This window comes from Nymphaea colorata, chromosome 5 (assembly GCF_008831285.2).
Source record: "Nymphaea colorata isolate Beijing-Zhang1983 chromosome 5, ASM883128v2, whole genome shotgun sequence".
NCBI classification, from domain to species: domain Eukaryota; kingdom Viridiplantae; phylum Streptophyta; class Magnoliopsida; order Nymphaeales; family Nymphaeaceae; genus Nymphaea; species Nymphaea colorata.
Genome location: NC_045142.1, coordinates 12,410,751 through 12,522,857, shown reverse-complemented (window position 1 = coordinate 12,522,857; position 112,107 = coordinate 12,410,751). Strand labels below are relative to the sequence as shown.

General features: G+C 38.2%; 6 protein-coding genes and 2 long non-coding RNA genes across 13 annotated transcripts in view; 1 reads left to right on the top strand and 7 right to left on the bottom strand.

The window, feature by feature from the left end:
- Positions 1-8,646: 8,646 nt before the first annotated feature.
- LOC116255198 (uncharacterized) lies at positions 8,647-9,735 on the bottom strand. The gene is made up of 3 exons (XM_050078086.1): positions 9,671-9,735; positions 9,521-9,589; positions 8,647-9,397 (listed from the first exon to the last, which is right to left on the bottom strand). Exons 1-3 carry the CDS (start codon positions 9,733-9,735, stop codon positions 9,037-9,039), a joined length of 495 nt encoding a protein of 164 aa, XP_049934043.1. The 3' UTR covers positions 8,647-9,036.
- Positions 9,735-12,181, bottom strand: LOC126410054 (uncharacterized). 2 transcript variants are annotated; one of them, XR_007573320.1, is made up of 4 exons: positions 11,928-12,181; positions 11,067-11,604; positions 10,886-10,969; positions 9,735-10,557 (listed from the first exon to the last, which is right to left on the bottom strand). It is a non-coding gene; the product is annotated as an uncharacterized LOC126410054 (long non-coding RNA). The 2 variants fall into 2 exon arrangements; XR_007573319.1 differs by having other exon boundaries at positions 9,735-10,969; positions 11,067-11,599.
- An 8,285-nt stretch (positions 12,182-20,466) lies between these two features.
- Positions 20,467-21,036, bottom strand: LOC116255197 (non-classical arabinogalactan protein 30). The gene has a single exon (XM_031630983.2). The coding sequence runs from the start codon at positions 21,034-21,036 to the stop codon at positions 20,509-20,511; it is 528 nt and encodes a 175-aa protein (XP_031486843.1). The 3' UTR covers positions 20,467-20,508.
- Positions 21,037-24,654: 3,618 nt separating this feature from the next.
- Positions 24,655-48,941, top strand: LOC116254242 (probable methyltransferase PMT23). Of its 2 annotated transcripts, none has more exons than XM_031629483.2 (8): positions 24,655-25,487; positions 28,126-28,275; positions 34,733-35,003; positions 35,120-35,230; positions 45,885-46,059; positions 46,142-46,396; positions 48,267-48,461; positions 48,546-48,941. In XM_031629483.2, the coding sequence occupies exons 1-8, from the start codon at positions 24,921-24,923 to the stop codon at positions 48,745-48,747; spliced, it is 1,926 nt and encodes a 641-aa protein (XP_031485343.1). In that variant the 5' UTR covers positions 24,655-24,920; the 3' UTR covers positions 48,748-48,941. The 2 variants fall into 2 exon arrangements, with proteins under 2 accessions (XP_031485343.1, XP_031485344.1); XM_031629484.2 differs by having other exon boundaries at positions 25,324-25,504.
- A 7,615-nt stretch (positions 48,942-56,556) lies between these two features.
- LOC116254773 (cinnamoyl-CoA reductase 1-like) lies at positions 56,557-67,037 on the bottom strand. Of its 2 annotated transcripts, XR_004172751.2 has the most exons (7): positions 66,801-67,021; positions 66,541-66,713; positions 66,261-66,446; positions 65,993-66,155; positions 59,290-59,476; positions 58,947-59,187; positions 56,557-58,803 (listed from the first exon to the last, which is right to left on the bottom strand). XR_004172751.2 is itself a non-coding variant. In XM_031630343.2 (6 exons), the coding sequence occupies exons 1-6, from the start codon at positions 66,943-66,945 to the stop codon at positions 59,043-59,045; spliced, it is 999 nt and encodes a 332-aa protein (XP_031486203.1). In that variant the 5' UTR covers positions 66,946-67,037; the 3' UTR covers positions 58,918-59,042. The 2 variants fall into 2 exon arrangements, 1 of the variants encoding a protein (XP_031486203.1); XM_031630343.2 differs by lacking the exon at positions 56,557-58,803 and having other exon boundaries at positions 58,918-59,187; positions 66,801-67,037.
- Positions 67,038-68,512: 1,475 nt separating this feature from the next.
- LOC116254774 (uncharacterized) lies at positions 68,513-79,249 on the bottom strand. Its single transcript, XR_004172756.2, has 3 exons — positions 78,894-79,249; positions 70,294-78,377; positions 68,513-68,881 (listed from the first exon to the last, which is right to left on the bottom strand). It is a non-coding gene; the product is annotated as an uncharacterized LOC116254774 (long non-coding RNA).
- Positions 79,250-82,333: 3,084 nt separating this feature from the next.
- On the bottom strand, positions 82,334-91,525 carry LOC116255331 (cinnamoyl-CoA reductase 1). Its single transcript, XM_031631146.2, has 6 exons — positions 91,300-91,525; positions 90,961-91,133; positions 90,671-90,856; positions 90,401-90,563; positions 82,708-82,894; positions 82,334-82,605 (listed from the first exon to the last, which is right to left on the bottom strand). The coding sequence occupies exons 1-6, from the start codon at positions 91,424-91,426 to the stop codon at positions 82,461-82,463; spliced, it is 981 nt and encodes a 326-aa protein (XP_031487006.1). The 5' UTR covers positions 91,427-91,525; the 3' UTR covers positions 82,334-82,460.
- Positions 91,526-110,110: 18,585 nt separating this feature from the next.
- Positions 110,111-112,107, bottom strand: part of LOC116255172 (DEAD-box ATP-dependent RNA helicase 16-like) — a 10,899-nt gene continuing 8,902 nt past the window's right edge. For all 3 annotated transcript variants that reach the window (XM_031630949.2, XM_031630948.2, XM_031630950.2), the window contains 5 exons: positions 112,089-112,107; positions 111,415-111,497; positions 111,003-111,040; positions 110,696-110,913; positions 110,111-110,335 (listed from right to left, as the gene is read on the bottom strand). The exon at positions 112,089-112,107 is cut by the window's right edge and continues 122 nt beyond it. In XM_031630949.2, the coding sequence (XP_031486809.1) occupies positions 110,237-110,335; positions 110,696-110,913; positions 111,003-111,040; positions 111,415-111,497; positions 112,089-112,107 (457 nt within the window). In that variant the 3' untranslated portion in view covers positions 110,111-110,236. The remainder of the gene's footprint in view (positions 110,336-110,695; positions 110,914-111,002; positions 111,041-111,414; positions 111,498-112,088) is intronic.

Sequence of the window (112,107 nt, the reverse complement as noted above, 5' to 3'; positions counted from 1 at the left end):
TCGGGTCCAGGACTGACCAGGTTGGGCTGGGCTTGGGCCTGACCTGGGGCACGGCATGGTTAAATTTTGACAGAAAAATATTATATATAAATAAAGTATATCAATATTTATTTAAAGTCAATAAAACAAATTTATTGGGTCCAGTCCGGTTCAATCCAGCCCCAAGCAAGCTTGAAGCTGTTTTTTTTTCACAGACCCGGAAAGTCCGATGGGCCCGGTGCCTACTTTTACCTCATACCCACTGTGGAGAGAGAGAGAGAGAGAAATAGATCATCCATAGTCACCAACATGTCGCTCTTGGCTTCTCCTTCCATTCCTTCTTACTTTTTCAAACTTCTACTCAAGTTCATTAAATTTATTCAGTTAGTAAAATAGACTTAACTATTTGAAACTTATAAATTAATGCAATAAATTGTAAGTTTCTCAGTCAAGGCCACGGTATTTTGCCTTGGTAGTGAAGCGAGACACTGGTTTCTGTATGGAAGATCTCCAAGATATTACAGTAGGACCAAGAATGTCGTTGGTTCATTTTAGTCACACCGGCTATGGTTGTCTACCAGAGGCGAAGTTCAGCACTAGACTTTAAAAACGTTGATTATAATGGCGGCTTTTTCTTTCACATTTTGACAAGGCTTTTATGAGTTTGGTCCGTCCATAATCATCTCATATGACCAGGGGCAGAGCTAGTAATTTTTCATGAAAGAGGCCAAATTAAGATTTCTAAATTTAAATTTTGACACGAGTCAAAATATCATTTTCCAAAATTTTTATAAATTTTTATATAGGACAAAACAAATTTTCTAAAATTTACGTATAAATTTTTTAAAACAATTTTTTTGAGGTAGGGTCAGGGCCCATGCGGGCCCCTCCCTTCCCTCCGCACGTAATTTGTTTGCTAAAATGCCTATAAGAGGTTGAAACCAACTAAGCTAGATACTCATGGCCCCTGCTTTAGACTTTATGCCAACACTGGTCTATTAGAATGTAAGTGATGAATTTGTAGTCTCAGGCGATCAATCGGTGGGATTTCTTCTCCTAATTCATGTTAAAGGTGGAATGACAGTAAGAGCTTCTGATTTAATTTGAAATTTCCAGAACAGTAAGATTGACTTCTTCTTTTTTTCAGGTATTCATGGCTTAGGGACTAGTAATAAGCTATGTTCGGCAAATGGCTTTGTGATTCTTCTTTTGATTTTCAGTTGGAGGAGCGCGACAGTGAGTTCAAGTTTAGTTCTGGAGGGAGTGAAAACTTTGGGGTTGTATATTTTAAGTTGCTTGTATTTGTAAAGATGAAAAGTGCAAGAGAGAGAGAGTACATTTGTTAGCTTAGATGTTTTTTGACAAATTTCATTATATGATGATTTTAAGTCTCTCGTGTAGAGAGGGAAAAAGATAGAGAGTGAATATTTTTATTTGTTTATATTGTTAATATGTTTTCATTTTTTTTTTGCCATATGTGAATTTTTTATTGAGAGAAAGAAAGAGTATTTTTATTAGTTCATATATTTTTCATTTATTTTATCATGTATTTGAGAGAGAGAGAGAGATAAAAAAAATACAAGACACATGTTAAACTTGGCCATCTAGCCGTTTAAACAAGCAGTACAGAAGATAAGTTGAAAATTTTGTGTTTATAAACAAACACTGTACATAGTTACAACTTGGTCATATGGACAAGGCCTCTTTGTTCTTAAGGCATTTGTATTAAAGACAAGTGTTTTAAGAACAGTTGTTATTCAACCAAACGGTATCTTAAGGTACTGCAAGATGCGCTCCATAGCACTCTAGTGCTCAAAAGTGAGTGCGTGTATAAACTAGCAAATCAATTGACATTGAACGAGATGTCTAGTGGCATCATATTCAAATGCTATAGTGCACCAACAACACTGTAAAAGAGAGTTGGGGTTCCCAAAATCGGCAGTGTCACCACTTTGAAGCTTAGTTGATACAACGATGGTAGTTGCGATAGATTTAGCTTCATGCTTATTGATTTGTTTCAATTAGTTGATACAACGATGGTAGTTGCGATAGATTTAGCTTTATGCTTATTGATTTGTTTCAATAAGTTAGGCTTATGTGATGCAACAGCCCATGCTTGTAGAAATCAATTAACTTCACCAAGATTTTTTTAGAGCAAATCACTTTCCCAAAAAATCAATAAGTGAGAACATAAATTTGTCATGATTTTTTTGTAATACTCAAGATATATCCATGTAAGTGAAAGTAACTTAACTCTGGTTGCTGGTAACAAATAGAGAAGAATATTCTTTAACAACAAAACCAAACTCACGCAAAGTGTCTATCTTTTGGTACTAGGCTCAAGGCGCCTGCTTAAGCTTGTATAGCGCTTTGTGTAGCTTGCATACAAGCATCAACATGTTAGGATCCTCAAACCTAGGTAATTTCTCCATATAAACATCTTCTTCTAAGGTTCACTAACAGAGCCAGAAATTTTGATTGGTGGGGGCACTAATTCAATAACTTTCACGTTTTTAGGGGTGCCTATATATATAAACAATCAAATATATGAAACTATGAACATAAAAATAAATAAACCTTGTGAGGCTCATGTGGGCAACCGCCTACACTAGCCACCATGTGGCTTTGCCACTACTAAGGTCTCATTCAAAAAAGCATTTGTTCACATCTAGCTGTCACATTCTCCACCCCTTACTAATGGCAAAGAGGAAAACCAATCTGACTATAACTGGTTTAACCACGGGGCTGAATGTTTTGAAGAAATCTACTCCATCATTTTAATGAAACCCTTTGGCAACCAATCATACTTCAATATGCACATAATGGTTATCTATATTCTCATTCAAGATGAATTTCCATTTAACAGCAAAGAAGCTAAATCCAATGTTGGGTCAGGAAGAGAACATCAAAGGTGTTGGATTTTTTTACATGTGAGGCTAGATGTACAAAACATGTGCCATTTGGTAAAGAGCAACTATATAAGCATGTTTGAAAAGTTGCAAACACTTATTATGGAAAAGATGGTCAAACTATGGTAAATTACTTTAAGAAGAAAAAAGATGAAAATCCAGAATTTTGTTATGCCATTCAAGTTGATTAAAATGGACAAGTAGGAAATTGCTTTGGGGTAGATGCCATCACATGCTAAGATTAGTATTATTTTGGAAAAGTGGTGTTGTTCAATACAATATATAAAAGAAATAAATATGATATGCCATTTGCTCCCTTCACAGGTGTGAATCATCATACCCAAAGTATCATTTTTGGTTGTGCACTGCTTATTGATGAGAAAACAAAAACTTTTTAGTGCTTCTTTCCAACAATGGCTGCATGCAATGGGGAGTAGAGCTCCAATGACATTTCTAATTGATCTAGATCTTGCAATGAAGGTAGTGGTGAATGAAATCTTCCTGAATACAGTGCATAGGTGTTGTAATTGACACATATTTACAAAAGTGCCAACTTATGTTGAGGATTTGTATAAACAAAATGTTTACTTTAAATAATTGTGGAATGTATGGTTTTTTAAGTCAGAGACACTTGAAGAATTTGACAAAGATGGAATGAAATGATCTGTTTGTATCCAAAGTTAAAAGAGATTGAATGGGCTATTAACTTATGAAAGGAAAGGAGTACATGGGCCAAACTATATTATAGTAATACTTTCATGGAGGAAATTTCTACGACCCAGTGAAGTGAAAGCATGAATAATTATTTTAAAAATTGGATTAATGTACATACAAGCTTGAGCGAATTTGTTGTAAAATATGAAGACAATTAGGAGACAACGTTGCTATGAAAAAATTTAAATTTCAAAATGAACAATGAGAAGGAACATACCACAACATGGCGTCCTATATAGACTCACTCGCAAAATACTTTTACTTTTGAGATGTTTAGAAAGCACTCTCAAGGAGAATTTTGAAAACAACGACTTGCATTGTTGTGCTCAACCAACCTGTTTCTGAGTTGGGATCATATACTGTTAAGCAACTGATGAAAGATAGCATTGTTACACTTGGAGCACTCCAAATGTAATAAAGCAGTATATGATCTCATATGACAAAAGAAGTGAATCTTTGGCAAGCTATAAATGTGAATTATGGGAATCTTTTGGTATTGTTTGTTGTCACATGCTTATAGTATTTAATGTTGAACAAATATTCAAATTACCAGAAGCTTATATACTTAAAAGATGGACCAGACTCTCGAAAGTAGGTGTGGCACAACATTCTTTAACACCCCAAATAGTGGCAGATGCAACAGCTTCATTGTTGATGAAAAAATATTCTTTATTTGAAAGCTTGGATGTGCATTAATCAAGCATTGACAGCTGATGAATGTTATGGGGATGCAATATGTGGGCTTGATAACTTGGTTGAGCATTTAAAAAAATGTGAAAAGTAGGACAAAAATTGTCTATAATGACAATTGTAATGCAAGTGCACAGGTCAAAGTGTTGCGCAATAAAGATGAAAATTAACACGACGATGTGATTTTAACATATCACGAACCAGTTTATGTTAAAGGAAGCAAAGTGAATAATTTGAGGCATCCATCAAACTAAATTGATGAGATATAGTGCTACATGTGGTTGACATGGACAAGATTCATGTACATGTCTTTTTTAGTATAAAATCTAAGTAAAGTTGCTTGTTTAACTGATTTCAGTTTACCCATTCCATATTATTTATAATCATTGAACAATTATGCATGAACACTTTGATTGATGGTGAGGTTACAAAATAAGGAGAATGTCATGCATGTAGAGGGACATGACATGATAAGAGAAATTGTCCAAAGTTGAAACATGTAGGCAATAACAATTATTATAAATGTGCTAAATTTTGAAACGATATATGACAATTTTTATTGTCGAATTTTAACAAGCTGCTCTTCTATAATTGGTCAGCAGTTGTCGTAGTTTTGCTTTTTTGTGGAACAAAAAAAATTGTTGCTATGAAGATAATAGGTAATAATAGTTGAAAAATTATTGTGAGCCAAAAAAATTTCAACAATATGCTATCATTTATTGTACTTATTTCATTTTGATAGGATGCGCTCTATAGTCAATCAATAGTACATGCACTTTTGCTTTTTATGGAACAAGAATCTTGTTACTCTATAGACAAGTGGTAACAGTTGATGTAATTATTTGGAAACAAGAATTTTTTTGCTCTATAGACAAAGGTGTTAGTGGAGATGACTACAAAAATATTGCATAGTAATGCTGATTGGCCTTTTTTATTGTTCATTTTTGTTGACACATATAGTGATTCACTAACACATGCACATGTCTCATGCTGTCATGCATTCCCCCTTTGTAGTGTAATGGACAATTACAATATTTTCTTGTTCTATGTTTTCTTGACTCCAACTAACCTCTCTCTCACACACACTTTTTTTTTCCTGACATAGGACTTTCTTGTGATAACTGCACAAGTTACTTCAATTGTGAAGGTTAATAGTTTTGTATGTAATCCAAAGGGCAAATGAGCTAGGTGGACATCTAGTAAGTTTGAATTCCCAGTTCTATGAGTTTTATTTAAAGTGTTTTAATTATCTTGAGATTATGGGGTGATTTCATGAGACATGTTGCAAATCATTGTAAGGTTTCCTTTTTAAATATGACAACAGTTTTTTACTATGAGAGCTTTAAAGAACTATCTTGATAGACATGCATATGTGAAGCGGATCTCAATTCCACATGTAGTTGTTTCTTGCTAGGTGGATTGATGCAAAGTCAAATGTCCATATATTGGCTAATCGTATTTTGGAACAAATGTCTATAGCCAAAGGCACCAAATCTTGATTAAGCCATTGGCCGGTTTGGCAATTTTGTTGCTCTATAGATGACGAGTGGCAATAGTTGATGAACTATTGAGAAACAAAAATTCTTTTGCTCTATAGACAAAGGTGTTAATAGAGATGACTACAAAAGTATTGCATAGTAATGCCCGATTGGCCTTTTTAGTTGTTCATTTTTGTTGACACGTAGTGATTCACTAACACATGCACAGGTCTCATGCATTCTCCATTTGTATAGTAATGGATAATTACAATATTTTCTTGTTCTATTTTTTCTTGAGTGAGTCCTAGTTATGTTAGTTCTGTTATGTAGGCAACTGAAGATCATTTTCATAGCATGTTATCATATAATGTGCTTATGCATAACTATATCTTCACTTATGTTTTGGGTCCAACTGACCTATTTCTCTCTCATTTTTTTCTAAAATAGGTCTTTTTTGTGATAAATCCATTGATTACTTCAACTATGAAGGTTAATAGTTTTGTACATAACCCAAATGACAAATGATCTAGGTGAACATCTAGTAAGTTTGACTTTTTACTTCTATTAGTTTCCTTTAAAGAGTTTTAATTTGTTGAGCTTATGAGGTGATTTCATGAGATATGTTGCTAATCATTGTAAGGTCTCTTTTGAAAACAAGACCATTTTTACCATGAAAGCTTTGAAGAACGATCTTCAGACTCGCATATGTGAAGCAGATCTCAATTTTTCACATGTGGTTGTTTCTTGCTAGGTGGATTGATGCGAAATCAAATGTCCATATGTTGGATAAATGTATTTAGGAGCAAATGTTTGTAGCAAAAGCACCAAATCCTTATTAAGTCATTGGCCAGTTTGGTGGGAATTGAAAAGTTGTATAGATGTGTTCTCATGTGTGCACGTGAGCTAGACATGTGTATGGTAAGCTTTTAATAGTCAATGTATCATTTTAATGAAAAAGCTCCATACTATGCTTTGTTACCATTGCCTCAAGCTATTCTTTGCAAATTCTTTGCAAACGAAAGACTCTGCCAAACAAATATTTTTTGACATATTGTTGAAAAAATATAATGGTTAAAGTGAATAGACCTTTTTTTTTTTGCAAGCCTATGCTTTAGTACTTTTGGAAGCCACTCACACGGGTACCCCCATATGATAGCCATGGCCTGCCTCCTAAGCCGAAGCTATTTCCATTAGTTCGGTGGCATTCACACGATAAAAATGGCCTAATCGTATTTTCTTTAAAATCAATGTAAGAGAAAACAACATTTTGCTTTTCTAAGATACCATTACATTCTCTAGAAAAAATTCAAATGCCCATCGGGCTTCAAACAAGTAGAAGAGTAAATAACACTACAAATGTCATTTTTAAACTTCAATTCGCTGAGCTTAGTGTTATACATATAAACCTTCAATTATCAACATGTGTTTCTGATTTTAAATCACCAATGAAACTGTTGCATAGAAAATGATAAACATCCATGACGTTACACCGGCAGCTACAACAAATGCTTTCAATAGTTTCCCAATTAGATGAGCCTATTCACTACTTTCATTGTACAGAATGCAAGCTGACTATGTTCTTCTACAAATTCAAGGCCTGTATGGATGACAGAATAGAATAGATTTGGGGATCACCACTGTTGAAGCTCATTAATGCCCGGTTGCAACTGCAGTGTTCTGCATAAAACAAAAAACAAACAAATGATAGTAAATATATGTATATGATAGCCATGAGAACGGTCGACCAGCCGTTCCTTCAACCTCAAATCTCGTCCTGGTAGGGGAATGAAGTAGAGAAGGGTTCATTCCCCACAATGTTCAGATAACCCCAAGTTATTGACTATAACAAGATCAATGTAAAGAATAAGCTTCCCACCTCTTGGGGATGCCTGATAAGCTGTACAATCATGCTTAACCTGCTTCTTGCTCCCATACGGCGACAGAGCCCTGTCATTCCAGTAACAGGATCTTGAAATGCATGAAACACACTTGTGTTTAATTATCTTTAACCCATGCAAGAAAAATGTTGGACCATTTTTAAAATGAAACCATTGAATAACATAAGGCAAGAAGCAAGAGATGCACAATAAACACCTAGACTTTAGGCTCTAAATTTTTACACAAAAAAAAAAAAAATTATTGAGATTTCAGAACGGGTTTGCGGGGACAAGGTGGCAAAAGTTCAACCACCAATTAGTTCAAAAACTCATTTACTTCATCATCAGTCATTATGTTTTTTCAACCTCTGTAGGGACAATCTGCAACCATGAGATCATGAGCAAGAGAGATCATATGAGCCCGTTTGATGGATTGAAAACCTGGAATTGGAAAAATATTTTTAAAAATATGTTTCCTTGAATAAAAAAATGGGAAAAATTTTTCCGATTCTTATTTTGATGTGTGTGATGAATGAGAAATAAAAATTTATTTCTCAGTTTGATGAAAAAGAAACATATTTTCAGATTTCCAAAAAAATTATTTCTTAGTTTAATAATAAATAAACATATTTTCAAATTTTCTAGAAAAGAAAGATTGATCTAGCACATAAACAACAGTAAGTAGAAACAGACAAGCAAAAGCGTAGACACCATTTCCATAACTCAGCAGTAATATGATGCCTTTCAGAAACCAGAAGCATACAACCAAATGATCGGTCATCTGTCGCATCTGCTATTCACGAACAAATCATGGCATATTTGGCATCAAAAAGATTTTAGTGGTCGTCATGTTTCTGCATGACACGGATAAATAATAAACCATCTACCAAATTTGATAAATGATAATACGCAGTTTACATTTCTTGATCTCTAGTTTCAAAATTAAATATGAAACAAACCACAACCAGCGATACAATGAACGTGAAGATCAACTACCAGTTATTTAACAACTGTAATCTTAATAAATAATATAACATCAATTGCCAAAATAACATTTCTTAATAAAAAATTAACCATCACACATACACTTTAATACTACTAGCACAGAGCAAGGCAGAAGCCTGGAGCAAGCCAATTACAAGAACAGGCTCCACTTTCACACCATCTTCGTGCGTCTGATCAAAGAGCTGCATAAGCTTATGATGACAGACATGACCACCGACATTAGCCAAGTCAGGAAACTGAAGCAAGAGGACACCACCTTTTCTTCCTGAGACTGTTTCCTTCTTGAATCCTTGATTGGATCAGAGAGCTTCGCCTGACAATAATTCCCCTTTGTGCATTCACATAGTATATTCTCCTTCGGAAAACTTTTCATGTATGTTCTTGCTAATTTAGCATATAATCTAAATTTGATGAGAGGCCATAAAATTCAGCCAAGTAAGCAAGACCTTCATGGTTATCACTACAAATCTTCCACATTGATGCAAGGTCTCCTCTGGAGGGGGCACCATAATGTTCACAGTCATCAAGGAAGTCCAAAAACCTCGAGTGGAAAGAATCATAATTCATCAAAAGAAAAGGAACCGGAAATTTAGACCCTATCCTCTTTAGCTGAATCAATGCCAATATCTCAAATATCTCATCTAGAGTGCCCATTCCACCAGGGAAAGCAACTATAGCTGTTCTGTCAGAATCACAGTTCCTAACAGCAGCATCCACAAGGCCATGCTTCCGTGCAGAGAAAAATCTGCGTTATTGGTTTGAAATCAGGCTTTCGTTTTGCATCATGAGCAAGAATAGTTATCATACACGTGAGACAACCCAAGAGATGATAAAAGGAAAAAATATAGCACTCTGTCTGGAAGCTTACCTGCAAGTTAAATATGTTTGAGGAGGAAGGCAAGGATGGATAGTTGAGGCAATCCATTCAGTGGCCTCCCTTCCTATTTAGAGCAAGCCAAATTATATCTTTTTAAGAAAGAGGACTCTCTCAGCAGGTAAGAAAGCTTGTAGAAAGAACTTTTCAGTTATCCTACAAGCAGATACCAGCTCTACATATGCTAGCTGAGCAATTATAACATACATAACTGGGAACAAACAAATAATGCTTGACAAAGAAAAATCTTGGCTTACTGACATATTGGTTAATTAGACAGAACTGGAAGTTAACTATAATACAGAACAGTAACATACACCACATGAATTGTTTCGTTGTGTGACACTTGAGAGAATAAACACAGATTTCACCAATGTAAATCCCCATTGTCCTTGCTCGTCAGGAAAGCCTCACCAATGTGTTAGCCTTGCAACAAAGAAGACGTGAGCCGGGCGTTGACTCTTGATTCAGGAAAGCTTCACAAATGTGTTAGCCTTGCAACAAAGAAGACGTGAGCTGGGCGTTGACTCTTGATTTCCTTTAACTTGAAGGCCTTTAGTTTATTCATCTTTCGAAGTGCACAAAGCACATGTGGTCATCAGAATGACCCATATCATGTAGAGGTTTATTCATGATGATGTGGCAAATGAAATTTCTACAGGTAGAATATAAAAAAAGTAACGGAATGAAAGATGATGCTTTATTGTCCATTTTTCTTATGTCTCTTTCGAGTAGAAATTAGCTTCAAATTTCAGGTTTTGAAATTTTCAATTACTGAAATTTTCAAAACCTGAGAATGAGAAAAATATTGTATGAACCTCGGATATGCTTAACTTACCTCTTTTCCTAACTCAAACGCCTGGATGTAATGTGGATGGCATGGATCTATCCTTGAAGAACCAAGATAAACAACCCCTCTTCCGAGCCTGTTTATGAGTTCATAGCATTTCTGAATCTCCTTACCAACCTGTATGCAGCACACGCCAGAGTGAAGGTCCAATAGTTCATAGCCTGTTCTTTGGTTTTCAACCCTGAAGAAATGAAGAGTTAAGCCTGGTAACAGAAAATCAAGAACATGGCTACGGCTGGGCACAACTACAACTATAATAGGGAGGCAATGGAGCGAGAGAGAAGGAAGGGATCGCGCTGAGTTGTAGACTCAATGCTTGAAATAGCTGCTACCAAAGGCAGGGAACAGACTAAAGCAGTGAATGTGCAGTGAAAAACAGAAATCATAAATCAAAGTGCCAATCCAATCACAAAATTAGGCAAAATGGCTCTCGAAGAAGATTCATGAGGAAGGGAAAAAAAAAATAGACAAGAAGACATAAGAGGAGGAGGAGAACGTGAAAACCCTACCCGTTTGATTTGCAGCTCTTGCAAGGAGTTGATGATGTTTTCTGAGGCAACTTTTTCAGATCCACTGAAAATCGAACAACAAGTCTGTGTTTTGACGATTGCGAGAGGAACGCAAGAGAGAGGAACGCATAGTCAGTGGATCACCAGGAACAGAGAGAGAGAGAGAGAAAGGAATACTTACACAGCAGGAGAGTGAGAGCGCGAGAGGGACGACGGATGCGTTTGAGGCAACAGTAGCAGGAGCAGCGTTCCTCTCTCTAGCGGGTGGGGTTAAGCAGCTGAGGACGAGAGGTCGATGGTGCGTGCCCTAACGGGCAAAAACAATATTTTCGGAATCATCTTTCCACGGCAATATTTCCACGGCAAGAGGTAGAGAAATGTTTCGTGGAGAAATGCTTCCGGATTTATTTTTTTGCCCGTTAGCGCACGCACCATCGACCTCTCGTCCTCACGGTTGTCCAATTTCCGTCTTGTAGCAGGCAAGGAAGAGAAACCACAACATAAGTGAATGTTGATCCAATCCCATTACATTTAAACGCAGTGGCGTCCCCTGTTCGAATGCCACAAAGGATCCCCTCGTAGCACTCTAAATCCAACACCAGCAAAGGATGCTCTTCAATGGCGCCTGACTCAGCCTCAGCCATTGAATATCATAAATCTTGTAGTGACTGCCTCCATACGCTGTCCTAATGCACAGAAGGGGTGCTCCATACGCTGTCCTATTGCACAGAGCATCCCCTTTTAGGGAGAGAGAGATACAGAGATACAGAGATTTTGAAATGAAAAACAGTAAAGGAAAGAGAACAGAAGATCGAAAGGGGCTTGGCCCCTTTTTTCGTGTGCAAAGAGAGGGGCTGCAGTGCAGCCCCCTTTCCTCGTGCGCTGCCCTGACACACATGAAGGGTTTGAAAAAAAACCTGTTTTTCATCATGTGTTGGGGCCGGAAGAGAAGGGATGGGTTGATGAAAATAAGGGCCTGCGACGATGAGAGAGAGAGAGGGAGAGCAGGTATAAGAGTGAGAGAGATAATATGAAACGATACCTCATAAGATTCAGTGCCGATGATATTGGTGGGCAATGGTGGAAGGCAGCTCTGGTTCAATGGGATCGATGATGCTGGACAGCGATGGCGCGCAGCAACGCGAGGGCAGATATGGTTCAATGGTGGGCAGAGATGACGTGCGGCGAGGGGACCCAGTCTTCCGCTGCCAGAGGCAGGAAGGATGGAGAAGCAGGGAGGGGGAGTTGAGTTCTAGCGTGGCAGGGAAGGAAGCAGAGGGAAACCTCTCGCGCGTGGAGGAGGGTGGGGTGGGCGGGAAAGAGAGAGGGGCAGTCAGGGCGGGATTTTTGTTGATGCGTAAGCGTGTGCGTGAGCTCGTCCATCCGACCTAAGAAGATCAGACGGACGAGAGAGGCTGGCTGAGATCAATTATTTTTTTATTTTTTCTCTCTCTCTCTCATATATATATATATAATATGTTATTTATATATATACATATTGTATATATTTTATGATATAATGGTAAAAGGATTATATGTATAAAAAGAAGGGAAGTTGAGGTATTTTAGAGATTATTTTTTCTTTTAATTTTATAACTATTTTCTTTTTAAGAGTATTCTGGTCGTTACACCCTACAACAAAAGAGCCGGAGAGTCCACGGCCTGCACGTCTGCAATTTCCCCGCCATGGGTATTACATCCAACATAGGGACAACGAGAACATGCAGATCAATAGCGGTGGACCAAGTGATGAATAACAAAGCAGATACAGCTGAAAATTGTAATGGACTGATAAAGAGAAGGATCGTGCTCAAGAAGAGAGGATTTGAAGCTAAGTTTAAGAAGTAAGTTTCGGATCTAGGTCCCTTGATGTATGACATTGTTGAATCTCTATACTTTATATTTATGATCAGGGGTGAAGCTAGGACTTTTTTTTTAAGAGCGAGCCAAACGGTTCAACAAACTTATTTGAATAACAATAAGACCAAACTTTTCAGTTATCGTGGATAATCAAATGCAACTCAATTGTAGCTACCAGTCATGTGCATACCCATTTGAGCAATCTACTTTTTTTGATAATTTTATAAAACATATTTTATGTACTTTTTTTCTGAAGCTTAACTGAGTTCAACCGAGTCGAGACTCGAACTCGAACTCGAACTAGTTAAACAGCCCTACTTAGTTGTCAGCAACAATAGGCAGGGAAAAAGTTTGTCAATCACTTAATAAGTGAACCCATTTTCCACGAAATTATCTCCAAACCCATTTTTGGTTTTTTCCCTTGGTCTTAGGAACGGAGCAAGGAGAAAGGATTCCATCTTTAGGGTGGGTCCAATGATTTTGTGACCACCAAATAACATTTTTCAAAGTTTTTAATAAGGTCAACCTCTATTTTACGAAATATTGACATGGGGCGGAACTAATTTTTTTTAAAAATTAACAAATAAATTTGAAATTTCGAAACTTACTGCATGGCTATGAAGAGAGAGGAGAGCACGTTGGCCTTAATGTTGGTCACGTAGGCGACTACTACCATTTCTTTCTCTCTCTCTAGAAATTATCCATCTTCTATTTATATTTAAGGTGCACTTTGCAAGGGAACTTGAGAACAGAGAGAGAGAGAGGGAGGGACATAGAGAGAGAGAGAATGGGCAGTGTAGCAGGTGCATTAGTGCTAGGCCTGGTGCTGTTGGCAGCGAGCACGGTTGAGGTTGGGGCGTGGGGGAAGGAGGAGAGATCGGTGAGCGTAGGTGGTAAGGTGGTATGCCAAGATTGCACCAAAGGGTGGAACGAATGGGTCAAGGGCTCCCACCCACTTAAAGGTACCAACGCACCTACTTCCTCATCTCATCTCATCTCATCCTCCTTGACTACTGACTTTCTTTTTTGCTTAGTTTCCCAGAGCTTCTAGCAACACACAATTTTGTTTCCAACACACAAGGATTAACTTTCTTTAAGAAAGTTGATTAACCTTGAGGTTCAGCTTTGAATGGAATTATGTTGTTAGGAAGGGATGTCAACTCATAGCTTTGAATGGAATTATGTTGTTAGGAAGGGATGTCAACTCATTGGATTCAGATATTGTTAACCTTATCCGTGTTTCATATATTCAAATATTTGGATTGGAATTCAAACAAAGAAAAGTCATATCCGAATCTACTTTTTATATTCATATCTTAATCCAAATCTGTATTTTGAACCAAATTTGATGACTCATTTTCAAATGTAAGAGCATTGGATAGAGGATATTTATTTTAAACTGATTTTTTCCACGACTGATTTTTTTTTTAGAATAGTTCGATCTAATATCCAATCTAAATGAATATATTAACATTCCCAAGTTAGGACTATTGATACGTCAAAGATCTATGCTGCCCGGGTACCCAAACATTCGTATAAATTAATCAATTATATATATATATATGAACGCATCTTTTTTATTTCTTTTGCCTCATCGCCGGATTTTGGAAAGGTGTCAAGGTCGGGGTGATGTGCACGGACGAGAGGAAGAAGGTGGTATACTACAACAGTGGCAGCACAGACGACGGAGGGCGGTTTGAGATCCCCATAAGAGCGGACGGGAGGAAGAATGTGGACGAGAAGCGGTGCACGGTGAGGATACTGTCGTCGCCGGACCCCATCTGCAACGTCCCCACCGACTTCGGCCGCGGCAAATCCGGCGCCAAGCTCACCAGGCCTTCCTTTGTTTTCAGAAACACCATCAAGTACGTGGTTGGCCCCTTCTACTTCACCACCCTCATCTGTGAACGTGCCACATGAGAGAGTACTGCAGAAGACTGTGATGCCCACCGTCGTCCTTGTTCTGTATAAATCCTGTTTCCCCTCTCCTGTCACCTAAGTTAAACCGAGAGTCCTTTCTACTTGTTTTTGATGGAACTCCAGTGTTCTCTTTTGATTAGGTGGTGGTGTTTTTCACCTGCCAAAGTTTGATGTTTACCATGTGATGTCATATATTGCAGTTATGTGTGGAATTAGCGCCTTGTTTTTACCGCTCTTACATCTATATACGAAGCATGTCAAGTTTCTCCCAAAACCTTCCTCGCCAATGCATCGATTGACGGATGTGCAAAATTAAATTTTGCAGCGTGACAAAACTCTCGCAAAAGGTGAATTTCGTGAGTAGAAATGTAAGAAAAATAAGATCAGAGGTAAAAGAAATGTAGACAACGCACTTAACGTGGTTCGGCTTCTTGCTTACACGAAGAGAAAAAAAAAATTTGTAACCATGTCTTTCTTTTGCCAAAAATGTCTGCAATCTGATTCTTGGTGGAGATATGACGAATTTGAAATTGACGTCTAACAAGTTTTTCATGAACAAAGAAACGATCAATTTCCAAATGCTTGGTTCTTGAGTGAAAAGATGGATGAGATGCTAGACACGTCGCGCCAACGTTGTTGCACCAAATAGTGGGGATATGAATGAGTTGCATGCCAAGTTCTTTTAGCAAGTATTTCATCCAAAGAGTTTTAGCAGAAGAAATTTGCAAGTGTTTGATGTCTGGCTTCTGTACTTGAACGGGAAGCCACAGTCTTTTTAGGAGAACTCCCTGGACTCTCTCCAAGATATGCGGCATAGCCTCCTGTAGACCTGCGATCATTTGGGCATCTGATTAATTTTTTATGGTTGGGGCCAAACTATAGTTTCAAAGTTTTAATAAGGTTCCAAATAGAAAATCTTTAATATATATATATATATATATATATATGTGGATTTTCACTTGGGTTTTGCATAAATTGGAAAACTCAATTAACTGCAAAACTAATATATGGTTGTGTCAATGTTAAGTATTGTAGTGCGCTTACAGTACTTTGTTAAAGTGTAGGATTCATCAGAGTAGACCCATATTCAAATAAAGCAGTTGATGCCATTGGTTTTGACACAAGTGAAGCTCTAGCCATTTGAACTTTAAGAAGAAGATCCATGATATATTTCTGTTGACTCAGAATGATTCCATTTGAAACCTCTTTAGCTTGAATACCAAGAAAAAAAATGAAGCTTTCCAAGATCTTTGATAGTAAACTCCATTCCAATCTTTGAAATAAGAGTGAACATGGCATCTTCTTCATTCCCTGTCGACATAGACCAAAATAAATATTTTATAAATATTCTTTTAAAACACAAAGAGAGAGGAATTGGTTTTGGCTACCCTAAATCCCAGTTTTTGAAGATAGATGAGTATCAAGCTCTTAGGGCTCAACTTGTAGAGAGATTTATGTAAAAGACATAGTTGGGTTGCTGCTCATCTTCAAATGCATGTGGTTGATGATGCATATAGACAATTTTTTCAAGGTTTCTATGTAAAAATGCAACCATTTCCTGCATATAACAACAGTGATAACTGTCCTAATAGTTGTAGCTTTAACTACAAGATGAAATGTTTCAAAATAACCTATTCTTTCTCTCTAATTATAGCCATTGGCTACAAGTCGATCCTTGTATCCCTCCAAAGATCCATCAGCTTTCATTTTTATTTAAAAAATCCATTTACACCGAACAATACTTCTTGCTTGACTTGATGGTACCAGTGTCATGTTTTATTTCTTTGTACTACATCAAACTCTGCCTGCATGGCTTCTCGCCACTTGATGTTTTGAAATGCTTCCTTAACAATGGCCGGTTCTCTTTCGTCTTTCAACTGAGATATGAGTGCTGTAGGAGGTGGATATTTACTAACCAAGTAAGCCTTCGGTTTGAATTATAGTCACAGAAAACATGTTTTTTTTTAGGGAAACGTGAAAAAACGCAATAAAGTAACTAGCCATTTAAAACGTTAAAAAACGTGTTTTTTTCAGTTTTTTTCATTTTTTTAGTTTTTTAAATGTCAAACAGTTTTTTTTTATATTTTTTATTTGTTGCAAATATACTTATCTTTTGATGTTTGTGTTATTAGTTTCTCACTTGTTTTATTTTTTTTTTCTTATGTTTAGTTTTTAAATTTTTTTAAAAAATTACCATATTTTTTCTATTTTTTTCATTTTTTTCAAACTCGCCGTATTATACCTGAGAAAAACTTTACCTCTGAGACGTTATTTATGTATATGGTTTGAATATACCAAGTTGAGAATATGTGACCATTGGATGGGTGCATTCTTGGGTTTGTGTTGTGCCATTATGGAGCAGTTCTTTCTTGGCTCATGAGAAGGGTGAGTTTGTTCTCCTTGGACCTCATTTTGTCTTTGATCATGCTGCAGATTTTTGTAAATTCACGTCACTTTGAATAGTAAATGGATCAATGGACCTTGGAAGCACAAAGGATGGAATTTTAATAACAGTCCCACTCTGCCTCGCCTTTCCTCTGGTTAAATGGCAGGCTGGTGGCCCTTTTATCTATTAAGAATCATGTTTAGTTATCAAAGGAACAATTCTTTTTATTTCAAAGAATCATGTCTCTCTCAGATTATACAAATAAAAAGTCAATCAATTTTCAAGTTTAAATGTGCTTTTTTTATTCATTAAAAAAAAAGCTGTCATAATACCCAAATCTTAATAGTAAAAAAATCAATATTTTTCATAAAAACGACTTGAACTAAGGCAAGTTTGTTCATGTACCTCTAAATTAAAACCAGATTGAGAAAACCTTTATGGAAGCAAGTTTCTTGAAAGTTCCTCTTTTCTTTAAGAAAATTAATGAATTTTTGCCTGTTATGGTCATGGTTTGGTGCCAACTGGCCAGGCTTATTAACCACTTTCCTACGGATCGCACTGGTCAAAGGGCTATTTGATTCTTCTTTTTATAGATTATACATCAATATGTTGTTCTTTTTATCCAGGGAATCGGAAAGAGGATCAAGCGCCACCTCTATCTCCATACATACTAGCAACATCTACTATCTTCGATGAGCTCATATGAGAGTTCAACATCTTGATGAAGTTGGAATACAGTTACTTGAGCAGCAAGTTCACTGTTTTGGATGAAAACTTATGCATCTGTCTCACCATTTCACTGTTTTGGATTAGCTCATTCTATCAACAATTAAGGAAGCAAGTTCAAGATCAAGATATGGAGCTTGATGCAGCTATGCCACATTTTTTTTGTGCTTCTGGTTTTTTTTTTTTTGTTTAGGCATTGAGATGATGTATCCAAAAGGGACTTTCCCCGTGGGTTGTATTGAAAAAACGGATGAATAAAAAATAATATAAGAATTAGTAACGCACTACGTTGCGTTACTAAAGATTATATGCAATGCAAACCCTGCATTAGAAGAGACATTTACTAACGGAAATAGTGCGTTAGTAAATGTCATTGCCCTTGTATTTGACTAAGCATGATTTCTTTCTACTAATGTTAAATTTTGGTTAAACATTTTGGTTTTGCTGGTTTTGTTGTTAATTTAAATTGCCTAATTTGCTGCTTGATGAATTTATGGAATAGTTTTTTATGTTAAAGCATGTTTAGTTTGAAATATTCTTGGCTGCTGATTAGGATTAGGGTTTCTTTCAAAAAACTTCTTTAAATTCCAAATTTTGTTCTCTGTTCATGACCTTTTTTGTAGATAGTTTATAAGTAACACAACATAACATGCATTCAAGCTTTAAATCCATGCTTTTATACATTTCATCCATGTTTATAATGTTGTGGATATCAAAAGACTTGGACTTGAACTGCATCACTACTAGAGTTAAATTGAGTCAGAGAGATTGCTGTGCACTAGAGCAATTCAATAGAGAAATCCATATCTCAATCCATCACAAATGAGTTTAGAAATTAACTAAAGATCAGATTAGGCCAAATCCAAGCATGCAATCCGGAATCTATCATTCTAAATGAGAAAGAATTTCAGAAGTACCTTAGGGTGGCAGCAATAATTCACATGCAATTTCAGATAGTTATTGAGGGTTTAAGAAATAGCTTAGTCCGTAGCTATGTTATAGGAATTTATTGAATTTTAAGCATGCAAATATTCAATTTCCATTGGAGTTCAGATTCTCCACCATTTAGTGGGGGGATATCCAGTATATGTGTTGCCCTTCTCAGTCTACCGAGCCACGGTTCCCTCAACCCTAGCCACCTCTCTGTTTGGCTATCAAATCTTTTTCAATCTTCCCCCTTTATTGCCGGCACCTATCCATGCCCCAATTGTTGGGCATGTATTTTCTCCATTGTTGCTGATCTGGGAAGACATTTCTACTGTTGGTGACAGGTTCTAAGGCTTAATTGGCATGGAAGACATTTTGGGTGATTCCTAACATTTGGCTTCTCATTCACTCTATTTTAATTTAAGATTCAAAGTAACATTTTTAAACTTGATTTCATGTTGAGTATAACATTTTAGAGTTGGAATTTATTTAGTAGCACTAGTTTGAAGGATTAGGATCGGCTCCTCCATGGAGAAAAACCCTAGGAGTTGGGGATGCAAAGCTTGAACCTCTATGCATTGCATGAATTTTGCTTGTCCAAAATGGGATTTATTTTAGATTTAATATGAATGATCTTCCAGCATGAAATTAGCAGCATGTAATGGTGATTTTCGGTTTGTTAGGTATCTAGTTGGATCAGTTCCTCTAGGGAACCAAATTATGCTTTGTAGTTCATAAGTATAGGAGAACCATCCGATAGTATGAAAAATTGATAATTATGTAGGACAGTTGTTTGTTGATAGTAATAGAGAATACATTCCATGGGCTAGATGGATATGCTTGAATTGTAGATCAAATCTATTTAAAATGGATTGAAACATATAATAATTCAATGATTGCATAATCAATAAATCTAACATAGTTTGCACATATAAATTTAGGCTCGCATGTCCCAAGAATGGAATTAAATATGAAGGTGTATTGAATGCTATAGATGGGCTTGAACTCATGAAGTATTGCTTGACAGGCCAGCTTAGATGTCAAGCTGCGTTACTCTTGGTGATCTGATTCAAGATAAGTTGTTTTCTCACTACTGTATGTATGACAGGAGCGTGATCTATTTGTGTCACTAAAGGCTTGTTTATGAATTTATCCTTTTTTTTTTGTAAAATTCATAAACTACTTTTTAAGGTACGTATTTCATGGATTTGCTCCAATTTTGGAGCTGTATTTATGTAACAGTTTGCTTTGTAAAACAGACCTTAAAAGGCTGTTGGACATTAGTAACATATTGTTACGATCTCATGAGTCTACTCCAAAAAATAGAGCGGACACTGTCCAATAAATCTAGCTAATTTTTGAGTTAAGCACATCGGACATTAATAGATCAAGATTATAAGACTTCCTTGGACAGAACTCCTGGGACAAGTTTTTCTCCTCCACAATAAGATGTAAGACATTTTCCTCCCTTGTAAGTTTGCATAACAAATAAGTAGTAGAAAAGATATAAAAAGGTAAGAAACTCAAAAAATAAGAATAGCAGAAGCAAAGTATAGGACATTCATATATATATATTCATGTGGAGTGCACACGTTAGTTCGCCCTTAACGTCACGCATAAGGGCCTTATTAAAGATGGCATTTGCTAAATACACCCACCATTTCATAGGCTCCTAAATGCTAAAAGGACGCGAACCATCTCAAAGGAAATGACAAACGGAAGAAACAAGAAACAAAGAAAAGCAAGGAAAAGGTCGGGAGAACAGGAAAACCAGTACAGGACCCAGTTGCAATTGCAACAAAAATCAATGGAATTGAGGGCCACAATTTGCAGGCCTGAAAGCCAGCGGCCCAAAATCATAGAGGTCAGCTTTGTGGCCCTTGTAGGAGATGGTCTTGGAATACTGAAGATGGCAGCCGTCCATTCCGCTGTTCACCATATTGGAGACCACGGCGCAGTCGGGTTTCGGCGAGTAGATGAGGCGGGCGGTGCAGGAGGCGCCGGGCTTCATGTTGTGGTGAGCAATCTTTTGGAAGAAGGGACCCTTGAGTTCGCCAATGGCGTAGCCGCCTTTGTCTGCAGTGAGGACCATGTAGAAGCCAACCCTGCCCTTGTGATCCCTGCACTGGATGCTGACCTTGGCACCAGGGAGGGGAATGGCGGACGCCAGAGAGCGGGTGCCTCTGCACTTGCAGCTTTGGCAATAGATCATGCCTTGCACCACTATGCTCTCTGCTGCGTCTTGTTCTTCATTGCAGGATGCGAGCTGCAGCAATGCGGCTGATAGTGACACCAGAGCAAGCAACAGGGACAGCTTCTTGGTGGCGGCCATTGTTTGCCCTGTAAGGACGGGAATATCGTTGCTTTGCTGCAACTTTACTTTCTCTCCTTATATTCTGATCTTTATAACGCCGTCGTGCAGCAGGAAGAGCAGCTGTTTAATATTAGTTGTTTGGGATAGCTTTGAATTCAGCCAAGCTTGACGACTATTAATATTCGTCGAACGTGCATGCCATTAGGGCTTGGTTTGGCTTTCATGCATGTCATGATGTGGGGCTCTTAGCTTACTGGTCGACACGTTTCAATCTGAGAGAGATGGCACTGTATTTGTTATCAATTTTCGATAAATTTTTCATATAATATATGAAAATTTTTTCATGATATACGAGAGGAATTAACATGTAATTTTTTGATTTTTTTTCTTTTCAAAAATTTAATTTAGTCGATGCCATCTGAGGAATCGACTTGATTTTGTGTCTTCATCGACTTCTCCTTCTTTTTGGTCGGCAGTATGGGCAACGGGAGGGCAATTACCCATGTAGACCCCACAAAAAGTATTTATTTGTATATTGACACCTTATGATAAATCTTTTTATTTACATATTGATACCTCTTAAAAATTTTAAAATATATTACTAGTGCTCACTAGCCAAAATTTTCTAGCAAATACTCCTGGTCACTGCCCTTGTTTTTCTTGGGTTTTCTTGGTATTCATCTCCATTTACCAGCAGTTTCTTATTCTTCTTTTTACTCTTCCATTATTCCTTAACATGGTGTCGTTGAGGTACAACCACATGCAAATTTTAAAAAATTACATGCAAATTTTAAAAAATTGTATTTATCTTATATAAAAATTTTGAAAATTTATATTTTAGTCTCAATTCAAATTTTTAAACTATAATGCGGCTGTCCTCACAAAAAAAACGTTTAGCTCTGTCTGCCCCCTGCTTGTTGACACTAACCCATGACAAGAACTCAACATGCAACTGAATCACTTAGTTCTTGTCGTCGGTTCTGAATCACTTCAAAGTGTTGTGTTGTTTTGTTTTGTTAGGTTGGTTGTTGCTTCTCCCATTTGTTTTTCATTTGTAAGACTGTCTTGAGAGCCGTTTTTGGTTTTGAATGCTAATTGAGCATAAGGTTATCTAACGAGCTGTTTGGTAATATTAACATGATTTTACTGTTTTATGTATTTGCCCAAAAAATTGAGGTAGATTCATAAAACACTTTTTAAAATGTTTCATGATAACTAGAAAAGTAGCATCTTGTTACTATTTCCAATGTTAGATTTTGTTAATTTTGTGGTTTTTGAAATAGTTTTCCACTAGCATTAGAAGTCAATGTTCATGGGAATTAGGCCTAATGATTGATATGTCTCTATTGTGTATGAACTTTAATTAATATTTCTCCTTTCTCTTATTTTTTAGTCCATTGGTTACCCTTTTTTTGAATTCTTCTCTTGCCTAACTTCATGCCACTTTGTAAGTGAAGACAGTCTTTTCAACCAGCATGCACCTCAGTTTTACCTCACTAGCTGGGTCATTGTCTCAAATGCGAATGCAAAATACATAACCACGAATTACAAATGTCTAAAAAAACTCTATTGCTATTTCTCGAGGTAATCCACATTGATGCATGAAAGAAAAGGGTCTACCACAATGACGGAATGACCCAAGTAATCGACCCGTTTACCAAGTAGAGTCTCGCGAAATCTTCCTAACCGTATTTCATCAATCGAGCCACAGGTATCTGAAATGATGGGTTTTAGAGAGAGAAAGAAAGAGATGGCAATTCACTTAGACCCACGATGGCAGAGTCATCAAAGAGAGTGAGGGAGGGAGGAAGAGGAGAAAGAAGATCATTCAATTCATCAAATTCAAGGTGCAGATCTCCCTCTTGGATCTAAGATCATTCAATGTCAAATCCAGGGATCCAAAATGCCAGAGGGAAACAAAAAGGGCCCAAGTATTTGGAAGAAAAAAGGAGACCGAAGGTACTTGGATTTGAAAAGCACAAAGACTGCCTTAAGATTGAAGCAACAAATTCTTTCCTTTCTTAAATCGTGGCCTCGACTAACTAAATCTCCAGAATGGCATGATCATCTCCATGTTCCATTAAAACAACGTTGATAGCAAACAAAAAAACTTAGTAATAGGGCTCACTATTGAAGCGGTGAACGATGTGAGCCTGATTGAAAAAAAAAAAAAAAGACTATTAAGAAAAAGTGGGGGTGTTACATTTTATTATTAATGTTTAAGCCATTTTATTATTAATGTTTGGGTGATGTGAAAAATGGTTTTTCTAAAAATGTTAATTTTGCCGGCTTTAGTTTTTCCTTTGTCACTCAAATACATATATCAATTGTTTAAAAATTATCTTTGAAAAAGTAAGTAAGAGGAGTGTATCCTACTAGTCAAATTCACTAAAATGCATAAACTAATTTTTCAAAAATTACTAATGGGTGAGCTGGGAGTATTTAATCTTAGTGACCAAAAGAAAGTAAACTTCAGAATCGAACTCAAGCCTGAGCTTGGGTCCAATGCTCAAAACCTGGGCCCAATTACAATAATTTTTTTAAATATAAAATATATTTTAAATATAAAATATATTTTTAATAATAAAATATACATTATTAATAATAAAAATTATTATTTGAAAGTTATTAGGATCACCAGGCCGAATCGGGCTTGGACCTAGGCCTGTGTCAGGCCAGGTACCAGGTACCTACCGACGGCCCGACCCACCCAAGTTTTAAAAAAAATTGAAACTCTCATCCTCTTTCTACAAAATATAGAGCTTCGTTTTAGTGTCCCATAATATCGTCTTTACCACGCTTTAACTTGTATATCTATAGTGCTCTTTTTATAATATAAAGAATTGATGTTTGAACCCATGTTTTTGCCTGGACCATCACATCAACCCCCTCAAAAACTTTCAAAAAATTGCTTAAAAAGCTTATTTTTTCAAAAACTACTTAAAAAAACTTTATTCTTTTGGCTTTCACAATGACTTATTTTTGACGGTACGATCCAAAAGCTTAGGTTTTGAGATCCATGAGTCCAAGGTTTACCTTTTTGATAAAAATAAATGATGATTTTTAAGTGTAAATTTTAAGATTGAAAGAAAATACTTAATTTGATGAACCCTGAAGTGTGATGATTCTAAATGCAAAATAATAAAAAAGCCGTCGAAAGAAGGTTCATAAATGAGCGAAGCCGGTAATTTACTGTATGGAATTTCATGCCTTATTTTAATAATAAAAAAATATCATTATCTTATAAATATTTTATTATATACATTTTTTGTTACATACATCTATTATCTATTATCTCGTTGTTATAAATAATTTGTTTTCTTGCACAAATATCATAATTATTTGTTAGTTCATATTTATTAGTATATTTGAGCATAAAAGTACTCAGTAAACAAAATCCACACACGTTTCTGCTCGATAGAAGAAAATAAAACCAAAAACTTGGAAAAAGAGAAAGGAACAGCGGACGTAGAGCAGGTCGATGTAACGCTACCCTGCCAACTGTAGCACGTTTTTGAGTCAGGTCAACACGAATAGTAAATGACAGAAACGCCACACTTGCTTGATGCTTCGTCTTTTAATTCTTTTATAAAGTGTTCTATCACTTACGTGCAGTCACAAATAAAATAATTGAGCTACGTAATAGTTAATGGCGGATTGGGGTTTCGTGCCAGAGCTGAGTCAGATCCAATCGTGCGTTGAATCCTCGAGGCACGCGGGTTACTCCTCCCCTCCTCCATCCGGATCCCTTCCTGAGCTCCTGTTCTGGATCCCTTCCTGCGCTCCTGTGCAAAGGGAAAAAGTGGTAGAAGTTTCCCCACCTCCTCTGACAATGCTCTGAAATCACACCTGCTTTCCTCGCTTCCGGGAAGGGAAGAAAGCAGGGAAGAGAAGAGAGAAGAATGGCTCTGCCTTTTTCTCATCGTGCCAAGGAATGGAGATTCCCTTTCATCTTTGTAGCCGTCACCACTCTTGTCACCGTGGCTGCGGTCGCTGCTTTCTTCCTCCTGACCACCAACGGCAACATCTACGTGGATCAGACCATGATAGTGGTGCGTGATTCTCAGGCCACAGGATCTCCGCCGGATCACCCCGTTGCAGTACCATCACCGGGAAAAGCGTCTGAGAGGACTTCCTCGAGTAGACCTGTGATTGCGCCCAAGAGTACTCCTAGAAGCACGCCCAGGAATACGTCGGAGAAGGCGACATCTATGGAGGCGGCAAGGGAGGAAGAAGTGGCACCGGCTGAAGACGATGGTGGTCTGCAAATGGACTGGAGAGTTTGTGGTGGGAAAGTAGCTGCGGATTACATTCCCTGCCTTGATAACTACAGAGCCATCAAGAGACTGAAGTCGAGGCGGCATATGGAGCACAGGGAACGGCATTGCCCGAATCCGAGTTTGAGGTGCTTGGTTCGTTTGCCGAAGGGTTACCGGGTACCCGTCCCATGGCCTCGAAGCCGAGATATGGTGAGATTGGTTTTTTGGTAAGGAGATCTCTTGTGGTTCCCCGTAATTTGTAATGGTGGTATTGGTGTAGATCTTTTGGCAAACGGATTTAATGTGAAACAGCAAAAACAACCTGTTCTTTCTAGTTATTTGGTTGAAACCAATCGTACTTCCTGAATGTGAAACGGATGAAAAGATCATTGTAACAGGGTCGAGGCTCGAGGCCCTTTGAAGCCAATGAAGCCAAAAGCTTCTTGAGAATCTTAATCGAGCCACCTGCTGATATAAAAGCGCCTGCAATAGCATTTGTTTAGTATATTTCTTGAGCGAGGTTACTTCTCCTCATAGTTTAGAACTCTAAATGGATAACCGTTTTTCTTGCTAACATCATGTCACCAACTTTTAGTTGAAACCTGGCCTTAGTTTCTCCTTTCACACTCCCATTTGCTTTAGTTTACAAGACAATCTTAAAATTTTGAGCTCTGGTCTTCGTTTTGCCTCAAAATCTGTTGCTGTATAGCCTAGCAGAAGGTGCAGTTTTGTTTAGTATTTCATTGTGAGAAAATGCGCGTCTTTAATAACTTTAATTTGTAACATTTCATGATGCTGTGCATGGGAGCAAATTTTTTTTACCAGCCATAGTTCACTGCCCACAATCTATTTTCACGGTTTCTCTGCAATCAGTGTCCTTTGAACTGTCAATGGTGCAAGCCCCAAAATTCGCTTTTTCATTTGTGACCGCCCTGGATGTAGATATTGGATTAGTTTCAGTTCATCATCAGAAGAGTTTTTCCACACACAAAGGGTTTCACGTGGTCTGACTGAGTAAGAGTGTGCCCCTAGAACAAAGACGACTATCTCTCTCCCTCAATGACTTGCAGAGAGACAAGTGGTTCTTGAACGAGAGAAAGATTACAAATTTATTTATATTTATTTCTCTCTCTCTCTCTCTCTCTCTCTCTCTTTCCCTCCTTCAATGACTTGCAGAGAGAGAGGTGGTTCCAGTGAATAGAAGGAAAGATACAAATTTATTTATATTTATTTTCTACAGTGAGGGAACTACAACTACTTCCTTAATTTTAGTCATTGCCTTAGGATTCAGATCTGCCTGTACGTGCTCCTTCATCAAGAACGTGCTCCCTCGTCAGGATTATCTTGTTTAGTTCCTGCCCTATCTGTGGACTTGAGCTGATTGTGCCAGAATTCTCTCTCTGACCATGCTTCTGCACTAGAATCTGGACCAATAGCTTTCATATGGTTGTGCCAAGTGTTTTAGGCATGCATATCCAATTTCCATCTTTTTCAGAATTGTTCGCTTCCTCAAATGATGTGCCCATTTACAGCACAGTCAAGACTTGACAACCCATCCCATATGATGCGGATGAAATTTTTAAGATGCTCCTGCTTTTAAAAGAAATTATGTACGTATAGCCTTGTCCCTGCCTGCCAGCTAAGATATTATTCTTATTTATGAAATAATTGGTTTAAGAACATTTTTAGTAGGTTATCCTTAACATATATCCACGTCGATTTCTTTTAGTTCTTTTAAGCTCTACTTAGAGATGCTTTCCATGGCTTTGCAACAATAATTATTTTTCCCTTTGTGTCATGGTGGGACCAAGCCACTCATGCTGGTTCTTATCACTATAAAGCTGTGCTCCTTCATTACATTTGTGTTAACACGTCATTGAGGCTGCAGTTTATTTTCTTGTTTAGACATATCATCAGAAGAATGTTAGGTGCAAAAAAAAAAAAAAGAAGAAGAAAAAGCGAAGGAGATCTTATGAACTTGATAATTTTGTTCATGTACAATCTGCCAAAGAAGCCCCAGTCTGTGCTACCAAGAAAAATGATAAAATAAGGGGGGAAAAGGGCAAAGTAGCTTGTTGATAGAGTTTGGTGACAGCAATTTCTATGATATATACAATGAAAAAATTCATAAAAGTGAGAAAAGCAGTTTATTTATGCCAGTGTGTATGATGGTAAATGTTGCTCACATAGGCAGATAAAAATGAAAAAATCTTGGAAAAAAATTGCTAGATGAGTCACAAGTTAGCCGTGTTTAGGCAGTCAAGCAATGAAGGCAAGCAATAGAGTGTCTAACCTTTTTTCTATTATGTTTCTATAGGCACAGGATCATATAAGTACAAAACTGTGACAATTAGAGTCCTAAACATCTAACCGTAGTTAACCTTCCAAAAAACTAGCCATTTGCCAGGACAAAGCACTTACAGGCTACTTATTTTTTTATTGTTGTTTTTGTTTCACCATTAACCACATCCATTTTTATGTTAAACATCAACTTTGGTGCACGAAAACTAATGGTTAGTATACCAGTTCAATCATGTAGATATGCTAATGTTTGGAGAAAACAATACCAGGTTTCAGCTTAAAGCACCATTGTTTAATTTACTTTATCTATTACTGCTATGTTATATATGTCTAGTGCATCTTTGTCTACATACTAACCAACACTCTTATTAGGTTGATATATGGTAGTATTTTTTTCCGATGCATTTGGTAGTCTCTCATGTCACAATTTTTTCTTCAGCAACTATTTATTTGATAAGCTTGTCACCTCGTTTTTGACTTGCTGGTTTTCTCATGGTCCTTCACATTGAGGTGAAAGCTAAAAAGTCATTGCTGATATGCATTGTAGATTTGGTATGATAATGTGCCTCACTCAAAGCTTGTTGATTATAAGAAGGACCAGAACTGGGTGAAACTCTCTGGTCAGTTCCTCGTCTTCCCTGGAGGTGGAACTCAGTTTAAAGATGGAGTTGCACACTATGTTCAGTTTCTAGAAAAGGTATGCCATTAGCAATCTAAATAACCTTCACCAACCTCTCTCTCTTCTTCCAAATTGATTTTCAAAATTATTATGGATCATGAATAGCTTTGTATAAGCTGTTCAAGTTTCTGTCAGTTGTTTCATGGATCAACCATTGACATGCATATACCTTGTGTATTAGGCTTACATGCATGAGTATGCTGTACCTTTAGTTCAGGATGACTAAAAATGGGACTTGCTTCCAATGAAATTCAAGCAGTCTTCAGCTAATTGTTGCCAATAAGAATGGAACAAGTGCCTTTCATCTTAGGTTTACATGAGCAAAGAATTGCAGTTATATCAACTCTACCTGATCAAAAGTAAAACTCAAGCTCTTGATAATTATATTCAGCACATGGTTTCAACTAGTAGCACTTGTGTCTTTCATTTGTCCCTATACTTGTTAAAAGTTCAACATCTCTACAAGAATATATCTTATCAGTTATCTGTTCTCAGTATGGTTATATGATAGGTCTGTTTCAATAGTACTGGGCACTGGTTTATATTTTTGTCTCCTTTTACTTTTCTTAACTCCACTTTAAAATTTTTTGTTCTCAAAAGGTGACTGGCAAAGCTAGAATGTCATGTTATGTGAAATTTCTTCTGAAAGAGTGGTGCATGCTGTGTTCTTACTGGTTTTATTGTTGCACATTTCTGATAACCTTTTCACCCTTATTTGCAAACACAAGCGGTATCATACTCTGATCACTTTAGTGTAATCCAAATATTTGGCTTGCATTGTTAGTTGCATAGACCTTGTAACTTTTTCTTTCCTTTTCTGAAATTTTTCTCAGTCATTCTTGTATTTGAGGCATTATCCATACAAATGATTATTCAAAGCTTGCCAAATTCTCCCACTTCCGGTGGCTGTTTACTCAGATGCTGTTGCTAACATGTCTATTTCCAATTTCATTTAATTAATGTTCTTAAATTATTCGATGACTATATGGATTTGTTTCCAATGGATTTGCCTTGGAATTGGCTGGTATTCACCTTTTGAGGACAACTTTCAAAACTAAGTGATTCATAAATATGTTAAAAATATCCATTTGTATTTGTGCTCTCTAATTTCTTTTGTTCCCTTTTCTTCGTTCTAACAACAGAGTTTATTTGAGCAGCAACTAAAAAGATAATATAATAGGAAGGTAATTGGTCTCCATCTAAGAACTGTTGAGTGTTGAGGAATATCTAACGTAGCATACTCAAATAATCTGTCTGCAGGTATATGATGATGGACTCAGTGTGGATTTTTGTTAGAAATCATGTTTTTGACATAAAATCATGGTTCTTTCACCCATAAAATTTTGATGCTTGGGTTATTTTTCATGCTCTTGACCATCCTCCTTACATGAAACAATGTGTTTATAAGGTTCTTATTTGTTAAAATACAGTATGTAGATATAATCCAACAAATTAGTTTGACAGTTTGATTACTTAATCGGATTATTTGCAGTAAGGAGCATGTGGGTGCAAAAAGCTTGGGGAGCACCATTTGATCATTATATATACATACATACATACATACATACATACATACATACATACATACATATATATATATATATATATATATATATATATATATATATGTATATGTATATATATATATAGCCCCTACCTCATCCTCTTTTCTTTGATTTCTTCTTCTCCTTTTTTCTTCCCTCTTCCTCTTCCATGCAGTAACAGGCTAAATCTTTCTTTCTCCTCTTTCCTTTTTTCTTCTTTTCTCTCTTTGAGTTGGGTATCTCTTGCAAAATAATAAAGGGCAAGAAAGATCCCCTCTTGCCCCTAAATACACTATAATTTCCCACTTTTGTCCTTACAAAATTTTATACAAACAATTGTAACCCTAAGTTTTTTCTTCTCTTTCCATTCTTCTTTCATTTAAAAGCATGTTTTTAGAACTTCAAAAATTCCAAACATGTTTTTTTTTTCAGTTTTTTCTAATGATATATATATATATATATATATAGAGAGAGAGAGAGAGAGAGAGAGAGAGAGAAATAATGACAACCAAGATATGATTACTGGACTTTGTGGAACTTTTATGTCTTTTCCCAAAGCTAATGGTGAGGATGTCTTCATCATTGTACATTTGCTAAGAAGAGAAATCAGAAACTTGCCCTTTTGCCAAGGATAACTGAAAATTCTGGGACCTTCCACCTGATTATTTTTTTGGACAGATTTTTGATGAAAGTTCTAGCTATTGATTTACTCTAAAAGCTTTTGCAAATTGAATAAACCATCTGTCAACTCTTATAGGTCACATGCCTATAGAATTTTATAAAAAATTGCATAGGTCACATCCCCACATTTTCTTATCTTTCAATACTCATAGTGTGTGTGTATATATAATACTCCGGCCATGTGAATGCTCCGGCTTGTCTCACACGCAGCCAAATGAACCATCCCGATGGTGTGTGTGTGTGGATATATATATATATATATATATATATATATATATATATATATATATATATAACGAGAGAGAAAGAGATAGGAAAAGTCAATGCTGCTGTTTACTGGATAGCTCCCGGATGGTTTACATTTCTAATTCATTGCTGAAAAGACCATGGATCGTTACTAAAGCCACCATAAACTGTCACCTTACCTCACTATAAACATGACATTTGCCAATTTAGTGACTGTTCTTTAGCAATTTTTTTTTTAATTTTAACCATCCAACAACATCTGGCACTTGGCAGCATTGAAGTCCTATATATATTTATACATGTTGTAAGGTCTGGAAATCACAAACATATATGACATACACAGGGAGTTGGAAGAAAAAAAAAAGCTGAAAAGGGAATAAAGATCATGTTTTTATCAACTTTTATGTGCCAAAGAAGTCAAAGTTATGGATTTTTAAATTCTTACCAAGCTTGATGCACCTATTGGAAATCCACAAGTTTTTGAAATCCCATATGTCTGGATATCTAGAATTTATCTATATAACTGTATTTATAAGAAAAAGTCAGTGTGCTGGTGAGTGTATGTGTGTGTGTGTATATAATATATATTTCGTGTCTCAAAAATATTGAGAATGTCCAAATATTATAATTAGTGTAGCGAAAAAACGATATGACTTGGTAATATCCAAAATTATCATCATATTGGGACAATATTTGTAAGTTCCTTGAAACAATCACCTTTATGTTACATATATGTATATATTTTTTACTTTAAGAAATTATATTCTGAAGGAAAATGATGAGAACTATCATTTTTTTTCTTTGTTTAATATTTAAAACTTTAGAGAGATTTTCTGAGAAATACCACATGAAGAAGCTCCTAGGAAAACCTTGTCTCGAATGATACATGATGTTTTTGTGTGTGCGTATATATGTATGTGTATATATATATATATATACCGACCCTATCTTGGGACTGGTCTGACTGGCCTGGTATTTTTAATGATGTTTTGGGTAAAAAACAAATTATGCAGATGTGATCTGAATATTCAAAATATATAATTTTTGGATATTTTAATTTGACTTTTGAAGTCCATAGATTCAGGTCATTAATTTTAAAATCTTACATGTTTGAAAATATTTCATTTACAGGTTTACAATGTTGAATTGATCATGTGTGTTATATATATATATATATATATAATATATATATATATAATATATATATATATATATATATAATATATATATATATATATGTATGTATGTATAGGAAAACAGGTAATTATCAGACCCTCATATACTAGACTTTGATGGGAATCATTTCCAAGGAGATCAGACCGTGAGATTAAGTTGTAAATATAAAAGTAAAGCTGTTTTTTCAAGAGTCTAAAATATCCCTATTGGGAGGCAATGAGTTTTGTTTAAGGAAACTCATTTGTGTTCTCTCTCTTTCTCTCCCTCCTTTGAAGGGTCTGGTGGATTAATGGAAAACAGCTTGCTTCGATATTTGTAATTTAATGATTTAATCTCCACCATTTGATCTCATTGAAATGGACAGCCTACATGATTCCCATCAAGTCTGGTATATAAAGGTCGGGTAGCTGCCTGTATATATATATAGCAAAAGAGAGAGAGAGAGAGAGAGAGAGAGAGACTGAAATCTGCAGGCTACCTCTAGCTGCCAGATGAATTTTTATTTATTTTCTCACCTAAACCATCACAAATAGTGCATTAGCGATGGTTTTGTTTGACCACGGTTTTTCATGGCATTTAACAATGTTTTTTGGTGTTTTAGCAATGGAAAAAAAATCCATTTGGCAAAAGAGGTAACCAACAAATTTCAATATATATATCATAGGAAAAAATAACGTTTCAGAGTTTTAAACGGCGAGGTTTTTCTCAGGTATAATAGGCCGAGCTTGAAGAAACCTAAAAAATATGGTAAATTTTTAAAAATTTTAAAAAATAAAAACGGAGAAAAAATAAAATAAGTGAAAACTAATAACACAAACATCAAAAGATAAGTAGATTTCCAACAAATAAAAATAGAAAATGAAAAAAAATTGTTTGGCATTAAAAAAATAAAAAATGAAAAATTGAAAAAAACGCGTTGAAAACACCTTTTTTCCCTTTTTTCAAAAAATGTTTTTTTTTAAGTTTTAAACAGTAATTTAATTTATCTTTTTTTTTTGCGCTTTTCAAAAAAATGCGTATTTTTGTGGCACTGTTATATATATATATATATAATTTTCTCTGTCTCTGTTTGAATGGAGAAATAGTCCGGCCTCTCACAAACAGATTGCATCCTAAGTCACACAAGTGCACCAAATATTCCGGCCGTGATTGGATGGAGCTCTAGGTGGCCGGAGCATTTCAGCTCCTCTATATATTTGTACTTTAGAGAGGATAAAGTCGTAAATCCTAAGTCACATGGGTGCACCAAATATGGTGGTGCACCCGCATTGACTCGGTTGCAGGTGCGGCCCAACATGGCACCCGATTCGGTCAAACCGAATCGGGTGCTGCTGACCGCACCCATTATTCTTTTCTCTTGTTTTTTTTTCATTTTTTTTCATTCTCCTATCTTTCCCTCTTCTTTCTCTCTCTCCTATTTTATTTAATAAAAATTTGAATCTTCTATGAGATTAAGGTAGCCTTGATAAAAAATAAAAAGTAAAAATATAGACAAATAAAATTACTTATATAACAGATCATATATATATATATATATATATATATATATATATATATATATATATGTATGTATGTATGTATGTATGTATGTATGTATGTATGCTCTCGCTGCACCTACACCCAACTTTTTTTTTTTTTTAACTTGCCGCATCCCGCACTAGCAACCGCACCCGGTACCCATGTGGCATATGATAAATCATATTTTCTTGTTTTTATTTTTATCTTTTTTTGTTTCATTTTTTTTCCATTTGGGGCTGTTTTGATCATTCTCAATATAATTGGGGACTATCATTGTGGTTAGACCAATGGCTAGTCTCTTTTCCAGCTTTGCCCTTCGATGTATATGTAAGGACTCTCCCTTAAGCAATAAAATGTATGTTTTTTTTCTAAATGTATATTTGTGTTTGTGGCCTTGTGATCTTGTGCGATATAGCATATTTGCTGTTAAAGGGGCTCGCTGATGTGCATGAGGCTCATTTAAACCTATTTTGCATTCACTTGAGTTTATGTATCTCTTGTTTGTAATTACTTTTTCAAGTGGTATCTCTTGGGCAATATATGTGGCATATTTAGAGTCTAGATACCTCCGAAAAACATAAGCACAAGTGAGTGCTTAATGCAACCTTGTAGACATGATCTCGATAATTTGTTAGCAGAAATATATATTAAGTTGGTATTTCTCATGTTGGATACTATTTTGAACATTAAAAAAATATTCATATAATGGCAAAAATCTCTTTTATTTCTTTTAAAAAAATATTTTTCACTTTTATATAATAAATGCAGTAAAAATATGGTTTTTATATTCTTCATTAAAAAAAAATCAAACATGTTCTTTAGGTGTTTAGATCTGGTTTTGTGGAAATGTTCTCAGAGATGGCCGGCTACTGTTTGTGTATTCATAAGTACATCTTTGGTCAGAAGACAACTTGGGTTGACAGATAGATTCTACAGAGGGATATAGAACTTTAGGGAATAATAGCTTGGGAAACACGAGGGATGTCTCTGCTAGTGGGCAACTATTCAAATTCAAATTCCTTTGTTTTTTGTGTACTTGAGCTTGCTTAATTCAATGCTGGAAACCTTACTTAACCTGTCCAACCATCCGTTTCATCACCAAATTCTTGCCTACTTTAGAAAGTGCTTGATTGGCAACTCCAATTGAGCTGCATATTATTTTTTCCAAATGCATATCTTAGTGATCTTGTTGTCTCCATAGTGTTGTGCAAAAAACACAATGTTTCACTACATGATCAGACCGAATGTGACAGACCGGTTTATAGTTTGTTAAAAATGAAAAACTGACTTGCTATCCTGGTTTTTACCAGATTTTAATATCAATCAAATTTGGGCTGCATACAAGGGTCGTTATGGATGTTGGTTGCGGCGTTGCTAGTTTTGGTGGGTACCTCCTGGACAGGGACGTTCTCACAATGTCATTTGCACCAAAAGATGAACATGAAGCTCAGATACAAATGGCCCTTGAGCGAGGAATACCTGCTTTTCTATCGGTAATCGGGACTCAGAGGCTTACTTTTCCAAGTAATGTATATGATATGGTGCATTGTGCCAGATGTAGGGTTCACTGGTATGGAGATGGTACACTTCAAATCTTTAGTAGCCTTTTGTGGTTTTGCTGGTTTCTGTCTGTCCTGATAATTTCTACAAATTTGATAAGTTCTACATGTAGTATGGTTTATTCTAATGACTTTCAGGTGGAAAGCCCTTGCTGGAGATCAATAGGGTTCTCAGGCCTGGAGGTTACTTTGTCTGGTCTGCAGCACCAGTTTATCGCAATGATCCTAGACATACAAATCTTTGGAATGGTTTGTTAAATATCTTGTTTTTAAAGTTTTGAAGAGCCTTAAAAGATTGCCCTTTCTTAGGATCCTTTGTTCATTGACATACTTTAAGTTTGTGTATCATATGTAATTTTCGTTGCTGGCAAGAGGTTCTCTAGTTGAATTGGAATTGCTCTTTACAATGGTGACTATATCCATTGTTGGCTTTTCTTGGCACCAATATTTTGAGGATCTGGCATTCTTTCACACGAACCATTTAAAAGCACACTTGTATAGCATATCTTCGCTTGAAAATGCCTTGGTCATTACGAAGCATGTTCTGATGTTCTATTATTCATTTTATTCTGTTGGATGGCCTACAAAATCTAGAATAATCCAGGGCAAAATGTATGGCTGTGAATAATCTTGTATCTAGGAGTTTGAAATATATTGAAGCTTACACACGTAGTCCCACCTTAGACAGTCTCTTAAGGAGTTAAAATTGGCTACTAGGTCATTTTTTATTCAAGTAGTTGTGGTTCGTATTAGATCCATATCCATATTCGCTTCTGTAGAAGGATATCTCTCCTGTACATGTCCTTACAAGCATGTTAGGTTTTTAGTGTAGACATATTCACCATATTCTCCCATTTTTATGTTAAAAGGTGGAGAAATTCAGAACCCTAAAGGTCTCATTTTTTTACCATGGTAAACTTATCCATGGTGTAGTGCAACCTAAAATGACTTCACTCATCATCATTCATGCCCTCAAAAGCGGTTGTAACATTCCAATTATTGGAATGGCTGGGACTACTCCTGTATCCAGAAGTTTGGGTATCATGTAATGTATACGTTGGTCTGTATATTGCTCGATGTTACTGTTGACACCCTTTCTGGATTGGATAATCCCGTATCTAGAAGTTTGAGTCTTTGAGATACAACAGGTCATGCCTGCCTTAGTTCCATATTTCTAGTATTCTAGATGGAATGGAACTGGGAAGTGTAAGAATCTTCACAAAGTACTCGTCTCTCCGTATGCAAAACAGATATGTTGAGAAGAGAGGATGAAAGAAGACGATGGAGGAAAGGGAGCAGCCGGCTTAACACAGCCCTGCGTTCCTTAATCTTTAATTAAAGAATAACCCTAATAGGTTACAACAGATTTGTACATAAAAAGATAAAAAATTACAAGAGAGCCACCGCCTAGTAACTTTAGGCGTGTGGATATAAGGAGAATGGATCGGGTCTGAACAGACCCGATCCCCATACGCTAACAGCTCCCCTCAAGTTGTGCATGAGATTTGATCATGCACAACTTGTTCTTCAAATCCCAAAAATGTTGCCCTGTGAGACCTTTGGTAAAAAGATCAGCTATCTGTTCATTGGTAGATATATAAGTAGGCAAGATCTCGGCTTCTTCAACCTTCTGTCGAATGAAATGTTGATCAATCTCTATATGTTTGGTGCGATTATGCAAAATGGGATTGAAAGCAATTTTTATCGCACTTTGATTGTCACATAGTAATGATGACCGAACAATAGGAAGATTGAGCTCCCCAAGTAAATGACATAACCATGACGCTTCAGCCGTCCCTGCAGCCATTGCTCTATATTCTGCCTCAGTGCTAGATCGTGCAACAGCACGCTGCTTCTTACTGCTCCAACAAATGAGGTTAGAATCAAAAAAGAGACAGAAACCTGAAACTGATCGTCGGTCATCGGGATCGCCTGCCCAGTCGGCATCAGTATATGTATATATGCTATGTCCAAGAGAAACATTGGAACATTTGGTGTAGACTAGTCCATCTCCAAGAGTAGCTTTGAGATACCGTAGGATCCGCTTAGCAGCATCCATATGTCCTTCAGTGGGTGTATGCATGAACTGAGAAATCTGATTTACAGCATATACTATGTCTGGGCGAGTAAAGGTAAGGTATTGTAACATACCAACAATGCTGCGATAGAATGTGGGATTGGAATATGCAGCAGTTCCATCAGATGCAGTCAATTTAGTATTCAGAACACTGGGGGTAGTGATGGGTTTGCAATTAGTCATACCTGCCCTATCCAAAACATCAAGGGTATACTTGTGCTGTGTAAGAGTCAAACTATCATTTGTCCTGTCAAGTTCAACACCCAAAAAATATCGTAATTCTCCCAGATCCTTCATCTTGAACTCTTGCTTCAAGATACCTTTAACATAAGATATATGTGAAGAAGAATTCCCAGTTATAACAATATCATCAACATAGATAAGTAACCAGGTGGTAGCTTCTCCAGTGCGATAGATAAACAAAGAGTGATCGAGAGAGCTTCGGAGAAAACCAATTTGTTGTATGTGATGAGAAAAACGATCAAACCATGACCTAGAAGCTTGCTTCAACCCATATAGAGACTTGTGTAATTTGCAAACCCATTTTTGAGAATCATGAGTAGTGTAGCCGGGAGGTTGCTCCATGTATACCTCTTCCTTAAGAATTCCATGAAGAAATGCATTTTTGACATCTAACTGATAGAGAGGCCATCCATACGAGACTGCAAGAGAAATAATGACACGGATTGTTCCCATCTTGATGACTGGACTGAATGTTTCATCATAATCTTCCCCATATTGCTGAGTGAAACCGCGCGCCACAAGTCGTGCTTTATACCGATCAATGCTACCATCTGGTTTATATTTCAGTTTATAAACCCATTTGGATCCCACAACATTCTTATCAGCTGGACGAGGGACAATCTGCCAAGTCTGACATTCATGCAAGGCTGCCATTTCCTCATTCATAGCTTCAACCCAACATTTTTCCTTACTCGCATTGTGATAAGATGTTGGTTCCACCTTTTTGCTGACTTCTGTCATAAACAGCTGAAAATCCAAAGAAAAACTGTTATAGCTCACCCATCTATCAATAGGATGTCGCACGAGTTGTGATTGGCGTGGAACTGCAGTAGGAACTGATCGCCTAGAATACACCAGGCCTGAGAACCGATTATGCGTAGGTGGCTCACTGGGCTGAGAAGATGAAGGCATGCTGTCCAAGGAAGTAGTGCTGCTCAAGGAACTACTTACAGATGTCTCGGGCTCATTAACAACTTGCTCATTTTGCTCAGTCAACATTGCTGCCCCTTGTCTTAAGATTTCAGCATGAAGCCAAGTATCATAAACTTCATTTTTGTCCTTGAGTGTCACAGAAGTAGCCTTGGGATCCTGTAACCTGTTCTCATCAAATACAACATGCCGTGAAATATGTACACGCCCAGTTTTAGGATTGTAACACCTATAACCCTTGTAATTTTCTGCATACCCTATAAATCTACATAAAACAACACGATCTTGAAATTTGTTTCGCAAGGAAACATCAACATGCACATAGCACACACATCCAAAAACATTAGATCCAGATGATGATGAAGCTGACCCTGCTGCTGCCTTGTTCTCACGTCTAATCTGATTATTTTTGTTCTGCGGGTTGTGCCAACATTCTGACTTTACATGCCCCCTCTTGTTGCAATAGAAACAAGTCGGAACCCTTCTAGATGTGGCAGATGTAGTATTCATGCCCTGTGGTGTTGGGAGAATCCCTCTTCCCATTCCTGCCTGAGGAATCCAAGTACGAGTGCGATTCCCTTGCAATGCATGTGTCCCTGTGATCAGTACATTGTGACTGTTGGAAGGAATCAAATTCTGTCGCTGAACACGACTAGCTTCGTGTTGGAATAACTTAGCCTTGAGATCTTCGAAAGATGGAAGAATAGGTAGGACTTCCAAGGCTGTGCAAAAAATATCAAAATCTGTTCCCAGTCCACTCAAGGCTTGTTGCACTTTGTCCTTGTCGCTGACGGGATGTCCAATGGCAGCAAGTTGATCACTTACACTTTTAATTTCATTTAAATATTCCAAAACAGTACGCGTCCCACGCTTGATGTCCTGAAATTGCCTTCTTAACTGCAGAAAACGTGCTTCGGATACTTGAGAATACGTGGTGGCAAGGGTAGACCACAACTCTAGGGCTGTTAAATCATCATCAATACCTCCTAATACTTCCTCTGACAAAGTAGAAGTAATATAGGCAACAAGAGACTGGTCGTGAGCCAGCCAAGCTTCATACTCAGGATTATTTTCAGTAATGGTTTCATATTCAAATCTGATTTCACTCATAGCCGCAGCCCCAGCAGCTTGATCTCCCACTACGGTTTTCTTCACTTCACGGTCAATATACATAGGAGGTGCTGGAGTGGTCCCATCGATATGCCCGTAGAGTCTATGACTTTTGATAAAAGGGACTATTTGACGTTTCCAAGTCAAATAGTTACTATGATTCAGCTTTTGTGAAATAAGTTGGGAGAGAAAGCTGGAAGATAGAAGAGAGGGGGTCGGCTGATCCATAATTGATTTAGGGCAACGACAAAAATTAGGGCAAAACGATGAGAAGATTAGGGCACAACGATTAGGGCAAATCAATTAGGGCAAATCACGCAAGATTTAGGGCAGAAACTGGAAAGAGGGATGATCACGCCAGAAAAGAAAGAATTTAGGGCAGATTAGGGCTAATCACATCAAACTGAAATCACTCACCGGAGGACGATGCAACCTGGCTCTGATACCATGTAAGAATCTTCACAAAGTACTCGTCTCTCCGTATGCAAAACAGATATGTTGAGAAGAGAGGATGAAAGAAGACGATGGAGGAAAGGGAGCAGCCGGCTTAACACAGCCCTGCGTTCCTTAATCTTTAATTAAAGAATAACCCTAATAGGTTACAACAGATTTGTACATAAAAAGATAAAAAATTACAAGAGAGCCACCGCCTAGTAACTTTAGGCGTGTGGATATAAGGAGAATGGATCGGGTCTGAACAGACCCGATCCCCATACGCTAACAGGAAGTTGGATCGGGTTCTCTCTTTTTCTGGTGAGAGGGGTCACTTAGGTCACTTAGGTCACTTTTGAGCTGGGTTATCAAAGGTGATGGTAACTTAACTGTAAACAAACCTTTATTTTTTGTGTCTATTGTTCTGTCAGGAAGATAAGCTTCTTCCAGTGGTTGTTTGCTCACTTGCTATGGGAATTCTCTTTGTCGATATGCAGAAGGCACTGATTGCGACAGCATATTAAATGGAAAATCTTGAGATTCATATCAGTGTTACCTGCTTTTCTTGTGTATATATGTTCATTTTTTTGCTGTGCCTCTTGCCTGCACATTGACCACACAGCGGAAAAAGGAAATTTGTAAGAGTACCATTATTGTGGACATAGTTTACTGGAAAAGTCTACCTGGCGAAGTCACCAATCTAGAACTGAAGTGAGGCTCTAGATCCAAGCATTACTACAGTGTACTGGATGAACTGTATTTATTTGGGTTTCACTTATAAGAACTGAGTTTTTCAGCATGGCTTTTATAGGTTCAGTTACCACAAATTCATTGTTTGATAAGCATGGATTGGTTGGGTACAATCTCTGTCCAATTGAACTCCAAGTAGTGAATGACAGAGCTGTTGGAACCACGATATATGATTAGCAAACCTGCTTCCCATGACCCACACTTTAGAACTGAGAAGCTAGGGACTTGTGAAGGATGATTTCAGAAAAGAAGCACAGTTGTCATATAAAAGAGTTTTTATTACACTGAGAAGGGAACCAAGCTTTCATTTTTTGAGGGGCATGCTTCCTAAAACTGAAATCATGCTTCCTGTTCAACTTTTTCCCTTCTAAATTTCCTTTTTGATTCTTTTTACTTTCCTTTTGTTCCAGTTTGATTCGTGAGTTGCTTTTGGCTTGCTTACTAGTTCATTTCCCACTTGCTTCCTGAAACTATTGAAGGCCTCACTTGTACTTCTGCTTCCCAACTGCCAATTGCAGAGTTCATAACTATGGCACATGGTATCTTATTTTTCTAGGGGGATACCTTATGTGGGTGATTGGATAGTTTGAATTTATTAAAGTTGATATTCAGATTGATGTTGGCCTTGCATTTGATCATAATGCCAAAAACTGAAATTTCGTAAAATCTGTGAAGTGGGTTACGTTTGAACCAGGACCCACTCCAACCTCTTTAGTTTCTATCTTGGTTAAATTGAAATTATCAGTTTTTTGTGTTTCCATTTTATATAGCATTGGTGTGGCGTAACTTGTCAAATCAAAGTTGGAGACAAGTTGGTCAAGGTACTAAAATAACTTAGTTTGTATTAGCGAGTCCAAGTTGGTTGACTAAATTAAAATCAGTGAGGTATAACAATATACACGCTTGAAGAAAGAGAAGGGAAAATATATTGATATCACATAAATTTTGCATATTAATATATTATTTTGAGGTATTTCATAAAAATTATTTTAATATATTCTAAACTTTTCCGAATTCCTTTTGATATAACTCTTTTGAGTTTTTATCAATATTCTTTAAATAAAATTATAGTTAAATCATAGTTTCTTAATTTTATCTATTACTTTTCTTATATAATTTTTTTAACTTTTGAGTTTCCAAGGTTCTCCCAAGAAAAACAAACTTTCCAGTTAATACACAAGAAAAAAACCCTCTCACATAAACTCCAAGAAAAAATATTTGTGATTCTAATGTGCATATATCCATATATATTATATACAAATCATGTAAGAAATAAATAAATAAATAAATAAATAAATATATATATATATATATATATATATATATATATACATGTATATATATATATATATTATAATGTGTGATGATACCTATGTCACACGGATACGGGTACGGGTATCCTATGGACACGGGTACGGGTACGGGGACACGGCATTTTCAAAATTTTAGGATACGCGGATACGGCGAATATTATATTCAAAAAAATTAAAAATGATAATAAAGAAAGTCTCAAACAAAACATTGTTCATCACCAATCTCAAAAGTGATAACTGCTAAGACATAAGCAAGAAAGTCTCAAAGAAAGTTACAGAACATTGTTCATCAATCATCACAAAACATTGTTCATCATCATTCTAGTCATCATCAATGCCCAAATCATCGTTCTCCCCAATCTCCTCTTCTTCCACAATAGAAGATGTTGAGGGAATACAAGGTTCTTCGAATCTTGAATTAACAACTTCAAGTTCATTCTCTTGTTCTAAGTTAAAGTCCTCAACATTCACGTCCCAATATTTAGTTTCTCCTTCCCTACAAGACAAAAAAATTGTAATTATTATGATGTTAGCGAATAAGAAGAGAGACATCTAAATCAATAAATCATATACTTAATTTACCTATATTCTTCTTTGTTCCGTGATAGAAGCCGAAGTTTAGAATGCACATAAACCAGATTTTCTGCACGTTTGCTTGTGAGATTATTTCGTTTTATAGTGTGGATTTGTGAATATGTACTCCAATTTCTCTCACAGCATGAAGATGTAGCAGGTTGAACTAACAATCTGAAAGCAAGGTATTGAAGAGTAGGATAAGCAGTTCCATGTTTAATCCACCAAGATAAAGATGGATAATTATCTTTGTCTAAAGTTGCACCTACATCTTCTCCAATTCCAGTAGAAAACCTTTCAAACTCATCATTAGCTCCGCGATTTTGATGTACATCAATGAAAATTCTATTAATACATGCTACTCTGTTTGTTGATAATTCTAGATCCAGATGTGGTGGGGTTCTTCCAACACCCTCTGTAAGCCACTTTTTTCCATAATATTTAGGATTTAATGTATGTGCCATGCATTGAAGAGGATTGCTACTTTTATCCCATCTTGCAATCAATATTCTATGCACATGATCAAAAAATGCTGAATCTTCAAGTGCAATACTTTTTTTTTCATGCTTAAAAATAACCTCTTGGATTTTTTCAATCATAGTGTCCCACATCTCATACACACAGTGCAACGTTGAATTATCACAATCAAGAACTCTTAACATCTCCCAGATCGGCTCTGTGAATGCAAGAAAATAAAAGATTTCATCCCACCACTTGTCTTCAAGAATCATTCCTTTGATTGCTTGAGCTTTGTCATCATCATCAGCACGGTAGAAACTCCAATCATCATCAGTCACCATACTGATCAATGCACTTTTCACCCTTTTTATCCTTTTGACCATAACAATTAGAGATGCAAAACGTGTCTCTGCAACTCTTAATAATTTTAGATCAGAATGCTTGTTATAACTGGAAAGTGCATGTTGATGATTTACTATGAAATTTCTGATGTTCCTCACATCCTTTTCCAAGTCTTCAATCCACGAACATAATTCATAAGCATGAGGATCTTGCTCTTTACTTGGTGGATTGCATATACTCTTTAGAGCCAAATTTAAGCTATGAACTGTACAAGAAGTCCAAAAGATATGAGGGTACTCCTTTTCTATCGCAATACCAGCTGCTCTACATACAGGTGCATTGTCTGTAATTAGCTGAACAACGTTATCTTTCCCCACTTCTTCAATTATTTCCATAAACAATCCTTTCAGATACTCAGCACTTTTGTATTCACCAGATGCATCTATTGCTTTCAAGAAAATTGGTCCATTTGCTGAAGTTGCAATGAAATTAATAAGAGGGCGTCGTTGCAAATCTGTCCAGCCATCAGAAACAATAGAAACTCCGTGTTGATCCCAAGTGAACTTTTGAGACTCTAACAATTTGTTCACTCGAGTCATCTGTTGTTCTAGTAGTACAGTGCGAAGCCTTTCAGAACTAGGGGGAACATACCCAGTCAAGTTAGAATTTGCAATAGATGTAACTAAGTCTCTCCAATATGGACTTCTAGCTACATTAAATGGTATGCAATTAGCATAGAAAAATGTCGCCACTTTTAGTTCTAATTCTCGCCGTCCTTGTAAACTAAATGAATCCTTAATTGATTTCTGATGAACATCAACCACTTTTCTTTTTTTGGTAGGATTCTGAATATCATCATGTAAAATTGAAGCAATGTCAATGAAACCAGATCCAGATGATATGCTTTTCTTATTCTCAAAGGCTTTTTGTTCTTTCTTCAACTGAGCCAAAGTCTCGTTAGTGATTTTCTTACATGGTTGAATTCCTTTTTGACTGATTTTTAATAGATGTGCTTTCACTCTTGTATATGATCCATTGAACTGTCCCTCACAAAAATTACACCTAAAAAAAGCATTTCCACCGCCTCCAGGAGGTTTCCCCATTAGATTCACGTATGACCATAATGGTGGCTGGGGTGTAGCTGATCCAGAACCAGAACTTGTAGGTTGAGACTGAGACACTGTTTTTCCTTTGCTCGCCATACTAGATTAAACATAATAAAAAAATGGAAAAAACGTATAATGAACATAAAATTTATGAAATAAAACAATACAACAAACTGACAAAGTATAAACATGCACTGCAGTCACAAAACTTCAGAGATTCAGAAGCAGAACGAAGGCTGAATAGTGACAGGAACATTCAAGAATGGTAATTGGTAAATGATAGTACTGCCAGCCTGAATAGTGAACAGGAACAGAAGCAGTTCGTTAAAGCCTAAAACTAAAAGAAACATGAACAATAGCGAAGGCTGAAGTGAATAGTGAACAGTGAACAAGAACATTCAAGAATGGTAAATTATATGTTAATGCCATCTAGATATCACGTATTCATCATTGTCTAACATCATGAACAACAGCGAAGGCAAAATCCCCAAATCGGTTATACACCCAAAACGGCAAAATCCCCAAATCCCAAAATCAAACAAAAAAAAGAAAACATCGCACATAGCATTGAAGAATAGGATTCTAAACCGTCCAATCTTCAAACCAAAACATCCTCAAATCAGATTTTAATACCCAATCTAAAAAATCCCCAAATAAAAGTTGAAACCCTAACTTCTATTATCGAAAATAATAGACAAAACACTTACCTGTCTGTCGCTGGCTGCCGCCGGACGCCACCGGAAGTCGCCGTCGATCGCCGGAGGTCGCCGTCGATCGCCGGAGGTCGCCGTCGCCCGCCATTGCCTTACTGTGCTGCCAGCCTGCTGCGGAAGCCGTCGAGGGTAAACGAAGGTCGAGCGTCGAGGGTAAATGTCAGTGCGTAAAACAAAACGCAGGTTAAAAAATCGGTTATACAAGTGGTTTGGATCGGGTCTGACCCAGACCCGATCCAAAACGTATCCAGCCGTATCGCCGTGTCGGGATCCCCGTGTCCGCGTGTCGACACCGGTACTCGACCCAGTCTGCGGTATCCGTGTGACATAGGGTGATACTAATAGACAAAAGCACAAAATATACAGTTCAATAAGGGCAAAAGGATTGATAAAGTATGATAGGCACTAAAAATCTCTAATTGGTCAATGACTAGATGTTGACTAGTTCCTGGCGACTGGAATGTCAATGATTAGTCCCCTAACCAGCTACTGGTTCGGCTAGGAAATTTATCTGACTAGTTACTTGTTTGAAATCATAGGGTACAGCATATCTAGTATAGTGAGTTGATTTCATAATTCATACTCATTTGGCAAATGTTCCTTCGTTAAAAGTACCAATGTGAAAGTCTCAAGGGTTCGGGCTTCCACCATGCCTTACGCCACCAAACCAAAGACCACCAGATTGATTATCAGTTAACTACCTGTAATTCATGAAAAGTCTTACACCTTCCTTGATGCACATGTTACATGTGAATTCTTTTTAGAAAGTGCAAGTAGATGCATAGTACTGACCATTACACAGCTGTCATAGATGTTTCCTTCACAATCTAAGCTTCTGACAATAAGCTTATGCAGCCATGGTAACTTTGACAACTTCAATGTGCTGGAAGATTGTAGCAAATAAGTTTGACAAGTCGTCTGGCATTGGGGTTGTAATATATCAGAAACCCATTTCGAGTAATTGTTATGCAAAGAGAGTTTCAAATGATCCTCCAGTATGCGATGGCAGCCAAATTTATAATAGTTCATGGTACGGACTTCAGTCTGATATTTACCTTTGGTGATTCCCGTTGTGTGTTTTACTTATGATTGCTAATGGCTTTCGCTGCAAGGTATACACCATTGGAGGGTTGCATTTTCCCACTACCATCATCGAGCTCAGGACCAGGTTATAGGTGGCCTCAGCCTTGGCCGAGAAGGCTCAAAAGCAGACCTGCTTGGTTATCTGAGTCCGTAAATAACCTCCCAAGCTTTGAAGAAGATACTGAAAGCTGGGGAAGACGTGTATCAGATTTCTACTTACAAGGGCTTTCACTCAACTGGTCAAGTGTTCGGAATATAATGGACATGAATGCAGGCTACGGAGGGTAAGTTGCATTTCTACATTTTGTATAGTGTCTCTGTGTTTACATGCATGTAGTTATAGTTTGTTGCATATCATTTAAAGATGAGATACCTGTCCAGATTTACCTTTGTAAATGTACTTGGATTTTTCTCTGGAAAATGCAAATTTTCTGTATAATACTTTTGAGCTAATGCACAAGGAGACCATCAAGCAGGGGATCCACCTGTATTGACACCCAGAACATGAGAATGGACTTGTCAAAGCTGCATCAGATTTTATCGACAAATTCATCCTTTTGCTTATTTGTGAAATTGTGGTTTGTTGTTTGTGAATGCATTCGGCAACTCTGGAAATCCTATCCTTACAGTTTATACGCGAATGCATAGTGCATACAAGCATGTGTGAGTGTGTGTGTATATATATATATATGTCCAAGCTTTCTGAAATTGCTTTAAGAATGTACTTGCACCCACACCCGCACCCGCACCCATGTGTTCTGTTCAGATGCCGAGCCATTCTGCAAGAACCTCGCATCTGAAATGCAGCAAGGAGCCACATTAAAAGCATAAATAGGTAAACAATCTTTTGACTGTTCTGACCTGATTGATTTGAGTTCATGAATCGTTCTCACCTGATTTCCTCTAAACAAACTTAGAGGAAATTACGTGAGTTGATATCATCATTTCTTAAGCATGATCCTTAATCCAAGAGAAAATCCTTCCTTCTTTAAACCTTTATCATTTCAGTGAAAGAACTACAAACATGTTAAAAGCACTAGTGCTCATGACATTTCCAAAAATGCAGCTGAGCCAAGCAGAGGAACTTCTTCTATTGCGTTTGCATCATATTCTTTTTGGAGAGATTTAGGTTATTAGAACTTCAGCTTTCATAATCATCTCAAGAAGACTACAGGGCAGTATGGCTTGGAAAGATCAGAGTGGAGAAAGACAGGATGATCTACTGCAAGGAAGCAAAAAATATTCAGAATCATGATCCAAGAATGTGAATGACACCATTTACCATGTTCTCTAAAAATGCTAGCGATGCATTACCTCTTTGAATCTCTCTGTGTTTGTGTGCTAGCCTACGATCATGTACTATCTTGATTCTTTATACCAGTGTCATGGATTCATGATATTTTCGAGAATATTGTGATATTAACGAGAAAATAAGAAAGAATAAAAACGAAAGTGAAAATTTGTGATATTTTGAAAAAAAAATGAAAAATATATTTAGCACATTTTTTTGTGATTTTCCCCCATTTTCCCCCATTTTTCTCTTTTTTAACATTAATGTCATCATGGATTCAAATATAAACTTAAACTAAAAGTTTTTTCATTTATTTTTATCATTATTGAAACATTCTTTCTATCATTTATTGTTTTCTTATTAGGTTCTGAATTCTGATTTATTCCATTTTTATCTATTTTTGGAATTTTTTAAAAGTTTTCCAAGTTTTTCTCAAGAAAAATAATTTTGCTAAAATATATCCAAGGAAAAGCTTGCCATTAAAAACCTCAGAACGATAGTTGTGACAATGCTTTATACCTCTACACAGTCTGTGCCTAACATGCATGTCTTCTAGACCATAGCTACAGGTCTTTAGCCATCTCACATGATCACGTTTTATCCTTGGAAAATCTCTCTAACGATAATAAATATTATTCTTAAAGCTTTACTTGTGATTCCAACAGCCAATGTTTTGATTAATAATATTGTTAGTTGGTATTGTGCACTTCATTTTTCTAGCCATTTTCTTGACATTTTTGTGGGCAAACGTAATAAAAGTCTAAACAGAAAAAATTGAACGAGGTCATTTGAGAAAGTTGCTTGAAATAGCCGCTGTGTCTCTTGACAAAAGGTCTTCTTGTGACAGTTTTTTGTTTTATCAGATTTGCCGCAGCACTCATTGGTGAGCCTGTATGGGTCATGAATGTCGTGCCCGTCAATGGACCAGACACACTGCCGACCATTTTCGACAGAGGGTTGATCGGGATTTATCATGATTGGTGTGAATCATTCAACACGTATCCACGGACATACGATCTTCTTCATGCATATGATCTATTCACTAATCTTCCACAAAGGTTGAGAATTTTCAGATTTCACCTTTTTAGTAGACTTGTTTGCTTTGGCAATTGAGGCTTGAGGTTTGTTTACTGTACTGGCAGGTGCGACATGATCGACATGGTAGTGGAAATGGACAGGATACTAAGACCTGGGGGATGGGCCTTGATCAAGGATTCTGTTCCCAACATGAAGAAACTGAAAGCCATTATGCTTTCTCTTCATTGGAAAATTTCTTTTCAGAACAGTGAGTTTCTCGTTGGTAGGAAAAGCGATTGGCGGCCAACAAGTGTAGAATTGAACTAGACAATTCTTTGCAGTTTATCCACTTTATTTATTAATTTTTTTTTTGGGGTACTAGAACTATCATGTATGTATGCATGATTGTTCCATGATCATCATGTTCTGTTAGCCAAGAATATCCATGTCTCTGTGCAAAATGCTTTGATGTCGACCTCTAGTTGATTCTCATTTTACTGCTTTTGAGAGTGCTTGGTTTTTTTGGATTGTTTTAGTCTTGATTACAGCCCACACTTCAAATGTTTTTGCTCCAGCAATTGCACATTCATCTACTAAAAGGCCATGGCGTAATCTTGAATCCATTACGAAGTCCACTGGGGCCGGCATAGATCTTTCATGGTCTGCGATATAATTCTTTTTTTTTTTTTGAAGAAAAAAAAAAACTTTGATGTCTTCTTTTAGGAATTGAAAAATGTGGCTTTTGTTTTTGTGTTGTTTTGGAAAGAGCTGTCATCTTATTTAGTCTGAAATTATCTTGTTTGCTCTCATTTCTGTAAATAGATGAAATTTCTCCCTCATCTCCGTAAATGGATGAAATTTGAATTTTGTTTCGATTAATATCAGAAAAATCCTCCTGGTTTGAACCGTTTCAATTTCAAAGAAATCTAATATTTTTGTGAAGATGAGTGAAAGAAAGTTATGCTAACTGAATAAGGTGCCAATTTTTCTTAAACAAGATGATTAACATTACCATGAAGTTTTTCCTAATCCTCAAGCACAAATCAAAATTTTGTCATATTTCTTGGTCCATTCTCCCACATCCAGCGATGCCTGAGGTTAGATCCGAACTTTGTGTGAGCCAACTGCTGAGCCTGAACCTCCTTTGTGTTCACGAAAACTGTAGTTTTTTCCAACCTAAAAGAACGTTACTAACCAATCCAACGTGCAGTTTTCAACTTCACAACAAACTCCACATCTATGATGTTCATAAAACATGAAAAGATATTGTTAGTTTGCACCTTAATACTTTGTCTGATCGTAGTATTCCCACTCTCTAATTGGAGAAGCTTTTTCCTTTTCCTCTTCACGCAATGTCATTTTGTCTCAGCGACTTTTATGAGTTTTAATTGAGTCTCAAATACTGGACTCATTGAGTTGCTCACTATAAAGAAGGGTCTTTAGACTACCACCTCATGTCATATAATTGGATGTTCAAGCTTGAAGGAAATATGATAGATGGGGTTTTTTTTGCAATTAGGTTGCGTTTGATCACTGTGGATCCCAGGTCTGTGGTTTTGAGGTCCGAACCAACTCCACGCTGCACACCCCCCAAAACAAAAAAAAAACCCTGGACTTACTTTTTACAATATAGTGTGGATTTGAGATCCATGCTGGGGCTGAAATGCATAATTTGTTAAAAGTGTGGATCTCACCTATTGTTGATTTCAGATACCCTCGGAGCTGAGATCTGTGAGAAATCAAACACAACCTTAGTTTTTGTCACATGAAAAGAGAACCTGATTTGAAGCTTCTTCAAGACATGCTTAGAGAAACAAGAAGATGACACGCAACAACAAGCATGGCGCATGACAACCTTAACAGCCTTGCACCCATAGCAAGTAACCAAATGCTCCTCAAGCTAAGCCTTCAGCTCTCCAGGTCCATATGGAACCCTTTAGTAAAAAAGGACTAAGAAAAAAGAAACAATCTTGTCATAAAGGACCAAACTTAGACACATTCACTCAAAAGACAACATAACGAATCAGACTGTATTATAGTAGAAAGAGCATGATAACATGCCTAAGTGTACATTGCTATGTTCTATAGTAGAAAAAGAAGCCTTATGACTAGGGATGTACAACAAGCCAAGCCAACTTGGGCTCGACTCAAACTTGCCATGTATGCTCAACTCAAGCTTGACTCATTTAATAAACGAGTTGAGATTGATCTTGAATTAGAACTCGACTTATAAATGTGTCGAGTTTGAGTTACAGGAGCTCGACTCGTGTCTTCCTTGTTTGTTAATCTTCAAGGTTATGTCCGCAACTTTTTGACAAAGGTTTATTGTTTTCATTTTCATTTAAAGAAAAAGAATATATATATATATATATATATATATATATGAATCAAGTGACATGAGCTTAAACGAGTCCAGCTCGAACTCGGACTTGGTTTACCAAGTTGAGCTTGAGTTGCCTCATAGAGCTTGAGTTGAGCAATACGTGACTGGAGGTGGCTGAGCTCGAGCTGGGTTCCTTCGTACTACATTCCTACTTATGACAACTAGACGTTGTAGCTAATTCCTTTTTAGAGAGCCGAACTCCTTTGGTACGAGAAGCAATTTACAGACCAGAACCATAGAGTTTTTCGCCACCGGACCTGCTTCACACTCTTCCTACTTCTGACTGACGCCAGGATTCCCTAACTGACGTTAATGGCATGCAAGAGGACAAAAAGGAAGACTGTAAGAGAGATGTGCTCTCTTATATGGGCAGGATTTGTCTTAAGAGTGTTTTGTTACATATTGTATGCTATTGGTCTAGATCTTCCAGACTCTCCCTCAGCATCCTCTTAAAAATGGACAAATTCATATCTAGTTTTGTTTGGGCATACTCAGATGAGCGTGGACATCCCCACTTTTTGGGATAGAAGACCCTATGCACTCCCATCGACGAGGGTGGTGTGGGTCTCGTCTCTCACATCATATGTAAGGTCATGATGTTACAGTAGGAATTCAAGGCCTACTATGGAGACTCACCATGTGCAGAGATGGTGAGGAAAAAATATCTCCGCAGGAATTACCGGTTGCTCTCAAAAGAAATCTGCTCACCAAATCAACAACTGATGGATTAAATATGTACTTCAAAATTTCCAACTCACAGTCGTTCGGATGTGCTATGGTGGGTAGATATTGACGCTTCCTCTCTCAAGTACAGATTTTTATGCTCGAATCAAAGACAAAAGGCCCACTACTGAATATAATAAATATTTCTGGTCCTCGAAAACATCTTTTCTGGTCCTCGAAAGGCCCACTACTGAATATACAGTAGTGGTGTCTGGTTTAGTCTGTTAGCTGCCCATTAGAGGCTGCTAAGTCTGGACGGAGTTCAGAAACAAGGAATCGCTTTGGCCAATCAATGTGCTCTCTATCATCATGAGGAAGAATCAACTCCTCACCTGTAAGGAGACGAGATCATTCCACCAGTTTAACAAAATAGTAAAAGATTGTGTACTGAGGAGAGATCAGAGAAGTCTCCCTAGGGTTTGAGATTTCCTATCCATCGTAGTGTCTTTGGAGCAGCTCCCTTCCCCGGCAATGCTGCCAGACCCTCGGCCATGGAGATTGAGCCAGGTTCGTTCGGTAGGGCAAAGTTTGGTATCTCCGGCGGCCCGCGATGACTCTCAACGACAATATCAAAGCATGGAAGACTTGAGGCAGCAGAATGAGGAGGAAGCACTGTCGTTGGAGAGAGCGGACCGTTCGGAGCAGTGGGAGGGACAGGACAGACAAGCGCATATTCCCCTAACATTTTGGGCAACGATTCTCAACAGAGAAGAAATAATTTCTGATGGAGAGCAGGAAGAGGTGGAAGTGCATATCATGAACAGCCTTCTCCGTGTTACCATCTCTGAAGAAGATTTAGAGGAGATGAAAAGACAATTCAAATTTACATCTATAGCTTGTTTCCTGGGTGGGATAAACAAAGGATCAATGGAGGCCAGTTACATAGTGTCGGGGTTGTGCTCTCTGTGGTATGAGGTAAAGAATCCACTATTCTCCGTTGCAGGTAAAGGATATTTCTTTGCACGGGTCGATTTCTAGTAGAAGCTCAATATCATCCTTCGGAAAGAGGTTGCGAGGAATACTAGTGCTGGGGTGCAGATGGACTCCTAGTATGGACATCTGTATTGAAGAATCTATCAAGGTTCCATTGTAGGTGTAGCTTCCTGGACTCAGCGTCCATTCTGTGGAACAAACGAATCTACTTTACAGTGGTTCGAGCGCTTGGTGGGGAATTCATAGAATCAGACCCCTTTACAAAGGTTCAACTAAGGGTGGGACATGACAGGATTTATATCGAAGTGTCCTCCTTCAAGCCCCATTCGGTGGTGGAGTTGGAGTGTGGAAACAACGATATTGGTACGCAGACCATCACGCATGAAGGATAAATCAAATTCTGTATGAAATGCCACATGACCATCCCACTTTACTAAAGATTGTCGAACGACGAAGCCTCAGCCAACGCAGCAACCACTAACCAGCCAAGGTTGGAAGGAGGTGACTATTGCTCGTAATGGTCATTGCAACCAGAGATCTGAACCTGAAACCTCTCGGCCCCAACTGGCCTTGTGCAGGAGGGAAACTGACTTGCTACATTAAGTGGCCATCAGACGGGAAAGGTAATGGAAGAGACGATTCCTATTCCCATAGAACTCGGCAGTCCTGATGATCTCTCTCCCAATCGCCAACCGGTCATCAGAACCCTCAACCTTGCCCCACTGATACTTGTCTTGGAGACAGTAGACAAGATATGCACGAGCGTCGTGGCCAAAACAATTCCAGTGGGGATCACCCAAATGGTCAAGGAGGAAAGGTCGACCTCAGCACAGTTCCTCAGAGGCGAGTCAAGTCACCCCCCCTGCCTAGATTCCCCCTCAACCGAACCCCTCCCAAGCGAGTTCTAAGGAAAAAAATCTCATCCCCCATCCAACACTGTGAGCAGAGCAGGTTCACTTTGTTACTCCCTTCAGCTAATGACCAAGCAGGTGGCCCAATCCCCAATTGGGTGGGCAAAAATGGCTGAGTCCTTAGGACCTTGTCTCCGTAAGCACAAGCATCCTGTCAAAATTGCATCTAAATCTGCTGGCAGAAATGTGTCATTGAATGAAGAGGAAGGGGTTTTAAATGTGAGGTCTCGACTGGGCTAGGCAGGTACAGTGGTGGCAGAGGAGGCTATGGGGATGGCAGACGATCTACAATGGAAACTCCTCCCAATGTTCACCTTACCTCTAATGTGAAAGAGGTAAAAACAACTGATAGTGACGATGAGATTACTGGGCAAGCCGGGGACAGGGGGCACCAGAGGCCTTACACAATTAAGCTGCTTTCCTTTACCTTCCCTTTGGTCAGTTTATCCGTGAAGATATTGTCGCGGAATGTCAGAGGGTTGGCTAGAGAAGCAGCTCAAAAAGATTTGTTTTTTACTATTCGAGAACATGAACCAATGATTTTCTTTATTCTAGACCCTTTAATTCGCCAGACTAGTTTAAGTACAGTTACTGAATAAGCTCAGAGGATATACACTTTTTGCTGTTAGTGGTAACCCGGAATCTCAAATCCGAATTATTCTTGGATAGAACCCTAGTGCTGTTACGCTTAAAGTGGCTACATCAGATCCGTTCTAGTTGAAAGTAAACTGCAGAGATACAAGAAATGGCTTCCAATTCTCCATTTTTGGGGTGCATCTACATCCAAATTGTCTAATCCGTAGGTTGTCATTCAGAGATCTCTCAAGTGCAATCCAATTGAGTCACGGACCGATGGCACTCATTGACAATTTCAATCCATTAAGAGGCCCACATGACAAAACAAGGCAAGCGCCAAGTAGGGCATCTTGTCATGACTTTAACTCCTTCATTTTGGACAGTGACCTGCACATCGTCCGACCATAATGCCTTAATCCTCTCTTGTGTTAACCGTGAGAAAGGGAATTTCAATAAGAAAGTCTTCAAAATGTATAAATGTTGGTTCTTTAGACCAAATTGTGAATCCATCATCTGAGACTATTGGAATGCGGAGACAAGATGATGTACGATGATCCAGCTGCTAACTAAGATGAATCTCACTCGACCAAGATTGTTATGGTGGAATACCAACATGTATGGTAGTATCCCAAAGAGAATTGCTTCCTTAATAGCTTGCAAAAACATAAGGATGAGTGCTTGGCCTATCCAAATAAGATGGAATGGATACTTCACAAGGAGTTAGATGCAGCCTTGAAAGAGGAAGAACTCTATTTTGGAAACAAAAGGCTCAGATTAAATGGCTGAATGAGGGCGACCAAAACACCAAATACTTTCAATCCCACTGTGAGAGCAGGGCCCAAAAAAACATAATTCACAGAATCTAAATAGATGATGTCCTTGCAGAGAACCCTAAGACGATTCACGAGGCCTCTGACATACTTCCAAAGGTTCTACGCGGACCATATCAAAGGTGGGAATTTGCCCTTAGGCCTCATAGAGGCCCAATGGTATCTGCACAAGATAATTGGAACCTTTGCAAACTTGTTGATGAAGAGGAAGTGAGAATAGCAGTTCGGCAATTGGGCAATGACAAAGCTACAGGGCTAGATGGCTTTTGTGGGGAGTTTTTTAAGCAATTTTGGCACATTTTGGAGGGGGTAGGGGGATGTCTCCGTTGTGGTGAAAGATTTCTTCCATACGGAGAAAATTGTGAGAAAGATTAACCGTTCTCATATAATTCTCATTCCCAAGCATCAGGATACCTCCAATATTATGAAGTTTCGGCCGATCGCTTTATGCAATTCCATTTATAAGATTATTCCAAGATAATGGTGCTCAGAATGAAAGACATTCTAGCCCGAATTGTAAATCAGGGCAAAGAAGCCTTCTTGCCTACCAGACACATTCAAGCTCAGGTGCTTCTTTGTCATGAGATAGTTAACAGCCTCAACAATCATACTATGCAATCAGTTCTTTTAAACCTTGTCCTGTCTAAGGCCTATGACGGTCAATTGACCTTCCTGAAATGTTCTTTTTCACTTGGGCTTTTGTGAAGATTGGATTAGAAGTATTATGAGATGTGTGTAGACGGTGAGCTATACCCTTGTCATCACTGGTAGGAGGACCCTTTCTTTGATAGTCAAAAAGGCCTTCGGCAGGGTGACCTCCTATCTTTTCACGGTGATCATGGAAATTTTTTCTGAGAGAATCTGTTGGCTGGTCTCCATCAAGAAGATTAAAATATCTAATTTTAGAGATTTTCAAAATACCCTTCTTGCATATATTATGCTAATGACATAATGATTATTTGTAGAGATCTCAAAAATACTATAATTGAGATTAAGAGCTCCTCCATGAGTTTGAAAATGGAACTGGTTTGCGAGTTAATCACCAGAAATCAGTGTTTATTCCATTGTGGGTTAGTGAAGACAGGGTCCGATCTATAGCTCTAGTCCTTGAATGGAATCCTGCCACCTTCCCATTATTTACTTAAGGCTTCCTATCTTCTTGGGGAAGATGACCATGGAGACTTGTTCCGTTCTAATGGGCAAGGTGGAGAAGAAACTCGCCATATGGAAAGGTAAAATGCTCTCATACGCAGGGTGCCTTTGTTTGATTCATCATGTTCTTGGTCAGTTAATTAATTTCTAGATGATAACATTCCGGCTATCAAATACGGTGATAAAGACCCTAGAGAGACTCTGTAGCCGCTTTCTTTGGAGAGATACGAAATCTCAAAGGAAACAACACCTTATTGGATGGAAGGACTTACGTTTCCCCAAGGAAGGAGGTGCGGGCCTGTGAAACCTGCAGTACTATAATAAATCTCAAATGAATACTAAATCTCAAATGATTTATTTAGCCCTTTAAACCAAATTGGCTGACTCACCTGGGCCTTGATGATGAGAGCAAAATACTTGCTCTGACAGTTTATGGACAGTGCGGGCAAAGTCAAGTAATTCATGGCCTTGGAAAAGTATCTTATGGGGGTGACGGAAACTTCGCCCGGTTTTGGAAGGAAGAACGGGGATGGGAAATTGTCGAGCTTTTGCTTCACGATCAGGACCTTATTCTTTGCAACCAATATATATCTGAGTCTGTCGATTTGTGAGAGTACCGAGAAGTTCATTGCAACATTCACTCCCCGCGGATCAACCAGGTTATCCAACACACTAACTTTTCCCAAGAGACTGACGTCCTAATGCTCGATAATCGCAGCAATGCGGCGGTCAGTCAGCGGGACATCTATGATTTAGTGCACCTTCGCAAAGAGATTACTTCCATTTGGTACAAAATATGGAAAAATGATGCGCTGCCTAGAGCTAAATGGTGTGCCTGCCTTGCTATGTGCAGCCATTTACTTACCCAACAGACTTAAGAAGGCTGGGATTCTCTCTTACGAACCGATGCAGTATATGTGCAAGACAAGAAGAATCAGTCTCCCATCCGTTCATCCAGTGCTGCTGAGTGCACGGTTGCTGGAAATTGGTGGGAAGGAAATTTTGATGTCAGAATTGCTCAATGGAGGAATCTGCAAGAAGCGGTTCCAAGTGATGGTGCTGCCATGACTTCAAGGTGAAATGGCAAAGGAGAATTTGGAGAATGTGTTGGCAGGCAATGGCCATCAGACCAGAACCGTGGCCCTCTTTCGGGGGCCAGGCATTCATCATCCAGCATTCATCATCCAAACAGCAGCTATTACTTGGAATTCTGGACGAAAGATCATAGGTGTCATCAAAAACAGCAAAGGTGAAATTGTTACGGCGCGGGGCAAGTTTACTCGCCCAAATCTCTTCTAGGTAGCAGAACAAATTTTGAGTGACCTCTTGCTTTCTCTCCCAAACTCAAAGGACTCGATAGCCATAGTGGCGGCTCTGCACAGGTGGAAGATGCAGCTCCAAAGGGCATTGAGCAGACATGTGCAGGCTGGTTGGGGATACTCCGTGCTGAAGACTAATGCTCACAGAATGACTTCTCTTCGATGCAACCCTGCGTTAGAGACGTTACAGTCACTGACCGTTAGAAACATGAGGTAAATTTTGGTTCAGGGTCACCACATTTTGTGCAAGCTCTTCATGCTTGTCTTGGATGGAACCCATGTTGTGCATCTTTTTTCAACTGTGTATTCTTCTCCATTCCTGTTCCTCTATGTTTGAGAAATAAAAGGGTTCGGGGGCCCTCTCCCCCTGCAAGGTTGCACCGGAGATCATCGCCACCATTCTAAATGGAAGGAAAGCAGCTTCAGACGTGGTTGGAAGTCTGAGATATGAGAGGCAACTCTTCCCATGGTTCTTGGTTACATCTGAAAAGTGCGCAATAGGATCCGTCGCGGCGAAGCCACCCCTGCTCCAGCTGTAATAGCTCAAAGCATTTGGAAAGACTTATAGCTTCTCTGGGACAAGCAGTTTACTAACAGGCTTACTCACCGGATGGCCACTCTTTGGTTTGTCACGGGTATTGAGGCTGATTGATGATCGTAGAGCCCTCTTTCCTTGCAAGACGTGTGTACACATTGCAATTCTTCAACAATCTGACTGTTTCAACGTAGCTGTTGGCTTTTCCAACAACCAAAATGAGGTGATGCAATTGGGGCTGACTGCTCACAACCACTGTTCCGCCCATGTTTGGCTCAACATTTTGAAAGACATCATTTTCAGCTCTCCCGCGCTGAAGAGTGGGATTGGTCTCACGATAGGCCCTAAATGATGGAGAGACAAGACCATAAGGCTGCTGGATCACCCTTTTGATGCTAGGGACTAGAAATTCTAGTCTCTTCTGCTGCAGAAAGTACCTACAGATTATGCATTTTAGACCTGCTGTTGACGTAATCGCTTTATTGTTGAAGCCTTGCCCATTGGGGACAAAACTGCTTTGGAATGCGATGCCTTGAAGTTCGTCGTGCTCCCCTTTCTGTCTTTTGTCTCTTTGTAAATATCAATTTTTGTTAATAAGAATAGGGGACGTATTCCCCAGCAGCGGAATATGCAAGAAACTTTATTGGAGTGACCAACCACTTATGAAACATTAGTCGAAGACCGACTTTACCTGGAAACTTCCTCCAAAGAGAATCTTCCTGCCCGTTCGCTCGGATGGTTACACATACCCTCAAAGGAATGACGTGATCTCAAAGACTCTAGTCGACCAACGCTTCACAAATAGTTAGTCCTTGCTTGTACCCAATGCAGAGAATTCACTGTGCTCATTAAATTCAGGTTGCTGATGAGGGACGATCAAAGGCAAGTCCAACAATATGAACAGTTTATTAGATTCTTCCAAAATGAGCCCCCTGCCCATCTCCCTTTACATTGGGTGCCTCGGTTGCCATCCATCGGATGCCCTCGACCGCCAGTCCGTTGCGTCGGGCTGCCTGCAAAACTGAGAGAGAGAGAGAAGAGAGAGAGAGAGAGCACCGATGCTTTCAAAAATTTCTAAAACTGGAGTTTGGAAGTGGTAAATGGTAAAGAGGATGGCACGGTGAAAGTTGATATGTACATAATGAAGAGCCATAGCTTAAATACCATTTTATGCCGGGAATAGGTACAGTAATATAGATGCAGAAAGCCATGAAAACGTACAAAACATGCCATATCATGTTATATTCTGAGCAGCATTTTTCAATTCAAAAATCCTTTCTCTCGAAGTGACACGATCGAGTCCTTGATGGTTTGCTCTAATGGAACAAACTCCATTCCCAAATCAATCAGCCTTTTGGATGCATTACTTGCCCTCAGTAACCCAGGCTGGGTTTCCTCAGTGAACCTGCTCCAGCAACAAACAGAAATGCTTCCAATTACTAACGATGACAGCAAGTCAAGTGATAATGGTTTGCTTTAGAATGTCAGTTTGAGAGAGTCCACATACCTAGGCAAGTTATATTCTGGATAAAGTCCGGCAACCATATCCACAAAGTCACTATAATGAGTAATAGATTCAACACAAAGATGCCTTCCTGATGCAGAAGCATTCTCATATACTAAAATATGTGCTAGAGCCACATCATTCACATGTACAGATCCCATGTGCAAATCCTTGTACGGATCAGTGTTTCCTGCAATGATAGCATTTTAACACACCATGTTTTCATGGCTGAAGATAATAAGAAATATGTTGTTAAATGTGACAACCAGGTTTCTCAATGATGGTGTTCGACCATCAATCTTGTATTCAGGCACTAGACTGTGTAAGTTTGGGATAAGCAAATCCACATTTTGTAAGTCAAATGCATAACAAAATAGACTCAAGGATTTAATAGGCAAATTGTTCAAATAAACAAAAATACAAGCTTGTCTGAGTTGGCATCGAACTACAAAAATGAAATGATAGCAAAATACACAAAGCTGTCTGATCTGAAATTCTTGAAGTGCAAATGAACGAGAATGAGAGGAAAGGGAAGTTTCCACTTTCCAAGTTTATTCGGATACATAACATGGTTACTTGGTAGTCATGCCAGAGTTGCACCTTATTGGATATGGGCTTCAGATTTGGGTAAAATGACTGGTCCCAATTTTATCCACTAAATTTACAATGAGGATTTGGAGTCAGAAACATCACGTTTGCTGCACTTGCAAATTGTTATGGTACTATTTGTGACATGTTACAGTTTTCTTGGATTGAAACACACAACCCATACATGCATTTGACAAAATTTATTGTATTTATGAAACTTATGTCTGTAAAATATATCTGTTGCTTATCCCCATCCATGTGCCAATCCTTTAAGAAGTTCATGTCCTGTCTTACATACCGACCTCATCGAGCCCCACACCTCAACTCCTGCTTTGGTATAAGTCATGTTTGCTGCCATGATTGTCAAAACAAAAGATATGGGACAAGTTTACTGTATAAACTGATCATGATGGGAAAGGCTATAAAATTAGTCAATTGCATCCATTGGGTTGACAATTAATGATAAAGACCACAATAAGCAAAAGAAAATTTTTGGCAAAGGAAACACAGATTCTCCCATAATCAATCAAAGGAAGGCCAAATACAATGGAGGTTGATACAAGAGGTTTTAGTACAATATCAACACATACGTAATTTCCCATTCAACTCACATAAGAAGCCAAAGATCCCCAGAATTTAGTAGTTCTAATTTTCAAACGCTTGATACGAACCAATGTTGAAAACAATTTTATATGTTTTTCCATCATGATCAGTTTATGTAGTAAAACTTGTCCATTATATTTAGTTTTGACCTTCATGATGGCAGACCCATGACTTGTACCAAAGCAGGACATAATGTATGGCTCTTGATAAAGGTATGGAAGACATGACGTATGATTCTATTAAAGGATGGGCATGGAGATAGGGCGAGATATACATACTTATAAATTTATGTCAAATATAAAGTACATATGTCCAACAGATTTTTATCAAATTCATGTATGGATTGTTGTGTTGTCAGTCCAAAACACTGAACATGAAGATTTTGCAACAATTTTTTTTTTTACCACCAACAAATGCTGCAAGGCATTGGGTATCATGCTAGATCCTAGGAGTAGCAGAATAATTTTGACATCCATTTGACTATTGTACGCTCACTGAATAAGTTACCATGGGCTTCTATGTGCAGGATGGATATGAAGCTACAACTTTTGAATGAAAGGGAAACATATATTAATCAGGCTATTTTCACGTCTTTTTTTGCCATTGCTTCCCATTTCTTTCATTTTTTTATTTTTTAGATTGATATTATCATGGATTCAAATTTAAACTTAATCTAAATTATTTTTCATCATTTTTATCATAACTACAACGTTCCTTTTATCACTTTTATATAGTTTTATTTATGTTTTATTATTAGTTTCTGATTTATTTCATTTATAACTATTTTTTTATTTTTTAAAGTTTTCTGAGTTTTTTCCAAGATTTTCATGAAAAAAATAACTTTGCCTAAAGACACCAAGGGAAAATCTTACCATTAAAAACCCAAAAACGATATTTATGAAAATGATGTAAACGTTCCATATATGGCCAATCTAAGGTGGCAATATGAAATTTTAAGACCAAAAATTCAGGAAAACTTACATATTTATCCTACAGACTTGGTCGGTAAATAAGCTAAGGATCACAACAAGATCCCTCCCAAAGAACATAATTGAAATCCTCCAAAAAAAGGAAAAAGATGGATGCATCAATAATAATACAATAAGAAAGAAGATGATGATATCAGCACAAGAATAATAACACAATGATTACAACAACAATAGCACGAAGAGGGCAGCTTAAGTATAACTCCTCATGTCACATGAGCTACAACTGAAACCACAGAAATGTAAACATTTTCCTTGAAGTTTCTAACTTTCTACTACGAGTAGCACGTCAAAAGGGGTATGAAAAAGGAGACAAATGGATAATCCATGGGACACAGCTAAATTAAGCAGCCTAAGAGTTGGCCACTTCCTATAGTATCAAGTACATAAAATCCTGATATTTTCTGAGATAGCTCATTTAGGCAATCAAATTATTGTTCTATCTTTTGAAATAAAAAAATCAAAAAGAACAAGCATTACCTTCTTTTTACCTGAATAAAGAACTTATCTAACATGCACATTTGCCTTCCTGCTACTAAGAACTAACTTAAACCAAAATTCTTTAACAAGGTATTGGTTACAAACAACTAAAAGCACTTGAATAAAAAAACATAAAAAAGCATCCAAATCCAAAATGGGTATCTAAATTAATCAGAAAGTCCCAATCATCATAGAATATATAGAGCTATTGCAGTTTCAGGGAGATTTTCAATGAGAAAAATCCAAATAGCCATTTGTTTCTTCTAAATTCTGAAAGTAAAAAGAAAGTGAACAGGCAATACTGTCTGTGTGTCAAAGTACATGCACATGTGTGTGCAAGCTTGTAGGTGGAGAGGTACAAGTTCATCTTTAACACTAGCCCCATTCAACCAAGTGATAACAAAGAATGGCATTTTTGTTCAGAAGGTAGAAACTTTTAGAGGTTAAGAAGGCCGGGTTCATTTCCCAAAGTAAAAGATCCATCAACTTCGATAAGGCAGTAGTTAGGGGACAGGGTGTTATAGGCAACCATAGGTGTGTTTCCAAGGGCATTTGGATCACGGTAGAATGCCACAACTATAACACCTATATTCCACGGAACAGCAAATAAGCCAAACAATGGACACAACATATAAAAGATTGTCCGCATATTCCAAATATCAATGGATCTGCTGTTCCATAGCTTAGTGGAGAACAAACAAAGTTGAAGTTCAGGAGCCCCCCATAGATTTTGAAAAAAAGAAGTTACTGGTTATAATTTTCAAGGATTTTAATTTTGTCCCCTATAAAAATTTTGAAAAATATAGTTTGGCCTGAGAATTCATAGAGAGAGAGAGAGAGAGAGAGAGAGAGGCATTACGACTCTTGCATTTGACAAAGAATGCTTTCTCTCTTGCTGTGACAATAGCTTTCTCTCTCTTTCGTTTAGTAAGTTCTCCATGAGTCCATGTTGCTTATGTACTACATATGATGAAATAACGAGCAAGATTCTGCCAAGATCATGCACACTGCATGTGTACATGTAACTTCAGAATACACCATTACACATGCCAAACAGTTCACTCTGATGTGTCTGTGAAGATGATTTGAACAGGAAAACAAAGAGGAAATAATCAACAATCATGAGATCGAGCTAGCAACAATTACCTGAAGGATTAAAACATTTACATCGAATAATTTTGTTATCAGTAAGCCAACATGGTTCATTTTGTTACATTTTCTTTACATGCATTCTAACATGAAAGAAAGTATGTATTCTAACATGAAGGAAAGTATGCATTATATTGATTTTGTATCCATCTCATGCTACATGATTTTTCATTATAGTATGATCTATAATTTGTTGATAGTTATATGTGAATGACATTCTTTGGCTTTATGACTTTCAAAAAACACGGCAATGATGCCTCAAATTAAATGCCTTGATGATGGTTTCCTTGCAGATTTTCTTTTCATTTATGTGGCTTGAACTCATCTCAGGAAAACTTTGTTTCTATCATGACACTTCACTCACAGCCGTGTTACAACTTTAACCAAACATTTCCTCCCTTCATATCATACAATGAATTGAAAACTGGTTTCTGAACTATATTTAGTAGTCGGCAATGATAGACATGTGAAAACAAGTCATGTTTAGTTATTATGGATGTATGTGAAGTAAAACAAGTATACTATATGTGATATGGGATGTGAAACAGGTTATATGATCTGAATGTGGCACAAGCTACAAACGAATGAATGTAAGATGTGCTACCTGATGTGAATATGAAACAGGATAAGAATGAATTTATGTGAAGCAAGTTATGGATGAACAAATGCAAGACAGAATTATGTGATATGACATGAATCAAGTTGGGAATTATGTGATGTAAATGTGAAACAATGGACAAATGAATGTGAAACAGGTAAAACTTTATGAGATTAATGTGCTACATGATGCAGTATGTGAATTTTGGCAGTTACACATGTTTGTGTGTATTACATACAATCATAATTGTATTATATGAAAACATATTATACATATGTTTATACTTTATTCTGATGTAAGAACAAGATCATGAAAGATTGGTTGTGGAAATAGGTTTATATATACGTTTGTAGTCATTGTTTGTGAATTTGGCTGACGACCTATGTTTCTGATGTGTTCTGTGCAAAAGCAACAGTACTATGTGCAAATAAGTTATATTTGTGTTTGTTGTGATCGGGAAGGTAAACTATCAAATGCTCATCTTCACGTGCATTCAGGTTTATGAGCTTTTGATTGTGGAAACAAATGCATATATATGCCTGTGGCCATGATTTGAAATAGGCTATGATAATTCTGTAAATATGAAAATGTAATGTGTTTGTATAGACAAAAAGTCACATATACAAATGCATCATCCTTAAATCCTGTGCATGGTCCAGATCCAATCCAAAGTGGGAAACAAATTACAAAAAGCTCTAATCAGGTTTTATGGACCTTACATATCTGAGTCCATATTACTTAGGCGATCCCAAACTCGACCATTCATAACTTGTATTAAGAATAAAACAAGTACTTTGTTTAAAGCAGTACTATGGACTCTAAATTCATTTGTTCAAATTCAAATCCACTGCAAACAGTGAATTCATTGACCAAAAACAGATGATTTTTACTATTGGACTTTGTTGCAGACAAGCAAAACCTAATCCAAGAACTAGAACACCACTTTCAATCAATAGTCCTGTTCCACAGGAATCAAACACCGGGATAGCATAATGTATCCCTGTTCCAAGTTTTTCCAACCTATGCAAATGCTAGACAGCAGCACAAAAACGTTGCAGTTCTAATCTATGCAGCAAATTTGTAGTTGTTCCAAGGGGCACAAATTTACCCTTGTTCCTGGAATATCAGGATGGAAACATCCTTGTTCCCACTGCCGCAAGAGCACAAATCAAATACCCTCTTCAGTACTTGATCATCCTAATCACACCATATTGTGGATGGAATTGGCCAGGCAGTGCCATCTTCAAATCCATAAACCAAAACCATCCTGAACAAGCAGTCATTCAGGATACAATTTTTTTATGTGGATTGAGCATCAAAGCATGCCTTCACGAAGATTGACAATTGTAGAGAATGCCAAAACACCTATAAAAAGGACGTGCCCACAAACAATTTCGTGGGGCTTCCAATCCCATAAATTTCAAGATCATGCTTTAGCAATACATAGAAATGATATTTTTGCTGAATGTGCAATTCTCAAGGTCCGGTTAAATGTATTTGACTTCAGTTTACCTTCCCTACCACCCATCCCCCACACCACCACCAACACCCTCCCAACCCACCAAAAAAAAAAAAACCGATGCAATTTTACCATTATGATTGATACTTTTGATTTAAAAATGTCATGAATTTTGAGGGTTTTCTCATATATGTTCAGTTCTATTAAGCTGGTTTTCACAACCAACACACTACCAAGGGGAAAAGCAATGAAATTTTTACCACATGAAGTGACACTTCTAATCCAAAAGGGGACACTAATTTTGATGGTATCATGTTCATATTTTTCGGTTGTATGCACTGTTATTCACAGTAAATATAAGACACGGCGGGTTAACCAACATATGCACGCGTGCCCACAGAAAAATACAGAAACATGCAAGCTGGTGAACATGCGACCGAGAGATTTGGTCTCAAATATATCATCGGTGGGCATCCCAAGTTCAGGATGCACCTCTTAGGCATGGTATGGTTGTCCATCCAACTAGTTTGCCATTTGGCGGAATTCTGATTCACCCTCTGTGTGTGTGTGTGTGTGACAGAGAGTGAGAGAGTGTTTATGAGATTTAGAGTTATATGAAGGGAAAATTATTGAACTGTAACAGTAGTTAAATTGGCTGAAGGCAGCATAATCACATATTTGAGCTTCCTCCAGAAACGCACAGACTCGGATCTAGGCGATACTTTGAAAATCATATAGAGTCATGAACATTAGCTTCTCCATCTTTCCTTGTTGATAGATTATTAAACTTCCAATTTGAGCCATAAGCTTCACTTCTCATTCTCATCGTCAGAAGTCACTTACCCTGAAGAAGACCAAGAAGCACTCCCATGCTCGCATTGATGGCAGGAGGCAGAATGGGACCCAGTACGGTCCCCGGATTAACCACAACCACATTCAGTCCGGTCTCTTTCGCAAATCTCCATGCCTCTTTTTCTGCTAGAGTTTTCGACGCTGAATACCACAACTGAGACCACCATTGCCAAAGAGTTTATATCAGAAGAAGGAATTCTCGTGAACAATCGATGAGATCAGGGAAAACCAACAAGAATTAAAGAAGAACGATTTATACCCCGTTTTGCTTACAGTACTCAACGTCGGTCCAGCAATCTTCTCCCTTAACAACGTCCGCTGGCCAACCAGGGCTCGGAACTATGGCCGAAATGGACGAAGTCACAACGACCCGCTTCACGCCGCTCGCTTTCGCTGCTTTGAGGACGTTGAGTGTGCCTTGTATCGCTGGTTCAAGAAGCTCCCTCTACCAGGCACCAAACACAAGTGACGAGCCCACTGTCCACGTCATGATAAACGAAAAAGGCAAAGGACGAAGCCGATTAAGATAATGGCAATACCTGTGGGTCGGTAACTTGATCCACGGTGCACGGAGAGGCAAGGTGGAAGACGCCAACGACGCCATTTATGGCGGAGAAGATAGAGTCGTAGTCTAGTAGATCGATCTGGTAGAGACGCAAACTCGAATCTGCTCCCTCTAATGCTTCTAGATGCCTCGTCTCCTTCTCATTCTCTAAGAGAGAGAGAGAGAAGCTTCAAATATTCGTTCCAGACTTCCAGATAAATGGACATCAGAGAGAGAGAGAGAGAGAGAGTTTACGGAGGTTCTGGACGGTGCCGCGGACGGTATAGCCCCGGCGGAGGAGGAGGCGGACGAGAGTGGAACCGATGAAACCGCTAGAACCCGTCACGCACACCACCTCCCCTACTTTTCCGGCTGCCTCCATCCCCTCTGCTTCCAGCATTCCATTCCACAGATGTGGGAGGGATAAATAGCGGGGTTATCAATTCTAACTGGAGGGTTCTAATAACTTCAATCCTTTTGCAAGTACCTGTCCACTCAAACAAACGATCAATCGTTCAAACAAACATATAAAAATAAATATAATTAATAGTTCAAAACAAATATATAAAAATAAATATATTTCATGAGTGAACTTCCGTTACAGGTACTAATGCATACAAACAATTAATATTTCAGAACAACAAAGATATACAAATGAATATATTTTATGGGGCTAGTGTGGGCCGTCCTGTGAGGTGAAGCTCTGAACTGCCACCCCTCCACTTGTCCGATAAATGGTAGAACAGGACAAAGACATCTCTGCCGTCATATTTTTGCTGTGCAGATATTCTGAAAGCAACAGTTCATTGAAAAACAAGGATAGGTATGCACCAATTCTCACTCTTTACTTAAACAGCCAGTACAAATTGTAATGATATAAAATAATTCTCACACTATAAACATACTTAACTTTAAGCTCCAAAGGTGTAGGATGCTCTATCAACTCCCATGGCCGCTGTGTCGATCGGTGAACTATTCTTTTAGACCACATTGGTTCCGAAGCAACCAATAAAGTCCAGGAAGAAGAGTGCTACATCCTCTTTTCCAAGCAGTGAACGTCATAAACTCCCCACTCACTGGTAAACAAAGGAAAAAAACATATTTAACTTCAAACGTTCAAAGTAATTAGTCAATTACACAAGTTTAAATACCCAATTAAAAGGCGCACACTAGAACTTAAAAAACACTATACACTCGTAACTTCTCTTGCTCAAGAGTCTTCGCACCAATGCTTCATGCACCCGTTGCACACTACAGATACCAAAGCATCAACCAAGGATAACAAACCTAGTTAACAAGAAAATAAAGTCAGAATCTAGGACAATGAATAGAAGAAAATATATGACATTGCAAATTCTTCTTAAGCTGCCGACAGACACTACAACATATTTGAAAACTACCAACAGCCAATGACGTTGGCAAAAATATAGAATAGCCGTCACTAGTTTAATTGCCAACGGATTATGGGTCGTCCGTAAAAGTTTTGTGGGGAATTGTTTTACCGTTGACCACAGCTGTTGGGAGTAATCTATATCAGTCCCAACAATTTTAGGCACAGGTAATGGTACCATGCAATGCCCACACCTACAGCTGTTGGCAATTACTTTTTTCCCCAACATATTCGAAAAGTTGGGAATTAAAATCTTTCCCTACCGTGTTGGCCGTCTAGAAGTATGAATGTTATCCCTGTGTTTCAACAGTTGGAAAAAAGTTTGTTTTTCACAACATTCTCAGCCGTTGGGAAATCGTTTAGTCCCTTCCAGTAGTAGAAATTGGGATTTATGTCTTGGCGCCTGAGGAAATTAGACTATATATATATATATATATATATATATATATATATATATATATATATATATATATATATATATATATATATATATATATATATATATATATATATATATATATGACAATAGGACATTGAAATTTATATTAATAAAATTGAATGAGAAATTGTAGTACACATGACCCAGCTGTATCCTCTTATCAAATAAGAATAATACATAACTTTAATATACAAAGGACAAATACATTCTTGAACCCGTACCCCGTGAAGCATCTCATGTAGGAGCATCTCCCACCTCTTCTATCACATGACAACAATTTGAGGATGTCTTCCCATCAATTGCATATGAACATTTATATCCATAATATTATGAACATTTGAGACATGTGATGGGTAGGATCTTCTTCCACTAGATGAACCAGTCAATGCCCCCTGTTGTTTTTGAGCTCATTTGACCTCCCGTACTGGTGGATGAAGGGGGTAATTGCTCTTCAAGCGCATCACGAGCAGGAGAGCTGGCAGTTGTAATACTTTCTAATTTCATTTCCTGATATGAACATCAAATATAAGATAGAGTAAATAGCTATGGCAGAAGACAAGCAGTGGATGAACATACTAAGTTACTAACTCATACATGAGCAACAATCTCTATATCTACTTTTCCAATAAGTACCTTGTCATAATGTACCGCCCACACCTAAATCAACACCTATGTCATATTCACATACTACCTGTTACCGATAAATTAATGACATATTGCCAACATAGAAAGGAATATTAAACCAAAATGGCAGGTTGTTGGTATACTTCGAATAGCCAAACAAGATGTAGCCCAATTTTTTCCCAATTTGACATCTTGTTGATTTCATCATATGTAGGCTCCTTACCAAACATGACTAAGAGGGACATGGTGGATGAGATTGCAATCCAATGTCAGTTGCTATGGAACTGCTCATTTTTCCATGTGAGCACAGCCTGTGATTGCAATGACTCTTTTTTATCATTAAGAAAAAAATAAAGCGGAATGTGCCAAACGTGTCTTCTTTTGCATAATTTCATAAACTAAATTTATCATGTAGACTCACTTTTTTTATTGGAAACCCTTTTTAAAAGTTATCCTTTCTTCAAGTTTCCTCTATGGCATGAAAAAAAAAAGATGTGCCCAGATACAACCCATTAAAACTTCCTTATTTCAATAGAGGCTAACGGTGACAAGAAAGAAGATAGAAAACAAAACAATAATTAGAACCGATATTTGTGCATAATTCAACACATTTTTCATGAAACCTGACCTAAAGACAGAGACACATCGAATCAAACCTGTCTAAGAGTAAACATGACATTGTAGCTCCCAAAATTTCATTCGCCACCAAAAGTCAGCTATGACACACAAGGGAGTTTATACCCCATGCATTAGTCAACTTCTTTATTCTCTACTTCGGTATTGATTTTTCACTGTTAATAACCCTACTGCTATTTCTAAAGTTGAAACTGTGCAAGAGAGCAAGACAAAGAAAATAAAATACTAACCAAAATTGTTTAATATACAACACATCAGGGAAGAAATGGAGCAGTTACCTTGTTCCTAGCAGTTCCATGCTACTAGGGACAAAGACCATGTCAGTAATATACTCTTCATGAGCAGTAAAAGATTTTTAGCAAGTGTTTTGCCGAGTATCCCATACCTAAATAATGACTAGTTTTAAGAACAAAGAGAGCCATCGACATGTCCAATGGAGGAGATTTCAGGTAAGAACCAATATCTTCTATTTTCCTAGCAAATAAGCTTTGTATTGATATGTCATTCTTTGGCCTAGCAGAATCATTTTTGCTCCATTTTTCATCATCTAAAAATATTCTAACACCTTTTCTATCAGCCAAACACATCAGTTCATTAGCATTTTTATCATGTCCTACAAAACTGCAAACAAATAGTTAATCAAATTGACCAAAACCTACCATCAATAATATTAGAAGCTTTAGTGTTTCCACCTTTTGGAGAAGAGGCCAGTGTATTGTTTTCAATGAGGCTCATAATGATGAAAACCTGTCATGTATGAGCACATATAGAGATAACAAGAAATTATGGAAAATAATTAAAATTTGCAAACATCAACAATCTCTCATATAAACCAAAAATATGAGTTCTAGTTGTTCTTTAGTTGTTCTTATTACATGAAACAAAATCATGTGCACAAAAAAACAACTAATCAACATAAGAAGGAAAGTAAATCCACAAAAAAACATTAATGTTCTCGCTAGGTTCTTCTATTTTAATAAGAGAACTTGCATCATGTGCTTTCATCCATTTTCTTGGTCATACACAATCATCATCATCATCTTCAGAATCTAGTACTATTTGTAATAATTCATCATTTTGTATTACTTTTAGGGAGAACATTTGATAGTACTCAGTGTCACGAACGACATCTAGTGATGGTAGATCATCTTGTTCTTTAATGTTAGATATGATCATTGACAAAGGTAGATCATATTGGTCATCAGTGTCAGGAACAATGTCTAGTAATGGCACATCCACAACATATTGATTTGAATCTTTCATTTCTCCAATCATTATGAAATCTAATAAGGTGAAGAGAAAACATGAGTACTATGAATGAACAAAAATAAAAATAAATGAGTTATTATGAATGGTATTATGCATTTAACTATTTGAAAGTAATGACTTACCAATGAAAGACAATATTCCTCATCTATTTCACCCTTATTATGCCCTTGCTCATGTATGTCAATGTCATCCCCATCTATGTTTATCCTGATCCAGTCATGGTTAGAACTATCCGTTGACATATATGGGAATTACACTCAAATTGTATCCATCATTTTGTTGGGAATGATGTGGCATATTGTATAAATCTCTAGGAATCTATAAAAAACAGTGTTCCAGTCATAGTCGACTGGATCTAGCAAACTTGGTTCACTTGAGGAGCTAATGTAAATGGTTCATCTTCCATACAAGTGTACTTTGAATTCACCATTGTGAATCCAAATTCATCTTTTTTGGTGCTACGACTAAGTGGTGAGAATACATCAAACCACTTTCATTTGAACATAACAAACCTAATGTGTTCAAAAGACTCTATCTCAGTAATATCTTAAAAAATGCAATAATATGACACTTATCTTAACTAAGGATTTGCATTTTGTCTATTCAAATAATGATACAACCATGCACAAACAACAACAACACTATTTTGTGTTTTTCTCTTCTTCTCTTTCTCTTTTGTGTGGAATCTAAATCCATTGACAATGAATCCCATGTACATTTTTTTCATCTTCAATGGTCCTTGAGACAACTACCTAATTTCTTTTGATACTTCTCTTCAATTCTCTCGTTCATAATGAATCTACAGGAACATGATAATTGTTATTATTCAATAGATTTATGAAGTAATAGTTGTGTATGTGATAATTTAACAACAAGATACCACAACAACTTCCATGTTCTCTGAACCATTTTGGAAACTCTTCTTTGTAAGCTATCTCTACACTATGTCACCTTTTACATTTATGTGAAAACATTTCACGGTGGCATCTATGGGAAAGGAAAAAAAAGTTAAAATAGTTTTCTTTAAATTAATGAAAAGAATATAGTATCATCTAATTTGAAAGCAATTTTATTTGTTGTGACTAGGGGATGTTTGAATAGAACATATAGGTGTGCCTGCTTCAATGTGGCATCATCAATAATGACCAAATCTTTTTCTTTTTTCTAAAGGTTGTCTCTTTTTTAATAACGTAGATGACCCATTGCTGTCTTCATATTCATCATATTTATTGCATGCAAGACGATTTAACTTAATTTCGACATCATCTTAATATTCAAAACAAGATGTCAAACATTCATTGAACACTTTGGATGACTTTTATTACACACATGTGACTTAAGGGTGTGTTTGATTGCAAGGAAGAATTTAACATGGTAAATTTACCACGGTAAATTTTTCTAGAAAAAAATACAGGATGAAATTTAACCCTCTTCCGATTTGAGGCCCTTTTTTATTACAGGGAAGTTTTTTGCACAGTAAATTTAACTGTGTTTGATGTACATGGTAAAAATTAATAGAGATTTTTTTCTTGACCGTTAAAAATTGTTGTGTTATTGGCTCTCCTCCAATTTCACGTGAATATAAATTGAAACGATTTTTTTCCTAACCGTTAAAAATTATTGTGTTATTGGTTCTCCTCCAATTTCATGTGAATATAAATTGAAACGGCCTCTAACTAATGAAAGAGTGACCTTGAGCATAAGTCGATGGCTATAGTAGAAACCCAAAACAGAGAATGCTACCAGCTGCTTCTCACAATCTACAATTTCTAGAAAATCTATAGGTCCTTCACTGCACTTTTCAAGTTTATTGTCATTTGGCAACGCTCGACACTGAAAAATCTTTGTAATTGTTAATCACCATCCAGAACTTGGAACCAGGAAATAGCTCTTCCGTTTTCGAGCCATTTCCCTTTGCCTACCAATAAATAAGCCAAAGCAGAAGGAATTTAACTGAACATCGCCATTTTGGTCTAGCTAGTTATTTCTACTCCTTTACGCATAGCAAATTAATAGCATTGCTGCTATGACTTTCAACACTAAGACTTGACCTGCATCTCCAACTCAAAGAGGCGCTCATATAGGAGAGGATGGATCAACAACCCAGACAGATCATCTTAACATGTCTGAACAAAGATCTGTGCAAAAAAAGGTAGTCTTTTTCATGACTGTCCCATTACCCCTCTTCCTCCATTACCAAGTACCACCATGTCTCTTTTTAACATTGGCAGAAGGACCAAAATGGCGATGTTCCTCTGACGATGACTCCTCCTGCATCTCTCCCAAAGGCAAAGGCGTGCTCTCCAACTTGATAAAGTTCCTCCTCGTTCCTCTCTTCCTCAAGCTCTTCCAGACCTTCACTCAGATCCTCACCTCTTCCTCCTCTCCAAAGAAGCCCTCTTCCACCACAAGCACTGCTGGCAGCCTATCCGAGATCTCCCACCACTCTACGACGGAGGTGCTCAAGAACTTTGAGGACTAGCACATTGAAGACAACAAATGAATGAGAGAGAGAGAGAGAAGGGGAGACGCAGTGGAACGATTAGGGTTGAAAGCCTGGAGCACCTTTCTTCCGCAGGTTAGGGCGTTGCAGTTGAAGAAAAAGGGGAGACGTAGTGGAACGATTAGGGCTGGAAGCCTAGAGCACCTTTCTTCCGCAGGTCAGGGTGTTGAAGTTGAAGAAGAAGGGGAGACGCAGTGGAAGAGCCTGTGAGAGGGGAAGAAGCGCTGAAAGGAACGAGAGAGCGTAACGGCTCTCAAAAATATCTCTCCAAAAAAGTCCGACCTCAAGAGGTCAGACTTTTTTGCAGGTTAAAATCTCCACGGTCATACCATTTTTGCAGGGTAAATTTATTGACGTTTGATGCACTCACCACCTAACATTGTAAATTTTTACCTCTCGTACCATTTTCAACCGATGCACAGGATTTTTCCTGTGCATCAAACGCAGCCTAAGTGTCATAAGACACCTGTAACATGAACGTATGAAGTGTATATATTATATTATTAGAAATAGAATAAACAATCTATCATGTTCACTTGACACTCATTTACCTTTTATTCAGATACATCCGACGATATTGCACATGTCATCTTAAATTTGCTTCTTGAGCCAAATGGCTTGGTAGATGCACCATAATATAAAAGAAAAATAAGATAGAAAAATTTTCTCAAGTTTGCGAAGTATAATACTAATTTTTTTATCTAATTGCTAGAAGTCATTTTCACTCACTACTTTTGAACATAACTTCTTGCAAAATCTACAAAACTCAACCAATACCAAGCCAACATCTTTCAACAGTAATTTTCTAATTGCCAATAGAAGAAAGTGATGCATTAGAATATGGCAATCATGACTATTGAGACCCACTAATTTCATTTCTTTCATTTGCACACATCTTGAGATATTTGATGCAAAACCATCAAGAGCTTTTAACTTTTTCAAAACTCCACAAAAGATTTTTTTCTCATCTCTCATCATTGAGAAGCAAGCAGGTAGTATATGAGCTTTATTGCAATTAGAAATATTGATTAGATGAAGTGCATGTCTAATGTTCATATCTTGCAAATCTAATATAGTCTTGTAAGAATACTTAGTCCTCCCTTCTACATTCAACAACGTATACAAAATGTTATCACAAACATTCTTCTCAATATGCATGACATCTAAATTGTGTTGTAATTCATTGTGTTGCTAATATGACAACTCAACAAATATACTTTCTTCCAATTTAATGACATTGTTGACAGTTGAACTCTGTTGTTGTTTTTTCCAAATATATTTGTGGTCTATTACACTTCTAAATAATCCAAAAGTGGTTATTGGAGCATCTCGAGATTCAAAATCTTCATCAAATGAATGTCTAGCAAATCAGTACATGTGATCAAATGGTAAAAATCGATGATAACCCATATAACAAAATTTTCAGCTATTCTTCAGCCAAACAGGGTTGCTCTCGGTTCGACAATGGGGGCAAGCAAATCTACATTGGTACTCCACCTTGATAAATTAGTATATGCAAGAAAATCATTAATTGTCCAAAGAAAAGCAACACACATCTTGAATGTTTTTTTTTAAGCATCATATGTGTTCACTTCATTGTACAACTCTTGCAATTCTTCAATGAGAAGTTGTAAATATACGTCTATATCATTTCTAGTACAAGATGGACCAGCAATTAACAAACTTAATATCATATATGGTTGCTGTTAAGACACCAGATGACAAAGGAAAGAAAGTGAGAAAGAATTAATGTCTATAAATCTATAAAAGAAAGAAACTGTGTATTCCAAAATTATAACCCTAGAACCGTTGAGTCTTGTACATCTATAAAAACATAATGGAACCTCAACTCAGCAAGCAAGCTGTGATTAGAGAAGATGATGTGGGTGTATATCGAACCTCTATAAACATCTTTTCAAAAACTCTTTGTTTCTCTATGTTCTAGTAGTTGCTTCATAACCATCCATGGGGGTAAATTACAGACAATGAGAACCACTGGCCATGTGCTATGACTTATAGTAATTGTTCTCAATTGATTGAAACCATCAACCAGGCCTTACATTATGAGGGTCACCATCAAATATGCTTCATTATTCGTTCATATGGGAGTTATTATTTGCATTTCAGATATATCAAAGGAACGATAAACAAGAGAGTATTTTTCGCTTCTTCTTCTTGCCTTGATTTAATTGCTTATACTAATGTTGATTAAGGAAGAGATCTAAATAATAGACATTCAACCACTAGATTTGACATTTTTTTAGGAGAATCACTCATTTCATGGAAGTACAAGAAGCAACAGAAGGTTTCTCTTTCCTCTATAGAAGTTGAATGGCGTGTCATGGCCTCTACAACCATGGAAATCATCTGGCTACGTTAAATGCTTATTAAAATGGGAATGGAAATTGAAGAACCTACTAAGTTGTACTGTGATAACAAAAGTTCTAATTTATTGTACTAAGAATCATATATTTCATGAATGTACCAAGCATATATAAATGGATTGCCATTATGTGTGTTAAGAATTTCTGAAGAAAACTACCAAGCTTCCCTATGTTCCTTATGAATTCCAGCTGGCTGATTTCTTTAATAAACTTGTATGTTCACTCAGATTTAATTTTTTTTAGACAAAATTTTGGTAATAGCACCATAAGTTTGAGGGGAGGTGTTAAGAGATATAGTATTTGCATTAAATACATATGCATATGTTACCTATTTTTCATGTATGTATATGTACATATGTGACTATAGATAATATATGTTCATATGTTTTTAGTGTGAGTACTTGAAGTATAGGAATTAATGTAAATTTTAGCTTTTTATTTTAGTTTTTTATTATTTTGTGTAATAGGCTGTTGGCTAGTTCCAACGGCTCCTATAGGAGCAGTTGGTACTAGTCCAATGGCGCTCGTCCTTGCTGCTTTTTCCTTTTTGCTAATTCCTTTTTGTATTCATTGTAAGCATTTGCAGCAGTTCAGCAATTCAATAAGATATTCTTCTTCTTCCTTGTGGCCTTAGTGCTAAGTGATGGTTCTTGTGACTGTTACAGTCACTTTTCACCCTCAAACCTGGTTGCTTGTCAATTGCCATGATCAAAAGCATGGAGTTTCATGTCTCAAAGAGCTATGTGACTCAGATTAGACTTGTGACCATTTTATAGATGATCACTAGAAATGTTTGGCAATGTTGTTTGGCTAGTAAAGAACAATAACAAGTGGTTACCAATTTCGAGATTTAGTTAGAGATGGAAACAACAGCCTTTGCTTCCACTCTAAAATTGGAATGGTTCACAAAATGTTCCAGCTTAGTCAATAGAGGAAGTGTAGGGGAGGACTTCACCATGGCATTCAAGCCCATTTCAGCTTCTTTGCATACAAACCCGCTTGTCTTGGGAAGCCTTCAGCAAGAGTTGCAGTAGTTGGAAAGAAGAAATAGGTAATCAGATACCACAGCAATCTCTAAACAAAGTTTGTAATGACCATAATTTTTAAGGCCAATTTTTTCTCCAAAACATTTTAATTTAAAATTAAAGCATTCCAGAAAAACCCTTCCAACCTCTAATTTCTAAAATCATTGGGCATTGTTACTAAATAACTCCAAACAAACAACATTAAATGATGATTTAAATTAAACCATCAAATAGATCTTTCACAAATATGAAGAGTACAAAAGTCATTTAAAAATTTGTAAATCGCACAATTCACAATTTGACATAGATCAGTAGTGCACTGCCAGATCATTACATAATGCAGCTGCCTCATCACCACCTCATATGTGTGCTTATTTCTTTCTCTATGTTTGGTTTCCACTTAACATCATTATTATATTATTTGTTCTAGATTATTATACACAGTAAAAACTATTGAAGAAGTACAGAGGCAAGAAGAAAACCACGATGAAAACAATGATGACAGATATACGTGTTCGTGCGGGTGGGTGAATTTGTCGTTTCTTGTTTCTTTTTTTTTTAATGAACTCTACCCGACGAGATACTCTTCAGCTTTCAGGCAGAGGCATCCAATAAGTCCCATGCTGCCATTATATCTATGTAAATCATGTTTTTACTATCATTATTCTAAGCCATAGTATGAATTTTAGTTAAGCATGTATGTGCAAAGGCACTACCGATGCATCTAAGGTATAAATGGTGGTGGCATGCGGTGGAGAGAAAATATACGTCATGCATGGTACGTTTTCCATCATGATCATCATATAAAGATGCATGCTTGAACCCATTACACATGTGCATACATCCATAACCATAATTATTAACAAATACAAATGAAAAGATTACAAGAAAATGTGAAGAGACTGCCATCATGATGCATTATCACTGTGAAATGAACAAAGGGGACGACATACCTTGAGCATGCCACCAGCGACGAAGACAACACACACTCAATGGTAAATGAATAAAACAAAGAACTCTCAAGGCACTCATCAACGGTACACGAATAAAACAAAGAACTCTCAAGGCACTCATCAACGGTACACGAATAAAACAAAGAACTCTCAAGGCACTCACCAAAAATGAATAAAAGGAAGAAAGTAGCAAAAGTTGTGTCCCTTCAACATGTTCGAAGAAATGTGATGGTTCATAATGTTTCTTTTTCTTTTTCTTATTTTTAAATTTTAAATTTCATTTCTTTTTAAGAAATCATTCTCAATATTTCTTTATAACAGCTTAATTGATTGGTTGATAAAATTCAATCAGCATGACTAAATTGAAATAAAAATAGTGGCCAGGCTTGTGACTTGATTCCATCAACACAGAAAGGGGAGAGAATACCAAGGTGTGGATGCCTTCTGACATTTTGCTTAACATTTTTTGGGTTCTTGCTTAACATTGTCATCTGGTGCTGCTGAGCATGACTTGAACATTGCTATCTTCTTACCTGGTAGCGCTGCTTTGATCTTTTTCGGATAGCAAGAGTTAATTTGATAGCCCTCAGCTCTCACTAGGTAGTGTTTCTGCAGAATATGAGAAGTCATTTCTTATATTGCTAGTATGCAACAATTCAGAGGAAGACATGTATGATCATCTGTTGAGAAGATGGTTGTTGATGCTATGGTCATCAGTCGATTTGAGAGGCTTCTTCCTCTTTCAATGAATATTACAGCTCTTCAAGGCAATTTTAGGTGTTTTTTCTATTTCTGGAGACATTTCTTCTTAGAGATTTATTGACGGTACTATTTACCAGAGCACTATTTCTTTCCTGTAAAGAACCTGCAGCTTTTAATTTTTTTTTAGGATCTTCTTTGGTAATTTGGATTCACTCTCTTAAATCAAACAAAAGCAGTTTGTTACTGAAAGGATTCATTTTAGTCCAGAGGCTTGATGGTTCCTGAACAGTCAAATCAGATGTTTTCTCCATTTTCATTGAGTTCAGAAGGTAAACAAGTTTGAAGAATCCATGTTTTGAAGCCAGATATGGCCAGCATCTCTACGCCGTAGTTTAATATGGCTACAAAAGTTGCAGATGCTACCTGATTTTCTCTTTGGCCTTGAGATTTATGATGGGGGCAGGCCAGTTTGGTATAGTAACGCTGATGGGTTGAAGTTGCAGACTCTCGTGATGCTTGATAATGGAGACTTGTAGATCAGAGAGGAAGGTGATCAAGTGGCTTGGAAGGCAAGTGATTGCCAGGCTAATATTCAAAGATGCCGCACCTCCAGTTGCTCCCATATGCCTCTCCTCTGCCTACCAATGACCTACAGCCTGAATTCAACCAGCCATACAACCAGCAGCCCCGAACCAGCCATATTCAGCCATTCTCATCAATGAACCAACAGACTTTTGGTAATGGAATACCGTAATTAACACACAATCCTCTATTTGGTAGCGGCTGAACAATTGAAACTCCATCTGCTCTTCTAAAAAAGGAAAATCAATCGGTATTTAGTAATACATTACTTGCATTAGTAATAATCAATGTGTAACACACACCATGCATCAGTATAAATCCTTGTTACTAATAATTACTACTAACACATGATTCTTTGGTAAGAAAAGCATTTTGTAACAAGGCCTTGAGTAACAGAGTTTGTAACACATCGGAGAGTCCTTTCCTAAAGGCAATGCTGCGTTAGTAAATGTCTTTTTCCTTGTAGGTGCAGGCAAGGCGACCCACTAGATAATCATGCATCGCACCTACTTAAAGTCGATGGTCATCATACTGACGAAGTTCGATGCAGCTTGCTTGCAGCAGTTTTTAGTTAACTCTCTGGTTGTCACTGGCCTTTTGCAATTGCCTACATGTCATTCTTCATTTTTACTTTTCAATGGGCAAAATTAATTGCCCAATTGATGCCTCATTCTCTCTATTCATTCATATATCAGATAATCTTGGTTGTCCTTCAAATCAACCTTTGCTTTGAGCCGGAAGAGGGCCAACTTGATTTGAAATGGCAGCTGATTTAGGTCTCCTTTCTGAATCCATTTATGTTGTATCAAAAAGGTGCCAATTCAATCTGAATTGTCCGATTCAAACTGATTTTCATATCAATGCAAGAAGCTCCATAGTTTAACGGTCATTATGGTTGCATCATTATAAGTCCATCACTTAATCAAAAAAGCTGGAAATTGGAGAATGGCTCAGCCAATCCTTACAAGTGAAAGCATCGATGCCTCAGTGAAGAAAAGAGGTAGTAGGGTGCATTGATGTCTCAAATGATGAATTGATAGAATTGGGTATGAGATATGAGAGGGCAAGAGAGGGATCGAGAGAGCAAGAGGGGTCTGAACTAACAAAAGAACTTTCCCTGGGTCGGAACCCTTGTCCATAGTCCATGATCGTTATCGTGGATCTCTCTCTCTCTCTCTCTCTTATATATATATATATATATATAGACACACACTCACACACACGTGTGTGTGTGAAATTTCATGTTTTGGACGTCAGTGAAAATTGACTTTCACCGACAGCCACTGAACCACGCATTGGTGATTTCATGTTTTTTGTAATGTTGTGTGTGAAATGTTTTCCTCTATTTCTTTAGCGACGGAAATACAGATTGTTCAGGTCCTGTATCAAACTGCTCATAAGCAAGTGGATGAAATATTCCAGATAATGCGAATTACCTGGCACGTGAGTGAAAATTGACTTCCACCGACAGCCAATGAACCACGCGTTGGTGATTTCATGTTTTTTTGTAATGTTGTGTGTGAAATGTTTTCCTCTATTTGTTTAGCAACGGAAATACAGATTGTTCAGGTCCTGTATCAAACTGCTCACGAGCAAGTGGATGAAATATTCCAGATAATGCGAATTGCCTGACCATCTTTCAAAATTTCTTAATTCTCATGATTGTTTCCTCGTGCCACTGGTCAAGAATTGATGATTAGTGGTGATCAATGATGTAAACAATGCTTGATAGAAAGAACGATTTTTTGAGTTCGTGCTCTTTCTCTCTCATGTACATATAAGCTTTCTAAAAGAAATATAACATAAACCATGGTTCAGCTGCTGTTGCTGTATCCAGAAAAGAAAACCTTGGATAAAAGTTTTTAGCAACAGCAGCCGCAACAATGGTTGACATTATCTTTGCCACAATTGATAACTTTGCTGAAGGCTTGTAATGATATTTTTCCGTCCTATATTATGCCGCAGCTAAAATGTGAAGTTGGGACTCAATTGCATTAAGAATTAAACAAAATCAAAGATGTTTTCGTAATTGTAATTGTTTACTCCTTGATTGATAGGTATAAATACCTAAAATCTCACGTAGGCCACAATGATTGATATCTGCATAACTATATGCGTCTCCCGCAAACCTAACTATGAGCTATAATCCAAGCCAATTCAGAGCTAAAATATGCACATGCTTTTCTAAATAAAATCTTTCAGGGCAAAAAAGCTTGGGTAAATGGTTCCGGTCTTAATGGAATCCTGTTGACCTCTCACAAGGCGCATTTTTCCTTGTCGGTACTTGAGTTTTTCTAGCATGAACAACTCAAGGTTCAGTATCACATTTAAATATCAATTAGCACTGTCGAAACGATACTTGAGTTTTTCTAGCATGAACAACTCAAGGTTCAGTATCACATTTAAATATCAATTAGCACTGTCGAAACGATACTTGAGTTTTTCTAGCATGCACAACTCATGTTTCGTATCACATTTAAATAGTATTTGGCATTGTTGAAAAGAAACAGTATCATTTTTACAGTTTAGTTTCCAAAACCATTTCTAGCTTGCTACTTACATTCAAAATCATGTTAAGTTATTCTTGACCTTCTCGAATTCAGGTTCTCTTATTCAATTTGACCTTGGTTAATTTTTGCAATTGGATTTCTCTCTGTGAAACAATAAGTTTGAAAGTCTTAAGAAATGTAATGTAACTGGATTTCTCTCCCTGAAGTAATAAGTTTGAAAAATGTAACATGTGAAATAATGAATTTGGGAAAATGTAATACAAAGGATTTCTCTCTGTGAAGTAATAAGTTTGAAAGTCTCAATGAGTGTAATATAACTGGTCGGATTAAGGTACATGTAGATAATGCATCGTCACTTCTATTTCCATCCCGCACAAGATAAGGATGTTTCATCGAGCTGATGGCAGTCGATTGTCCATCCAACTCCGCGGTTGAGGCCTCTAAAAACAGTAGGAAATGGGGAAGCTTTCAATCTCGTTTCCAGGCAATCGATTGTTAACTTTTGCTCACGCACAGAAGCAATAAGTTGAAAATTCGAAAAAGAGAAGATTTTTTTATAAGTTCGGCTTACCAATGGACTAACCATAACCGCACGGCATGGAAGGGGGACTGACAAACGTTTACTCAGGTAGGTGCAAATTTGACGAAGATCGACAATTTGACAATGAGATAGTGTTGCAGAACGAGAAGTAGGATCCGAATTTAAAAAGTTCTAAAGCTAGAGTTTGGAAGCAGTAAATGGTAAAGAGGAAGCACGGTGAAGTTGATATGTACATAATGAGAAGAGTCAAAGCTTAAAGACCATTTTATGCTGGGAATACGTACAGTAATATAGATGCAGAAAACCATGAAAGCGTAGAAAACATGCCATATCATGTCATATTCTGGGCAGCATTTTTCAATTCAAAAACCCTTTCTCTCGTAGTGAAGCCATCGAGTCCTTGATGATTTGCTCTATTGGAATAAACTGCATCCCCAAATCAATCAGCTTTTTGGATGCATTACTTGCCCTCAGTAACCCAGGCTGCGTTTCCTCAGTGAACCTGCTCCAGCAACAAACAGAAGTGCTCCAAATTACTAACGATGACAGCAAATCAAGTGAAAGTGGTTTGCTTTAGAATGTCAATTTGAGAGAGTCCACATACCTAGGTAAGTTATATTCTGGATAAAGCCTTGCAAATGTTTCCACAAAGTCGCTATAATGAGCAATAGATTCAACACAAAGATGCCTTCCTGATGCAGAAGCGTTCTCATATACCAAAATATGTGCTAGAGCCACATCATTCACATGTACAGGTCCCATGTAGAAATCCTTATACGATTCGGTGGATCCTGCAATGACAGCATTTTAACACACCATGTTTTCATGGCTGAAGATAATAAGAAATATGTTCTTAAATGTGACAACTAGGTTTCTCAATGATGGTGTTCAACCAACAATCTTGTATTCAAGCATAAACGTAGCAAGTTTTGGGATAAGCAAATCCACATTTTGTAAGTCAAATACATAACAAAATAGACTCAAGGATTTGACAAGCAAATTGTTTAAATAAACAAAAATACAAGCTTGTCAGAGTTGGCATCGAACTAGAAAAATGAAAAAAATAATAGCAAAATACGCAAAGTTGTCTTATCTGAAATTCTTGAGTGCAAATGAATGAGAATGAGTGGAAAGGAAAGCTTCCAAATTTATTCGGACATAACACATGGGTACTTGCTAGTCGTGCCAGAGTTGCACCTTATTGGATATGGGCTTCAGATTTGGGTAAAATGACTGGTCCCAATTTTATCCACACAATTTACAATGAGGATTTGGAGTCAGAAACATCACATGTTTGCAACACTTTCACTGCTAATGGTTATGTACTATTTGTGACATGTTACAGTTTTCTTGGACTGAAGCACACCACCCATATATACATTTGACAAAATTTATTGTATTTATGAAATTTATATATGTTTACACGTATAATTATTGCCTTATCCCCATCCTTGTGTCAATCCTGTAAGAAATTTGTGTCATGTCTTACATATCTACCTTATCAAGCCCCACACCTCAACTCCTGCTTTGGTATAAGTCATATGTTTGCGGCTATGATGGTCAAAACAAAAGATATATGACGTTTACTGTATAAACTGATCATGATGGGAAAGCATATAAAATTTCCCATCATAAAAAATTGGTCTATTACATCCACTGCTTGACTATTCATAACAAAGACCACCATAAGCAAAAAGTTTTTGGTAAAGCAAACACAGATTCTCTCCTAATCAATCAAAGAAGGCCAAATAAAATGGAGGTGATACAAGGGGTTTTAGTACAATATCAGGACATAGGCAATTTCCCATTCAACTCACATAAGAAGCCAAAGATCCCCAGAATTTAGTAGTTCTAATTTTCAAATGCTTGACACAAAGCAATGTTGAAAACAATATTCATATGTTTTCTCATCATCATCAGTTTATATAGTAAACTTGTCCATTATATTTAGTTTTGACCATCATGACAGCAGACCCATAACTCATACCAAAGCAAGACATAACATATGGCTCCCGATAAAGGTATGTAAGACATGACATATGATTTTCTTAAGGGATGGGCATGGGGGATAGGGCAATATATACACTTATAAATTTATAATCAAATATAAAGTTCATCTGTCTAACAGATTTTTATCAAATACACATATTGATTGTTGTGTTGTCAGCCCAAAAAACACTGAACACCAAGATTTTGCAACAACTGTTTTTTTTTTCACCACCAAATGCTGCAAGGTTTGGGACCTTTGGGTATCATGCTAGATCCTAGGAGTAGCAGAATAGTTTTGACATCCATTTAACTATTGTAGGCGCACTGAACAAGTTACCATGTGCATCTATGTGCAGGATGGATATGAAGCTACAATTATATTCATGTACACAGATATTGCGATATTTTGAAAAATGTTGCGATATTAACGTGAAAAATAAGAAAACGAAAAAAGGGAAAATTTGTGATATTTAAAAAAAAGGGAAAATATATTTACTGCTTTTTCTTCTTTTTTTTTTTTGGCGATGTTCCCCCTTTTTTAGAATAATTTACTTTTTAACATTGATATGATCATGGATTCAAATCTAAATTTAAACTAAATTATTTTTCATCATTTTTATCATCATTAAAGACATTCCTTTTATCAATTTTATATAATTTTAGTTATGTTTTCTGATTTATTTTCATTATAACTAACTTTTATTTTTTAAAGCTTTTTGAGTTTTTTCCAAGATTCCCCCCTCCCAGAGAGAGAGAGAGAGAGAGAGAGAGAGAGAGAGAGAGGCACTGTGGCTCTTGCATTTGACAAAGAATGCTTTCTCTCTATGCTGTGACAATAGTGCTCGCTCTCTCTCTCTCTCTCATCTAGTAGGTTTGACATGTTGCTTATGTACTACATACGGTGACATAACAAGCAAGAATCTGCCCAGATCATGCACATTGCATGTGTACATGTAACTTCAGAATACAACATGACACAAATGCCAAACAGTGCACTCTGATGTGTCTTGTGAAGATGATTTGAACATGAAAACAACACAAGATCGAGCTAGCAACAATTACCTAAAAGATTAAAACATTTACGTCGAATAATTTTGTTATCAGTAAGAAAACATGATTCATATTGTTACGTTTCCTTTACATGTATTCCAACATGAAAGAGAGTATGCATTATATTGATTTTCTAGCCATCTTATGCTACGGGATTTTTCTTCACATTATGATCTATTATTTGTTGATATTTATATGTGAATGACATTCTTTGGCTTTATGACTTTCAAAAAAACATGGCAATGATGCCTCAAATCAAATGCCTTGATGATGGTCGTCCTTGTAGATTTTCTTTTCATTTATGTGGCTTGAACTCATCATAGGAAAACTTTGTTTCTACCAATGTTGTCACTGGCCTATCATATCGTGTATCAGTCGGGCCGACCTATACGCCGTATCGTAATGTATCGTAAATGTACCATAAAGTATCGTAAAATTGATTTTCTAATTAAAAACACTAAAAAATTAGCAAAATTCAGGAAAACTCAAGAAAAATAGCCAAAAAATCAGAAAAATTAAGAACAATGCATTTCATATAAAAACTCATCACACATAAAGAACATTAATGATTCATCCTTCATCATTCATAAACCATAGGCATATATAACAACAACAAATTCAAAAAATGAAAAGTAAGACTAAGAGATTCAAAATAACATATTAAAACATTTACGATACTTTATGGTACATTTACGATACATTACGATACGGCGTATAGGTCGGCTATGATAGACATGAAAACTGGTTTCTGAAACTATATTTAGTAGTCGGCTATGATAGACATGAAAACAAGTCATGTTTGGTCAATATGGATGTATATGAAGTAAAACAAGTATACTTTATGTGACATGGGATATGAAACAGGTTATATGATGTAAATGTGGAACATGCTACAGATGGATGAATGATGGGTTACCTGATGTGAATGGAACAGGATAATAACGAATTTATGTGAAGCAAGTTATGAATGAACAATGCAAGAAAGAATTATGTGACATGACATGAATCAAGTTGGGAACCATGTGATGTAAATGTGAAACAAGTTATGAACAAACAATTGCAGGACAAAATTATGCGTCATAACCTATGTCACATAGGTACGGGTACGGGTGCCGGTACAGGTACGGACCATTTTCAAAAAAATTGGGTGCGGGGGTACGGCCGTACGCACACGCGACATATATATATATATATATTATATCAAAAAATTTCAAACAAAATTACACACACACACACACACACACACACACACACACACACACACACATATATATATATATATATATATATATATAAATTACAAACAGAAAAGCATATTCATAAATCATGATCCTATGGAAGTAACTAACATACAAATGTATCAGCATTCTTGATTCAATGGCAATCACTACACTTTTACATAAGTAACATAACAAACAAAAGAGGGAACACGGAACAGAAAAAAAAACGAACAAAAAAAAAGGGAACCAACTACAGGCGACTAAAAATATACTGCTCAAAAAAAAATGAAAAGGGAACCGATTGCAGAAAATCTCTTGTTTTAAACCTGTGTAACACAGGTACACCTCCAAAGGAGGCGTACCCTGTCGGTACCGGTACAACACCGGTACCGGTACGGGCCTGGGTACGGCCCCGGTACGTGTTGACTGTACCGGGTACGGTCAACGTACCGGAGGCCGTATTTGACCTTTTTCGGACACGGTCAAGTTTGACCGAGTCCAAAATTTGTCTTTTTTTTTTAACGATTATTTCATTTTAAATTTTAAAACCATTTTAACGTTAAAAAAAAACTAAAATCGTAAGGGTTTTGCTCGAAACCCTTTTCTCCTTTTCTCGTCTGACTTACCTCTCACGAGTCTGGCGACGAAGGCAGCGGCGAATGCAGCAGCAACAGGCGACGGCAGGGCGGCGAACGGAGGGCGGAACGGTGACAGCAGCGGCTACCGGTGACGGCAAACGATAGGAGGCGATGGCAGAAGGTGACTGTCAAGGTTTTATTTTTAAACCATTTCATCGTCAGCTCCACCCCTGCCTTCGCCGCCGGCGGTTTTATTTTTAAACCATTTCATCGTCGGCTCCACCCCTGCCTTCGCCGCCGGCAACGACCGGCGACGACAGGCAGTGATCCATCCCACAAGCAACGACCGGCGACGGTGACGACAGGCAAAATACCCATCGCCTGTCGCCGTTGTGGTTCCCCTGTTTCGCGTCCCTTTTCATCTTTCACATGAGCCATTTTATGTTTTTTGATGTTTTTGGGCTTTTCTTTTCTTGAATGAGTAGCTTTCCCCTGTACTTTATTGCATTGCAGATGAGTTTTTCCTTTTCTGCCGGCGATGGGAGTAGTTGCTGATGTTCTTTTTTTTTTTCCCTCCACTGTCAGTGTCGTGATGTTTCAATCAGCTATTTTTCTCCTTCAGTAGGATCTTGGCTTTCCCCTAAGTTCTGTCGTTCTTTTTTTTTCCTTTTCGCAATACCAAGCAAGACTTTCGAAGACAATACTGGTTCTCTTGTAATGAGCTTTGAACACACATCAACGTTGTGATTTGCCTGCCCAAAACCAAGAGAGATAGGAACTAATTGCAGACAGTATATTATGGTCTATTAAGCATGAAATGTGTTATTTCTTACTCGACAGGTTTCATGTTTTTTCTGACATTGTGCATCCTGCTTCTGTGTTATTTCTTACTCGACAGGATAGGAACTAATTGTAAGTTAATTACTTCCATACTGTGTTTTGGACCATGATTTATGTGTGAAAGTAAGTGTGTTATTCTGTTTGCAATTTTTTGATATACATGTGTGAATATGTTATTTTGTTTGAAATTTTTTAATATATATATATATATATATACATATACATATATATATATATATATGTCTGTGTGTGTACGGCCGTACCCCCGTATCCAAGTTTTTTGAAAATGGTCCATACCCGTACCGGCACCCGTACCGGTACCTATGTGACATAGTTTTAAACTAAACACGGTTTCCCTCCAAGACATTGTCTTGTTTTACACTAAACAAGACAATGGCAATCACAGCAGAAGCTCAAAAAATTACAAACAACGTGCTTAGCATAAGTAACATAACAAAGAAAAGAGGGAACACGGAACAGAAAAAAAAAAACGAACAAAAAAATGGGAACCGACTGCAGGCGACAAACAAAAAAGAGGATTCAGAAAAAGGTTGTTGTTCGCCGCCTGAAAATGAACCAGAAAATGAGAAAACGATGAAAAAAAATCAAATACAGTCGCTGTTCGGCGCTTGCCATCGCCAGAGATGGTTTGTCGTTGTCGTTCGTCGCTTGTAGCTGCCGGTCTTCGCCCCTGCCTTCACCAGTCGCCGTCAGTGGTCGTCGATGAGAGAAGAAGAAACACACGAAATGAAACGAAACGAAAAAGAGTTTTAGGGTTTCGATTTATTTAACGTTAAATTTTTTAAAACGTGAAAATGTAAAAAAAGTTAACATTAAAATTGGACGAAAATGGACTCGGTCAACTTTGACCGAGTCTGAAATAGGTCGCAAATGACCTTGGGTGCATTGACCGTACCCGGTACAGTCAACGCAGTACCCCTACCGCACCCACGGGCGTACCAGTACCCGTACCGGTACCGTGCGGGTACTCCTCCTTAAGAGGAGTACCCGTGTGACATAGGTCATAACATGAATCAAGTTGGGAACTATGTGATGTAAATGTGAAATGAGTTATGGACAAATGAATGTGAAACATGTAAACTTTATGGGATTAATGTGCTACATGATGCGGTAAGTGAATTTGGCAAGTAACACATGTTTGTGATGTATTACATGTAATCATAATTGTATTATATGAAAACATATTATCCATATGTTTATTGTGATGTAAGAACAAGATCATGAAATATTGGTTGTGGAAATAGGTTTATGTATACGTTTGTAGTCATGGTTTGTGAATTTGGCTGATGACCCATGTTTCTGATGTGTATGTGCAAAATGAACAGTATTATGCGCAAATAAGTTTTATTTGTGTTTGTTGTGATCTGGAGGGGTAAACTATCAAATACTACTCATCTTCACGTGCATTCAGGTTTATGAGCTTTCGACTGTGGAAACACATTCATATATATGTTTGTGGCCTATGATTTGAAATAGGTCATTTATGTGTTTGTAGAGACAAACAGTCACATATACACATACACCATGTGCTTAGATCCTGTGCATGATCCAGATCCAATCCAAAGTTGGAAAGAAATTACAAAAAAAGCTATAAGCAGGTTGTATGGACCTTCCATTTTACTTATGTGATCCCAAAGTCGACCATTCATAACTTTGTACTATGAATAAAACAAGTACTTGGTTTAAAGCAGTATTATGGAATCTAAAGTCATTTGTCTAAAATTTAAATTCAAATTTGCTATGTCTACAAACAGTGAATTCATTGTCCAAAAATAGATGGCTGTTAGTATTGGACTTTGTTTCAGAAAAGTAAACCTAATCCAAGCACCATAACACAACTTCAATAAATAGTTCTATTCCAAAGGAATCAAACATTGCGATAACACAGCATGCCCCTGTTCCAAGTTTCCAACCTAAAAATATGCAAATGCTAGACAGCAGCACAAACATGGAGTTGTTCTAATCTATGCAGCAAATTCGTAGTTGTTCCAAGGGGAGCAAAGTCACCTCTGTTCTGGAATATCAGGACAGAAACATACTTGTTCCCACTGTCCCAAGAACACAAATCAAATACCCTCTTTGGTACTTTATCATCCTAATCACATCATATTGTGGATGGAATTTGCCAGGCAGTGCCATCTTCAAATCCATTAACCAAAAACATCCTGAATAAGCAGTCATTGAGGATACGGTTTTTAATGTGGATTGAGCATCAAAGCATGCCTTTACAAACATTCACGATTTTAGCAAATGCCAAAACGAGTCTATGAGATTTAGAGGTATATGAGGGGGGAAGTAGTGAACTATAACAGTAGTTAACTTGGCTGAAGGCAGCATAATCACATACTTGAGATTCCTCCAGAAACTCACAGATTCGGATCTAGGCGATACTTCGAAAATATCACGATTTCATTCCGAGGTATCGGTAAAGCACTTTCGAAAGTTAAAATCTCACGATACACTAAAAACGTTTATGGAAAATCATATTGACTCATGAACATCAGCTTCGCCATGTTTCTTTGTTGATAGAATATTCAACTTATAACCCAAGTCGAGTCATAAGCTTCAATTCTCATTCTCATCGTCAGAAGTCTCTTACCCTGAAGAAGACGAACAATCATTCCCATGCTCGCATTGATGGCTGGAGGCAGAATGGTACCCAGCACGGTCCCCGGATTAACCACAACCACATTCAGTCCAGTCTCTTCCGCAAATCTCCATACCTCTTTTTCCGCTAGAGTTTTCGACAGTGGATACCACAACTGAAAACCAACATCGCCAAAGAGTTTATAACAGAAGAAAGAATTCTCGTGAACAATCGACGAGATCAGGGAAAAACAACAAGAATTGAAAGAAGGACGATTTCTACTCCGTTTTGCTTGCAGTACTCAACGTCGCTCCAGCAATCTTCTCCCTTAACAACGTCCGCTGGCCAACCAGGGCTGGGAACTATGGCCGAAATGGACGAAGTCACAACGACCCGCTTCACGCCGCTCGCTTTCGCCGCTTTGAGCACGTTGAGCGTGCCTTGTATCGCTGGATCAAGAAGCTCCCGCTACCAGTCACCGAACACAAGTGAAGAGCCCATTGATCTCGGCATGATAAACGAATAAGGCAGAGGACGAGGCCAATATTAAGAGAATGCGATTTGGGCAATACCTGTGGGTCGGTAACTTGATCCACAGTGCATGGAGAGGCAAGGTGGAAGACGCCGACGACGCCATTGATGGCGGAGAAGATAGAGTCGTAGTCTAGTAGATCGATCTGGTAGAGACGCAACCTCGAATCCGCTCCCTCTAATGCTTCTAGATGCCTCGTCTCCTTCTCATTCTCTGAGAGAGAGAGAGGAAGAGAGAGAAGCTTCAAATATTCGTCCGACTTCCAGATAAATGGGCATCAGAGAGAGAGAGAGAGAGAGAGAGAGGCTTCAAATATGTTTCCGACTTCCACATAAATGGGCATCAGAGAGAGAGAGAGAGAGAGAGAATGAGAGCTTACGGAGGTTCTGGACGGTGCCGCGGATGGTGTAGCCCCGGCGGAGGAGGAGGCGGACGAGAGTGGAACCGATGAAACCGCTAGCACCCGTCACGCACACCTCCTCCCCTACTTTTCCGTCTGCCTCCATCCCCACCACTTCCAGTTCCAACAATCCACAGATACGGGAGCGACAACTAAGGTGGAGCTTTGAGCTGCCACCCTCCTCCACTCGTCCAATAAATGGGCCGAAGTCATCTCGGTTGCTGGATATTGACAAGACGAGGGGCACGAACAATGTTTCATGGGAACGAGTTTTGCCCCCCTGAAACCGGTCTGTCCAGACCTGAACTGAACCGGCTCATGGCCCTTCAGGCAATCGGTCGATGGCCGGCGACAAGATGTGGGGAAATGTAAGAGGATCTTTCGTCGAAGCGCCGAGAGTTTATTGAGACTTTAAAATTGAACGGCTTGATTTTGGCATTTTCAAGTGCATTCTTATTGACTGAGAAAGTGTAAAGACAGATCCACATGGGGTTTAGGGCGGTCAGAAACTGGTAGACAGACGGATTCAAACTTTAGTGGCACCAACTCTGTTAGGTAAACCTATGCATGCTAGGTAGGCCTTAACATAAGTTGAGTCGAGCTCGGGTCAACACCTGAAATATTTGGCTCGAGTTCGGCTTGAACTCGATTCGAGTTCAATAAATTAAGCTCGGCCGAGAGAAAATGGTGTCGTCCATCGAAAAAAGTGAATGAAATGAGGAGAGAAGAATGCTTCCATCTTTAAATGAGGGAGCTAGAGGGTGTGTAATTAATGGAGAGAGAGACATACACAACAAATTAAGGAAGGGAGTCATATATTAATGGAGAGAGAGGGAGAGAGAAAGGGATGGTGAATAAATGTGTGAGAGAGAAGGGAGAGTGTGACTTATGGAGAGAGAATGAGGCTTTGTCTTTTTTTCCCTTTGATGGATGAGCATGAGTCGAGCTTCATCGAGTCAACTTAAGTGAATTAGATATCAACTCGGTTAAGCAAATAAGTTTCAATAAAAACTCGAATTCAATTAGTTTATGAATTGAGTCATCTCAGACTCATGCTCTATACGAGCTTTTACCAAGTCAAGTCCGAGCTACTCGACTCATTGTTCAGGCCTAATGCCAAGACTAGCTAGAAGCAGAGAGCAACTGACCTTGAGGGTTTCATGCCTTAGGTGAATGACAAGTTCCTCTACTTACTATGGTTTTGATGCGATTTTTTTGCTTTGAAGACCGTTTGAAAGCAATAATTCATTAAACATACTTAACTTTAAAGATATAAAATAATTAGTCAATTACATGAGTTTAAAAACTCAATTGAAATGCACATACTAGTACACAATAAAAGCTACTACACACTGCTAATTACTCTTGCTCGAGACTTTTCATCTGTCACCATAGTGGAGGGTGCCGGTGCCGATGGGGGTGCGGGTGCCGGAACGGCACATCCCAAAAAATTTAGGTGTGACGGTGTAGCGAGGGTATTTTATTATTATTATTATTATTAATTTATTATATACATAACATAATAAGCATAGTATTGTAATTTAATTATTAATGTATATAACATACTTGAATAATTGTATTGCATAGAAAAATATCAAAACAACATATATTATATAAGTAATTTAGTAATATGGCATTTTAACTGGGCTCGAGTGTGAGTCGGAGCCGCACCCATGTCCAGTGCGCACCCGACTCGATGCCAACTCCGGTGCGGCAGTAAAATAGAAGAGTCCGGTGACTTAGCTTTTCATGCCAATGTTTCATGCACTCCTTGAGGGCAGGTACCAAAACCTCAACCGAGGATAACAAACCTGGATCATAAAGAAAATGAAGTCAGAAGCAACGACAACAAAATAGAAAATTAAATGACACTGCAAATTCTTCCTAAGCTATCACCACACCTCCCTAATATAAAGAAATATGTTACAACTAAAACACATTATCAATTAACTAAAGGGACATATAAGTAAATAAATCGTAATGCTAAATCAGACTTATGACACTCTGATCAGAGACTTAACTCTCTCATCTATACAGCGGAGATTCAAAAGAACAGAAAAAATGGCTTAACTACCCTCTATTATGCAATCTGGATTTTCAAAACAGGTTTCTGCAATTTGCTTAAAATTTTGGTATATGGGTGCGCCTTCAGATATAAAATCTGTGAATGATGTACCGTCCAGAAAAATTGTCTGGCTCTGCCACTGATTACAGAACTTAAAAAATGATTTTTTAAGATACGAACGTTTTAATACAGCAAATAGTAAAACATTAGTTTTATCCAAAATCGAGATTTCCGAAAAGTAGAGGGAAAATGGTCACAAAAACTAGATCAAATGCTACTCAATTTCCACAAAATATGGCCAGTAAATTACAGAAATGTTGACCTAACTGTGGCTAAAATTTTTCTAAAAAATCCATTTATTTTCCAATTGAAAACCATTTCATAAATCAATATAAAACTCTAGCTTTATAGAGTTGAAGCAGATAATGTTAAGAATATGAAGGTTGCATAATAGAAAGGCTAAAATTTAAGCTACGTCTCTAAAACAACTTATATAACTCAGCGTACATGTTCCTGCATTCCTGACATGCTAAGGCATAAAAAAACGATACGGCAGTATTTAAACACTAAAAACACAGAAAATTATCTACCTACCCCTACCTTGCCCCAATGCATGACTACAGCTATCTTACGTGAGTGATGGAAAAGATAAATGGATGGCATGCATGAATGAACCCATGTCTGCAATATATGAGAATATATGATCATGTCATGGATGCAAATTATGAAAGTAGATGCAAGAGCGCTATATACAAGTATATGGACACTTACGCATTTGTATGATAAATGGTGATGATGGTGCTCAGGACATGAATGCACGTAGATGGATATAGGGAGACAAGATGGTATGACATGCTCATGTCATGTATACATGACATGTATAATACATTCTAACATGAAATTACATATGATACGCATATGATATGTTACATACATGAACGTGTGCATGTGTATGAACTTAACTTCACCACAGAATTCTCTGGGCCTTCTAATTGGAGATGATATCGTTTGTTGAAAGGACGTGGACATCTAGACTGGTATGTAATTTTTCTTGGGGGGCAGTTTGACAATAAGAATAATTTGTTACTGTTTCATAAATTTGTTTTGGAAATTAGTTCGGACTCATGAAACTGATAGAACCTCACTGCCGAGGCGCTATCGCTACCCAAGATCACGCTCAGCATCCACTTCTCCTTCTATCGCAGGAACATGGGAGGCATATGTTCGTTCTTCGGTAGTTGGTTGTGCTGCTACTTTGGAAGTCGAACACCAAATCTACTGGTGTACTCCTTCGCTGCAGCCTTCCCGTGAGCTTCAACCAGCCTCTATTCTTCCTTGTGTGTTGAGGAAGGATGCACCGTGAGGAAGCTGTCTTGCAAGTCGGGGAAAATGTGGATGAAAGCACCAAAGAGCCGCGTGAACAGCAAATCCTTGGAATCTTCAAACGTGCAAACGCCAACCGATTTGGGAATGAGAAAAGATAAGAGATTGAGGAGAAGGTGAAGAACAAGCCATCCATTTTGGGAGTGAAGGGGTGAATGCCAACAATGGCAGCCGGATTCCGCCAAGGGAGAGGAGAAGAAACGCCGCGGTAGGAATGGAGCACGTGAGGGAGAAAGTGACGAACAAGAGAGAAGAGAGAAAGCGACGTAAAATGGAATCAAATCTTCATTCAGGTGTAATCCAAAAGCCCTAATTACAAAGCTTATATACATGAAAAGTGTCTTGGTTCACTTAACTCCTAACCCGAGACAGTACAAAGAACTTAAAATAAAACGATTCTAACATGTCTCAAACCGAGACGGTACAAAAGAGTAAATAAACATAAGCAAAAGGGCACCTGAAATGGATCTGGTTGCGCCCGCCCTCTCTATGGATCCGGTCCCTGTCTCACCTTTTTTGACCTTAGCTGCTCTGCCCGCTCCTCCCACTGCAGCCATATAAGTAATGCCCAAAGGGTCTTCATGTGTCGAACCCTAAACTATGCCAAGGTGCCATGTGGTCCCACCCACTCACATGCATTTGGCTCTAGGCACATAGGTGCTAATAGTCGAGCCTAATGGTCGCTTCTTGGGCTTGCGCCCATTCTCAGCCGCGCGTAGTGCCACAACTTGTTGCTCTCGGCGCTCTCCGTCGAGGCTAACCTCACAAGGAAATGAGAACATAGGCCTCTCGGGTGGTAATCGGCATGCCCAACTGCTACTCGCGCTGCTGGTCTGCTCCGCTTTAGTGCCTTCGGCAGTGCCTTCAGCAGTGCCTTCGACAATCCTCGATAGTGCCAAAATTAGGCACGTATCAAAAACATACTGTTCAATGAACTTACCTAATTTAGGGGTAGATTCATGAACAGTTTGTTACTATTCTCATTGCTAAACGGCCTTGAGTTCTCTTGTTGACGAGACCCTTGTCCAAGGGTATGGCTTCCACGTGCATTTTCACCAACTGCTCTGTGCAACACACCATGATGTGTCCTTGTATGCAGATCCAAATACACGTTGATGGTATTGGATTTGATACGGGGGCATGTACCTCTCTTAACTTGTTAAGAAGTTTATAATAAATATATGTATTTACATAATTTACATATGAGTGTCTTCTTTAAACTACTAATTTACATGTTTGTTCCTTTTCTCACTTAAATGTCAGACTCCGGTGGGAACGGATTTGTGCAAGAGATCTATAATTGCATAAATTAAACCAGCGATTGGCTGCCTAGATTGTTGGCCCCACTAAATGCTCTAAGCCCCTTGCGGGACTCAGTGTAGGAATGGCAAGTCAATGTTTGAATGTAGCCTGATGTTTGTTCTGCAGTCGATTCAAAACAATAGGAAAAATTGTTTATAAGTAATCGAACCAGAGACTCATGTTTTAATCCTGTAGTGGTCATTGTCACGTTTTAGTACATTTTTCCTCTTTTTATTCTAATAGGTTTCGAATTTTGTGAACTCAGTAAAGAGGGCATGGAGGAGGGAGGCAGTGACCTCAATTAGGGGTGGTAGAATGGAATGAACCACTCAGAGAAAAAAAAAATGTAGTTGAACATGAGTTTGGTAAGGGTGGGTATCGAGCCGGGCCGGGCTGGCACGATCCGGCCCGTCGGGCCGCACAGCCCGGTCCAGGCCTTCCCCAATAGCCCGGATCTCAGCCCGGGCCCGGGCCGCCCTCCCGACCCCCTTTCCCCCGCCCTCCCGTCGCCCTTCGGCTACGACATTGGGTCCTCGCTGACGGCCCACACGGGCCCGCAGGAGGAGGGAAAGGGAGACGGAAGAGGAGGGGGAGCAGGAGCATTGAGGGAGAGGGAGAGGGGGAGCGGGAGCGGAGAGCGTGACGGAGAAGGGAGAGGGAGAGGGAGAGGGGGAGCGGGGGACAGAGGGCGGGAGTCGGGCCGGACCGAGCGAGGTTTTTCCCGTCCTGGACTCGGGTCAGACCGGGCCGGCCCGACGCCCAGGCTTAGAGTTTGGTGATGGGATTCTTTTTTCAGGAATTTTTGATTTTGATGAACACTCAACCTACTCCATGAAAAAGTTAAGAGTTTGGAGTTCGTTTTTGTTTCTTTCAATTGGAATCCAACTCTAGACAACAAGGGATCTGTCAACTATGGTGATGGTTATAGCGATTCCAATGGTTTGGCAGGGAATAACATAGTTGGTTGGGTTGGTAAATCGGTATGAACCCAGTCTTGAGTTCGATTCATGTAAATACTATTTTATTGAATTGTAAGTGGTACGGCACTTGAGTTCAATAACCACTCAAACTTCCACTTAAATTTCCAAAACAACGCTCAACTAGTGGAAGAGTTTGGCTTTCGCTTCTCAACTCTAATGAGACAACGGAAGCCATCGTCGGCCAAACTACAAGTACTCGGAATACGAAAAGTTTTAAGTCAAATCCAGATCCAAAAAGGTATGCTTTCCTGTCCCAGAAGTTTTAGCTGCTAGGGTTCCTTTGCTAAAACCCACAAACTCTCTAAAATTCTCGTCATTTCCTACGTCGGAAGGACAGGGGGAGAGAGACGAGCGAGGGATAGAGAACGTCTCAAATAGCGGTCGAGGAAAGCGAGAAGATAGCAAAGAGAGCAAATTCGAAAGAAGTAGATGAAGAAGAAGAGAAAGACGACAATGAAATCCGAAGCTTCGAAGAGATGGGTTTGGACCCTCGCCTCATACGCGCTCTCTTAAAGAAGGGCATCACTCAACCCACCCCCATCCAATCCGCTGCCATCACTTGGATTCTTGTAAGCAGAAAAAAGGGTCTATTTTAATGGATTTTAGCATATTTTGATTTTTAATTATCATAATTTTTTCTTTCTCGTTGCTTTTTCATATAGCAAGGCAAAGATGTGGTTGCTCGTGCGAAAACCGGTTCTGGTAAAGTCTATGCCTATCTGCTTCCTATGCTCCAGAAATTGTTCTCGGAAGCCCGCCAGGCAGCGAAAGCTGCTCCGAGGGCCGTGGTTCTTGTTCCAACCCGGGAGCTAACCCAACGAGTGATTCTCGAAGCAATTCTATTTACTTGTTTTAGAAAATGAATTTCATGTCGAATGTTGATAGAGTGTATGACTTGCATGATAATTGTTTGCTTGAGTGATGTGTATGTTTCACGAATTAGGCCATGTTGGGGGACGAGAGGAGGGAAGGGGGAAGAGGGGGAGGAGGGAAGGGGAAAGGGCGGAAGGGGAGAAGGGGGAAGAGGAGGAGGAGGTGGAGGCGAAAGGGGAATAGGAGGAGGAGGAGGATGGGGGACGAGAAGAGGAGGAGGAGGAGGAGGAGAAGGGACAGGGTCACGGGAGGAGGAGGAGGGGGGATGAAGGGCGGGATTTGGGTCGGGCGGGGCCGCCGCCGAGCCCGACGCACAGGCTTACAGTTTGGTGATGGGATTCTTTTTTCAAGAATTTTTTATTTTGATGAACACTCAACCTACTCAATGAAAAAGTTAGAGTTTGGAGTTGGTTTTTGTTTCTTTCAATTTGAATCCAACTCTAGACAACAAGAGATTAGTCAATTGTGGTGATGGTTATAGCGATTCCAATGGTTTGGCAGAGAATAACATAGTTGGTTGGATTGGTAAACTGGTATGAACCCAGTCTTGAGCTTGATTCATGTAAATACTATTTTATTGAATTGTAAGTGGTACGACACTTAGTGAAATAACCACTTAAACTTCCAAAACAACGCTCGACTAGCAGAAGAGTTTGACTTTCGCTTCTCAACTCTAATGAGACAACGGAAACCGTAGTCCGCCAAACTTGAATTTGGATACAAGTACTCGGAATACGAAAAGTTTAAGTCAAATCCAGATCTAAAAAGGTATGTTTTCCTGTCCCAGAGGTTTTAGCTGCTAGGGTTCCTCTGCGTAAAACCCACAAACTCTCCAAAATTCTCGTCATTTCCTGCGTCGAAAGGACAGGGGGAGAGAGACGAGCGAGGGATAGAGAACGTCTCAAATGGCGGTCGAGGAAAGCGAGAAGATAGCAAAGAGAGCAGATTCGAAAGAAGTAGATGAATAAGAAGAGGAAGACGACGATGAAATCCGAAGCTTCGAAGAGATGGGTTTGAACCCTCGCCTCATACGTGCTCTCTCAAAGAAGGTCATCACTCAACCCACCCCCATCCAATCCGCTGCCATCCCTTGGATTCTTGTAAGCAGCAAAAAAAGGTCTATGTTAATGGATTTTAGCATATTTTGATTTTTTATTATTATAATTTTTCCTTTCTGGTTGCTTTTTCATATAGCAAGGCAAGATGTGGTCGATCGTGCGAAAACCGGTTCTGGTAAAGTCTATGCCTATCTGCTTCCTATGCTCCAGAAATTGTTCTCGAAAGCCAGACAGGCCTCGAAAGCTGCTCCGAGGGCTGTGGTTCTTGTTCCAACCCGGAAGCTAACCCAACAAGTGATTCTCGAAGCAATTCTATTTACTTGTTTTGGAAAATGAATTCCATGTTGAATTTTCATAGAGTGTATGACTTGCATATAATTGTTTGTTTGAGTATTGTGTATGTTTCATGAATTAGGCCATGTTGGTTTATCGTGTCTCAAATAGGGGTGGGCATCGGGCCGGGCCGGCTCGGTAAGACCTGGCCCGTCAGGCCTGAAACCCGAGCCCGGGCCCTGCCCGATATCCCGTGTCCTGGCCCAGCTCGACCCCCTCCTAGGGAGGAAACCGAGAAAGGGGAAGAAGGAGAGGGCCAGAGGGGGGGAGGTGGAGGCGGAAGGGGAAAGAGGGGGAGGAGGGGGAGGCAAGAGGGGGAAGGGGGAAGAGGAGGAGGGGGATGGGGAACGGGAGGAGGGGGAAGGGGGAAGAGGGGAAGGAGGAGGAGGGGGGAAGGCGGATGGGGGATGGAAGGGGGAAGAGGAGGAGGATGGGGGACAGAAGGGGGGAAGGGGCAAGAAGGGGAGGCGGAAGGGGGAAGAGGAGGTGGAGGCGGATGGGGGACGGGAGGAGGAGGAGGGACGGGGTCATGGGTGGGAGTTGGGCCCGGCCCGGGCCAGGTTTTTCCCATCCCGACCAGGCCGGCTCGGCGGCAGCCCGACACAATGCCCAGGCTTAGTCTCAAACGCAAATTTGCATGGTCTAAATCACGTCAGTTGGGATGAGAAACATCCTCTTGAAGTGCATTTGTGCTAAAAACTCTCAAGAATTATGTAACATTTGTGTAGAACTTGGAAATATGTGTAACACAAGAAAATATTGTTCGTCAACTTATTATTTAGAGAAATCTGAATTGAAATTTATGTTTGCAGAGGAGGTTGTATGTATCAAATGATGAACTTGTTGTCAGCATGAGATTGGAACTGAAAATGCTTTGTAACTGCTATCGAAACCTACTACATGGTCAAGGGGGTTATCTCAGAGCCTATATATTGAAAATGTTGTTTCTGTGTCAACTACCCGGACATCCAGATGCTACTTAATCATGGTTCTCGCAGTTCCACATTTTCAATTCTATGGAGAAGGAGCGAACTTGTATTCACATTTGTTTGAAAACTATATGTTTTGACTTTTGAGTTTTGAACTTATGAATATGAATTGTGATGTAATCGAATTCTCTTTGGCTGCTTATTATGGAATGTGTTGTTCATACTTCATATAGTTAAGTTAAGACAAGCATGGAGGCACAAAAAGAACCTGTTAGCCTAAATGAACTTTATGGTCTCCTACTTATGCAAGAGGCAAATCAAAAGGGCCAAGATGATGATTTTCTGCCCATTGTGTGAATAACGTTTTCAAGGGGCACAATGAGAGACAACATATTTATCGTGGTCGAGGAAGATATTTATACAAAAACAAAAATTTTCAAGGCAAATAAAGATCAATATGCCAGATTTGGGAGAAGACAGGGCATGTAGCTAAAAATTGTTATACTTACTTGAATCTCGTCAAAAACAAGAGCTCTAATCCTCAAGCGTTTCATGTTGCCATTTGAAACTCTTCAAATCAGTCAGTTGAGGATGACAATTGGTATCCCGATTCAGGCGCAACCCACTATGTCACCAATGATAATAAACTTTCAATACATTCAGACTGCCGTGGGAGAGACACTCTAAAGGTTGGTGATGGAATAGGTTTGTCTATACTCCACATTGGTTCATCCATGCCCTCTAGACATTTAATTTTAAATGATATATTGCATGTTCCAAAAATAACTAGGAACTTGTTATCTGTTCAAAAATTTTGTAAGGATAATGATGTTTATATTGAGTTTCATCATAATGCGTGTTATGTTAAGGATCAAGCCGGAAAGGTACTGTAGCAAGGAACCAACCAGAATGGTCTCTACAAAATTGATTTTGCAACACAACATAAAGAGGCCATGTGCAGCGAAAGAGCATCATTGGAGACTTGGCATAAAAAGCTTGGCCATCTTGCCTTTGATATAGTTAGGCGTGTCTTGAATGATTTTGATTTATGCTATGATAATTTGTTTTCCTCTACTTTGTGTGAAGCATGTCATAAGGCAAAAAGCCATAAACTCCCTTTTCAAGTTGTGTCTTATAATGCACAAAAATCCCTTGAGATTGTCTACTCTGATGTCTCGGGACCTACCCCGGGGAACAAATGGTTATCATTACTATGTTATTTTTGTTTATGTATTATTTGCTTAAGTTGAAATCTGATGTTAGAGCTGCTTTTAAATCTTTTAAAGCACTAGCTGAAAATCATACAGGGCATAAGATTAAATATTGCATTCTGATGGGGGTGGTGAGTATCAAAGCCTACAACCATTCTTATCTGAGAATGGCATAGGACGCTGAAAAAGCTGCCCACACACTCCTGAACAGAATGGGAGCGCTGAAAGACGGCACAGGCACATCGTTGAAACTGGCCTGTCTCTACTAGCTGAAGCAAATATTCCCAAAAATTATTGGACTTATGTTTTCAATTCTGCTGTATACCTTATCAATCGCATGTCCACCAAAGTACTCAATTATCTTTCACCATTGGAAAAGTTATTTCAAAAAATCCCAGATTATAATTTTCTTAAGGTCTTCGGTTGTGAATGTTACCCCTATTTGAGACCTTATGTGAATCACAAACTTAATTTCAGATCTGAAAGATGCGTATTTCTTGGATATGCCCCTCAACACAAGGGTTACCACTGCCTGAATTTAAAAAATAAAAAGATTTTTTACATCTTGTCATGTAGTTTTCAATGAAACTTCTTTTCCTTTCAAGGAAGAAAAGCTTAATGAGCAGCATATTTCCAATTACCAACAACCACTTCAATATGTCCCCATGTTCTTTTCAAACAATAACCACTCGAGAGACACCAATGATCATAGTAGTGATATTGAGGAGCACCATGATACGTCCAACCTAGAACAAAGTCAAAGTCTTCCCCATCTTGATGATCAAGTCGGTTTGACACAATGTAGTTCAAATGAGAGACACCAAGACGAAGTCCAACCTGAAAATGTCGAGCCCATCATTGAACCTACTAGAAGTCATAGTATGACAACACGATCTCAAGATGGTATAGTGAAGCCCAATACTAAATATACAGATTATGAAACTCATTTAGCAACCAAATATCCTTTAGTCCTATCTACAACATCAAATTTGACTACTGAGTTCAAACCCAATACTTTTCAAGAAGCTCTTGCCAGTAGACATTGGAAAGAAGCTATGAAAAATGAACATTTTGCTATTCTCAAAAATCAAACTTGGAGTCTTGTACCTACCTCTAGTGCCAAACATATTATAGGATGCAAATGAGTTTTTAAAATCAAAAGAAGGGCTGATGGTTCACTAGAAAGGTACAAAGCCAAACTTGTAGCTAAGTGATATAGTAAAAAAGAAGGAATTGACTACACTGAAACCTTCAACCCAATAGTCAAACCCACAACCATTAGAATGATACTCACTATTGTTTTGAGTCGCAGGTGGAAAATGAATCAATTAGATGTCCAAAATGCTTTTCTCTATGGAACGCTAAAAGAAGAAGTTTACGTGTCTCAACCACCTGGATTTGAGGATAAAAATTATCCTAATCATATTTGCAAGTTACATAAAGTGATCCATGGCTTGAAGCAAGCCCCAAGAGCTTGGTTTTCATGTCTAAGTACTTTCCTTCACAAGATGGGTTTTCAAGGAGCGAAAACAGATACCTCGCTTTAAATATTTGCATTCTGACGGGGGTGGTGAGTATCAAAGCCTACAACCATTCTTATCCGAGAATGTCATAGGACACTGAAAAAAAGCTGCCCATACACTCCTGAACAGAATGGGAGCGCTGAAAGACGACACAGACACATTGTTGAAACTAGCCTGTCTCTACTAGCTGAAGCAAATATTTCCAAAAATTATTGGACTTATGTTTTCAATTCTTCTGTATACCTTATTAATCGCATGCCCACCAAAGTACTCAATTATCTTTCACCATTGGAAAAGTTATTTCAAAAAATCCCATATTATAATTTTCTTAAGGTCTTCAGTTGTGAATGTTACCCCTATTTGAGATTATTTACCTATTCTTTCACACAGTTTGCTGCTTCATCTGAAACTGTGAGCCGGTCACTGTTCTTCTTCTTTTCCTATTTTTTTACCTTAAAACAAGATCTGATATAATTACTACATTTTGTTATCTTTTCTCATTGAACAAATCCTGTTCGCAGTCTATGTGGCTGAATGTGATCCAGTCTTGTTATACTCATCTGATTCAGGATCAGATACAGATTTTTGAGCGGCTAACCAGACATACTTTATGAGCCACTGAATTCAGATTTGGTCTGAAACTCGATATGGGTTGCCCAGTTGGTTTGAATTCTCATAAATGGAGTGTCTCTTGAGCTCATGTCCAGTCAGATCATGATCTGAACTGACTATTACATTGCCTAATTTGCTTGAGCATGGGTTAGGCTAAGTTAATTATGTGAGTAATTCTATTTTATATTTGGCCTTTCTCCCAAATACCAACAAAAGAGGGAAAAAAACATCAGCATCCACTTCATTCAGAAATATCTAAATCCCGTATCAGTAGTAATCAGGTAGGGATCTGCCAAACCCTAATCCCTAAATACCCACATATTAAAATCCAATATGGTTGATACCTAAAGTTAGGTTATGCTTAATTTGTGTGACCATAAATTCACAGCAACCAAATACTAGCTTATGATAAACCCAATATTCAATCTCTCATCTATTACAATGCTTGAGAGAAAGTTTTGTGGCTGCAGATTCATGCCTTTTTCTAAATAAACAAAGTGACTTGCAAAGAAGAACAGCACACCTTTTTTTTTTAAAATGTTTCCATAGGGAAAGCCACCTTCATTGTAAAACCCCAAAACCATACCCTTATGCCTCCAAGGTTCTGTCTTGATTGAGGCCTTGGTGGGCCTACGTTATATTTTTCAGCTCCGGTGTCGTGCTTGCCATGCAAGTACTACACTCGAGCATGACAGTGACCATAGGATTTGAACCTCAGACACCTTGAGTGTGAGCCGCCTTACTCTCCAGTTGTGCTCTGCCCCTTGATGCGAATAACAGAACACTTGTATCGTGTAATTCAGACTTGAAGCCACATAATTCAGACCATCGAGCTTACTGTCTTCTTTCTGAATTGCCTACTGCCATTGATTGTGTTGGAGTTCAATTTCCTGGTTCATAACTTATATCTTGCGCCCAATGGTCATTGAATTTCAAGATGAAATTAACACTCCAACCAAAACATCAAGAAGTTGGTTGCCATGTCTAAGAATAAATGCCAACAGGCTTTTGGAGACAAGATCAAGCTCTCATGTACAAGACTGTGTTTCCTTCTATATTCTAGGTTTATAACATTCCTATGGGAATGTCAATGGGCTAGATTGTCTTGTCACTCACCCGAATACTGATCTGATCATTTGGGTTTCGTAAATAAACCAGAGTCCGAGCAACAACTAGGATTTGGATCTGATGTGCAATTCAGTACTAGAAACTTTTGCAGTCGATATTTATTGAAGATCAGGGTAATCTCTAAAAGGATCTCCTAACTAGTACCAACGATATTATGAGAAAATAATACAAACTTCCCAACTGAGTACCGACCCATCATCTGGACCAAACCCATTATCCGAACCAACCAAATACAATTTAGGATTCAATGAAATATCTAAAAGAAGGCACCACCTGGATCTAAATGGATCCGTGGGGTCTGGGTTCCATTTAGCCACACTCGCTATCATTCAAATATGAATCATGACCCGATCCTCCCACAATTCGGTGACTGCTCAGCAGCTCAAGTAAGGTGGTGCAGGCAAGCGTTGGAACTCATTCACTCCGGATTTGGATTTTGAAAGCTCCACCAGAATCCCAGTCCACTTCCGAAACCTATTTACTAGGAAAAAAAAAAATAAGGGCTTTATTCAAGTTCGTTGCTGTTCTATAACAATGGACACAATTACAGGTATTTCACTTTTAAAAGAAATCATTTTTTTATGATTGCATTAATTTCTAGCTGACATATTGATCACGATGGCATCATATTTTCTTGTTTTGTTCCATTCTAGAAACATTGGTTTTTTTATATAGAATTTGGATTATTTCTCAGATTTTTTGGTGTAAAAAATAATTTTTGATCAACAATGAAAAGAAAATCGTACCTCACATGTTTTTTTTTTTTAATTGGTGACATAAACAAGCAGAGACCCTATCCATACTTGCATCCCAACTCTTCAAGATTATGGTTCATCTTGAATACGAACGCTAATGTTCCAACACAATCCGATTTAGAATTCGAATCCAAATAGTCGGATCAGACATCATAATTCACAAGCTAAACTCGATTCCATGGTAGTTCGAATACGGTTTTATATTTTCTTCGTTGAAATTCAAGTACGACTCGAAGTCTGATTGAGCAATATTCTGTTAATTGGACATAGTCATAGTCATTTTCCATCCAAATCATATCAGAAATCCATAGTTTAATCATATAAAAAGCCCATCCCTGGACAGCTGGAAGACAACTGAGGAGATCTGCTCTGTAACTGCGTTATTTCCGTTGTCATTGAATTCTTGCCTCCAATCTTCTTCTCTTCAAATGCCCTTCTCCCCACTAAAAGAACCAGTGCACAAGAACAGTGTAAGAGAAGAAGAAATAGCATTCGTAAGAACATCCGAATGCAAATTGTTAACATTGGGGAGAGGTAGAAAGACAAAACGAAAAATGCAGACCTCAACTCCTGTGGATTATATATGGAAGGATGCCAAAGTTAACTCTTTTACCCTTTCCTTTCATCGTTTACCGCCCTTGCTTTTCCATCAGGTCCTTCAAGAGGTACACCCAATGCGGGCTCGTTGGACGGGCGCTGCCACCAGGAATCGAACCTATGACTGCCCATTGGGAGTTTGTACATCTGGTTAAGAAGTAGAGTTGAGAGGTTCGAGTTGGAAGAGTTGACAGGTCGAACTATGATTGGAGTCGGATCAGATTATAATTGCAAGTTTTTTTAGAAGAGTGGTGGGGATTTTTGATGCAAGTCCATGTAAGATGGTCAATTTTGTTGAACACAACTTCTTCCTTGCTTTCCATTTCCTCAGATTGTTGCTTTTCTGATCATCTCAGGCGATCGATTTCCCGTTTATTTCAAATCAAATTTAGATATATCTTCACATATCTGTGAAAATTTATGGCATTTTCCATTCTGTTTTCTCGCTCAGCACCTTCTCCCCCGGGCGAGGCCCTCGCGGACGTCGTCCTCGCCGAGCCGGTGATCCTCCTTTCTGATTCTCAACACCTGGCTGTGCACGATCTTGCACCTGCTCCGCTCCTTCCTTCCGTCACAGCACCCCGTGCTTAACCCCTGCGGACCGTCCGATCTTAAGAAAGCCGAAAGGCCGCCCGGCTTGCAATCGGGGGCGGGTTTTCCGGCCCCGGCAGTCGCCGGACGAGCGCCTTCACAGCCCGTTCCCATGGCGACCGAAACTTCATTCACCGCCTCCGTAAAAGAAGTAACCGTCATCTGGGAGAAGAGAAATCCCGATGCAAAAGAAAATTCTCACATTCCCGACTCTTTAGAGCCTCGTGTTAAGAATGTTAAAAAGAACCATTTAAACCGGAAAAGTAATTGTTCTGAAAATAATAACGTGTTTAATAAATAGAAAAATTGAGAACTAATTTTTCGAAACAGGATAAGCATTTCTTTTTCACTTAATTTTTCTTTTTTACCGTTCAGTTCCGCATTGATCATCTCCACGCGGACTTAAGCTCCGGAAATATCAGTCTCCATGTGGTTGTTGTGCGTAAAATAGGAAACCGCTTCTCCCTCCTTCCCGTTCTCTCTCTGTCAGCTTCTGCTAATAAATGGCGAGAGGGAAAAGGCGATGGAAGAATTTTCTTTCGGATCGGGATTTCTCTTCTGCCAGATGACGGTTGATTCCGTTTCGGAGGAGGTGTCTGTCGCCATGGGGATCGGCTGTGAGGGCGTTCTTCCTGAAACCGTCGGCAAAGCCTGGAAGTCCTCCTCCGACTGCAAGCCGGACGATCCCGGCCGGATTTCAGGTTTCTTGCAGTCGGAAGGTGTGTCGGAGGATCCACAGGGGTTATGCATGGGGTTTTGTGGAGGAGGGAAGGAGCGGAGCGGGTGCAAGATCGTGCATAGCCAGGTTCTGAGAATCAGGAAGGAGGATCACCGTCTCGTTGAGGACGACGTCCGCGAGGACCTCGACGCGAGGGAGAAGATCGCGGTCGTGCGGGTTAGCACGCGCATGGGCGTCCTTTTCTACGCGCGGCCGATCTTGCCTTCTCCTCTCAGCACAAAGGCTCCGCTGAATTGAGCATTCTTCCTTTCCTTCCTCCGTTTATCTGATCGGACGGCTTCTTTCTTCTCCTGATCTGCCGAATCAGGGGCCTTCCAATCCCCGTGGATTTATCTCTTTCTCCACCTCCTGGATTTCCTTTCAGTTTGCTTCCAGTACATGAGATCGATCTCTTCTCCTTCTTGCTGTAAATATTTGTACGGTCGGACCTACCTTTTTCTTTTACTTTTTTGTTTCAATCGCTACAATTTTGTTTACTTACGTGACTTTAGCATAAAAAGTAATTCCAGATTCTTGATTTTACTATTGATATTTCTCTTTTCTGTCTCTCTAAACATGCTTCTGAGAGATAGAGAGAGAGAGAGAGATTTATGAAGTTTTAGAAGCTTCATCTTGATGTTCATGGAGCTGCTAAAGACACCTGTGGTTGCACATCAGCACAACGTCTTGATGCGAAAGTCAGAGGTTGATGAAAGGGCTCAGTTACGCGTCTGTTAGATCGGCTGACCAGGTCACAGGCCATCTCGGCCGTGCCGTTTGTTCTCCTCTGACCTATTAAGGCGGGGGCAATTGGGTCTCAGTCTTCCTCTTTACAAGGCCGCTTTCAAACGGATGCGACCATGGGAGAGAGAGGGAGCATCCGCTCCAAGGCGCCTCAGTCACCGTAGTCAACTTTTCTTTTTATAGTTCGACGTGTTTTCGTTATTTTTGTGTGGTTTGACTAGATGGGAGATTCAGTCCTCTTCAGCGAATTCATGGTTGCTCCTCTTCAAGTTGAACGGTGCGCCTCCACGGCTCTACCGTTGCTTCTTACGCCTCTCTCCATCAAGAAACTTAATCAGCTTCTTTGTTGGTTTTCCGCTTACGGGGCAGGAAAGACTAAAGAGGCAGAAAACTGGATAATTTGCAATAACTGCACGTATGGGTAATTGACCTTAAAATTCCAAGGAGTTTAAAATGGTAACTTGAAAGAAGGGGAAAATTTACCAAAATTGCAGTTTAACGTTTAACGCGCAATGCTCCATGCTTGAAAATTTGCGCCTAACCTACTATTCACATAAAGTTAAACAGAAAGGCGCTAACCAAAACAGAAACGCGGTAAAAGACTCAACAAAAAGGTTCACGGGACCGGCTGTGAATCGTAAGATGGTACTCGTTTTAAGCATGTAAATAAAAAAAAAAATTGAAATTTGAACTTTTTCTTTTGGTTATTTCAGGCAATCACACACATTTTTTTTTAATCTTTTGTGTAAACAACTACTGGGGAATGTGTCTAAATCACGTTTTAAATGGCAACCTTTTATGGGCACAGTAAGTTTTTACTTGCGGTGCCACATCGCACTTGCCGAGGGTATAACCTCGAATTAATCCGTGATTTTGCGTAATTAAGATCAGGAAAACAATCTTAAGATAAATAATGGAAAATTTATTTACCAAGACAAAAGATTGTGTTAAGCCTTAATTATTCCTCTCTGCCCATGTTCTTAAAGTCTTAAGATGGTCGTTTGATAATTAAATGAACTTAATTATGATGAGTTACATTTTCCTTAGAGAAGCCTAATATGGTTGCTTCACAAATATGCAAAATCTTAGTTATGCCCAGCTTCATTGCCAAGGGTGTCAGGACTAGGAGAAAGCCTTGAATTAGAACTTCATTATGCTTCTCTGCAACTTAACTTTTCTAGCACGATGCCAACTAAAAGAAGCTATATTTTCTAACTATTCTCTAACGTTCTTAAACGACATCAAGAGACATGTCCTCTAGCACTTGCGTCTGAGTCAATACTCCGAATGACTCCCGTACGACTTTGGCACGACTTTTCTGAAGTCGAGCTCGGGCATGCTCTCAATTAACAATCTTCTACGAACCAAGGGGAAAGGGAAAAGGATGAAGAGCTTGACAAGTTGTGAACAACCGTGAGATGTACTGTCAAATATGCAGCACAGATTGACGTTTTGCTCTCATCAGCGGCTAGAACTCTGGAATCTCTGATTTATTTACAGCAGTGTTTTGAGTCCTGGAAACCTTTTGTCGAAATGTTAGGAAGAGTTCCTATAGAGACTCAGACGCCAAGTGAACCAAATTTTTCTTCATATATTCACGGTCAAGACAGTGTACCAATTTTGAATTTGTAGGCGTTTTTATTTCTTTTCACATAATATGTTGCGGCCAGTTATGTTACAAACTAGTCTAAAAGCTTCGACCAACTAAAAGAAACAAATTCAAAAGTTCGAGCATTGATACCGTTTTGACACCAAAGCTCAGTTCACCTTTTTGAGTAACGATTCTCTAGGGAATCTGCACATTATGAAAGTGGTACAATTTCTCCCTCTCGAAGTCAAGTGTTGAAACAGACCCCTGTCCAATTAAAAACTGGAAAACATTTTTATTGGTGTGCATATTTGCCTCTGCCGTTCAAGGGTTACCGTATATTGCACCTCCGTGTGTGTGTGTGTGTGTATATATATATATAAAATTTTGCTCAAATCACTGTGAACAAAAAATAGTAAGGAAATGATGATTTAGGGCACAAAATTGCAGGGCCAAGCCCAAAGAACTTGAACATAAAACTAAATAAGCAAAACCTGCAAGATCCTCCATTACTGCAAACGAGGATCTAGCTACTGCTTTTTGCCTTCTTCCAACTCCTATTCTCGGATGCTTCAGTTCTGTCTTCTTTCCTTTTCCCATCATGGCGGCGACCTTTTTTGTGATTCTGAGAGCAATTGAAAATGTAGTAGCACTTAGTTCCAAATAATTATGCATGGGAAGAAAATTTGTATGGTATTTGAATGAAGCTAGTTTTACTTGGGGGAAAATGTGTGATCTCTGGACACGGATAATCAAAATGAACACAAAGTGTCTAAGATGTCTCATCGGAAATCAGTGGTTAGGCCACACTACGACATGAGATGCACCCCACGCATTGATGTCTAGTCTGTTAAGTTGTTCTGGTTCACTGAAGCTTTTATTATAGTCAGAAACATTATTGTCTGGTGAACTGGAGAGGACAGAATCATGAATGGAGGAGAAGAAAAAGCAAAACAATAATGCTAATGCCACACTGTGAGAGTACCTCAGCTGAGAAAGTCTTCAATGGATCTTTACTTCTACGAAATTTTCCCTTCGAACCATGATGACGACGGGAAGAACCAGCTTTGGGCATTGCAGCCCTGGAGAGCTTGACAATCTTCCTAGCTTCCTCCGTGACTGGATCCAGCAGGTAATCAGGAACTGCTTTCAGATGAGATGGAGGTGGTTTCTTGCTCAGCACCTTGTCATGCTTTAGTAAATCTGTAAGATTGAATCAATGTGTCACCTTAAGAATCCATGTCTGGTGCATGCACTGCAATTACAAAGGACATGTCGGTTGAGTTGTTTACCTAAATCTCTTGGATTATGCTCAAAATGAGCCTTCAACCTGAAACCAAAACAACGCACTGTCAAACCACTTTAATTGTCAATCACTAAATGTCACCGCCAACCCAAAGAAGAGCCACAGACAAAATTGACCCAAGACTGAGCACACGACAGAGCCCAGGAACTTGGTAAGCTATTCATGTTGCAGATGAACAGACATGTAGCCCATATAACCAAGTGAACCATAAAAGTCGAATGCATTCTGCTCACTTCATCAGCTCACATAGACAACTTCTTTTTCACTTCTCTGATTTTTGTCATTCAAACAGCCCCTTATTTTTTAAAGGCTGTGAAACATAAAAGTGTTTTCATTACCAGATAACAGATGCCATCAGAAACACAAGAATGGAAAGGGGGAAAGTCCAGGATGCTCACTTCTCTGAGTTAAGAATCTCATTCCTCAGATCCTGAGCTCGCGATTCTCTAATGTTAGCTCTTGTGATCCCTTTAGCAACGTCCTGAACAAATTAACACTCATATTAAGGATATCTACAAATTTTACTAGACAGGAGCTACAATAGGACAAATAATGAGGTATAGTTTACCATTTCTTTCTACAACCCAAGAAAAGGGAAATTAGCACTTAGCAGCTAAAACTAGTCCCAGCCCTGGCTGGGGGAAGATATGTATAGTTTTTTATCAAATACTAAACTAAAGTTAGGCTGTCGTCAATAATTTTTTATTCTTTGGATATCAGGATATGTTTATGTTCAAGGAGTTGAGTGATAGCGAGTCTACATGATAGCTACTAGCTAGTCTATGAGCCTACATGATTTATGCCAGATCGCATGATTATTATAGGCATTCTTTCAATTTTTAGATTTAATAGAGTCATCACATATTAATAAATTTATTATGAAGTGAAAGAGTACTCTTCAATATTTTGAGAGGAAAGGATCCTTTTGGAGGGTACTCCTGGGAACAGAACCAGTGGAGACAGGATGGGACCCTGTAGCATATATATATATATATATATCCAGAGACAATCTATTAACCAATAGTTGTGGATGGTCATCCCAATAGACCAGAATGTGGTACAAGTACTTTACCTGGGCTCTATACCACAAG

What these genes read in the sequence shown, in the direction of transcription:
- LOC116255198 (XM_050078086.1), bottom strand. Translation starts at nt 9,735, where the DNA reads ATGTATGTTATAATTGCTCAGCTAGCATATGTAGAGCTGGTATCTGCT. An exon ending in GCTTGTAGGATAACTGAAAA is followed by an intron (nt 9,590 to 9,670) that starts GTTCTTTCTACA and finishes CTAAATAGGAAG; the next exon opens with GGAGGCCACTGAATGGATTG. An exon ending in CAAACATATTTAACTTGCAG is followed by an intron (nt 9,398 to 9,520) that starts GTAAGCTTCCAG and finishes CCAATAACGCAG; the next exon opens with ATTTTTCTCTGCACGGAAGC.
- LOC116255197 (XM_031630983.2), bottom strand. Translation starts at nt 21,036, where the DNA reads ATGGCCGCCACCAAGAAGCTGTCCCTGTTGCTTGCTCTGGTGTCACTA.
- LOC116254242 (XM_031629483.2), top strand. Translation starts at nt 24,921, where the DNA reads ATGGCTCTGCCTTTTTCTCATCGTGCCAAGGAATGGAGATTCCCTTTC. An exon ending in GGTTCACTGGTATGGAGATG is followed by an intron (nt 35,004 to 35,119) that starts GTACACTTCAAA and finishes AATGACTTTCAG; the next exon opens with GTGGAAAGCCCTTGCTGGAG. An exon ending in TTCACTAATCTTCCACAAAG is followed by an intron (nt 48,462 to 48,545) that starts GTTGAGAATTTT and finishes CTGTACTGGCAG; the next exon opens with GTGCGACATGATCGACATGG.
- LOC116254773 (XM_031630343.2), bottom strand. Translation starts at nt 66,945, where the DNA reads ATGCTGGAAGCAGAGGGGATGGAGGCAGCCGGAAAAGTAGGGGAGGTG. An exon ending in ATCAAGTTACCGACCCACAG is followed by an intron (nt 66,447 to 66,540) that starts GTATTGCCATTA and finishes GGTGCCTGGTAG; the next exon opens with AGGGAGCTTCTTGAACCAGC. An exon ending in GCTTCTTGGTCTTCTTCAGG is followed by an intron (nt 59,477 to 65,992) that starts GTAAGTGACTTC and finishes CTATCATTGCAG; the next exon opens with GAAACACTGATCCGTACAAG.
- LOC116255331 (XM_031631146.2), bottom strand. Translation starts at nt 91,426, where the DNA reads ATGGAGGCAGACGGAAAAGTAGGGGAGGAGGTGTGCGTGACGGGTGCT. An exon ending in AGTACTGCAAGCAAAACGGA is followed by an intron (nt 90,564 to 90,670) that starts GTAGAAATCGTC and finishes GTTGGTTTTCAG; the next exon opens with TTGTGGTATCCACTGTCGAA. An exon ending in CCAGAATATAACTTACCTAG is followed by an intron (nt 82,606 to 82,707) that starts GTATGTGGACTC and finishes TTGCTGGAGCAG; the next exon opens with GTTCACTGAGGAAACGCAGC.